This window comes from Balaenoptera musculus, chromosome 13 (assembly GCF_009873245.2).
Source record: "Balaenoptera musculus isolate JJ_BM4_2016_0621 chromosome 13, mBalMus1.pri.v3, whole genome shotgun sequence".
Classification (NCBI taxonomy): Eukaryota; Metazoa; Chordata; class Mammalia; order Artiodactyla; family Balaenopteridae; genus Balaenoptera; species Balaenoptera musculus.
Window position 1 is genome coordinate 74,911,352 of NC_045797.1, and position 141,263 is coordinate 75,052,614.

A 141,263-nucleotide genomic window follows, 5' to 3' on the forward strand; every position below is an offset into this window, starting at 1 on the left:
GTGCACAAACGGCACGAGCAGAGAGCAGCCCTGAATCAGTGACCAGCCCGTGCCGCAAAGGTCAAATCCTCGATCAGCCCCGCTGACTGACTAGGCTGACTTCAGCCCTCTCCCTGCAGTTGCGTCCAGGCAGGTGGCTCTCTGCGAGGCTGCGATGTGGCCCTCCCGGAAAGAACAGGCTTCTCTCGCCTAAAGCCTCTTTGCGAGTTAACCGTTTGTGCAGTTTTCAGCCCCGGGCACAGATTAAAGTCCAGGACGGCACAAAGGGAGGCAGAAGGCTGTTCCAGTAAAGGGCCGAAGGCTCCAGGTACCGAAGGCCGAGCTATCAGAAAAATTAGAAGTAACATCTTTTTGCCCCCTCCTTTCTAGTGTTTCTTAGTGCTTAACTCTGCCATCATTTTCCAGGGCCTAAAAAAGAAGAGAAAGAGTAGCTCTTCTGGTGCCTGGCCCTGGGTTGCACCCCCGGCAGCTGGGCCGGACACGGGCGTGGCAGTGAGGTGGCTGAGGGGCGGGTGGGGACCTGGCGGAGCAGTTCACCCTCAGGCGGGCTGGCTTGCCTCATCCAGGGACTCTGGGACAGTCCGGCTCGCCAACAAGGCACAGCCTCTTCTTTCCTCTGCCCCCACAGAGGCACCAGCAGCGTGGGTGCCTGCCCAAGACCGAGTGTGGCTCTACCCACCCCGTGTGAGCCCAGGCAGAACGCGAGCAGGGCTGGCAGCGCCCCTCAGCTGGGACACAACGTGAGAAAGGCCGTGACTTTGGTGAGCTGAGCCCTAACGCCCCCCCAAGATCATGGCCTCCCCCGCGCCTGCCTTGCCCCAGGGGGAAATCAAAGCACCATCCAGGAAGCACCAACAAAGGCTAAGAGTGTAATGAACACACGCACACACAGGCAAAAGCTGCAGCACTTGTGAGAGCGGCTCTGGGACTGGGTCTGAGGGAACCTTCTCCAGAAAGTCGCATCTGCTCTGCCTTTGAATGACGTGAGTGGGCTCTGGGGACAAAGGAGAATCCCAGAACCACGGGACCTGAGCACTCCTCATCTTATAGGAGCAGAAGTTGAAGCTCTGAGCAGGGCGGTGGCTTCTCCAGAGGTGCCTTGTGGAGCGGCCTTCCTGCGGGTGGCCATGCCGGGTGGGGCAGTTCAGTCCTGGGTGTGAGGAGCCCATGGCGGGCTCGGCCCCCAGCGCCGCCCACAGCCCCTCAGAGGGGTCTAGCTACCTCCCATTCCCACTGCCCTCTAGCTGTTGGGTTCACTCAGCTGCTGCCTCTTCCCTCCCCAGGCCAGGCCCTCTCTGAGAGGATGATGCTGGCCCCTGGCCCCTTCTAACTGCTGCCTTCCAGAGCCTCCCAGCCCACCCGGCATCGCCCAGAGGCCCTCTGGCCCGCAGCCCACTGAGCCAGCCCTGCTTTCTGGACCTGCAGGAGGTTCTGTGTCCTGAGAATCATTTGTGGCCCAGAGATGGCTGCAGTGCTTTCTCTTCCTCTCACTGGATTTTCTGGAGACCACATTCAAGCAAGAAGAGTCTGACTTTTTCTGTGCACAAGCTGCTCTTGAAAAGCATTCAGTTTTTCTCCCTGCTTTAAGAAGAAGATCAGTCTACAGTCCATAGTTATTTTCTGCTTTGAGTTTGAATGAAATTGAGAACAGGATAAATGACTTGTAGGATTTGAATTCCACTTGGATTACACCCACAAGGTGGTCAGTACTCTCGAGCACTGGTAGAAGCGAGGTTTCTGCTCCTGCTGACACCTCCGAGAGCTGTCAGGGGGCAAGTCATCACACTGGGGTTTGACGGGTGCCTCGCCAATCACACAATCCACTCCTCTTCTCCCTCCCATGCCATGTTAGCAATAAAATGCCACGACAGGTGGGCGAAGGGGAGCGTGTACTCGATGAATGGCACAGCTCAAGCCCGCTTCCCCAAGCTGAGCTGACAAAGCCTGCCACCCTCTCCGGAGGGCCCAGCCCCCCTGACTGGAAAGCCAGAATTCAACCAGGCAAGCCTTGCGGCATCGGTGGGCACTGCCACCCGCCAGTGCAAGGGTCGCCCTTGGTACGGAAGTCTGGCTTCAAGCAGCAGTGACCAGACTGCCTGGGGGTCTGGCAGACCTGGCACCAACCCCCTGAGGGCCCCAGCTGGCCTGCCCTGTGCTCCCCAGGCAGGGATGCCAGACCTCCCTCTCTAGCAGGAAGAGTAGTTTGAATGATCTCAACTAGCAGTACAAGATTCTCCCCCAGCAAAATGGAAAATGTGATTTACTTTGAGAGGAATACGTTGGTGACCACAGGTGAGGAGGGGAGAGCCACCTTCGCTCGCAGTCCTGACACACTCTGTCCCTGCTTGTCAACAGCCAGCTCTCCCACCCCTAGGGATGGGAGATTCCAGCTGGGTGATTCGGCCCTGCTCCCCGCTGCCTAGAGGACAGACAGACGGTACACGGCACTACCAACTGTGCGGGCGGAACACGCTTCTCCACATCTTGACAAAGCTACTCAAACCGCAGCTCTGCAGCAAAAACCTGTCTGCCTCCACACGTGATGGCCCTTTTGCTGTCTTTTTTACAAAGCACAGCACATCATCCCCTCCATTCACCTGCTTTTAACTCTGAGACGCCAGAAGCCTGAGATGGGCCACGGTGGTCCCTGGGGTTACATGCAGCTCTGGAGGAAATCTAGGAGGCATTCCTTGTATGTGATAAAGCACACACTGAGGGCATCAGGGGCCATCGAAGGAACCATCACTGACCAAGGACAGCGTCCCCCAGCCAGGGGTGCTGCCTGGGCTCAGATGCAGGGAGACGCCCCCCTTCCACCATCAATTACAACGCCCCTTGGGAGAAGCAAGTCAACAGAGGAAACAGAAAATGAACATTTTTTTCCTGCCATAAAAAGCTCAGGCTAAATCAAGACATTTCTTCCTCCCAAATTGTTTTTCCTAGTTACTAAAAAAGTATCAAATGTTTGCTTTTGTCCAAAGATATTATATATCCTAGAATTTCTTCAAAATATTATTTAGCTATAGTTTTTCAGCTCCCTTTCTAAAACTTCTAATACCACAAGTTTTAATACTTTAGTGCCATTTAAAAAATTCTTCATTATGACAGGTATCAGAGCAATCACCATGCAATTATTATTGGAATCATAGTTTAGAAAAGGAGAGTGCGGCTTCCCTGGCAAAATTCGTAAATGTTTGCCCAGTCATTGAAATCGGATGGGAGTGTACCATGGCAGCCACTTTGGGATTGTGTTATTTGTTCGTTTGAACCTGAAGGGACTGTTGCATTTTCAGGTTATGTATAGCTACTCACACAGCCACAGCATATAAATTCACATGGTAAGTGTGCTTTCTCCTCCTTCGGGGGAACTTTAAAGGATAAAAAGGACTCAGGTGGGACCCTTAAATAAATTAGCTGTATCTAAATCTTTCAACTTTCTCTTCCTCTCTTAAGAGTGTAATCACTGAGAATTAAAATTTGTATAAATCGTCTTGGACCTTAGCATCCAAGACAAGAAGGGCAAGATGAATGCCTCTTGGGGACCCTAAAGGAGAAAGCCCAGCACAGCCGTAAACGGGAGGACCCAGGAGGGCTGCAGCGTTTCTCAAGGAAGCCCTCGGAGCCCCAGACAGGTGGAATCCAACTTGTTTCTCTTCCCTCTCCCAGGCAGAAATGAACCAAATAAGACAACGAAGTCTGGCATGTTCGACCTCCCTTTTACATGGACAGAAACTCCTACCATCAGCAAGAATCCTGGGAGCAAAATACAGAGACTGGGGGATAGGCTTCCACCTCAGGCCCCCATACCACCGCCCTTCTAAAGGGGCCACAGCAGCCGAGCTGCAGATGCCCTTCCATGGAGCAAGTAGGGGAGGGGCCGACCTGCCTCCTGCTCTGAATCACTGGGTTGTGGGGAGTTGAAATCTCACAAAAGCACTTTTGTGTGGCTTCGCTTCCCATTACTATCACACTGCCAAAAACTACAGCAACAATACAGTGAAAGCACATAAAAGCCGACACAGACTTGATAGCTAAGCACAAGCACGTGTTGGCCACTTGAGGGCACCATTTGGAGGGGGCTGTGCCTACCTGGCAGACAAGCCCCAATCCTCTGCAGGAGTCTGCCCCAGGACACCTCCGGGCCTCTTTCAAACCCAAGGAGCCTCCTCCCAGCTCCTTAGGAAAACCTCCTGGCAGGTCTCTAGGGAAAGCCATAGCGCCCCCCTTTCCCCATCCCCAGACATTGCACTAGCTTCCTCCTGCGCGCCCCCGGTCTACCCAGCTTAGGAGCTGCAGAAACTGACAGATGCCACGCACCCCCGACCCGATGACATGTAAGGTCAGACTGGCGCTTTAAAACCTCTCCCCCCTCTCACCTCCCCACTCCGAAAATTTTCTTTCCACTTTCTAGATCATTCCCAATTGGAATTTGTATTTTTTTAAAAAGGTGGTGCTGACCGTTGCAGAGATCTGGGAAGCTCCACAATGCAGTCTTTCCGACAAATGTTCCTTTTCAAAACCGGGAGAATGTTAGACTTTGAAAGTTCAAGGGAAAAGATAAGGCCTTTTGCAGCGGTTCCTCCCCAGAATAAATGGCCCCGATGCAACTCAAGCCTTCGGAAAGGGCATTACAGCGCTTCCGTCGATCTCAGGTGCAACACCGGGAACTCTGCCCCTCAGCGGGCCGTGCCCCGCACTCAGCCAGAAACAAAAAGGGGTGAAATGAGACTCAAGTATCCCTTTAGCTCCCCCATTCTGAAGCCCCCAAGTCCCTAACCCGTTTCTACCCGATTTGGTGCCAGTTACTGTAACAGCAATGCAAAGCCATCCTCTCCCCAAAAGGGGGCGGTGGGCGCAATGGTGATCTGTTTGCAAAATACACATGACTGTGACATTCGGTAGCGTCGAGGTCATCTCTCCCCAGGGCTTTCGGATGCTTCCACCGTAAATGTGCGCATGAGTGACGAAGTGTGTGGGTGTGAGTGTTGGTGTGTGAACGTGCGCTCTCCCTCCTCCGTGCGGCCGCCGGGCCAGACTCCGACACGCACCCACGCTAGGTGACAGGCTCGGCCCGAAGCTGCTCTCAGCGGGGAGTCCGTGGTGGCGCGGCTGCCCCCTCCGTGGCCCGGCCTGGCCCGCATGCTACCTGCAGCCGCACGCCTCCACCACCATGTCCTCGTATTGCTTGTAGACCACGTTGTTGGCGGCGTCGATGTAGAGGATGCTGATGGGGCTGAGGCGCGCGGGCACGCAGCAGGAGGCCGGCGCGGCATCCGGCGCCATGGAGTTGAGCAGTGTCTGAATGATGGCGTGGTTGGTGGGCTCAAGGTGCGAGCGCAGCGGGAAGTCGCAAACGCCCTCGCAGTGGTACGCTTCGTAGTCCAGCGGCGCGATGATCCAGTCGTCCCAGCCCAGCTCCTTGAAGTCCACGTGCAGGGGCTTGCGGCTACAGCGGCTCCGGCCCCTGCGCCCGTGGCTCCGGCCCTCGCCCCCGCCGCTGCCCTGCGCTGCCCGAGTCCCGGCCAACGCCGTCCGCCGCCGCCTGCGGCCGCCGATGACCGCCGTCGGCAACCCCATGCCAGGTCCCTGATCCGGCGGCGGCTCCGCTGCCAGTGCGGCCCCGAGCGCGCGGGCCTGGGCGCGGATCTCTCGGAACAGGCTCTCCTTCCTCTGCGTGCGGGAGGAGACGACCAGCAGCGCGCGCTCCTCCGCCGCCGCTCCGCCTCCGCCCCGCGAGTCGAAGCCCAGCAGCCGCAGTGCCAGCGGGACCGGCGCGGGACCCGCCACTCCGCGCAGCAAGAGGCAGAACGCGCGGGTGGCGCGCGGCTCCTGGCGGTGGCGTCGCAAGGCGTCCGCCACGTCGAACACCTCCCAGCGCGCGGCGTCCAGGGGCTCGGCGGCCCGGGAATGCAGCAAGCGCGGCGCGCGCGCGGCGCTGGGGCACGTGGACAGCAGCAGCAACGGGGGAGTCGCGCTGCCGGGGCCCCGCTCCGGAGACTCGCGGCGCAGCACGCGCAGCTCCGCGCCCACCACCTCGTCGGCGTCGGGAAGGCTGGACACGTCGAACAGGAAGTTCAGGCCGGTCTCGGCTGCCGATTCGTCTGCAGGGGACGGGCAGAGACAGAGAAATTGGTGTGAGAGCGAAGCCGGCACGCCTGGCCGCGGGGCCTCCTAACTGCAAATAGCCCAACTGCCCTGGACGTGAGAACAAGGCTCGCTGGAGCCGGCGCCTGCCTGGGCGTCTCGGCTCCAGCCGGAAAGCCGCCAGCCTGGTCCAGAAGAAAGGGAGCCTTAGGTTCAGATTATCTGGATCTGGGTTTTGGTTCATCGAGCCAAACGATTTCCGACAACCCACGGACATCACTGAACGCACCCCCGCACCCGAGACCAAGACTTAAGGCCACTACAGTTCCGCTGCCTGCCCCAGAGCCATGGGTTTTCGAAGACTAGGTCGGAGGCCAGATTTTCGGCCGGTGGCGGAAAGAAGGCCCGGTGGGCGCATCAGAAGCCGTGCGCCTCTTCAAGACCTGGAGGCCAGGCCGGCCGCGGTAAGGGGACTGCTCGTTATGGCCCTGCTTAGCCGCCAAGAGAGCCTCGGAGCCCCGGCTGTGCGAAAACGGAAAATTCTTGTCCCCTGTAAACTGCTTCTGCTACCTCTCTTCCCCAGCCCAGCCTGGACATTCCAGCCGGCCACAATCTCCCATGCAGGCGCAGGCGGGGGCTCGTCTAGAAGGGGAACGCGCCCTCAGGGCTGCAGAGACCCTTTAGTGCCTCCAGCCTCCTTGCTTTGCTGAAGGGGAACTGAGGCCCAGATTAGGGGCCCGGCTCAGCCCCTGGTCGCGATGGGGAACTCCAGGCTCAGCTCCTCCCAGTGTTTCCGCCACCTCCGACGGAGGGGAAAGGTGGCAAAGGAGCGCAAGCAACCTTCTGGGAAGGGTTTGAGGCAGCCGGGACTGCCTTGCTGCAGTGAGGGCAGCGAACCGAGTGAGGTCTCCCCGCCAGTACCCTCTGGTCCCCTCGCAGACTTATTCTTTCCCTCCGTTACGACTCAACTCGGGCTTTGGGATTTTTTCCCAAAAAAATGGGAAACCCATTTTTGTGGGCACTTTTTTCTTTTGGGGCTCAGAAAGGAAAAAAGAGTTGAAATTCCACCAAGCAGCAGATAAGGAGCTCCCTTTGAAGAAGGTCATATGGTTTCGTTTTGCCCCAAACGCGAAGAGACTGTGCAGACTCCCCCCACTATTGGAGATTTGCTCACCAACCACAGATGCCAAGCCATCGACTCCTGGGGTCTGAAATCTGGGTGCTGCTGGTGACCTCAGGCAGCCCTGCTCCAAGCTGAGGCTCAGGGTGGAGAGGGAAGCAGGAGAGGTACTGGGCAAGTGCTCCCCACCCCTCCCCCATGCTTTCTCCCAAGGCCTTGCTCGCTGCCACACTTTCTCTGAGCTTCTCCTGCAGCCTCCCTCAGCCTCTTTGAGATGCTGCCACTGCATCCTCTCCCTCCAGAGGGAGGAAGGAGAGGCAGCCTTACTAGCCTTGCCAACCAAGCAGAGCTCCCCAGGAAAGGATTTAGCTCAGGCTGAGACTACTGAAGGCCTAACTCGACCTAAGAAAGAACATCTGGTGCCTCTACAAGCTTAGGGCCCTGCACATCTCACCTCTCCCACAGCTGGGAGCCCACTCAGCAGTGTTAGGGCTGGGGCCTTCCCTGGCTCTGTACACCAGGACTCGGGCTCCCTATGAGTACCCTAGCATCCCATCCAGGATGCATGCCAGGCCCTCGGAGAATGCTTGAAAGTTCCCACCAGACTATAAGGCCATTTGGGCCCAGGATGCCCCTGTATCCCAAATAAAGCAGTCTGTGTAGACATTATGTGTATGTTGGAGGGGACGAGAGATTAGATCACTGCCCCGCCTCTACCTGCTTTCCCAGGCTAGGGTCGGGCATATACAACCCCCAGTGGCTCCCAGGCAGGACCTGGATTGCAGCAGCACTTACTTTCCGGCCCTATTTGCCTTTCGTTCCTTTCTGCCTTCCATGCTGAGTCTCTGGCTGGATAGAATTAAGGCCGAAATTACTTGCATTTCCGCCTGAAATTAGTTAAATTTTCCCTATCTGTCTGTTTTAATGGCTTCAATAGAGATTAATAAAATCCAGATGACACTCACCAACCACCACAGTCTCACCCAAGTCCTACCTTTGGAGGGCTCAGGGCGTAGTAAGGTGGGGTACTTGGTCTCAGAGAGGCCTGCATTCCTGCAGGGTCGCTGGCCCTCCTCTCCTCTCTACACAACCGGAGTCCTTCACCTCTGGCTCCCCCAGGGGCCCAGCACGAGGCAGGCACCCATAGCTACACACCTCTACCCAGACGCAGCCTGCTGAGAAGGGCCCTCCCCATACCTGGTGATGCCACCAGCCTCTCCAGAGCCATTTACTTTAGTCTGATGCCTGCTGTGTCCCGCATTCCCCTCCGTTTCCCCCAGTTTGTGCGGCCCCCTTAAGACTGGGAACTGCAGAGCAACGAAGCAGCCGCCGCCACCACCACTGCGCAGTCCCTCTGGGCCGGACTCCCTCCTTGCTTCTCCGGATCTCCAACACAGCCTGCCTCCTCGAGGGGACCCGCCGGCCGGCAGGGCCAGGGCAGCCCGGCGGAGGGACGGGCTCAGCCCTCCGGGGCCGGGCGCCGCAAGCTGCCGCGGCTCTAGCCACAGTCCAGGCGCTGCGGGTTCGGGTGCGTGGGCCTCGGCGAACTTTCTAACACCTGAGGCTGGGATGTGCGGGGACCGAGGGCCCCCGAATGGAATGGTACCGGGGCTAGGCTCCGGCGGTGACCTCAGCCTAGGACCCGACAGGATGGACGGGCGCAGTGGAGGTGTGAGTACCTTGGGTCGCCTGGTCTGCGAAGCCGGTGATTGTGTCCGCGCGGCCGTGGCGGCCAGAACCCGAGGTGGAGGCGGCGACTGCCCCGGCCGGAGTCCTCCCGGCCAGGCTCCGGTAAAGCGACATCATGAACTGGTGCGGCACCACCGAGCCGTTCCTGAAGCCGGAGCCCGCGGCGCGGCGCGCGGCGCGGGGCCCGGGAGCCGCGGCGGCCGGGGCAGCGGAGGCGCCCGCAGTCGCGGCGAGGGTCCTCCCGCCGCCGCCGCCGCCCCCCGGACTCCCGGTCGGCCCTGCCCCCGCCGCTCGCAGCACGGCGGCCGCTTCGAGCCCGTCGCGGGGGCGGCAAGCGCTCAGCAGCCAGAGGCACAGCGCGGCGGCCGCGCTCAGGTCCATGGGCTCCGAGGGCCAGGCGGGCGGGCGGCGCGGGCTCCGTGGCTTCGGGAAGTCCCCCGGCGCCTTTTGAACATAGTGTTTAATAATGGGGGAAGTGTGCGCAGCAAGCTGCGGCCCCCCCTCCTCTCCCACCCCACCCCACCCCCGCCCAACGCCCGGAGCAGCGCCCCCTGCTGAACACTCGGGCGGCAGCGCCGCGCCCCCTACTCCGGCCTGACGCTGAGCCCAGGGCCGGAGCCTCCTCCCCCCGCCGAAGCGCTTCGCCCCCACTCTCGCCAGGCGAGTGTCACCGGCCGGAGGCTCCCGCCACAAACCGGGGCCCCGCCTCGCGCTCCCAGGGCAAAGTGACCCCCTCCGCCCTCGCTGCGCCCGGGCCAAATGCGCCCTCGGGAGTCAGAGGCTCCGATACACCGCGCGTACCCGCCCAGCGTCTTCCCCACTCCCCTGCGGAGAAGCACCCGCCCCACGCCTGCTCCTGTTCTGCAGGGGCCCGAGACGCCAGAAGTGCGGCCGCGGAGGGGCTCGGCCTCGCCTGTCAGTGCCACGATCCCGTGGCCACCGCGCACAGAGAGGCCACCAGGGCGCGCAGGGTGGACACAAAAGCGCGTTTTTCATCACCGGTTCCGCGGTTCCCCACCCTGGCACAGCTTCCAAAGATCGCAGCGGGAGGCCGGAGCAGGGGAGGGGACCCGTAGGGAAGAGAGGGCTAGCGGCTGGAAGGGCAGGCCGGAAGGACAGCGGGACAAGGACCGACGGTCGAAAATCAAAGGTTTGGGCGCGGAACACGCGCTTAGACGGGAGCCAGGATCTTAAAGGAGCTCAGGAACTACGAAGGCAGCCCCAGGGTGATGAGGGGACTCCCGCGCGGGAGCGGCTCCCCGATTTCGTCTGTGCGTCGAAAGTGAGGACCTTCCGCCCGCCTCCCAGGGGACCTGGCTAACAGAAACGGGCTACCGGGTATGTTGGGGCGCAGGCAGAGCCGGGAGGGCGGGCGATGAAGAGCCTCGGGGTGGCGCCTCCGTACTTCCTTCCCGGGCCTCGGTTCTCCCGCAGGGCGGGGGATGGATGGAGGGGGCGCCCGGGACCGCAGTCGTGCGGGCAGCTTGGCACTTGGGTCCGCAGCCCGCAGGGGTAGGTCCCGGAGGCCACATCTCAGGGAGACGCACCAGGGAGGGTGGTCGTCGGCGGTTGTCGGCTTAGCTCCACCAGCAGCCCGGACATCCCTCGAATGCGGGAAAGCCCAGCGGATGGACAATCCGCTGTTGCGCAGACGGAGGGCTGGAGCCGGACGGCGGGCTGGAGCCGGACGTATCCCCGTAGCAGGGCAGGCGCGTCTTTTTATTTTAAAATTGTATTTGCTACTGAACTGGAAATCTAGGCTGGGGTAATGCGTCACGGTTACTTTGAGTGGGCGATCAGCGTCAACCCGACGCCACCGGACCCAAAGCCGCGTGAGTCCCTCTCTCGCCCAGCTGCCCCGCACTCTGACCCACGGAAGACGCCCGGCCCGGGGAGCTCTTGGGCCGACTGCGGCCCCAGGCTTCTGAGTTCCCCTACACCCGCTGCTTCGTCCCGAGCGAGCTCCTCAGTCATCGCCCTGCCGACCACCGCGGAGATGCAGCGCCCGCTCAGCTGGGGACTTTGGGCCACACACCACTCCGGGACGTATGGGAGCAGGAGAGGCCTGGCAAAAGGTCATAACTCGAGGACCCCAGGCGGATCAGGGGGGCGGAGGAAAAAGGCCCGAGGTTCGCGAGGGAATGTCTGGGCAGGAAGGGCGGTGGGAAGCTAAGATGATCGGGGCTGCATTAACCCACCTTGCCTTTGGGACCGAGGACCGAGAGCCCCGACAAGGTCGTGGTCACGGGTCTCCCTCTCTGCGTGGTCCCGGTACAGAGCGGCCCTGCACGAACCCACGCAGGCTCTCTAGCAGAGCCGCCCCCTAGAGACACTGGTCAGTCAAAATAGTGATCGCCCAGCCACCGGTCTCTCCGCTGATGCCGGTGCTGCGTCCCTGCTGTCTTTCTCGGCCTCCTTTCCTCCTTCAGCCACGCATGAACAGTCTTCAGAAGTTTTGCATGTCATCTCGTCTGTGATTTGCACAAACACCCTAGGAACCCTGAGCTGGGGTCAAGTAGCCCTGGTTCTGGTCATGGCTTTGCTCTTAACAACCAGTCCCTTGCATCATCTGGGCTTCGACTTCTCCAGCTGTGTGAGGGAGAGAATGGAAGGGTCCTGGCCCAGGCTTGGTACAGCAGGTGCCAAATAAACGTTTGTTAATTACATGATACCTCCGCCTTGAGGTCACCTTGGGGCTTAGGAATTAGGGACGGGTTGGGGTCCCTGTGCTCTTGCTGTCCCTGTGGGAGCAGGCCATTAAGCTTCTTTGAGACTGAATTTCCTCATCTATAAAATGGGGAGATTCTCACTTCAGGAAGGTGGTGTGTGTCCAGGATAACAGGCTGGCACAGAGGAGGCTCAGTCGCCCTGCCTCTGTTAGTCTGTTCTGGGTCCCCAGGGAGATGATGGCCAAGAGAGAAGTAGCTTCTAGGCCCTGGAAGGCTCTGGAGGAGACTGCTGGGGGGAGGGGTGTGGGATGCTCCTGCTCGAGCCACCACCCACCAGCTGCGTGTGCTTGAGCCAGGCCTTAGCTGCTGTCACCTGTGTTTCCTGGTCTGTAAAGTGAGGCAATAATGCATTCCTTCATTGCTTATCCATCCCTCTATTCGTTCCTTCTTTCCAGTAAATACTGTGAGCAGCCTTCCGTGTGTTGTGGATTCAGCAACGCACAGGACAAACGCATGGAGCTTTTGTAAGGGCAGAAGAGACAGGAAACACGTAAATCCATAAATGCACATGAATGTACAGTGCACTGTTAGGTGGTTCAAAGTAAAGTGATGGGAAGGGGGGATGGGGGGCCTTTCTGACCAGCCACACTGAAGGGGAGGGAGGGAGGGAAGCTTGGGCCATGGCTGGCTCCCTTTCCTTCCTCTCAAATAATTATGATAACTGTTAATAATGGTCACCGTTAACCAAATAATGATGGTTCTTCTCCTAGTGCCAGGGGTCCTGCCAACTGCTTAACATAACTCATGTCACTTCATTCTCGCCACTGCGGTGTCCTGTGAGGTAGGTATTATTATTCCCATTTTATTGACAAAGAAAGTTGAGTCGCAAAGAAATTTAACCCCTTTCCCAGGTCACCTAGTGAGCGGCAGAGCCTGGAGTCATCAACGCTTGGCTGGGCAAAGGGTTACCTCTGGCTGCCCAGAGGGGAGGTGAGATTGAGGGGGGCTGGACCTGCAACGCTCTCCCCAACTCCAGTGGAGAGGCAGAGGGTCCTGGCTTTCCTTGCAAGCTCTTTGGAAAATTCTTGGCAGAAAAAGAACTCTCAGGTCCAGGTGAGGATTATGAAAGCATCGTCTTAGGGACTGCTTCTTGCCTCTGGCGTCAGCTGGGAGCTCACAACACCCGCCACTGAACGCACTCTGTCATCACCAGCACCAAGGCCTGCCTGTGACTGGAAAAGCCACGGAGCTCAGAGTAGGACGGGCTAGTAGGAGCACGTGGTCCAGTGGCTAAGTTTACATGATGTGACCTGATGGCCTAGCGAGTCAGGCCCACGGTGAGGGCTTGACTTGACCAGGACTCTGGCTGCCCTGTCCAGAGCTTCCCTGGGACCCATGACTGAGCATCAGTCTGGAGTGCAGGCAGCGCCCTCCCTGAGCACAGAGGAACACGAGACCAGGAGTTCCCAGCCCTCTCTCCCTGACTCTGTGAAGCTGAGGCCTTCTGGTGAGCAGGTGGCCTTTTGGGGCCACAGTGTCAGGCTGGCCCAGGCTCGCTTGGGGCTTCCTCCTGGGGGACACGGGGAGCCTTTGGTAGGTGGGCCAGGCAGGAGGGAGCTAGTGGTCCCAGCCTGGAGACCCGGAAGTTGTATCCTACCTGCTGCAAAGTGCACTTTGAAGGTGGGTTCCTATTCCTCTGTGTTGCCCCAGCGGTCACTGTGCAGCTGGGGATGAGGCTCAGGGGCCGGTGCAGGAAGTTTAGCGAAGGCTGGGAGAAAACTGGGGCTGGAGTTCCAACTTCCGTTTTTTATCAGTCTGCAGACCACCCCCCACCCCCCCAGTCTCCCAAGAGCGCCAGACTTCAGCTGGTAGCTCCTCAGAGAGGGGAGGTGAGACTGGCTCCAACAGGGGGAGGAGGGGAAAAGCAGCCTGGTTGGGGGCGGGGTGTTTCTTGACTGGAGTGGGCAGGAGCTGTCCCCACATTCTCATCCCCAGATCCTTCCCTCGGAGAGCACTTTGCCGCTCATCCGTCCTTTGCAGAAGCTGTTTGCTTTCTCTGACCACCAGGTTCCTGACTCAGGTCCTAGAATCCAAGGATCTGAAGGAATATTTTGGATTATTTGGGCCAACTTTTCATGTTATGCCTGATTCATCACAAACTGCTACCCAGGCTGTGCTTGCATACCTGCAGAGATGGGAACTCCCTCCCAATCCCAGGCAGCCTTCTGATAGCTCTGAAGGTGGGGAAGTCTGCACATGAGACCCGTGAGAGCCACCACACCTCTCAAAGGCACCTCTGCTGATGGGAGTTCACACGCCACCTGGGAACACGAGCTGGCACACTGGCTTGATGCCACTTAGGAAGCTGGTCTTGGATTCTCCCAGCTTGAACCACTGGAAATTGGACCCACCCCCCCACCCCCCGCTGCAGCCTGCTCAGTCTAGAGCCAGTGTCCCCTGCCACACCAGGCACGAGGCCCCGTGTCTGATGACAAGAGCATCAGAAGTTTCCTTAGAGATGCCCTGCTCTACACCTTGCATTGCCCACATAGGGCATCCAAGCCCCCAAGGAGGGAAAGGGATCAGTACCCTGTCATTTGGCATCACAGCCACCAGGGATGATGGGGCCCCCCTGTGATCCTGTGCCTTTGCTCTCTGTGCAGCTCAGAAGGTCTCTTCCCAGCTCTGCCCTGGGTACCCTGGAGGTGAGGGAGAGGATGGATGAGGGCTCAGCCTCCATCCTGCCCATTGTTAGGGGTTCTGGGTCCCTGCAGCCCAGCACTATTGTGGAAGGTAAAACAGATGCCCCCTGGCTATGATGTTGATGGTTTCCGAGAGTCAAGAGGCCAGAATTCAAATCTGGCCTCTAACCTTGGACCGCAAGTCCCTTGGCCCTTCCTGGCTTTCGATCCCCAAATACACAGTGAGGTTGACAATCAAATGTCCACCGAGGGTCCACCTGTGAGAGGTGGAGAACATATGAGAATGGGCCCAGTGCCAGGGACCCAGCCAGGAACCTGCCCCCAGTCTGGACCTACTACGGCTGTTGTGATTCAGAGCTGGAGAGGGTTAGAGGTGAGGAGGCAGAATTAGTCTGCGGCTCCGCCCCAAGAAGGTGTCCCTGGGAGGGCGGGGGAGGGAAGATGGTGACAACAGACTTCAGAGGGAACCACCTACCAGCACATCTGGTGCTGTTGTTCTCCGTTCAGCCAGACATGTGCTGCAGCCATCTCCCCCAGAAAGACCAGGGGTGCGGCTGTGGGTATGCGAAGATCCCATCAGGGTTCTGGCTCAGTCCCATCTGATGTCCAGGTCTGGGCTTCCTCGGGCTCAGAAGCATTTCCCATGCTCAATGGAGGGCTGCCTCCCCCCAGGTTACTCAGGGCAACAGCTCTGGCATCCACACCAGGGTTGGCTGCAGCCCGGCCCCCGGCCACTGGCTTGGCCTACCTTTGAGTGGGGAGGGGAAGGGACCGAGAAGAAGGGAGTGAGATAGCTTCTTTTCCAGAAGTTTCACGGGGGACCTCTCAGAGCCCTTCCTTCGGTTTGGGACAAATGGCAGCAGGCTGGTGGATACTGCCATCTGCTGGTCACTGGGTATAACAGCATCACAGTGTGGCTGAACTCCCTCCTGCTCGGATTTACCGACCAGGCCAGTCTGGGAGAAGACTCAGGAACCCCTGCACCCTCACCCTGCAGTTGAACCAGCTTACCTGGAGCTCTAAGGTATCCAGGAGTTGAGGGGACAAGGATTACACACCTCCACTGAGGTCAGGAAAGAAACTAGAATATGGGGTCATGATAAAGACCTGGCGTCCAATCTACCTTTGCAGTGCACCAGCTTTGTGACCTTGATTAAGTTAATTAACCAGTCAACCTCCATCTTTAAATGGAGACAGGGATTCCTACCTGTCAGGTGTGCCTAAGAATAAAGGAAACAAAGTAGGTAAAGTCCTTACCATAGTGCCTGGCTCAATAAATGGTGGCTTTTACAGTATTCTAATAAGTAAGTCCTGGTTTAACCAGTTGGAAGGCTAATCTAACCTGTCCATCCAGTCTCCTCTGTATGGCCACTGTCTTTGAGGCATTTCCCCTCTATGAATATCACTAGTCTGAAGTTGTGTCTCCATGAGATTTTTCTTGGAGACCTTTGTGGACACATTAGATTAAAACAAAACAAACTCCTTTTGGAATAAAAACTGGTAATTCTTAGACTGTGCAGTGATTCGGAATGCCCAGTCCTCCAATCTTGGTCAGATAGGAGCCCAGGGTTTCTGTTCTAGACACACAATGAGTAGGGAACCAAACTGTCCTCTTTGCCTGGGAAGATAGGTGCTAACAGACGTCAGGAGCAGAGTTGGAGGACCCAGAAGTTGTGTCCCCCAATCCAGGATGTGAGTGAGACTTTGCGGACGCCCCGGAGGATGAGGACATTGGGACCAAAATGTCTCATGGTTCCCACAGCAGAGCGTCGGGCAGGAGCATCAGGGGACTGACCCAGGGACCTGGTGTCACCAAGTTGGGTGGCCTGTCTCAGGTCTTCTGGCCCACATGGCAAAGGCATCTGTGAGATCTTCAGGGGGCTAGTCTCTGAGGCTGCCCTGCAAAGGGTGAGGCTACCTACAAAACTGGGGACTTGGCCTTAAGCCACGGCAACCCCCGTGTGCTTCCCACTTTCCTAGGTAGCTGATCCACCTCTAAATAATACCTTAATTCACGGCAGAACCCCAGCTGGGTTCGGTCCTCCCAGACATTTTTTCCTGGCTTGGATAAAGAGTTGGAGAACTCTGATCAAAGTGCTTATCCTGACTGCTGGGAGCACAAATCTGAAAGAGTTAGAAAAACATAGGGTGACAAAATCAAAATCCCAAAAGTCACCAGCAAATCATTGCAGATTAAAAGAATAGTGGGATGCCATTTTTCTTTACTTCTCAGGTCAGTAAAACTGAAGAATGTAAAATCCATTATTGGTGAGAGGAGAAACAAGTGGGCATTCTACATACCCTTGGTGGGAATATAAGTTCAGAGAGATTTTTCCAAGAGCACTGTGACAGCAGCAATATTTTAAAGAAGGAAATCCTTTGATTCAGCACTTTCAGTTGTAGAAATTTAATTTGTTACAGGTATACTCACACAAGTGAAGATAAACATACAAGGATTTTTAAAATTGAGGTAATAGTGAAAACTGGAAATGACCAAAATGGCATTTAATAGGGTAATGACAAAATAAAGTATGATACACCGTCACGTGGATTGGTTTTCCCCTATTATAAGAATGAGCTAGATTGCGGGCATCTTTCTGTGCAACAGAAAGATGCCCGCAATATTGAATGCTGTAATACAAGGAGGGCAGAGTAGAGAGAGCAAGGAGCAGACTCTCAGCTACCCACACAAATGGTCAAGCCACACTGGTGGACGTGTGTCTGTCCAGGTGTCACTGTGTCTGTCACTGTCCTTCCACCCATGCTCTGTATCCCAGCCCTCTTACCTCCTCAGGGATCTCTCTCACTTCTTTCTGCTCTGTCTAAAAACAGATTCATATTTTTACATCATGAAACAATTAATCCTCCTTGCAGAGCTTCATTGTCAGATTTCAATATAAACGAATTCCTATGTAGCGCTTGAAGTGGAATTGACAGATCAGGACAACAGGATAGGGAGTCCGGAAGCAAATCACGGTGTTTGTAAATATTTATAATACAATAATGGTGACAATTCCAATGGAGGAAAGGATGATGTACTCAATGAAACGTACTAATGAATGATACTGGGTACTTGACTAAGTATTTTGAGGAAAAAAAAATGACCCTTGTCTCTTGACATAAACCAAAATTAATTCCTAGTGAATCAAGGAATTGATTGGAGAAAACATATTTGGAGGAAATATGTGAATATTTATACAGTCTGGGGTAAGGAACACTTTTCTAAGTATAATTTCATTGTAAAAACAACCACCAAGAGAAATGTCCATGGTTGGAACTACATAAAAATCTTAAAACCTGCATGAAAAAAATTCTAAAAACAGAATGGACCTTGACCAACTGACCCAACTCAACATCGCCAATCATGGGGACGTTGACATCACGTGTCACCTGATGTGGTCACCAGCGTAGTGCTCCTGCCAGATAGTAACCTGCATCGAACCATGAAATTAATTAGACACATCCCAACCCAGGAGCATCCTAACCATTGGTGTGGGCCCCTCAAAGATGTCAGTGTCATGGATGATGGAAAAGCCCAGGAACTGTTAGAATAAAAGAGACTAAAGGAACATGACGATTAAATACAAGGCACAGCCCTCCATCCAATTCTTGATGGGCAGCGGAGGGAGGGGAAAGCAGCTGTAAATAAAAGACACTATTGGGACAACTGAGCAAATTGGAATATGATTGTATGTTAGGTAATAGTATAGTGTCAATGTCAAATTTCCTGCCTATGGCATTGTGGTTATGAAGGAGAATGTTCAGGTTCTAAGAAATTACTCTCTGAAGTATTTATCAATAGAATGAAGCGTCATGATGTCTACAGCCAACTCTTAAATGTTTCAGGAAAAACACAGAGACAGAGAGAGAGAGAAAGGATGAAGCAAACATGGCAATGTTAACAATTCTGCAGTGCATCTGAGACATGCAGCCCACTCCCCTCTCCACAACCGAAGTGCTCATCCCCCTCTCCCTGCTGCTGAGCAGTTCTCTGCTCAGTCCTTCCTGGGGCTCATCTTGGCTGAAGAGAGCTGCCTCATCCAAGGTCGGGCCCCTCCTGGGACGGCCCACATCCGAGACTGGTCGATGTCCGATGTCCGGGGTATAAAGGTCCATCCCCTTGTCTCAGCCCAGCTCCCCCTGCGATAGGCTGGGGCCTCTGCTGTGTTTGCATCACACTCAGCTCCCTCCACCCAGCCCCCTACCTCCATTACGTCCAGGTGACCTTCCTGCTGGTTCCATTTCAGATAGAACCCAACTTAGGTGAAGGGTGTACAGATGTAGTATGAACCCTTCCACTTTGCTGTGAATCTGAAACTTTTTCAAAATAAACACTTAGGGGGAAAATATTAAAAAATAAATAAGGGATAATATCACAAAGTGTTAGTACCTTTAATATATAAAGCATCCTTACAAATCAACAAGAATAAGAGCTTTTTTAAATGTGCAAAGGAAATAAACAGGAGAGTTAGAAAGAAACATTCTAAGACCAACAAACTGGTGAAAATGTATTTAACCTCACTAGTAATCAAATAAATGTACTTCTAAAACAAGAAATATCATTTTTCACTTAACAAAGTCGAGAGGATTTAAGAAAATGAATCCAGGGCTGGAAAGGGTTTGGGAGGCACACTTCATCCAGCCTTTCTGGGACAGTTTGGTGGCAGATGTCAAAGCCATGGAATAAATTTTGCAACCCTGTGTGCCCAAGTTCTCAGCCTTCTGAGGTCCTCTTTTCCTTAATATCCAAACAAAAAAGCTGGATTTGCTGTGACCAGGCAGTGGGAATTCCTGAGGAGTCCCTGGAGCCTGTGCTTCCACAGTCACCTTTCAATCCATGCTCTTTCCTAATTGCTGCTGACTTGTCACTCTTTGGAACTGTGGTGCTGTGAACTCTGCATCCCACACCTGGTGCCATTTCCTTCCCTTATTTCAAAGATCATTTCCCCAAGACTGGTGTGCATGGTGGCTTGTGAGGGTTTGGATTACAGAGCAGAACGGGCCTTCTCCACGTGGCTGGGGCCCCCCCCATTCATCTCTCCCAGAGCTCAGGTAGATAACTCCCCCCAAATTTCTTTTATTTCATAACACAAAGATATTAAACTCTGGGCCTCATTTCTATTCTCCCAATCTCCCGAGACCCTCCCTCCCTCAACAAAGTACACAGAGACTCACCAAAGTGTTTTCTGACACTCTAGCACTTTCCCTCCAAACTTCCCCCTCATGTATTTGGCTCAAACATCAGCCAGCATTTCAAAGCTCACCCAGCCATCTCCCACCACCCACACGCCACCTTTCCATCGTATACACGTAGCTTAAGGACTGGCCAAGTAAGTTATGGTACATTTGCACACAATATTCTAAGTAATCATTTAAAATGATGGTTTGGGAGGAAATTTAACATAGAAAGATGTTTACAGGGTAGAAAATAAAAAAGCAAGTTACAAAACAGTATAACCAGTAAGATTATGTATCGTTTAAAAGAAAAGCTAGGGACTTCCCTGGTGGTGCAGTGGTTACGAATCCGCCTGCCAATGCAGGGGACACGGGTTCAATCCCTGGTCCGGGAAGATCCCACATGCTGCGGAGCAACAAAGCCCGTGCGCCACAACTACTGAGCCTACGCGCTAGAGGCTGTGAGCCACAACTACGGAGCCCTCACGCCACAACTACTGAAGCCCACGTGCCTGGAGCCTGTGCTCTGCAACAAGAGAAGCCACCGCAATGAGAAGCCTGCGCACCGCAATGAAGAGTAGCCCACGCTCCCCGCAACTAGAGAAAAGCCTGCGCACAGAAACGAAGACCCAACGCAGCCAAAAAAAAAAAGCTAATTTCTTATACATAGGAATAGAAAAAAATGTCAGGAGGGCAAGAACAACAAAAACATTAATGATTGTTATGTCTGGTATCAAATGAGAGGTGCTTTTTATTTTATTTTGTGTTTTATTATCCATATTTTCTAGTTTTTCAGCAACAAGCATGAATTATCTCTGTATAATAGTTCTAGAAAATCCCCGACTTGCCTCCTCTGCTTCAGACTCGAGCTTCTGAATGGTGAAGATTGTGCCTTATCTGAGAGGCGTTATCCGGTGCTATTGAAACATTGTATCAAAACTATCTGGAGGGACTTCCCTGGTGGTCCAGTGGTTAAGACTCTGCACTCAATGCAGGGGGCCCCGGTTCGATCCCTAGTCAGGGAACTAGATCCCACATGCATGCTGCAACTGAACATCCTGCATGCCACAACTAAAGACGTGGGGCAGCCACTAAATAAATAAATATTAAAAAAGAGGGAATAAAGACACAGACCTACTAGAGAATGGACTTGAGGATATGGGGAGGGGGAGGGGTAAGATGTGACAGGGTGAGAGAGTGGCATGGACATATATACACTATCAAATGTAAAATAGATCGCTAGTGGGAAGCAGCCGCATAGCACAGGGAGATCAGCTCGGTGCTTTGTGACCAGCTAGAAGGGTGGGATAGGGAGGGTGGGGGGGAGGGAGACGCAAGAGGGAAGAGATATAGGAACATATGTATATGTATAACTGATCCACTTTGTTATAAAGCGGAAACTAACACACCATTGTAAAGCAATTATACTCCAATAAAGATGTTAAAAAAAAAGAAAAGTGGGAATAAAAAAGAAAAAAAAAAACTATTTGTACTAATGAAATAGATTCCGAAGTCTACTGGGATAATTTGTATTTCTTTTCTCGAGATTTAATGCCAAAACTTTGTCATGTGCCTTAACTATACTACTATATGTTGTCCCCTTTAATAAATATTTTTAGCTAAGTTGCTTTGTTTCTTTAATAAAATATTTTAAGTGATTGTGAAAATGAAACAATATATTTTTTTAAGAAAAGCTTCTGGAAGAGGGTGCCACACTCACTGTCCTCACCTACTCACCTCCAGTCCCCTCCTGGGCCCTCCCTGACTCCGCTGTCATCTTCCTAGGCAGACATGGCTCATCACACCCCAGTCTCCCTGAAATACTCTTGCCCTTTTGTTCATTCTGTGCGTCCACCCTCTGCTTCAGGATAAATGTAGGCTCTTTTGAGTGGTACACAAAAGAGTTTTGTGTGGCCTCGTCTCCCACACGCTTCCCTCCCCGCACGGGAGGGAACCCCTCCCCACACGCTTCTCCCCAGCTCCCCAACCACACGGTGGTTCTCTGGAGACACCCTGGCTTTGCACTGCCACCTAGAACATACTTTACCTCTTCTTTTCCTCCTCCTCAATCATCCCTACCCCATATTGAACAGTTTTTAGGTCAGGCCTCATGTAAGTACTTGATGACTGTACCAATAAGGAATCCATTGCAGAAAACCCTACTTAGAGTGGTTTAAGCACTCACACAAGAAGTTCCAAGAAAGTCTAGGGCTTGTATGGTACTTCATGTGCCATCAGGTCCCCAGCCTTTTCCATTCTCCACGTGTAGGCCCCAGTTTCACGTTTGTGTCTCATTGTCACAAGATGGCTGCTGTCTCTCCAGCATTGTATCTCCTTTCTAGGCAGAAGATAGGAAAGGTACAAAGAGCTTTCTCCTAGCAAGGTAAAACCTCTGCAGGAACTTCTGTGCGTATGGCCAGAATTATGTCACATGGCACCTTCTAACCGCAAGGGAGGCTGGGAGCATGACTGCTTTAACTGTCTCACCTCTATGGTAGTAAGGCAAAGAGGAAGGGGCTGTGAATGGCTTTGGGGTAGCTCATCTACAGTGTCTGAATTTCCTCTCATTTCAGTCACATTTTATCTCATTTAACTCACAGCAGTGCTGTGAATTAAAGAGTTCCATCATGCCCATTTCACCAATGAGAAAACCAAGGCTCAAAGAGACAGCACCCGCTTTTTCATGCCCTGAGTCTGGCACCACGTCCTCCTGGAAGAACCCCTGTATGCCTCAACCCCTGGCTGAGTTGGTTATATTACGCCCTTCTCCATGCACCCTGGGCCTGTACCCGTTTGGACATCTCCAACTGTCCTGAGTGGAATGTGAGCCCCGCCAGGGAGGCTTTCTGCATCCCCAGGGCCTGGAGAGGTCACAGGCCCAGAGCTGTGCCCAGGAGCATTTGCTGAGTGACAAATGAGGTGGTGGTCTTGCTAGATTTGGGGTGCTCAGCCCCCTGGAGCACTAGAGCATCACTATAGAGGACAGAGACAAATCAGCAGGTCCCCAGAAGACCCACCCCACCAGAAACCAGGGCAATGTTGGTGTGTGGCAGGGCCAGAGCTCAGATCAGTCTCCCTGTGGGCTGTGGTGTCTCTAACTGACCACACTGCCCTGAGGTGCAGCGACTTCCCTGGGGGGTGACTGAGGCCCGGAGCGTTCCTCCCAGGGCAGCGGGAAGGGGGACTGTAAGATCCTAGGCAATGTGGTTTGCGTTACTGTGGCTTCAGCCATGGAAGGGGTCCTTGAGTCAGGCAGGAAGCAGAAAATATCAGATTTAGATTCCACATTCCATGCATTGTATACAATTATCCGCTGGAGCCACATAGGGGCACGTGGGACAGAAAATGGGATTGAGGCAGAAAATGGGATTGCCTCAGTAGAGGAACATGTGATGCTGGAGGTGGGAAGGGGAGCAGAACTGCAGAACAATCCAGACTGGGGACTATGGTGGCACGAATTAGGGTGAGGGCCCCCCAGCTGGAGAAGAGGGCACAGGTGAGAGAGAGACTTAGGAGCTTGAACTGGACAAGACGGAATCGAGTGCGTATGGGCGGGTGGAATGACGCAGAAAATGGGATTGCCCTAGGGGACGGGGTCACTCTTTCATGGGGAACCAGTGGGATTCTCGGCAGGCACCAGGAGTGCCAAGTCCCCCTGTGGCACACACTCGGGAACGCTGGTGCCAGGGGTGAGGCTCGTTTGTCTGCAAGTCATGGGTGACCAGCGTGCCACCAGCCCCAGTGGTGACACAGAGTCCCCTTCTTCGCAGCCCCGACCTGTGCTTGCCCTGGAACATGCGGGCTTCTCTGCACCTTCCTGGGCTGTCTTCTCCACAGCCTCAGCCTTACTCTCAGCTCCCATAGCTTTGTGACCCCCGCATCAGGGTCTCCAGCCAGGCCTGCCTCCCGGGGGCCAGAGCCACAGTCACCTCAATGTCCCCACGCCCTCAAATACCACCTGTCCAACACAGAACTCATCATCCCACCCCAAATGTGTCCCTCCTCCAGGTGCCCTGCCCCAGAGAATGGACCACCGTCCGGCTACTCCCAGGAGCCGAACTGAAGCAGCGTCTCGACTCCTCCCGCCCACGTGCGCTCGATTCCGTCTTGTCCAGTTCCAGTCCCTAAGTCTCCGTCTCACCTGTGCCCTCTTCTCCACCTGGGGGGCCCTCACGCTAATTTGTGCCACCATTGTCCCCAGTCTGGATTGTTCTGCAGTTCTGCTCCCCTTCCCACCTCCAGCATCACATGTTCCAAACCGATGTCGGCAGCAGAGCTGGTCGGGCCACTCCGATGTCTGCAGTCCCGCGGTGGCCTCGAGTTGGCCTCAGGGTCAGCGTGAAGCCCTCAGCCTGGCGCACATGGCTCTCTATGCCTGTCCTCCCCTTTGAGCTCCCTCCCCAACTTGTTCCCTGAATTGTTTCTTCTTGTCCCCAGGACTTCATAGATGATATTCCTTCCACTCCATCCTATTCCTTCTTATCTCTTCAGGTTAACCTTGGACTTTGGCTCCTTTAGAGAGTCCTCTCTGACCCCTTCCCCACCCCGAGTATAGGGGCAAAGAAGCTCACTGAGGGCAGCGACTGCGCCTTGGTCACTGCACTCTCAGCGCCCAGCACATGGTCTATGGCCCACAAGTGTCTGTGCGGTGGTGACCGCTTGACTGGTTGGCCCTTCCCAAGGGCTGCACCGCGCCGGACCCCTGGGGTGCCGAGGCTCACACCCTTTCTGCCTTCTTTGAAGTGGGGCGTGTCAATTTAAACTAGACACGGGGGCCGTCTGCTACCTCAAACTCTGCCCTGCAGACAGACAGACGGGCAGGCGGGCAGGCAGAGCAGACAGCAGACGGGGTGCTCCTGCAGCCCTTTCACTCACTCATCCTTCTGTTCATTATTGCTCATCTTGTCTACAAACAAATTTGAAACAAGCCATTCAAGCATATGAACATATGTATTTATTAAGAGATAAAGTGGGGAAAGTGATTCATTTTTCAAAACTTTTCACTGTAGGATTTCTTCACGAAAATCTGACTCCAATACAGATAATAACGATGCTGGTGGGGTGGTGGGTGGGAAGCCGAGGTCCACAGGGACACTGTGCTGTCCCTCCTGTAGGAAACACGGTGCACGTTACCCCATCGCGCATCTGACGCCGCTAAGCCCAGCTTCTGCTGTTCTCTGTCAGTGGGGCTCTCATGGACAGAGCACAGAATACCGGTGGCGATTTGCACTTTTCTCCTGGCCCTGTTTCCAGACTGAGCTTTTCTCTTTCTGGGCCACTGTGGCAGGTGACACAACCTCCGTTTCTCACCCCATGGACAGTTGAATCTCTGATGAGAGGGTCTATTATGTCCGGCGCACCTCTACCCCTAAGCCTTCTCTGAGGGAAACTGGCCCCCTGACCTCACTGCTCTGGCCCCAGCTGTGGACCCAAAGGCAGCCATCAGAGGCAGGCCAGGGGCCCCGTCACCTCCCAGGCTGTGGCTCCCCGAAGACCCTGAAGAGAGGGTCGGAAAGGGGAAGCTGAGGGAGCAGGTCCGTGGGCGCACCGTGGGAGCACAGAGCTGCAGCGTCCTAGCCACTAAATGGCTGCAGAGCCTCCACAGGGCCCAGAACACGGGCCCAGCTCAGTAGATAATGTTGAATGAATGAACGAACAACTGAACGAATGAATGAATGGAAAGGCCACGAGGGATCGAGGAGAGTAGTTTTGTGATGGAGTCTGACTTGTAGCAGAAGCAGAGCAGAGAGACCTGTCTTTTTAGTCGCTAAACATTAGAGCAACACAAACATTTGCACAGATTAAATGTCACTATGGGCCAGGACCGGGGCTAAGTGTCTTACAGGTAGTTGCAAAGGGCTGGGACATTGGTTGACCAGAGTTCCAGGGCGGTGCAGCTGGGGCAGGGGGCTGGTTTTTTGGGAAAATTCAGTCAAGCAGAAGCCCACCTCCTCTTGCCAGGGAGCAGTATGGGGAGCGGGTGTCGTTAGGAGGCGAGGAAAGGAGGAGTGGGTGCGTGGAGAGATGGGTCTGCACACACAGAGGGGGAGAGAGCTTTTGCAGCTCTCTGGGAGGGAAACTTTGGGCCACAAAGACCCTCTCCTTGACCAAACTTTAGGCTCCTCTGAGCCCTCTTCTCAGCTGGGCCTTTGACCTTGGCCCCTGCCCAGTCTTTGGCCTGCCCAGCCCAGCCTTAGCAAGAATCCTGCTAAGTCAGTTTAGAGAGGATCCCCACCCTTGATATCTGATCACCCCTGGTCTCTGATCAAGGTCCTCATCCCCTGCCTTGGATGTCTAAGCCCTTGGCCTGCTTTCAGCAAGAATCCCCCTACCCTTGTGGGCCCCTCCCTGCTCCGTGGCTATCAACCCCACTGTCTGCTGTATTCAGGGTTGAGCCTGAACTCTCTCCCCGTTGGGTCAGCCTTGACCCCTGTTGCCATAGTCTTGAATAAAGTCCTCCTTACTGTTTTAACAAGCGTCACAACAACATTTCCTTAGTGAGCGAGAAGAAAGACACAGAGTTCTCAGAAGCTTTTGTTGGGAAGGCCCTGCAGGCCGTTTCACAGAAAGCCACTGGAAGGCCTCAGGGGTCAGGCTGATTTGGATCACCTGGATCATTTGGTTTCTTTGGATCAGCACCCCTCGCTCTACAGAGGGGTCTGATTTATCTTGTTTTCTGGATTCTCCTAACTTCTCTCCGAGCATCCCTGGGGCCGTGAGCACCGCTGCGTTGTTTCGCCGGCGTTCTCCCCAAGTTACGAGAACCAAATAATTTCAGGAGTGTCTGATCCGGGACACTCTGGGCACTCCTAAGAGTGAAACGGGCGCCGTCACTACTAACGCTGGGACATCAGACCCAAACCTCTGGATGGTTCAGGACACTCGGGCGCGGGGAACGCCCTCAGCTCGGCCGGGGCCTCCAGCAGCGACGAGCCCGCGCAGGACGCTCAGCCCTGAGTCTCCGCCCAGAGTTCCAGAAAGGCTCCGCCTGCGGCCGAGCGCGGTGGCCACTAGGCGGCGGGCCAGGGCCCGGGACGCGGCGACGCCGGCGCCCGCGGGTCTCGTGACCGCGCGCCCCGCCCGGAGCTTCGCCGTCATGCAGTCCCCGGCGGTGCTCGTCACCTCCAGGTGAGCCAGACCCCGCGCCCGGCGCCGCGTCTCGGGCAACGTGGAGTCGGGTGCCCGGGAGCCGCGGCCCGATGCGCCCGGGGCTGAGGAGCCGGTGGAGGCGGCCGGTCCCGACGATCCCGCCCGCCACCCGGCGTCCCCAGCGCGCCGGCCGTTGACCTGGGCTCGGCCCCTCCACCGCCCAGCGGGAGAGGCGGGCGGCGGCGAGTCCCCCTCCCCCCCCCCCCCGTTTTACAGATGGGGAAACTGAGGTCCCTAGAGGGTAACGAACTCACCCAAAACCCAGTGGAAGGCCTGGACTGGCTGGTCCCGGCCAGCAGGCAAAGGGAGGGCTCTCCTCCCCCCTTCACCTGTCACCTCCACCTGTCTTCCTTTCTTTTCGAAGATCTAGTTATGCATCCTGTCCGCGCTCACCGTGCACCAGGCCCCGGGCACGGCACTGGGGACGGGGTGAATCAGGCAAGGCTCGGCCCTGCGGGGGAAACGGGGATGAACGCAGACCCTCGGGGGACAGATGCTGCATGGGGGGTAGTGGGTTCAGGTTGCCATGGGAACACAGGGCCGGAGGTAACCCCGGCTTCTGGGAGGGGGTGCCTGAGGCCCCCCTGCTGCGGGAGGAGTGGAGGTTAATCAGGTGAAGGGGAGAGAAGAGGGGGCAGCTGCTCAAACAGGTAGCTCAGGAAAAGTGCAGTTACCGCAAAGGCCTGCGGAGGGTCTCTGGAGGCAGAGGCTGCAGGGTGGGCCCACCCTGGGCCCACCCTGGGCCCACCCTGACCCAGGCCTGGGGGACCCAGTGCAAGACGGATCCTGGAAAGGCTGGGATGGTCATGGTTTTACTCTTTCCCCCTTTCTAACATCTGTCAAGTGACTCACTGCAAGTATTTTCATACACTCCACCCTTGTTCCCCCTACCCAGCATCTTGGGCTAAGACATCAGTCTCTTACATAAATGAATGTTATTTTTCCAGCAGTAATCTGAACATCCCTGTGGCTTCAGGTCTAGAAAAGTATGTAGGATTCTTTAAGTGAACCCTGATATCAGAACCGGCTTGGTCTCCTCTGCATGGTTGCTGGTCGTGTCCTCGCTGGCAGAAGAGGTTTCCCCAGGGCCACCTGCATCACCTCCTCTCCCTGAGCCTCAGTGTCCTTTTCTGCAGAAAGGAACTTTGAGGTTGGCAGGTGTGAGCAGGGCCAGCAGCAGACCAGTGGGGGTGTGACCTTTGTGCCCGCAGCCTGGGAAGGGGCTGGGTGGCTTCCCTCACTGCCCCACCTGGGCAGGGCTCCTTAACAGATGCGGATGCTGGCGGTGAAGGCCAGGAGAGTGGTTCTAGGATACAGTAGTGAACAACACAAAGTCCCTCTCGTGAGCTTTCGTGGGGCAGACGGACAATAGGTAGATATATGGTGTGTCAGGGATGATAAATGGTGTGAAGGAAAATAAAGTGGTAGGGAAATAGGGTGCTAGGAGGAGTGAATGCTGTTTTATATGGTGTGGCCCAGGAGTGTCTTTCTGACGGAGAGTGGCAGTTGGGCAGACTCCTGGCAAACGCAAGAGAAATCTTGAGAAAGAGTGTACCAGGCAGAGGGGACAGCAGGAGCCAATGTCCTGGGGCAGAGAGGTGCTTGGGCACCAGCGAGGAGGCCAGGGTGGCTGGAGTGCCGTGAGCCGCGGAGAGCGTTGGGTGATGTGGTGCAGAGCTGGGGGCTTGGAGGCCGGGGACAGTCAGGACAGGCCTCCCAGGCTGAGGTGAGGCTCTGGGCGAGGTGGGACCTGGCGCAGATTTCACAAAGGTCATGTGGCCGCTGTGTTGACAGAAGGTAGGTGAGCAGGGTGCAGCAAGGAGACCGTTCGGGCAGTGATCCACGTGAGAGCTGATGGTGGCAGAGGGGTTGCGAAATGTCTGGGTTCTGGCTGTATTTTGACGGTACAGCTTTCAGGGTTTGCTGATGATTAGATGTGGGCCGCGAGAACAAGAAAGAGGAGTCAAGATTGACTGCAAGACTTGCCCTGAGTTCCTGAAAGAGGGAGGTTGCAATGGACCGAGTCGGGAGACTATGGATGGAGCAGGTTTAGGAAGGTGAGAATCACCGTGTGTCTGGACACGTTCATGAAGAAGCTTGTTGACAGCCAAGTGGAGATGTCGGGCAGGCAGCTGGGAGAAGGAGTGTGGCCTTGAGGGGAGAGTCCAGAGCAGAGAGAGGAATGGAGGACCATCTAGGGAAGCTGAGCAGGAGTGGCCAGGGAGGGTGGAGAACGGAGAGAGAGTGGGGGTCCCGGGAGCAACGAAGACAGAGTTTCAAGGAGCAGAGAGGGACGGTCAGGTGCCGCTGGAGTAAGAGGAGAGGGAGAATTAACCTTAGGGTTTAACCACGTGGAGTAGTATCAGCATCACATGACAGCTGTTAGAAATGCAGATTCTCAGGCCCTGCCCCCGACCTGCTGCATCAGAAGCTGCATATTGACAAGATCTCCAGGCAACTTGGAGGCACTTTACCGTTTGAGAAGTTTGGTCTGGGGCATAGGTGGGCAAACTACACCCATGCGCCAAATCCTGCCCACCACTTCCTTTTGTAATAAAGTTTATGTACTGTCTTTAGCTGCTTTCGCTCTCCAACGGCTGAGTTGAGTAGTTGTAATGGAGACCCTATGGCCTGCAAAGCCTAAAATATTTACTGTCTGGCCCTTTACAGGAAAAGTTTCCTTGGGGGCCTAGGGGAGTGGGAGAGAGAGTGGGTTAGGCTCAGGTGCGTGGGAGTCCCCCGGAAGACTTGCTAACATGAAGACTGATTCAGCACCCTGGGTCTGCCACTCTCCCAAGTTCCCAGGTGATGCTGATGCTGCAGGGGCCGCACTTTGAGAACCCCAGGCTCTCAAAGCCCCAGGTCGAGACCGAGGTGGGGTTGCCAGGCCCCACGCTGGAGCTTGCAGGTTGTGGCCGTGAATTTCAGGTGGGACCAGTCAGCACGTCTGTGCATTTATCCCAGTGACGTGCAGCTGCCGGACACAGGTGCAAGGGACGCGGAGAACGGGAGGGTTTAGGGGCGAGGGCAGGGGAGCTGAGGCCAAGGGCGTGATCCCAGCAGTGGGGCAGGCGCGACAGGACGGTGGGGGAGGGGACAGTAGAAAGGGGGAGGGGTCCCGGAGGCAGGTCCTGGAGGAGCAAGCTGGGCTGATAGGAGGTGCCAGTCAGCGGGGAGGGGGCGGCAGCCTGGAGTGAACCCTGCCTCCACCTCTGACCTGCTGAGCCCAAGGACAGGTGACTCCCCTCTGTGTCTGTTTCTCTGACTTTAAGTGGGTCTGAGTGGTAGTGACCCTCGGTAGGGCTGAGGGCGGCGGGAGTGTCTTAGAGAGGCAGGTGCTTAGAACAGAGCCCGGTAGCGCGGCTGCTTCACGCCCGCCTCTCGACTTCAGTCCCCTCTGCTCTCCTGTGCTCCTAACAGTAACACCGGCGCAGCGCCAGGAGCAGTCGGGTCTGTACCTGGTGCAAGGCCAGGAACGCTCATTTGGTTACTGGCAAAAGGAAAAGAGGGCTGATTGGTGTTTTTCCGTCTCGCACATGTTGGGTTCATTCACCACCTGCCTGAAGGCAGGTTCTCCCGGGCCTTTCTAAGTGATTGATGCTCATTTTCGCATGCCTTACACCCTGTGAAAATGTTTGTGTGTGTAGGGGTTTGAATGCTTAGTAGTATGTGGCTACGTGGTGGGCTGTCCTCCCAGTAGGTGACAAATGCCATCATGGTGACAGTGTCACATGCTTGGTGTGGAAAGGGGAGGAGTGTAGTGCTGGGGGCAGGGTGTCATCTGATGGATTGGGATGTAGTTGCAGAGAGGGAAAGGGCCTCGCCCCAGACACAGTCTTAGCGCCAGTAGCCCCACCCCTCGGGCCCTCCCCTTTCCTATCTTCTGAAAGTCCCGCCTGGCACATAGTAGGTCTCAACCCTGATAACAGTATGTGGGGCGTATCCTGTCATAGGTGCTTGTGTGATGTATGTTTGTGTGCATGGGTCTCCATTATACCCTTACATAGAATGAGGAATACATTTAACCTTTTTTCTCACCTCGGAGGAAACATTTCATAACTTCTTTGCTCATCGTGTGATTCATTACGTTTGTATAGCATTTAAAAATCCTCCAAGAGCTGTAATGTTTTGCTGAGTATCCTCTCAAAGCCTCATACAGCAGGCCTTATCAGTGCCTTGCAGAGGCCCCAGGGCAAATGATGGCCTGGTATCCAGTGCCCTTTCCGTCTTCCCCCAGCTGGGCAGGTTCTGTAGCAGCTCTGCTGCTCTCTGGTTAGCTGAAGAGATGCGTTTCTCTCTCCGGATTCCTGGTGGGGTTTCATTCCTGTATTGTGTGCCCAAAGCCAGGCACTTCCCTTGGTCTGAACAGAACCCCTGGAATGCCATCCCCACAAATCCCGTAGGAGCTCTTGTGTTGGGTTTCTGTCAGACACCTAGCTGTCTGTGATTTTCCGTGAGCCCCATCTTCTCTGCTGTCACCTGTTTTCCTGCTGGGGACAGCCCATTGTTCCTGGGTGACCCAAAGGCAGGGCCCAGGATTGGGGCCTGGGAAGCCAGGCTTTATGAGGGGCTGGCCTGCAGCGGGGTGGGGAGCCAGGGCCACAGAGAGTGGCCAGTGGAGCAGGCTTGCACCCAGCCTGCTGGGCCATCTGAGGTCTGGCCTGCATTTCATTCAGGAAGCCTGCTGACTTGAACCTGAGCTTCTTTTGCCTTCTTTCCCTTTGGCAGGCGAGTTCAGAATGTCCACACAGGCCTGGACCTGACCGTGCCCCAGCATCAGGAGGTACGGGGCAAGATGATGTCAGGGCATGTGGAGTACCAGATCCTGGTGGTAACCCGGCTGGCTGCATTCAAGTCGGCCAAGCACAGGCCTGAGGATGTCGTCCAGTTCTTGGTGAGCTGGGGGCTCTGCCAGGATGCTCCCGAGGGTGCCCAGGGTCCGGGGGTCCAGCTGGGCAGACACACCTGCTGCCAGGGTGCAAGTAGCATCGGGGTGCGAGTAGTGCTCTAGCCAACGCTCACTCGGCCTGACAGTGCCAGAGCGTTTTGGCGGTAAGGACACCGGGGAACCAGCTGCTTGCAGTCTGTGGGGAGACAGACCTGTAAAGAGACAGGAGCCCAAGGGGAGGGGAGGACTGTGGGCGTGTAGAGAAGGGGCACCTAACCCATCCTAGGGAAAGGGTTCTGGAAGATGTCTTGGAAGAGGTCAGGGCTGAGCTGTGTTTTGAAGAGCAGGTGGAGACATCAGCATTACTGGGGATGAGACACTCCCTTTGTCACTCCCCTTCAGTCTGCAGCCAGTGAAACATCCCAAACAGTCTTGCACATCTGTCCATCTAGAGGTGGGCGGACTGGAACATACAACGGAGGCGGAACTGAGGGAACAGTGGAGGTGGTGTGTGCAGTCCCAGATCCCCAGCCCTGGAGGCCGAGCCCGCGGCCCCAGGGAACCCAGCCGCATCAGGGAGGTGGCACTCACAACGCCAGCCTCCGGGCCTCAGCCGCGCCTGCAGCCACAGGGGACTGGGCAGCAGGGCCTGCAACACCGTCCCTCCAGTTGTAGAGCTGCCCACAAGTCTGGCCCCCTCTCCCCGACCCACAGTGGCGGCATCCCTAAACCTGACAACCCCAGACACGGCAGAGGTGCCCAAGACCCCAGCTCCACCCCGTCCAGTGGAAGCAGAGCCTGTGACTCAAGATCCTGGACACAGCAGAGGTGCCCACCACCCCGCTGACCCAGGCAGCGACAACAGTGACAGCAGCAACCATGGAGGCACAAGCGGTGACAATGCGGGCACCAGGCAGCACCTCTGACAAGGGCAGTGGAGGCTGGAAAGTGCCAATCCTCTAATATAACCAGAGGCAGCTCAGGTAAGAGAAACCAAAAACTTGTGCTGTAGCGCCACCTAATGCAAAAGAAAAGAAAAGAAAAGCCTCTAACTTGTTGAATAGTTGGAATCAAGTTTAAAAAAAAAAAAGCTTTACCTAAAGAAGAAAGGTGTTTGCTGCTTCAGATGTACCAGCAGAGGAGCAACTCATCCAGCACCATGAAGAACCACAGTAACACTGCATCACAAAGATAAAATGGTGATTCTCCAGAAACCAGATTTAAAGTCACAGAACAGTGCAATCTGATAGAGAATTCGAAATAACTGTCAAGAAGAAGCTCAGCGGGCTATAAGAAAACTCAGAAAGGCAGTTCAGTGAACGTCAGGGATGAAGTTAATGAACAGAAGAAATACTTTACCAAAGAGACTGGAACTCTAAAAAAGAACCAAACAGAAATTCTGGATCTGAAGAACTCAGTAAGCAAGATGAAGAGTGCATCAGAAAGGATTGGAAATAGAGCAGACCATATGGAAGAGAGAATTAGCCAGTTCAAAGATAGAAATCTAGAAATGATACAGTTAGAAGAGGAGGGAGAATTAAGATCCGAAAAAAAAAGAGAGAGAAAATTCTATGAGAATTATCGAAGTCCTTTAGGAAGGGCAACGTTAGGATAATGGGTGTCCCGGAAGCAGGAGAGAGAGATAGAGATAGAGATAGATTCAATACCCATTTATAAAAACTTTCAATAAAATGAGTATAGAAGGAATGTACCTCAGCATTAATAAAGGCCATATATGACAAACCTACAGCTATCCCTGTAGGGTCAAGAATAAGACAAGAATTCTCACTCTCGCCACTCTTTTTTTTTTTTTTCTTTTTCTGCCCCTTCTTTTCCCTTCCCCCCTCCAGCCCACCAGGCTCCACTCACTCTCCACTCTTATTCAACATAGTACTGGAAGTCCTAGCCACAGCAGTTAGGGAAGAAAAAGAAATAAAAGGCATGCAAATTGGAAAAGAAAAAAGTAAAGATTTCACTGTTTTTGAATGACATGATTTTATATATAGAAAACCCGAAAGATGCCACCAAAAACTATTAGAAATAATAAATGAATACAGTAAAGTTGCAGGGCACAAAATCAACACACAAAAATCTGTTGTGGACTTCCCTGGTGGCACAGTGGTTAAGAATCCGCCTGCCAATGCAGGGGACACGGGTTCCAGCCCTGGTCCAGGAAGATCCCACATGCCGCGGAGCAACTAAGCCCGTGAGCCACAACTACTGAGCCTGTGCTCTAGAACCCGCGAGCCACAACTACTGAGCCCACGAGCCACAACTACTGAGCCCACATACCACAACTACTAAAGCCCACTCACCTAGAGCCCATGCTCTGCAACAAGAGAAGCCACCACAGTGAGAAGCCCACGCACCGCAACAAAGAGTAGCCCCCACTCACCCCAACTAAAGAAAGCCCACGTGCAGCAATGAAGACCCAACACAGCCAAAAATAAATAGATAAATAAGTTTATTTTTAAAAACAGTCAGTTGTGTTTCTGTGTGCTGACAATGAGCGAGCAGAAAGAGAGTTAAGAAAACAATCCCATTTACAGCCACCACAGTAACAACAAATGCCCAGGAATAAATTTAACCAAGTACACTGAAAACTATAAGGCATTGTTGAAAGAAATTGAAGAAGACACAAACAAATGGAAAGATATTCTATGCTCATGGATTGGAAAAATTAACATTGTTAAAATGTCCATATTACCTAAAGCAATCAACAGATTCAATGCAATCTCTATCAAAATCCCAAGGACATTTTTCACAGAAAGAGAACCAAAAAATCTAAAATTTATATGGAACCACAAAAGACCCTGAATAGTCAAAGAAATCTTTTTTCTTGGGAAAAAAGAACAAAGCTGGAGGTATCACACTCCCTGATTTCAAACTGTATTACAAAGCTGTAGTAATCAAAACATCATGGTGTTGACAGAAAAACAAATACATAGATCAATGGAACAGAATTGAGAGCCCAGAAATAAATCCATACAAATGGACAATTAATTTATGACAAAAGGAGCAGAGAACATACAATGAAGAAAGGATAGTCTCTTCAATAAATGGTTTTGGGTAAACTGAACAGCCACATGCAAAAAATGAGACTAGACCACTATCTCACACCATACATAAAAATCAACTCAAAATGAATTAAAGACTTGAATGTAAGACCCAAACCATAAACTCTCAGAAGAAAACATAGGCAAGATTAGCTTTGACACCAGTCTTAGCAATATCTTTCTATATGTGTCTCCTCAGGCACGGAAAACAAAAAGCAAAAATAATCAAATGGGACTAAAAAGCTTCTTCACAGCAAAGGGAGCCATCAACAAAGCAAAAAAACAAGCTTCCGAATGGGAGAAGATAAAACTCATATATCCGATATTGTGCATTTTAATAGTATCCAAAATATGTAAAGGACTCATAGAATTCAACAACAAAAAACCAAACAATCCAAGTTAAAAATGGGCAGAGGAGCTGAATAGACATTTTTACAAAGAAGACATACAGATGGCCAACAGGCACATGAAAAGATGCTCAACATCACTAATTATTAGGGAAATGCCAGAGTTAGCTATCGCTTCACTCCTGTTAGAATGGCTATTATCAAAAAGGTAAGAAATGACAAATGTTGATGAGGGTGTGGAGAAAAGGGAACCCTCCTGCACTGTTAGTGGGAATGTAAATTGGTGCAGCCACTATGGAAAATAGTATGGAGAGTCCTTAAAAAATTAAAAATAGGGAATTCCCTGGCGGTCCAGTGGTTAGGACTCCACGCTTTCACTGCCAAGGGCCCGGGTTCAATCCCTGGTTGGGGAACTAAGATCCCACAAGCCGCATGGCGTGGCTAAAAAATAAATAAATAAATAAATAAATAAATAAATAAATAAATAAAAATAGAACTGCCATATCATCCAGCAATTTCACTTCTGGGTATTTATCCAAAGAATACAAAAACACTAATCTGAAAAGATATATGCACTCCTATGTTCATGGCAGCACTGTTTACAATAGCCAAGACATGGAAACAACCTAAGTGCCCATCAGTGGATGAACGGATAAAGAAGTTGTGGTCCTTACATACAATGGAATACCACTCAGCCATAAAAAGATGAAATCTTGCCATTTGCAGCAACACAGGTGGACCTTGAGGGTATCCTATTAAGTCAGGCAGAGAAAGACAAATACCGTATGATTTCACTCATGTGTGGAATATAAAAAATAAAAAACAAAATGTGGACAAACCAAACAAAGCCAGGTAGATACAGGGAACAGAGTAGCGGTTACCAGAGGGGAAGGGGCAGAGGGGAGGGTGAAATGGGTAGAGGGGGTCAACTGTATGGTGATGGATAGAAACCAAACTTTTGGAGGTAAGCACACCATAGCATATACAGAAGTAGAAATGTAATGTTGTACACATGAAACTTGTATAATGTTATAAATCAGTGTTACTGCAATAGAAAAAAAAAAATTTAACGAGCAGACGGAGCTAAGAACAGCGGAAGGGGAGAAGGGTGCCCCGGGCGGAAGGCACAGCCTAAGCAAAGGCACAGAGGCTAGAAACAGGGCATCGTGTGGGGAGCTGTGAGCAGCTGAGTGTCGTCCCGGATGAAGTGGGAGAAGAGGAGGGCGATGACGGGCAGGATGCAGGTCATGGAGGGCGTGCAGGGAGCCCGACCTGTCTGGCAGTCAGGCAGGAGCTTTAAGCAGTGGAATGACATGGTCCTGTTGTCTCTCACTGCCTGTCTGGTGGAGAGTGGAGTTGGATTGGAAGGAACAGGGCCGGGGACAGGGAGCCCGGTGAGGAGGCTGGTAGAGTAATGCCCCAGGTGGGGGGCTGGGAGCAGGCCAGCGGTGGGTGCTACAGGAGGGAGGGAGAGAGTTGAAAGTATTTCCAAGGTGACATGCACATAATTAACTGACTGACTGTTTCTACCCACTGAAATAAAGGGCTCCAGCGGAGGGGCAGGTGGAAGGAGGACGTTTCCAGTGTGAAGTGTTTGCCTGATGGATACATGAGGCTGGAACTCGGGGCGGGGTCAGGCCCAAGGGGCTGCTTTGGGAGGCATCCGCTTGCAGGTGATGCTGAAAGGCTGCGAGCAGATGAAGTTGCCCTGAGAGTGGATGTGGGCGTGGAGGTTCGGGCCGAGGAGGAAAGCCTGGGGACGCTAGCACCTCGGGACAGTCAGGGAGAAGGAGCCGAGGCCGAGGGAAGAGAGGGAGGCTCAGGGACTTGAGAATTTCAGGAAGGGGCAAGATCACAAACTCACTCCTTTAGTATTTACCTTTGGCTTCTTGTAAAAAGGTCTGGAGATGTGCCCAGGAGAGACAGGCCACAGGATTGTGAGAGAAAGTTAAAATGAGCAAGGGTCCTGCCGTTCAGAGCAGAGCAGGGGGCTGGTTTGTTCTGAGTCTCCTGGCAGCCAAGACAGAAAGGCAAAGAGTGAGTTACCCAGCCCTGGTGACCTATCAGAAGAGACACCAGATTGTTTTTTGTTGTTGTTGTTTTTAAATTTCTGTTTTAATTTCTAATGTGGGAAATAGCAATAACTACAGCTCACATAAACAAAAGTTCTTTGGGGTCCTCAATAAATTTTTAATGGGATCTTGATACTAAAATGTTTAAGATCAGCTGGATGAGGTAATAAATCCCCATTAAAAAAGAGAAAGTCAAATCCCATTATCAGAAGAGAATAAGAAGGATGGATTTAAAATTGAAATGAACAAGTCAATGTTGTTAAAGGAAGAGAGAATTAAGAAAGAAAAAAAAGATAATTTTAGTAAGATTAAGAAAAAACATAATGTTTTAGGCAAAAGATCCATATGGCTATTACACTTTTAACTTCATCAAACAAGGCCAACTGTTTTCCAGAGGTCACTACCAGCTAGCAGATAGTGTAATGCCCCTGTTTCATATGCTCACTTATACTTGGTATTGTCTGACATTTTGATTTTGTGAATCTTGTATTGATAGATGTTAGCCTGCATTTCCTTGATTACTAATGTGGTTGAATAATATCTTTTCAAATGTTTGTGAAACATTGTTTCTTCTGTGGAATTCCTTTTGAACCATTGGCTGTCTTTTTCTTACTATGTATAGGAATTCTTTATATATTCTTTATATTTATTGCATGACAAATATCCTTTTCCAGTTTGGAGACCCCAGCTTCTAAGGGACTAAAGTTTATGGCACAGTTCTTTCATTAAGAGACATTCAACACGTCCTGGAAAGTGTCTAAAAGAGTGATGTTTTTCGTTTGCTTCTTGCACAGACTCTTGTTGAGAACCAAGGTGTAATGTAATGGCAGGTGATGGTTCTGGGTCTGCTTTGTTCTGCTGGGTGATTTGCAGCTCCTGGTAATCTGACTTGACCCAGATGGAGCTCAACGCACCCATGTTTTTCAGGGACAGACGCAAAGAGGAAAATATCTGAGACCCAAGTCCGTGGGCGAGACAGAGAGGCAGCACTCGGGGGCCCTTGATAATGTGCTGGCTGGCCTTATGAGCGAGGGTGTGTGGGGACTTCTTTGACACCTCCATGTGTCACACCAGTGCCACTTTCTCCTGACCGGTGACCCCCTTGCCCTGCGGGTAGCTGGGTGCACAGGTGCCTGTGCGTGGAGGTTCTTCCCAAACATTTTGAACCACCTGCGAGGGCAAAGAACTCGTTGACTCCCTATGAGATCTAGGGGTGTAACCCCGCACCTGAACTTTCTTTGAAGTTTCACGATTTAGCTTTAAAAAACTAACGAGCATTTTGCGTTCTACTCCTCAAAAGGAGTAGAAGCCCGTGCTTTGGAACACTGGTGAATGTGGGCCCTGCGTGGGGTGGCACCCAAGACTTAAAGCTCCCCGGCTGCCCACGCTGTCAGTGCCCTGGAGACCCACAGCTCCCAGAAGCCGGGTCCCAGTGGGTCTGGTGGCCAGGCCTGCATGGAGCAGTCAGGCCAGCAGAGGGCGCTCCGCCCCCACCTGGTGGAGTCTCGGGTTCTCGGGACCACTGGAGTTGGAGCCTGCGTCACTTTTGTGAAAGGATGCTCTTACCTTTCCTTGAGAGCCATTCTCAGGAAAGCTCCCGGGCCAGGCTCTGTGTTGACAACTGCAGGCCACAGTCCCCTGTCCCAGATAACTCCCCAGGGGGGGTTCCTGAAGTCCCCCAGTGCCCCAGCCACCTGCCAGCATCTGGAACCCTCACGGGCTGGGGGCTCTGAGGATGATGCAGGTTAGCCGGGGCTGCGTGCTCCAGCAGAGCTGTGCGATGGGGCTGCCAGGTGTCCCTTGTCTGAATGCATCCAGACGCCTCACAGCCCATCAGCTACACCAGTGCTTCAGTGGTGTGCTGTGTTCATGGCCCTGGCTTGGGAGAAGTGGGAATATCTGTCTTCATAATCGATGCTCCCACGGAGGAGTTGGGGAGACTGGCCACACACGCGGGGAGCGCACAGAGGAGTCTAAGACAAGGGAGGACGCTGGGCTGTCGGTGGGGCGTGGCGTGGGGTGAGTGGCTCTTCTCTGAGCGCCTGTGTTGGCTCCTACAGCCCACAGTGATGGCAACGGCCCGCTGTGCTACCGCTGCTCCCTTAACTGGAGACCTGGAGCCTCAGGGGCAGAGACCACACTGAGTGTGCTCATACAGAGTAAACGCACAGCAAGAGCTTGATAGTGAGTGGACGAGCCCTAAGCTGCGGCGGGAGTTCTGGGGAAAGATGGAGAGGCGGTAGCCGTCAGCCCTCAGCTCTGCAGGAAGCCAGGTACCCCAGGATGACTCTGACGGCCGAGGACCACCTTCCAGCGGACCCCCTGGCCTGCTTCCCCAAGGTCCCGGTGTGCCGTGGGCTCCTGGCTGGCACCGGGGCCAGAAACCAGCTTTGCAGTGTCTGGTTCTCCACCAGCTGAGCACTGTAAGGTGTGGCCTTGTCAGAGGCAGCCGCTAGTTCACGGGACAATGACCCTGCGAAACGTTGTCCCGTTGTTGCAGGAAGATGACCGAACAGGGGCCAGACCGTGAGGTCACCCTGCTAACGCACTGAAGGCCCAGAATGGAGGTATAAGTCACGGTCACCTGCAGGCCAGGCCTCTGTATCAAGTGTCTCTACCCAGACCTGTGATGGTGCCTGGAACCCACCACGATGGCATCTTTCCTTTGGGCCGCTAGGACTTTCAGGATTAGCACCCAGCGTTGACCAGGAGGCTTAGGAAGTGGAGCCTGAGGCAGGGAGCTGGGCAGAGGGTCCGGAGGGAGGCACAGCTTCCTGGGGCTGGTCCTAGGGGAGGACTCTCCGAAGGGCCCGGCGCCCTTGGGACCTCTGTTAGGGCGGGAGGAGCAGCCTCTCTCCTTTCCCTCCTCACTCAGGAAACCACGCGCTCCTCTCATTCCAGGTCTCCAGAAAGTACAGTGATATTGAGGAGTTTTACCAGAAACTCAGCAGTCGTTATCCGGCGGCCAGCCTTCCCCCCCTCCCCAGGAAGGTGCTCTTTGTGGGGGAGTGTGACATCCGGGAGAGGAGAGCCATGTTCGATGAGATCCTGCGCTGTGTCTCGAAGGATGCTGAGTTGGCAGGCAGCCCTGAGCTGCTAGAATTCTTAGGTACGGGAAGCTCTGTCCCAAATTCCTGAGGTCTCCGCTGGCCCAGAACTAGGCCTCCCTGCCCTGGCTTGGCGGGAGGGGGGTCCACAGTACCCCCTGCAGCCCAGAAGCTTCAGCCAGGCTGTGGAGGCCCATGGGCCTTACTGCCGTGCTTGGGCCTGGGTGGTGGGTGGAAGAGGCCTGGGACCCAGCCCTGGAGGACTGACCATCTGGGTGCTGGATGGGGCTCACCCAGGGCCCTTCTCCGTAGTCTGACCCCACCCACTCCCCTCCTGGCCAGCCCCCTCCAGAGCTCCCCCCACCCGTACACACGCCTCCGCCTCCCACCAGCCAGGCCTGGGGGCCTGCAAAGTCCGGAGAAGGCTGTGCTCCCACAGCCAGGCTGGTGCCCCGGCCCCTGGGGACACCTCACTCAGCTGGTGCCCCTCACCGAGAGGTTTTGGGCGTGGCTCCCGGCAGCCCTCCCACCCGGTGAGGGGAACCTCGAGCCCTCGCAGTCCAGGTCCCACGGCCCCCTGTCTTCCCGCTAGTCCTGTCTGTCGGATGGGAGTAGCCCGGCTAACAGGTGCTTGTGAGAACCACGTGTACTAACACACGCGGAGTGCCCGGAGCAGAGCTCGCCGCGCAGGAGGCGCTGTAGAAGCGATGGCTGACGGCTCACCCCCACTCACACCTACTGGACTCAGAACGCTCCAGGCGTGTCCCCGTCCTGCACCAACACCCCGGGGCAGGGGGAGCGTGGGGAGGGCTCCCATCGGGGGTGCGGGGCACTCACCCCATTTAACTCGTTTCCCAAGTACCGTGAATCTCCTAGCTTCCCAAGACAGATGGGAATTTTTCAAAAGAAAATTAACAGTAAATAAACCAATTAAAAAAAAAAACAAGGTGGGGAAATAAAAGCGGAACAGCTGAATGCACGGAAAGCCGAGCCTGGGTAAGACTGCAGCACCAGTTTTCTTCTCTCCTTTCCCACGCCCCCCACAAGGGTCTTCGGGCTGGGGTCTCTCCGGCCCTCCTGTCTACTGAGGTCACAGCCCTCCGCCCTTTGCCTCTCTCTGGGTCTGCGTTGACTGTAGGAAGGGGACTGCAGCCTATCCGTAGCTGGAAGAAACTCCCCATCTCCTGGCCCTCTCTGTTATGGGGAAGCAGGATAGGATGGTCTGACTTTCCTAGCCTCTCCATGCCTCAGTTTCCTTATCTGTAAAATGGAGGTACAGATAGGATCTCTCACGTGGGATTTTTGCAATATTTAAATGAATCCGTACCTGTAAAAATTTTTATTACATGATGCTTATTCCATGAAATTGAAGGTTCATGAGATTTTGAATGGGATTTTTGCATTTGTCCTAAATAAAATAACAAAGCATAATATAATGCAACGTAATCATTATCACTTAGTTCTACATACTATGTCAGTATGCATATTACATCCTATGTGCCAGGCACTCTGTGGCATATAGGTGGCTTCTTTACCCACAGGGTCATATACTTTTTAAGTAACTGCTTTCAAAAATATGCTATTCAGTAAACTATTTAGATAGAGATAAACAAGTAGCCTAAACCCATGCTTCTCAAACCATTGTGGGGAAGGACTAACTTTTTTATTCCCAATCTGTCACAAACAGCATTCCAAGGTACTGTGGAAGTTTCTGGATGCTTGCTCCCCCTTTCTGTAGTTACCTTGTTGTGGACACCCGCCTATGGACCACGCTTTGAGAAGTGCTTCTGTAAGCCAGTTTGTAGTGAAGCCATCACAGTTGGTTCTCGAATCTTCCATGTGCTCGCTGCGCAGCCACTGAGTTCCTAGTCTCATCACCCAGACCCTCGGAGCAGGTCTCCATCCGTGGTTGGCAGAGCTCCCCGATGGGCTCCACAACTGCAAAACGTTTCTGGAACTGTTCTGTGGGAACCCACATACACTGGCTGGCTTCTGCCATCAGCCCATGGACTGTAGTCTGTCGTCCCAACAGGCCCTGGGCTGCAGAGCTTCAGGAACTGCTCCCTCTGTCTTCTGAGGCTCCCGCTTGTAACTGCTCCACCCCAGGCTTTGCCACCCCCATCCAGACCCACCATCCTGGTCCCAGGATGCTGCAGGAAGCCCCCAGCCTCGGGTGCTGGCACAGGAGCTTGCGTGCCGGGAAGTGCCTCCTCGCGTCCCCCCGGTGGTGGGTGTCAGGCGCCCTCTCTGTCTCCCTCCACAGGTACCAGATCCCCCGGGGCTGCGGATCTCAGCAGCAGAGATTTCTCTGTCCTGGACACAGACAGCCAAGCAGGGGACGACGGGGATGCTTTCGACTTCTTCCAGCAGCAGGACCGAGTGGAGGGTGAGGGTCTCCCCACGCTGGACCAGAAGGGCCAGGATGCAGGGAAGTCCTCAGAGGAGGAGGAGGAGGAGGAGGAGGCCCTGGACCCTCTGGGCATCATGCGGTACGTCTCCCCTTCTGGGTGGGGCCCCTGCCTGGCTTTCTCCAGGTTCCTCCCTCCCTCCTGGGAGTCTGAGAAAACCGGTATCCCTGGGTTATTGCCCCTAGGGGCCTGGTACTCAGGGAACTGGCTCTCTGCTCGTCCCAACATCACCTGGGTCTTTGGGGCTCAGCCCAGGTATCTCCTGCCCCTCCCTGCCCACAGGGTGGCCCCCCCGCCCCCCAGTTCTGCACTGAGACCAGGCAGGGCTGCCCCCACCCCTGACAGTTCAGCAGCCCAGGAGGCCTGGGTTCTCAGTCCAGCTCGTCGCTGACAGCCTGTGACTTGTGATGCGTGACTGGAGCTCCCTGGGCCGTGTCCCGCTGCCCTGGGGACAGGGCTGTGTACCTTGGCCCTGCCTCCCCAAGATGGTTGTAAGGCTGGGGTGACTGGTGACCCATAGCTGCTGATGGAAGGAGGTAGAGTGAGCCCCAGGGTAGACTGTGTGCCCTTTACACGCACACACTTGCACATACACATGCACGTACACTCGCGCACACGTGCACACACACGTACACTGGAGAAGAAGAGGCAACTAGCTGTGGTCTTGATGGCCCCTTGGTGTCCTGATTCTGTCACCTTCCTGTTCCTTCTCCTTTCCTGTCCCTCTGCCTGCCTTTAGCCGATCAGTGAGCTGCTCCTGAGCCCCCACTGGGGGAGCACCCTGAGCTGGGGGGAGGGGCTGCAGGCTAGATGAGACCGGAGAGCCAGACATCTGCTCCCCAGGCCCCTCCGATGGGCACAGGCGGAGGCGTTGGGCAGGACCTCCCGACCAGAAGGAGATGAGGGGGAGCCCGACAGACTCAGCCCGCCTCCCGGGACCCTCAGTTCTTGGCCCAAATGAGCAAGAAACAAGGTGGGAACTGTTGATTTTGAGCACCTAATACGCGCCCGGCATTGTACTTTGCACTTTGTCTACTGTGTCTCGTTGACAGCCTGCCCCGCAAACAGCTGTTACTAGGCCATTTGACAGATTAAAGAAACTGACGTCTGCAGAGGCCAGGTGCCTTGCCCGAGGTCAGACGGCTTGGTGGATAATGGTACTGGGATTCAAACCGAGCTCAGGGTCCTGTCCTGGACTGCGGAGCCAGACTCCCTGGACCAGAATCCCGGCAATTTACCCCTTTCCTTCAGTTTTCTGCAAGGAAAGCAGGATAACGATAGCACCCATCTTTTGCGGCTCTCATGAAAATTAAGTGAGTTAGACGTCACGGCCCCATCTTTCTGCCCCACGACCTCTGCAGAGGTGGACAGACCACAGACCCAGAGTGACATTCTCTCTGCCTGTCTCGCAGGTCCGGTTCCAGAAAGAAATTAGAGCCAAAGAGAAATCAGGCAGGGACAAGTTCAACTTAAACAGTATGAAAAATACAGTCCAGAAAGCACTGCCCACCACCCGCAGGCCTTCCTCTCCTAGCAGGGTGTGTGAGGGTGGGCACGTGAGGACATGTGGCTGCAGGGTCGCCGTGAGACCAGCCTGGAGGGGACGAGGAGTCAGACTCGGGAAAGATCCCAGGCACTCGGGGAGACGGGGGCTGGAGACGGGGGCCGGAGCCGGAGGTCCTGCAGCTCCTTGGTGCCAGGTGTCAGGCCCTTCCAGCACCTCCCACCCCCATTGGCCTTGTCCTAGGAGGGGGTCAGCGGCCTGTAGGAGTGACAGCGAGGTTATGTCGGGAGAAGTTCGTAATAGCGGCTCCTCATCAGCCTTGTGCGACCCGAGGGCCTTGTTGGGCTGTATTTGTTTGAACTCAGCCTCTCTGTTGTTCTGAGTAACTACATGTTACTTGCTGCCAGACTGCTATGGGCTTGCGTGGTTTGTGCCAGCCTTTGGCTAAAGGACGTGCTTAGCAAAGCAGCTCCTTTTTTGGGTAGGAAAACGCTCTTTGGGGTTGGCAAGGGCCGCCTTTAATTCCCTGCTTACTCCAGTAGCAGATGGTTGGGTGAGGTGCTGGCTGTCTGGGGACCCCCTGCGCCCCAGCGCCATCCCCAGCTCTGCACTCGGGGTCCTCCTTTCTGAATCCGAGGAGAGCTGAGCACCTAAAAGGGATCCCGGAGGCTTTTGACCTCCTGCCAGTCTTTCTTTTAATACCAATGTGACAATAGTCAGTGCTGTTGTCGCCACTGGGAATAATAACAACTAACAGTTTTTGAGAGTTTATTAAATGCCAGGAACTGATTAGCATTTACATGAAGAGATATTTTCTATTCTATTTCTTTTTTTTTTTTAAAGGTCATGACTCAACCAAATTGCTTTCCGGATCCACTGTGGGTCTGGTTTGGGAAATGGTGCCCTAGGAAGCGGGTTCTGGCATCGGGCTCGTTCTGTGTGTGAGGAAGCTGACTTTTGGAGTCAAGTAGCTCATCCAGATTCATCCAGCCCCAAATGGCAGAGTCAGGACTTGGTGTCACCTCCCTGCCCTGTCCCTGGATTCCAGTCTCCCAGCAGATTGGGAGGCAGGCAGGGCCCTAGGATTATCCCCCCTTCAGAGATGGGAAAATTGAGGACAGAGTTGCGCGGGGACCTGGCCAGTGCCTTGTGTGTGGCAAGGCCCTGCCTTGAAGCGAGGGTGTCCCCTTGGCCTCTCCTGGGACACCCAGCTGGGCCTGTTGACTTCTTTGTACAAGGCTGCCGACCTGACCCTCTGGTGAGGAACATTCTGTTCTTTGCAGGAGACTAATGCTTGGTGCACATATTTCTTCATCCTGTGCCCTCAGTTCCTCTGCGGCTGCGGCTGCGGCTGCGGCATCCTTGCTCTCCCAGCCCCCCACCTCCCGAGCGCCCATCTGGGCCGGATGCCGGCCCTCCCCAAGCGGCCACGTTTCCAGGCGACAGGCACTGGCCCTTCCTGCCGTGGCCGCGCCGGGGCGCTGTTTCTCCACTGTGGGGTTGCTGGGCGGGTGGGGGCCACGGCACAAAGCCTGGCTTTCCTTTGTCTGTAAAACCTGGTTTTGATTAGGGAAGGACGCACTGCTGCACCCTTAGAAAGTACCTCAAGATAGACAAAGCCCTCACCGCCTCCCAATCCCACGCTGCCGCGCTCCTCTTTTCGGGATTTTTGTGTGTCCCTGTCCCGGCCCGGTCCATGTAACCGCAGACATAGTACACATGGCTTTCTACACTCTGCGTTTTCACTTAATGTCCTCACGATCGGTTTCCATGTGGAACACAGTTTTCATGTTTAACTTTCTATTTTAGAGACTTCACAGTCCTGAGAAAGGTGAAGTTCTCCCATAATAGTTCTGCCTTCTGCTGGAAATACTCTGCGAGGAACATTTTAAATTGCAACTCAAATAATGTATGATTAGTATAGAAATATTGAAAACACCGTTAAAAGCCCTTTCATCATGAAAGGTATACACTTTTGGATATTCATGTTTTATTACCAAAATGGAACCGTGTTATGTGCGCCACTCCATAATTTGCTTTTTTTCAGCTTACGTACTGGGTCTTTCCGGATCAGTAGATAGACTTGTACATTCTTAACTTGGTGCTAGTGCCTCAGGCTGGTGTGCTGTAAATGGCATTCCCAGGCCCCTGCTGGGGGACACTGTGGTGTTTTCCATAGGTTTTTGCTATTACAGGCAATGAAAGAACTTGTTCATGTACGGAGTGTTTATTCTATTGAGCTTTCCCCCCAGTTACCTGACCCAGAGCAAGGTCCTGAAAGCTTCTGCTGGGGGTCTTGGTTGTGCCTCTCCAGTGAAGGGGTCTTGAAGGACTTAATTCCCCTATGTTGGGAAGTCCTCCCTGCTTTTCCAAACCCTGCCCATCCACAAGGCCCGCTGCCCCCTCCTCTTCCCCCAGTGTCCAGGGAGCGCCCCAACCTCCAGGCCCCAGGTCCCTGAGGACCCTCAGCTTCCCGAGGGACAGGCTCGTTCCTGCATGAACACGCTTTCCTGTAAGACTGGGCTTCCTGCTGTCTGCTCATAGGAGGGGAAGCCAGCACCCAGGGCCCTGTGCCGTGGCCTCAAGTGGTGGAGCTGGACGTTTCTTTGGAACGTGAATCATGTGTTTTGTCATAAATATTTATACAAATTTTGCTTTATCTTTCATAAAATAACCGTATGTGTTTTAGTATAAAAATATCTTGCTTCCTCTATTTGGATGTAACTGCTACTCTGGGATGATTCTGTGGTTCTGAAGACTTCCGGCACGCTGCCAGTTTCCCCCAGATCTACTAACCCAAGATTTACTTATTTTCCCCCCAGCTTTATTGAGATAAAATTGACATGTGACACTGTGTAAGGTTAAGGTGCACAATGTGATGATGCGATACACCTACGTAGTGTGAAATGATTACCACAATAAGGTCAGCCATCGCCTCACCACCATTTCCAAGATAGAGAAGCGAGGCGACCCCCAGGAACAGGAGCTCTGCGGGGACAGCCTGGCCTCACCCCACCTCGCGAGGGGCCCCAGGAGCTGCTTCTCCTCGGACGCCTCTTGCTAAGTATCCTGGCTGTCCCTCTTGGACTCAGGGCCCCTTTAGTGTTCCAGCCCCCGCCTAGGATAGCAGAGCCCGGCCGGGAATTCTGCACCACCTGGAGCTGGTTAGAAATGCAGATTCTACCTCAGGCCCCCTCGAACCTGGGTGGGGCCCAAGAACCTGTGTTTTAACGAGCTCTTGGCGCGCTCCACAGGCAAATTCATGTTTGAGGAGCCCCCAAAATCGAGCTCCACAGAAGTCTTGGAGAAGCAGGAGGGCAGTAATGCAGAGAGCAGGTCCACCAGCCGCCAGGCTCTGCCGCTCGCAGGGGTTCCAGTAGGCGGGCTCAGGGGGGCCTTTCCTGTTACTCTCAGCCCCCGGCCCACCACTGTCTCTCGGGTCTCCCTCTCTCGTCTCCTGCTGGAGGGCCGTTCTTCCTGATCGCTCTAGGGGCTGTGAGCCAGGGCTGGCGGCCTCGCGCTGTACCTCCACGCACAGCACTTAGCCTCGGCCCGTCCTGGGTCCAAACAAGGAGCATGCAAGGGGCACGGTGGGCCCCCTCGTCTCACCCTAGAGCTGTCACGGTGATTGCAGCATCCGCTGCCGTTGGGGGTGACCACAGCAGCCCCCCACAGGCATGGGTTTCCCCATCCACGGCAGTGCCCAGAGTCTGTCCTGAGTGAATAGAACTGTCGGGGACGAACACATGGAACAGTGCCTTCCACTTTTCTAATTGAGTAGCAAGACACTTTGGTTCTGGAGAAATCTCATACAGGACCCTGTTATATAAAACAGACAGAAGTAAAATTGGCCCGGTTGGGACAGGAGTGGGGACTGGATCTCTGCCCCTCAGCCTCAGCCCACCTCTGTGGCAGCCCTGGGCAGCTTTGCAGAAGGTCAGGGCGCCTGAGCGTGGTTTGAAAGCCACTGGATGGAAAAGCAGGAAAACCTAAGATGTGTGGTCACCCCAGAGCAGGTTTAGCGGCTGACTGTCCCAAGTTCAAGTCCCAGCTCTGCCACTTAGCAGCTGGTGGGCCCTGGGTGGATGGCTGAACTTCTCAAAAGCCACAGTTTCTCTCTTTGTAAATTAAAGTCCAGGCCCAGTGATTGTAAGGGTAAAATGGGATGAAGTACAGGAAATTTCCTTTGTATGATACTATCACTATTTCAGGTTTACTTTGCTCTGAAAAAGCCTTTGGGTGTTTAAAGTACACAATTGAAATGGAAAAGGCAGCTTTTCCATTTCCTGTTGTCATGCAAATATCAGCATCGTGTGTTGTGCACACAAAGGCCTTTACCTCACCTCCAGCGTCTTTGTGGTTATAATTGAGGAGCCTTTCCAAGATCACACAGTCTGGGGCGTGGTCCAAGCAGGAGCTGTGTCCTCTTGACTACTGGCCCGGGACTTACCCCATCACCCCCAGACCGAGACCCCACCTGTGCCGGGTGCCCACTTCACAGCCCCGGTCCATTTGCTCTCCATGGCGGGTGATGTAGGGGATGGGTGTTTTCCACTGCAAGGACCGCCAGCGTCTACTGGTCATGTCAGTGTTTGGAGTATCGTTGGGGGTATTGGAATAAACGAAGACCACCCAGATGAGAACACGCAAAGGCCACTTATTCAGAGCAGGCCGTAGCAGGGGGGCTCAGCCACCATCACCAGCGTTTGGGCAGAGACTCACAGGCAGGCGGGGAGCGGGAAAGATTTCTGGTGGCAAAAGGGGAAGGCTCGGGTCTGCCTGACTGGAGACTATTGGCACACGAAAGCCAGAGGCCTAACCAGAAGTGGGGCGGCCTGCAGCCTGTGTGTTTGGTTGGGGGAGCATGTTTGCCTCTGTCGCTGGGCCTAATAAGTGGGAAGCAAGGTAAAGACTAGGGAAGCTGGCAGTTACCGATCAAGGCCTGGCCACTGGGGCCATAGCTGCAGAGACTGCGGTGCGGCTTCCTGGGCCGGTGGCTGCAGGTTGTGGGTTCTGTTTATATCTGGCCTGGCGGTTGCCTGTTTGTTCATACAGTCTGTCGGGGCTGCTGTGGGTGTGATCAGGGTTGGGAGCTTTGCTTTCAAGCCACGGGTGGCAGAGCCCCTTCAGCCGGGCTGCCCTGGTTTCTTGGTGCTGCTGCCGTGGTAGGTGAGGGGCAGCGTTTGGCCACCCCCGTGCAGAGAAGGAGAAATGTCATCCCCCACAAGGTGAGAAGAGAGAGAGGTCCCTGAGGTCCTGGTCCCTCGGGGTGGGTGGGTGGGGGGGCTCAGCGGCCTGGAGAGTCAGGCTGGGGCTGTCAAGAGTGTGACTCTGGGAAAGCGGCAAATGATGGGCATCCAAGGCAGCTACCTGGACTGGCCAGTTTACTGTTTACAGCCCAGAACGAAGTCAGTTGGATCGAAACACAATGTGAGCTAGACATCCTCAAGCAGCACCTGTGATCACAGGCCTCTGCTTTGCCCACCTCAGCAGCATACGGGCTCCACTTTGCAGCTTCCAGATCATTCCTTATTCCCACTGAACAGATAAGGAGACACTCAGAGAGTGAAATGACTGGCCTGGGGTCGTACACAGGTTCTCCTACATCCCCCTCCAGGGGGTCCTCCCTGAGACCGGTCAGAATCCCCCCATCCCTGGCCCTGCGGGCTGTGGCCCGACGTCCCCTCAGACCCTCCCCCTCCTCCCTCCATGCACCTGCCGTCCAGTTGTTGGGCGCTTGAACATACCAAGCCCTTCCCACCTCAGTGTTTTCACAGGGGTCTTCTCTCTGCCTGGAGCACAGCTTTCCCAACCCTGCTCATCCTTCCTCCGATGCTTCCCTGAATCCCCTGGCCCAGCGAGGCTGGTGTGGGCCCACAGGGTGAGTGCCTCTCCTCCGTGATTTGCGTGACTCTTGTGATCGGGTCACGGTGGAAGCCCGTTGCCTAGTGCTGCTGCAAATCACATTGTCCTGGAATGAATGTCACAAGTTCATTTATTGGCACTCTGAGAATTTTTGCTAATGGAAAAAAAAAAAGTGAATTTAAGATTAAAAAATGAAAAGTGCTTTATTTTGAAGCAGGAACATTACATGTTTGGAAAAGAGTTGATTTCCCTGTCTGGTTTAGTATCACCCTGGCTTTGAAGGTAACAGTCATGTTGTCTGTGAGTCTTGGCTTCAGAAGGATCCACCGTCTTCTGGTTAGTCTAGGAGATGCCTCTGCAGCTCAAGTGCACTCAGGACCTGGGCCCTTGGTCCCCATCGGGGACCTGTCACAGGGGCAGGTGCATCTGGGAACACTGACACAAGCCCCCTGGGTGGCCGGAGGGGAGGACGTTCTCGTGTCAATCCCTGTCACCAGAGCCGCCTGAGCCCCGTGGAGCAGGGCCACTCCTTGGCCTATCAGAGCTGTCAGCTGTGGCACCTGCCGCCTCTCACTCATGCGCGCTCCCCGCCCGCCTGCACAATGTGGCCTGGCCCGGACATCTGTCTTCTATCAGGCACACACAGCAGGAAAGCTGGCGTCTGTGCGTGCACACGCGTGTGTACTGCAGGAGCACGGTTCCATGTGCCTGTGCCCGTCCAGGGACCTCCCCCCACTGCCCCCCCACCCCCGTGACCTCCTGTAACCCGTGCTGTGCGGGAACCCACACAAGGTCGGGAGCTGCAGTTCCGTCCGTTGCAGACCCCACTGTTTGATGCTCAGTTGCCCCATCCCTGGTGACAGGAGTCTGATCGTACCAGCCTTCCTTTGGAGGAGGGAGAAGGGGGGCATCCTTTATGGCTCCGTGCAGAAGGTGTGCTGGTGGCGGGCACAGCCGAGCTGGGTGGTGTGTCCTGCGGGCAGCTGGGTGGGTGCGGGTGGAAAGGAGCTGAGGGGGGACAGAGGGGGCGCCAGGACCGTAGCCGTGTGTGCAGTCTGAGTCCACGTTCACGCGACGTGTGAGGGAGGGGAGGGAACGGGCTTGGAGTCTGAGTGACTCACCTGACATTGAAATGCCTGTCCTGTCCCTGAGTCAGAATCTGGCACCATCCTAAACTTGTCCCTTCTGCCCACGGGTCACTTCAGCAGTCCACGTTTATCAGCACTTTGACTTCTGACGGCCTCCCTGCTCTCATTTTCCCTAGTCCGGGCCCTGGTCGCTCCTCCATGGCCCAGGAGCAAAGCTTCCACGGGGCACTGGGTTCCCGGTGGTGCCCAGTCCCGCAGCCCCTCACAGATTGAGGGTCTGTCTGCCTGTGTCAGTCTTCTGCCCTAAGCCCCCCAGGTCACTGCCCACCTCTACGCCACCTCCCCTAGGAAGCCCTCGGGCTGGGTTGGCTCCTTCCTCTGGGCTCCGGCTATCACGGAATGATTGCCCTGTGTGGTGATGACGGGTGTATGTCTGTGACCCTGCTCGGCTGTGAGCTTCTGGGGACAGTGCCAGGTCTTCCTCACCTCTGTGCCCTCATCACCCAGCACAGGTTCTTGCCCGTGGGAGGTACTTCCCAAGCGCTGGGTCATAGAAGTCACTCCGAGTGAAAGGATGAGCTTTTCTTACGGGAGGGCCGAGGGGCTGCTGGAGAGACCAGCTCGGGTGCCTGCGAGATCCCTGGAGGAGGAGCCATGGGGTGGAAGGCCTCTGTCTGAGACAATGCTGGCCGCCCCTCTCTCTTCACTCCCTTTCCCCCCTCCCTGGGGGGAGGAGGTAGAAATAAGTCTGGATTAGAGATGTACTGTCACCCTGTTCGTCCATCTATCCGTTCGTCTGTCTGTCCATCCTTCCGCCACCCCTCCATCCATCTGTTCTTTCGTCTAATATTTATTGAGCGTCTGCTCTGGACCAGGCACACTACTGAGTCCCCAGAGACAGAATTTGGGGCTAACCAGGACAGGACCCTGGGGCTTTCAGCCGTCAAAGCTCCATGTTTCTTCTTGTTCTTTGTCTCCCCTGGAGACGGGTCGGGGGTAGTCGGGGAGACAGGGGATGGCCCGGGAGGAACGGGGTGGGGTTCAGATGGTGCCTGACTGAGCAGCCCCATGTGCTGTAGAGTCGCTTTATTTCAGTTCAAGACACAGAAGATAACAAATGTCTCCAGGGAGAAAAACAGGAACATTCATCCGATTTGAGAGGAAAACTCACATAGCAGGAAAGCCAGGCCTAATTTGTGCTCTCCGAACCAGAAGTAGGTGCAAGAAGGGAAATCATTGAAATCTCTGCCTGGCTTCTCCAGAGATAATTAATCACGTCTGTCCATTCACTTCCTTTGTTCTTCAGACCCTCCCTTCTCTCTGTGCTCCCTCTGATTTCTGGTCGGTGGGAAGCCCCCAGCCTCTGCCCCAGGGGGCCAGTCTGCTGGGGAGGATGTGTGCGTGCCTTCCCCACGGGCGGTTTCAGAGCTGCCGGTTCTGGTTCCGAGCTGGGTGGACCTGCGGACGTGGGCTGTGAGCTCCCTGCTGGGGGCTCCCCGCCCTTCACTGCTGCAGCCCCTGCTGGGTGCAGGAGCAGAGCCAAGCAAAGGGCGGCTGCGACGGGTAATTGAGGGACAGCCGTGGGACAGAGCCCGCAGGCCCCCGGCTGGTCCGGTGGCTCCCGAACATGGCTGGTCATCAGAGTCCACAGGGACACAAGCAGCTCCCGGGGCCTGCCGCTGGGGTTCTCATTCAGCGGGTCTCGGCTGGCTATGGCCGTCTCCAGCTGGCCTGCCCCGAAGGCCAGGGCCTCGTCGGTACCCACTTACTAGGGGTCATTAGAGTGGCACCAGCTCTGCCTGGTCTGTGAAGCAGAAGGGGAAGACATCCCAGGAAGAGCAGGACACTCTGACTCCTTAAGATGTGTGAGGAAGCACAGATGAAGTTTCTGGAGAAGCCCAGGCTCCCTTCACCTTGCCCAGCACCACAGGCAGGGCCTGGGGATGGCACCACAGCAGAGGTGTGGCCCTGGTGGCCTGTGGCCTGAGCCCATCTGGCTTGTGCCCAAGATGGACAAAAGTGCAGGGACTGGGGTGTGGCCATTGAGTCCCTGGCCCTGCCTGCCGTATGGCCTTGAGCAGACACCCAGCTTCTTGAACCACCATTTCCCTGTCTCCTGAAAGAGATCTTCCCGCTGGGGCCTCCGCCCTGAGCGCCGAGGAGTGTTGGTCCCGCGGCCTTCCAGCAGGTGCAGCCTCACCTTTCCTAGCGTCTCGCCACCTCCACTGGGAGGCTGAAATTCTAGCAGACATCTAAATCCAGACCGTGGGAATGGCCACCTCTGAGCGCCCTGCCCTCCTACACCCAGGGCTGCCCTGCTGCTATTTTTATCTGCTGCTGGTTAATCTGTGTGTTGTTTACGGTGGTATCAGCGCGGTTTAACTGCATAGTATCGCCAGCATGAGCTCAGTTGGTGACTTCTGTCCAGTGGAATGGCCCTCCAGGCAGACAGGCGCACGGAAATCCCACTTCCAGTTAAAAGCTTATTTCTGTTGTTTGCAGGAACCTTAAAATGGCTAATCTAGGCACCACCAGCAGGGGTTGGATCACCTTGTTAAAATAAAACCGAGTTTGTTTATTTACTGGCGCTATAACTTCCAGTGACGTGTGTAGATCGGCAGTCTTCAGGTCCCTGAAGGCTGACATGTCCGCTGTGTAACCACCACCCGGATCAGGAAATAAAGCCCTCCCGGGGCCCAGAAGCTTCCTCGAGTCCCCTCCTGGTTTCCCGCAGCAGTGTCTGGGCCAAAGCAGGACCTTGGCCAGTCGATGAATGAGACGTAAAGGGACCCGAGGGGTGCAGAGGCGATTGGGGCTCTGAGTAGCCAGAGGGGTTTCCTGAAGGAGGTGAGGTTTGCTCAGTGGGACTGAAGTGTTTTCTGGAACGACGGAGGTTAGACCGCTCAAGGGAAGGGGGGATGTGTGTGGGGAAACAAGGGAGCATTGACCAAGGCTGCCTTCTGTTCTCCCCTGGGTCCAGGCCCTGAGGTTTGCAGGCTCATGTGCATCCATCCCTGTGTCCGAGCGGCTGTGCGGTGGCTCTCGGATCCCGGCCCCCGGGGTGCTGAGGTGGTGTGGCCTCGCAGCTCCGGAAGGAGGGCACGTCCTGTGCCCTGTGACCCGTCCTGCGGCCCTTCAGGGCTGGAGTTGTCTGCAGTCAGCTGTGTCGTGCAGACAGCCTCCTGCTCTTCCCACACATCCCGCAGTGGCCGTTCCCTGGGCGCAGGGCTGCGCTGCTTCCGTGGCAGCATGTCACCGCCTCACTGTCAACTCCTTGGAATGTTCCTTCGCGACACAAGCTCGAGCCTGCCCAGTGCCTGTGTGGGTCTGACCAGGCCACCCGGGCTGGCCGGCAGGGCTCTTTTGAGAGGTACTAACCTCGAATTCTGTCTGTGATTCCCCAGCTCCAAGAAGCCCAAGAAACGCCCGGAAGTGGCCGTGAAGCCCAAACCCTTGCCCCGTCTCTCCATCTTTGATGAGGAGGTGGACCCCGACGAGGGGCTCTTTGGCCCGGGCAGGAAGCCCTCTCCCCGGAGCCCCGCAGAGGACACACCCCCCAGGGACTGTAAGTAGAGCCCCGGGGGTGTTCCTTTCACTCTCGCTGTCTCCCGGGTGACCCAGCCAACCTCTGCGAGCGGCTTTGGTCCCACCACACATGAGCAGGACGGCTCGTGTGTTAACACGATGCACATGCAGTCAGTGGAGATTTTCTGCTGGAGAAATCTAGTCTCACACCTTGTGTCCCCATAGCCTGGAACATTCCAGGGCTGTATGTTTATTCTAATCATCCCTCAGAAGCAAAGAGTAGTTTTCTTTGCTGCTTTGAAAAGTGTGGGTTGTGACTGGTGTAGAAGTACCTCTGTTACCTCTGCAGCCAGATGTGGGCACCAGGTGGAGAGTGGACGCTGGCCTGCCCCCGGCCTGCTGGGGCTCTGCGTGACTTGGAGTCTGACAAGAGGCTCTGTGTCCCCTGCAGAGACCCCGAGGGAGGGCCCAGTGCAGAGCTGGAACAGGGAAGCTGAGCAGCCTTGGGACTTCCACACCCGGCCCTGTTCTGACCCTTCCTACCCCCGCCCGGGTCTGCATCCAGGGTAGGGAACTGATGGCACCCATTAATTCAGCCGGCACCAGGCGCCCGCTGACGGCCAGGCACTGTGCTGGGCCCGAGAACACCTGGATGAGTGAATCACAGTTCTGGCCTCAGGGCCTCCCTGAGGGAGACAGGACATGTCCTGACCATTAGAGGCTGGCCTGGGCCTGTAACAGGTCTGAGCAGGACGTCCGTGCCTTGGGGACCCCAGGGAAGGCTTCCTGGGTGAGGGTCAGGCAGAGGAACTGTACCTGAGCTGGATCCTGAAAGGTCAGCGGAGTTTGCCAGGGCTGCTGACAAAGCATGTTCCAGGCGAAGAAGCTGCAGTTACCTTTCACGAAGGGCAGCGTTGAGCAGGGGAGGTGGGGAGAGGGTGGGGAGTAGACCCCGGCTCCTCGCAGGCAGAGGCTGTGGTCAGAGCCGCGTCTGCTCACCACTGCATCCCACAGCTGGCGGCCCCGGGCCGGTGGTTGGCGCTCCGTGAGCGCTTGTAGGAAGACTGGGGTGCAGCCCTGGGGGCTGAGCTAAGAGATCCAACTGGCCGGGGCCACGGGGAGCCTGGGGTGTGAGCTGAAGAGGCTGTTTCCTCCTGAAAGCAGTGGGGAGGCCGCACCAGGAGGGGTGCCATCAGGTGGCTCTGGCCCAGCGTGGAGGGAGGCGGGGCCAGGGCTGCAGGCCCCCGTGAGCGCCTGTCTCTTGCCCCACGTGGCCCCATTCCTCTGGTACTTCCGCAATCTGCCTTGCAGACTGAAGTGACGATATTGCTCCCTCTCTGCTGGCTGTGGCAGGAGGTTGGGCCAGACTCTCTCCACCCTGCACCCCGCAGGCAGCCGAGGACAGGCTAGGGCTTCTTCTGACCCCTCTGCTGCTGCCTCCTCCGCAGCCCTGAGACTGTTTGACGATCCTGACCTCGGCGGAGCCGTGCCCCTGGGTGACCCCTTACTGCTGCCAGCTGCCCCCGAGAGTGGAGGACCCACGTCCCGCCCAGGCTGCAGGGAGGCCTCCAAGGAGCTGTCCAGGTACCAGCTGTCCCCAGGGCTGCTTCACCAGGTCTGAGAGTGGCCTGGACAGAGCCAGGGACCCCCCCAGTCTGGGGGCACTTCACCTTCCTTGGGCTCCGAGGGAGGGAATCCCGACCCCTCAGAGGCAGGAGCCTGTGGGTGGGAGCTGACCAGGAGGCAGCAGATGGGGTGCGATGGAAGGGTGGGGTGCGGGGCTGTCAGCAGCTCAGCAGGTTCTAGAAAGACAGGACTTCATGTGTACAAATAGTGTATATAAAGAATAAGTTGGGCTTCCCTGGTGGCGCAGTGGTTGAGAACCTGCCTGCTAATGCAGGGAACACGGGTTCGAGCCCTGGTCTGGGAAGATCCCACATACCGCGGAGCAACTGGGCCCGTGAGCCACAGCTACTGAGCCTGCGCGTCTGGAGCCTGTGCTCCGCAACAAGAGAGGCCGCGATAGTGAGAGGCCCACGCACCGCGATGAAGAGTGGTCCCCGCTTGCCACAACTAGAGGAAGCCCTGGCACAGAAACGAAGACCCAACACAGCCAAAAAATAAATAAATAAATAAATAATGATTAGAGGTGCTAATAATTAAAAAAAAAAGAATAAGTTATGTAATTGCACGAGCAAGTGTAACCGGCATAAACAGGTTTGGGAACAGATATATAAAACTGACGCTTGGTAGCACGCAGCTCACGTGGGGGGAGCAAAGTGCAGATTTTCTGGGCAGTGGCAGATACCCATCGGCAGGCCTTATGGAGGGGAGAGCGAGGCGTAGTCTGTTATGTGGAGGTCGACTGACAGAACATGTGCACACCTGACCGCCGCGAGGTGTGTGCTGTGTGTCAGGCAGTATGCTGGGCTCTTTACATGTTATCTTATTTAATCCTCACAGCAGCACTGCCTCCCACCCTCACCCTCCACGTAGGTGCTATTTTCTCCTTTTTACGGAAAATGGAGGGTGGGAGAGGTAACTGGCCCAAGGCCCCAGCGCCCAGGTGACAGGCGGGGATTGGGACCCAGGTCAGCCTGCCTGTGTCCCGTCCTCCCACCCTTCCAGGACTCTGAGCGCTTGGAGGAGGGGAGGCTGGCAGCTGTGCCTCCCACCGCGGGGCCGGCAGGCTCTCCCTGGGCTTCTGCTCGTGCCACTGCTTCCTCAGCACGCTGTGCGTCCCTGCATCGCGTCATCCGTGTCCCCAGGAGGCAGGCCGAGCCTGGCCGTCTGCGGGACTCTGAGCTCTGTCTTTCCAGGAGCAGTTACGTGGCGCTGGACATGCGATCCCGGAGGCTGTCACCACCCCCCCTCGTTAGCAGCCGCGGGCTGTTAGCCTTCCGAGTGCCCGCCGAGCCTGAGTCACGGCGGCGGCTCCTTGTCATTACATCTCCCCGCGGCCCCTGGCAGCTGTTCACGCTCACCCTGTGTCCTCACCGCTGACATCCAGGCAGCAGTACTCCCTGGGAGAAGCTGGGACTGTTGTTATGTGCTTCGGGGTGACACTGAGGCCCAGGGAAGCAGGTCCGCCCCCGGGGAGCCTCTGCCGTTTCCAGGACTCAGCATGTCCTAGCGGGGCAGAACCACTGGGACCTTTGGGCATCGTTTATATTAAATCCATTACACCGGCACTTTCCAGCCCATGTCCTGCGGAACACCGGTTTGGGGGGTTTGAAAGGTGTTGCCTTCAAAGGCTTTCTGTGGCCAGATGGCCGGGTTAAGCAGGACTTCCCAAGCCTTTAGTGTGTGGGCGTGCGTGGCTCAAGGGGAATGCTACGCAGCATTTCACGTTCCAGTTGGTCCACGGGACCCTTTCCTTTGAAAGGCCTCCTACATCCCACAGGGCTCTCTGGGAGTCACTGCCTTAGAGAATGTGAGTCCTGCGACCCTGCCTTTGCTCTACCAGACATCTGGTAAAGAAAGAATTACCCTCTTGAGAGGAGGAACCGTATTTTATTTTTCTTTGTGCGTGTCCTGGGACTATCCAGGCGGTAATCGGGCTTCCTTATGATAAACTTTCTAATGTTCATTCATCCATCAGTGCTTTCATCACCCCTTCATTCCATCACTGGCATCTGCCATCTGCCATCCTGAGGCAGCATGGAGGGGCATTTGAGCCGGGTTTGGAGTCTGAGAAGCCCCTGTTCCCTCTTGCTCTGGGGCCCCAGTTTTGGTCTTTAGTCAAGTTCTGCAGGGACCTGGGGAAGAGGAGTGGACCTGGGATCTTCAGACCTCCCTCCAGCCCCTCGGTGGTTGATCTTACACGTGCAGGGCCTGGAAGAGAGGGGAGCTGGACCTTGTGTCAGTGGGACCTGTTTTTACCCGTGACTCAGGGAGCCCAGTTGGAAATAGGGTGCTTGGCAAGAGATGCTGTGTGGCCACCTGTATCCCGGGTGTGACTGCCCCACCTTCCACCTCAGAGCAAATCCAGCTCCTGATTAGCTCCAAAGAGTCATTGCTTTGCCAAGCAGTATAAATCCTGAACTCCGACACAAGCTTTTAGCTGCTGCTTTATTTCCCTAAGGGCCCCTGTTTGAGGATAATTCAGTCCCTCAGAGCTTTTCCTGGGTACCCAGCCTCCAGTGGAGGATGCAGGACAAGCCAGCACCTGCCCCAGGGGGGCTCGAGGAAGGGCAGCCACTTGGCGGGAGCGGGGACACAGCTGAGCTGAACTTGCCAGGAGCAGCCTGTCCCGGGGTGCTGCCTCCTGGGGTTGCCTGGAACTCACTCTTTCAAGGCCTGGCTTGGGCCGGTCCCTCCGGGTCTGGAGGGACACCTTTTGCTCACTTCTCTGCCATCCGTGGGAGGCTCTGAATTCTCCCCTTGGGGTCTGTGCCCCATCACAGGAGGCTGACCCAGGAAGCAGGCAGGGTGACCCACTGCCCCTTCAGTAGCTGCTACCTGGCAGGCAGCCCTTCCCGGGAAGGGCACCTCCACCCTCATGTAGACCTCTGCCAGGCCCTGTGGTGCCGGGAGTTGTTCTGACCAGAGGTGCCTCCCCTCTGCTCCTGCCTTTACTCAGCCGTGCTGCTGTCTGAGCTGGAGCCCGTTCACAGATAGGGAGACGGAGGACCAGGCAGGTGGGGTGGGCTGAGCCCACTGAAGGAGTAGCAGGATGAGGCAGGGAACCGCACTCCGCCTGCCGCACCGCGTGTCTTTGTACGCGGGGTTGTAACCCTGTGGGGTGATGCTGCTGTTCCCATTTGGCAGATGGGAAGCCAAAGCTTGGAGAGGCCAAGTGGCCTGCACGAGGCCCCCCGGTCTTCTGCCTGCAGCGCCTTTGCCCTCCTTCCCCTGTCCCCAGCTAGCTGTGGGCCCCAGGCCAGGCCCTTCATCTTTCTGTGCCCCAGTTTTCACATCTGTAAAATGGAGCTAACATCTGCTACCAGACAGTGTCTTGTGATTACTAAATGAATTAACGGATGCAGAAAAGGCTGGCCGTGGTAGGTACCCAGCCCAACGTTGATTGGGTGGGCGGGTCGGGGGATGGGTTGAATGGGTCTTTTCGCTGTGCATCTGGTCTGCAGGAGTTGAGTCCTTGCACAAGGAGCTGGCAGCAAGAGCTCCCTCGGGCAGAGGGCAGAGCGGGGCTGCCTTTCTTTCCTGCTATTCGGGACTTGGGCTGGTCCTGTGTGACCGTCGCACTGCTGCGCCCTTCAGTTCCACCAACAGGCTGTCAGGTCCGGGGCGTGGCGGAGTCTTGGTGGGTGATGGCCGAGGCTGGCTTCAGCCCTCGGTGGGCCGTGTCTAACGAACGCCCGGGTGGCCCACCAGGGGACACTGTGGGCCGGCAGACCCCACCCCACGATGGCTTAGAGCCCCTCATTCATTCTTTCTCTGGCTGAACTTGGCCTGGATGAGAGCCCAGCGTCTCAAGTCAGACTTACTGGTTCCAACTCAGGCCGGCCACATGCTTTCACCTCAGGCAGGTGGCTCGGCCTCCAGGACTTGAGCGTCCGCATCTGCAGGGTGAGGATTGTGCTATACCTCCCCAAGGGTTGTTGAGGATAGAAAAAGACAATGGGTCTAAAGTGCGTGGCCCAGAGCAGGAGCTCCGTATGTGGCAGCTGTTACTGTTATTTATTGAAGGGTTGAAGGAAAAGTCACCTAAAGGAGCCAGCTTGTCTGGATTGGGGTCACCCAAAAAACAGTCCTGCAGAGGCTGCCAAGGGGCCGGCTCTGCTCCCGCTGGGCTGCGGGGTTGCAGGGAAGGAGAGCCCTGCCCCTCAGTTCCTCCCTGGGGGCGGATGGGTGGAAGGGCGAGGCTGGGAGGCAGGGGGACCGAGCCTGGTGCCCTGCAGGGGTGCCTGCCTTGGCAGGGGGCACCTTGTCCCTTTTGCAGGAGATTGTGCTCAGGGCTTCTCCCTCTGGTTCTCTAGAGTCGAAGAGGACTTGGACCAGATTCTGAACCTGGGGGCTGAGTCCAAACCCCAGCTTCAGCCCCAGCCCAAGCCCAAGCCTCCAGTGGCAGCTAAGCCAGCGCTACTCAGAAAACCAGCTGTTCCCCCCAGAGCGGGTTCATCTGAGGCTTTGGCCAGGCAGCAGAAGCAGCAGCAGAAGCAGCAGCAGATCCAAGCCATGGACGAGACGGACATCTTACAGTACATCCGGGACCACGACGCGCCTGGCCAGGCTGCCCCCAGCCTCTTCTGACCACCCCCAAGCCCTGTGCTGTTCCTGAGCCAGCGGACTCTCCTGTGGAGGTGCACGTAATGAGGTGCAGATTTGGACCTGTGGGGCCAGAACCTCTATTCCCAAGGGAGGGAGGGTGGAAGCCTGGGTCATAGGACCCCTGTACTGCCTTCTTCCTTTTTCTCAGGCCTGTGGGTTCATGGAATCCTGCAAGATGCAGAGAGCAAGGTCACTATAGGAATTGGAGCCTAAATTGTCTCAGCCATGTGGATGTGGAGGGGAGAGCACGTGGGGATGCCTTGCTAACCAGGAGCCCAGCCCCCAGGATGTCATGAGACTGGGAGCGCGGGGGGCCAGGGAGGCTCCACTCGGGGTGGGAAACTTTGTGCCCACTTGTGCCCACCGGCTCTGCCAGCCCCAGCACGGGAGGGGGGGCCTGGCCAAACTTGGGGTTTGGGTGGGGGTCTCCATGCCAAGCCAGTCTGGAGTCTCTAGTCACCGTGGCTCCTGGAGGCTTGCAGGCCCTGGGAGGGTCCCCAGGAGAGGGATGCTGAGTGGGTGCCTAGGAGAGCCTGGCTAGGTGGGGTGGCCGAGCCACCTCGGGTTACCAGGTGCTAAGCACGGTGCCTTCCCAAGTGTCGAAGCTCAAGGGAGACGTCAGGCCCAGCCCTGCCTCTGGTGTGTAGATGGCCTGACAATCCCCATGTCTTCCTCTCTCTTCCTTTCCTAGGGAAGGCCTGGCCAGACCACGGCCTTCTTGGGACTCTGGCCATAGGGCCGATGTCCACCGTTACAGCTTTGAGCACAATTGTCCGTGCATCCTTCAGGGACACCTGTGGCTGAGGTGCCCCTCCTTCTCACGGCAGGCCTGCGCTGGATGCTCTTTGGCCGCTACTTGAAGGGCCCCGTCTGTCCAGCAGTGGATGCTGCCAGGCCTTCCCTGTCCTCAGGGTCTGGATTTGCTCACTGGCCTTCCCCCAGTGGGAGCCTCCTTCCCGGGAGAAGGAGCCCTGTGCCGGGCAGGGCCAGTGCCTTAGACTTCTCCCTGACCCCCTTGCCCCGGCATGCGGGTCTGAGCATGGTGCAGTGCTCAGGAAACTCAGTGAATGAGTGATGTTTAATGGAGCAAAGAATGCCTCTTTTTTTGATATAGTCTTCATGTTCAGAATTAGCTTTTAAGGAAACACAGGTTTTTAAGAAAATGCAACCGCTGTTGTCCCTTGGGTTGTGCTGCTTGACAGAGAGGGTTGGAAGGAGGATTTGGGATTAGGACCCCAGGCCGTTCCCAGTCGGGGCCAGGAGCCAACCCTGATCCCTCAGGGATTCTGCCTGAGCCAGGCCGGTGTTTGCTGCCCTCAGAGTCTCTAGCACCCGCTGCCCAGTGCCAGGACCTGCAGGGCGGGTGGGAGCGCTCAGTCTGGTCTGTCCCGCATCTCACGCACCTCGTCAGCTGTCCAGTCCCGAAAAGGCCATCCCCCTTCCCCTCCACTGGTGCCAGCGTGAGAGGAAATAGGCGGCTCCGGGGACTGAGAGCCTAGTTCCTCCGCCCCCTCTGCCTTGTCTGGGCCCCGCGGACAGCCTCCCTGGGGCCCTGAGCTGGCTCGGGACAGCCTCAGCCCCCAGCACAAGCCGCCCCTCTTCTCTTTCACTGCCAGGCCTTCACACCCGCACGCCACGCTGGGGTCCGCACCCTTGCTGACCGCAGGAAGGCCTCCGAGGGGAGGAGCAGGTGGTGAGGTGATGGGCTGCCGTGGCCTCTTTCTCCTCCCTGTTCTCTCCTCTGGGCCCCTCCCTCCCTGGCTCCTCCGCCCCCAGCGTGCGACATAGGAGAGAGGGTGCAGCTGGCAGGTGCCCGTGGGGGGCTGGTCCTCTGGTGGGGGGGTCACAGGTGGAAGCTGCCACTCCGGTGTGGCTTTGTCCACTGCTAGCCCGGCCTCCCCCCTGGCGGCCTGGCACTCGGACCCCTCAGCAGAGATACTGATGCTCCGCGGCGCTGCACGTCTGTGCCCCACCGGCCAATCTGTGGCATCCGGTCATCCAATAAAGTCCGTGTCAGTGGCTCACTCCCGCATTTGTTAGTGGCGACCTTTTCTGACCCCGGGCTGATGGGGGACAATGTGCGGCACTGTCTTTACAGCCCCGGGCTGATGGGGCTCCACAAGGGCGCTTCCCTCGAAGGACCTGGGGTATGCCAGGCCTCCCAGGCTGCTGCTGGATAGGGCAGGGCGAGGGCAGAGGGAGGATTCCACTGTGTGAGCTGAGGCAGAGGGGCCAGAAGCCCCGGCCTCGTGGGGTCATCATCGGTCAGTAACTGCTCAGCCAGGACCTGTTTGGAAAGCGGACTTTTCCCTTCTCCAGACCTCACCTCTGTCTCCTCAGGGTAGGGACTGGTCTAGGCTTGAACTGGCCTTGAAGTCCTTTCAGCTTTGACACAAGACAGCCCCGCCGAATAAACCCGTCCATCCGTATCCGAACCTGTCCTAGCCTCCGCTCTCCTGCCAGGGTCAGATTCTGAGATGCTGCTTCCTGCCCGGGACCCAGAGGTTCTTAGCAGACGGCTCTGCAAGCCGACATCCCCCAGAGCACTAGAAATGGGTCCCCGGGAGCCCCGTGCAGCGCAGTCTGCGAGCCCATGCTGGCCTCCCTCACCACTCGGCTTTGGAGCTCACAGCTGAGCTCAGATGGGGGTCTTGGCTCCCAAGGACAAGCAGTTGGGTCGTTCTGAGAAGGACCACGCAGCCCACAAGCCTGCAGCGGAGAGTGCACCGTGGAAGGGAAGTGAGGTTCACTGGGGGCAGCATTTGTTCGTTTTGCAGCTGTGTGGGCCCCGTGGGCAGGATGTGCCGGCTGCTCTGGGGGCCCCGCTCCCATCCCCCGTTTTTCCTCTCAGGAAGCCGGGAACTCCAGCCGGTTCTCCTGGAAAGTCCCCATCCTAGCGTCTGTCCCGGCCGGGCCGGGAGGCGAGCTCCGCTGAGGGAACCCACCCTTCCACACTCTGGTGTCCCATGACCGTATCAGTGCCACAAGTCTGGAACCCAGCCTGCCTCTGTGTGCTCTGGGGCTGCCCCGAGGCTCAAGCCCTCACACCAGACGCAGGTGAGGCAGCAGAGGTCCAGGTGATTTGGGGGCCCTATGGCCCTCATGCCCAGCTGCCAGCTTGGTGTTGTCGGTACAGTCCGTGTGGTGTTAGGCTTTCCTTTGTCTCTGGGGAGACCTGGCGTGGAAAGTCACGTTCGGCTCTCCAGCTCACCAGCTGCCCAGGTGAGCATATCCCGCGGACGGGAGAAGGGAGAAGAGCTACCAACACGTCCCTTGGATGGTGGCCCTGGCTGGACCAGTGCTGCCGGGTCTTTGTGTGGGTTGAAGGCCGCCCAGAGCAGGCGTGCTCAACACTCAGAGCCCCTTTGAGTGGATGACCTTTCAGTGTCAAATTGTGGATGGTGCCATTCAGTGCAAACCCTCATCACTTAAACAGTTCCCTTGAGGCCTCACGGTTGGGGGTAGGTGACCAAAGGACCAGGCTCCGTGGGCCTGGAGGGATCTAGGTTCCGGTCCAGCTCGGCTATCTGATGTCCCCTCACCCTGCAGTGCCGAGTGAAGAGACTTCCCTGGGTTCACGTGAAGGGCCAGGTAGGCTGTAACGTCCTATTCGTGCCTGAAGGACTTTCCTTGGGCTGGTCACTACAGTTCATCCCAGAGGGAGCCCTGCCCAGGACAAGCTGCGTGCTAGTGAGATGTGGCAGGCTGAGGAGGCGTGGTCAGAAGGCGCTGCCAGCTTCAGCCCAGCCTCGCCTGCAGCCCCGGGCACTGACATTGACTTCCAGGTATTGTGCTACGTACGACATGGTGAAGGGGCCCCAGGTGTGCAGCATGGTGCGTACAACCTGGAGCACACGTGCTCATCCCTCTCGTGGCTGACCTCTGGTTCTGGTTTAACACGGCTCTGGCCGCCAGTGAGAGCCGAGGGATTTCACTTCTCAGGTCACACTCAGGATAAAGCCGCACTTCTGGAGCGGGGATTATGGGCTCAGCGCATGGCCCCAGTAAGCAGGAATCCCTATTGACAACTTTCAGAGGTGCCGATGCTTCTCTGCTAATTCAGCAAATAGCAGCAGCCTCTAAATTCCTTTTTTAGTAAAGCTGGGGTAGCTTTCTCCAGCCCAGCCAGCCAATCCCGTCTGTTTCTTCACATGCTGAACTCATCCAGAAACACTAAGCATTGAATGGCACCTACTGTGTGCAGGCACCATGACATGTGGAACACGGGGAATCAGGTGGGTGAGGCGTAGTGAAAAATGCAGGTCAGCCCTTCTGGTCTAGAAGCTCCCCATTGTGCTTGGGCATCAATCAGTTTGGTGAATAAGTGCATACAAGGAGCAAGAAAAGTGCATGAACAATACAGGGCAAAGCAGCGGGTGGCAAGGACTGTGTAGGCGGCACAGCTCTGGTGCTCAAGAGACACAGGGCAAGAGAGACCAGGCCAGCCTGGCCAATGAATGTTTCCTGAGCACCTCTGGGTGCAGTACCAGTTCTAGGCACGACGGAGGACACAAAGATGATAACACATGATTCATCAAAGCCGGGTCTACCATGAGCCACGCTGAACTGTAGGTTCTGTTCTGTTCTTTGGGCCTCCTGCCCAAGCAGCAGACACAACTAGGAAAAGCACCTCCTCCCACGCAGCCCTCTCTGCCCCTCCCCCTCTGCCCCCACCCCCCCAGCACATACAGTGTTACATGCAACGTGACCCCGGCTCTTAGTCACTGTGTTCATTTCCTAAGGCAGCTGTAGCAAGTACCACAAACTGGGTGGCTTTAAACAGCAGGAATTTATTCCCATTTCCGGAGGCCAGAAGTCTAAAATCAAGATGTTGGCGGGGCCATGTTCTCTCTGAAGGCTCTGGGGAGAATCCTTACTCGCTTCTTCCAGCTTCTGGTGGTTGCTGGCAATCCTGAGAGTTCCTTGGCTTGTAGCTGCCTCACTCCAGCCTCTGCCTCTGTCTTCACACAGTCATCTCCTCTGTGTCTTTTCTGTGCCTGTGTCCAAATTTCCCTGTTCTTGTAAGTAAACCAGTCATTAGATTAGGACCACCCGAATCCAGTATTACCTCATTTTCCCTTAATTATATCTGCAAAGACCCTATTCCCAAATAAGGTCCCATTCACAGGTTCCATGTGGACAAGAATTTGGGGGGGACACTGTTCCACCCGGTTCAGTGCCTCAGGGTCTGGTACCTTTGAGGAGGCTGAGTTACTCGAGTGCAGACGTGATCACTTTCATATCTCCTGTATCAGCTTCCGGGCTTATTGGGTGCCATCTGGTACCATGTGGTCTTGGGGCCTTGTTATCATACAAAATTTGGGAAAATCACCCCACCACTAACAACAGTCCCGGGACTTTGTACATTGCTTGTGTCCAGTGGCGGGAGCAGGACACTCTGAGTATGTGACTGGTGGAGCCCCAGGGCCTGACACCTCTGGGCCATTATACACCCTTCCCCAGGGCAATGGCAGGCTCCAAAAAGGTCTGATTACCTGTGTTCTGAGTGGATGCGATTCAGGAGTAAGCTGAGGCAGGCAGTGTGCCATTCTGTCCTGTCCATGCCATGGCCTCTGTGGTGTTCCCTTGGGCTTGTATTTCAGCAATACCCTGTCATCCCCACACCCTGTCTGAGGAGGGGACAGGTCAGGGAGGGAGCTGGGAGGGAGGTACCGTTGTTGGACACTTACCCGGTGCCAGGGTTAGATTCCTCTCATTTGCAGCTGCCACCAGAAATGCCAAAACCGCTTCACTTCAAATCTTAGTAAGAGTGGCTCTTTAGAGCAACATGTAGCACAAGATGGAGATTCAGCAGGGCTCAGAGCCGTCCTGGCTGACAGGGGGCTGTGCCTCCCTCCCTGGAGGGTCGCAGGGCTCTAGAGGTCTTTCTGGGGACCCACAGTGCCTCCTGCTCGGAGCCCTGGCTCAGGAGTGGCCTGATGGCTTTCCCAGGTGTCTGCCCTCCCCCCGACACCCACCATCCTCTCTCTGGGCCCCTGAGGAAGATGGAAAAGGCTTCCAGAGAGTGAGACCTGTGGGCCAACTCCCAGGCGCCCGAGGGGGTCTCCCAAGGCCTCGGCCTTCTCAAGTTGGTTTTCTTCCCTTGGCAAGATTGCTCTTGGCTTCTCCATTTGTGTGTTTCTGTTTTTTTCTTTTGGTTTAATAGCCACTTGTCTCATTTCCCGCTAAGAAGTGCTCTCGGTCCCAGAGGGCAATTTTTAGAGTAGAAAGTAGAACAGCTAACTTCTTGTCTACCTGCCTCTCGGACCATCAGGAGCAGCAGAGGCTCAGCTCAACCCAGTGCTGTTCTGAGGGCTTCCTTCTGCTGACCAGACAGTTGAGGGCTCTAATTAGGCTCGGTCTGGTTGTATGGGTGGCCCTAGGATTGGCACCCTGGCCTCACTCTCTATATAATATAAGCCACAGGCATGGGAATGGAAAATGCTGCAGCACCTTGCGTAAAAAGTTTGGCAGTTTTTTAAAAAGCTGAACATAGATTTACAATACAACCCAACATTTCCCCTCCTAGGAATGTACCCAAAGAGAAAGGGAAACATGTCCACACAAAGACTTGTACACAAATACAGCAGCTTTATCCACCATGGCCAAAAAGTGGAAACACCCACAAAGTCCATCAGCTAGTGACTGGATAAATAAAATGCGGCATAGGCACACAGTGGAATATTATACAGCAGCAAAAAGGAATGACGTGCTGACACATGCTACGACACGGATCAACCTCAAAAACATTACACTGAGTGAAAGAAGCCAGACTCAAAAGACCACATATTGCGTAATTCTATTTATATGAAATTTCCAGAAGACAAATCTACAGAGACAGAAAGTAGATTAGTAGTTGCCTTCGGTTGGAGGTTGAAACAGTGGCCAATGGACACAAAGGATCTTTTTTTGGGCTGGGGAGGGGATGGGGAAATGTTCTAAAATTGGTTTGTTGTAATAGTTGCACAATTCTGTAAATTTACTGAAATCACTTAATTGTACACTTTACGTGGGTGAATTTTAAATTATACCATTAAATTCTACCCCAATAAAACTGTTAAGAAAATTAATGACTGGAAAATGAAACAAACAAATAAAAGATCCTTGGGCAGCAGAGGGCAGCGCCTGGAAGGGTGGGCCAACCCCTGGCTCTCCAGCCTCCTCGCTGTGTGGCTCCAGGCCAGTTACTTACTCTCTCTGTGCCTCAGTTTCCTCACCTATAAAATGAGGATAATAATTGTACCTGCTTCATTAGGGTAGTTATAGGGAGAAAATTAATTAATATTTGTAAAGTTCTTTGATCAGTACCTGGTACACATTATATGTGAATAATCAAAATTCCATTGAGTTGTTAGTTGTTTATTGTGCTGTGAGGAATTCTAGGATTCCTCTCTTGATCTAAGACTGAGAGCCGGACCTTTGGGTAGAAAGGGAAGCCGCCGGGGGCTCATGTGTGAGGGCGGGTCACTCTATGTCAACCTCTCGGCCTCTCTGAGCGGAGGTGTGCAGAGAGAGCGAACACAGCCTGCTCCTGCTGCCTCACGGGGTGGGGATCACGAGAGATGACACGTGCAAAACCATCGGAGACCCACTAAAGGGCCCTGGCGCTGAGGGGCCTGGTGTCTGGGGCCCCAGGGAGGTGACCAGGGCCCTAGATCTGGATGGGCCGTGGAAGATTAAGGAAGGTGGAAATTGCCGGAAACGAGCTACTGAAAAAGATGTCCTTCTGTTGAATATTCCTAATAACACCAGTGGGGCTGTGGCCCCAGGGAGCTCATCCCAGCAGCCCCCCACACTCCAGACCTGGTGCAGCTCTCCCAGCACCATGGAGACAAGGAAATAAACACCACGCTTCCCTCTCCCGACCCCTGACCTTTTGTTCAGAGCAACTGGCGGGGCGGAGCTGGGAAGGGAAGGTCAAGGAGAGTTTTCTGGCAGCCTTGTGGCCTGACGGGACTGTGAGGAGGGTGTGAGGTGCCTCAGCACTCATGTCCCTTCCTCTTTCGCCTTGGGCCTGCTCCAACGTCTCATCACCCCCTGTTCACTCCGGGCCGCAGTGGGGCAGAGGGTGTCCAGCACCCGCTTTGAAAAGAAGCCACGCCCACAAAGGCTTATACACAAATGTTCATAGCAACGTTATTCAAAACAGCCCTCACCCCCAGCCAAAGGAAACAACCCAAATATCCATCAACTAGGCAACGGATAGACCAGCAGTTACGTCCATACGGTGCAACAGTACTCAGCAAATGGGGAGGAGACTACTAGTAGATATAATGACACAGATGGATCTCAAAACATGGTTACTATATACTGTATGAGTCCATTTATATGAAATTCTAGCAAAGGCAAAACTATAGCAGATCAACGGTTGCCAGGGGCTGGGGCTGGGTAGGGGAGAGGGAAGAATGACTCCAAGGAGACATGAGGAGACTTTCTGAGGTGACAGAAATATTCTAAAATTTGAGCATGACTATAAAAAAAACTCATTGAACTTTACCCTTAAAATGGGGAGATTTTATTGTAAATTCTACCTAAATAAAGCTGTTGAAAAAGGAACCACAGTACAAAAGTAAATATACTTCTACCATTCAATCCAGCAATCATGCTCCTTAGTATTTACCAAAATGAGTTGACAACTTACGTCCACACAAAAACCTGCACAGAGGTGTTTATAGCAGCTTTATTCATAATTTCCAAAACTGGGAAGCAACCAAGATGTCCCTCAGTATATGAATGGATGAATAAACAATAGTACATCCGGACAATGGAATATTATTCAGCACTAAAAATATATGAGCTATCAAGCCACGAAAAAAAACATAACATGCCCTGAAATGCATATTGCTAAGTAAAGGAAGCCAGCCTGAAAAGATGGCTTACTCAATGATACTAACTTTATGAAATTCTGGAAAAGGCAAAACTACAGAGACAGTAAAAGGATCACTGGTTGCCAGGGGCTGGGAGGTAGGGGATGAGTAAGTGGAGCAGAGAAGATTTTTAGGGCAGTGAAAATACTGTGTATGATTCTATAATGTGGATACATGTCATCATACATTTGTCCAAACCCATGGAATGTGCAACACCAAGAGTGAACCCTGATGTAAACCATGGACTTTGGATAATAATGATGTATCAGTGTAGGTTCATCAGTTATAACAAATGCGCTTTCTGGTGGCGGATGTTGATCGTGGGGGAAGCTGGGAGTGTTCGCGGACAGCAGGTACATAGGACTCTGCATTTTCTGTTCAATTTTACTGTTTGCTGCTTTTATAACATACAAACATAAGATCTATTTTGAAAAAAGGAGCCACAGTGAGGAAGTTCCTTAGCCCAGAAGATACTCAACACACCAGGAGGTCAGCCCTGCCTCACCAGACCATGCCCTATTTTCAGTGAGCTCCCCCCATAGCCTTCAGGTGCCCTGGGCTCCAGCTGGGGCTCGGCAAACATTTGGTGGTGGAAGGGGTTTCTGGTCCAGCAGACGGGCAAAACGGAGGGAAGGAGCAGGGGGCACCTGATGAAAAGGAGGACCTGCCCCAGAGTCCTCTGGGAAAATGAGGGGTCCAAATCCTCAAGTCCTGGAAACCCCAGGCATTGACTGGCCTTGGTTCATCGAAAACTTATCTCTCCTCCACTGCATGATTTCCAACTTTCCTTTTTCTTTCCTGTAGTTGCCCTGCGTTGTCCTGGGCAGGCAGATGCAGAGGACTTATTGCAAGGTGGTAACTTCTGGGGGTAGGTGAGATGGCCTCAACAGATCCATGGATCCCCTCTTCCCTTCCCTCGTGGAACAAGGCTGAGGGCCTCAGGATCGGGAAAACACACCCAGGGTGCTCCCAAAGGCCTCATCAAGCTCCAGGGGCTTGGGCTACAAGGGCTCTGAAGAGAACGAGCCTTCCTGGGAGGAGACCCAGTGGTCCACCTGGACCCCTGGAGCAGCTTTGAAGTCTCAGTGCTGCCAAAGCTGTCCACCAGCTCTCCCTTTGGGTTGGGAAGTGCACAGATCCTTGCTTACTGGGAATAAGGTAGTGCTGTTGCAGGGTTCTCAAGGGCTAGAGAGCGGAAGACTGCTCATGAAGCCCTGTTAGAGCAGCAGATCGGGGTCCTGGTGTGGGGCAGGGGTTCATCCTGCCGCAGGCTTTGATCAGAGATGGGGGAGTTGTTCTGTGTTGTCCCATGGTGACATGAGAATAGACACACTGCATGGTTACTTGCTAGGAGCTTTACACACAGCACCTCATTTCTTCTTAATCTAAGCCTAAAGCATTATTAGTGCTAATAAATGAGAAGCAGTCCTGCTGATTCACCTGCCTATTCTTGAAGTAACTTTTTTCTTGACATTGGTGCCTTTGGACTGGGCTTGAGGAGGACCCCCTTCAACCTGAGGTTCAAGGGTTCCAAGTTTAGGGAGGGAAGAGGAGGGATCCCAGAGCCTGAATCCAAGAACTGGGCCTCCAGGCTCACGTGGAGAACAGGACAGCAGACCAACCATAATAAAGACAGAGCTGGGAGACAAGCTCTCCAGCCAACTCCCCTAGCCTGCCCCTCCTCCTCCTCCCCCTCGGGTCTTCATCTTCACCTGCCACTCAAAGGTAATTCTTCCTGGGCCTGGTCTTTGGAGGGACTTAGCTCATTGATAATTATTTCTGTTTTTTCTATGAACATTCATCTGTGCAGGTTTTTCTAATTTTTTTCAAGTTAATTATGTTTTAATAGATCTTTATTGGAGTATAATTGCTTCACAATACTGTGTTAGTTTCTGTTGTAGAACAAAGTGAATCAACCTTATGCATACATATATCCCCATATCCTCTCACTCTTGAGCCTCCCTCCTACTGTCCCTATCCCACCTCTCTAGGTCATCGCAAAGCCCCGAGCTGATCTCCCTGTGCTATGCGGCTGCTTCCCACTAGCTAAGTATTTTACATTCAGTAGTGTGTATATGTCGATGCTACTCTCACTTCGCCCCAGCTTCCCCCTCCCTGCCCCGTGTCCTCAAGTCCATTCTCTATGTCTACCTCTTCATTCCTGCCCTGCCACTAGGTTCATCAGTACCTTTTTTTTTTTTTTTTTAGATTCTGTATATATGCATCAGCATACGGTATTTGTTTTTCTCTTTCTGATTTACTTTACTCTGTATGACAGACTCTAGATCCATTCACCTCACTACAAATAACTCAACTTCGTTTCTTTTTATGGCTGAGTAATATTCCATTGTATATATGTGCCACATCTTCTTTATCCATTCATCTGTCGATGGACATTTAGGTTGCTTCCATGTCCTGGCTATTGTAAATAGAGCTGCAATGAACATTGTGGTACATGTCTGTTTTTGAATTATGGTTTTCTCAGGATATATGCCCAGTAGTGGGATTGCTGGGTTATATGGTAGTTCTATTTTTTGTTTTTTAAGGAAACTCCATCCTGTTCTCCATAGTGGCTGTATCAATTTACATTCCCACCAACAGTGCAGGAGGATTCCCTTTTCACCACACCCTTTCCAGCATATAATGTTTCTAGATTTTTTTGATAATGGCCATTCTGACAGGTGTGAGGTAAGAATGGCCTCATTGTAATTTTGATTTGCATTTCTCTAATAATTAGTGATGTTGAGCATCTTTTCATGTGCCTCTTGGCCATCTGTATGTCTTCTTTGGCGAATTGTCTATTTAGGTCTTCCACCCAGTTTTTAATTGAATTGTTTGTTTTTTTGATATTGAGCTCCATGAGCTGTTTGTATATTTTTGAGATTAATCCTTAGTCCATTGTTTCATTTGTAAATATTTTCACCCATTCTGAGGGTTGTCTTTTCATCTCGTTTATGGTTTCCTTTGCTGTGCAAAAGCTTTTAAGTTTAATTAAGTCCCATTTGTTTATTTTTCTTTTTATTTCCATTACTCTAGGAGGTGGGTCAAAAAAGATCTTGCTGTGGTTTATGACAAAGAGTGTTTTTCCTATGTTTTCCTCTAAGAGTTTTATAGTGTTTGGTCTTACATTTAGGTCTTTAATCCATTTGGAGTTTATTTTTGTGTATGGTGTTAGGGAGTGTTCTAATTTCATTCTTTTACATGTGCTGTCCAGTTTTCCCAGCACCACTTATTGAAGAGGCTGTCTTTTCTCCACTGTATGTTCTTGCCTCCTTTGTTGTAAATTAGATGATCATATGTGTGTGGGTTTATCTCTGGGCTTTCTATCCTGTACCATTGATCTATATTTCTGTTTTTGTGCCAGTACCATACTCTCTTGATTACTGTAGCTTTGTAGTATAGTTTGAAGTCAGGGAGCCTGATTGCTCCAGCTCCGTTTTTCTTTCTCAAAATTGCTTTGGCTATTCAGGGTCTTTTGTGTTTCTATACGAATTGCAAAATTTTTTGTTCTAATTCTGTGAAGAATGTCACTGGTAGTTTGATAGGGATTGCATTGAATCTGTAGATTGCTTTGGGTAGTATATTCATTTTCACAATATTGATTCTTCCAATCCAAGAACGTGGTATATTTCTCCATCTGTTTATGTCATCTTTGATTTCTTTCATCAGTGTTTTATAGTTTTCTGAGTACAAGTCTTTTGTCTCCTTAGGTAGGTTTATTCCTAGGTATTTTATTCTTTATGTTGCGATGGTAAATGGGATTGTTTCCTTAATTTCTCTTTCTGATTTTTCATTGCTAGTGTATAGGAATGCCAGAGATCTCTGTGCATTAATTTTGTATCCTGCAACCTTACCAAATTCACTGATTAGTTCTAGTAGTTTTCTGGTGACTTCCTTAGGATTTTCTATGTATAGTATCATGTCATCTGCAAACAGTGACAGTTTCACTTCTTCTTTTCCAATTTGAATTCCTTTTATTTCTTTTTCTTCTCTGATTGCCGTGGACTTTCAAAACTATGTTGAATAAGAGTGGCAAGAGTAGACATCCTTGTCTTATTCCTGATCTTAGTGGAAATGCTTTCAGTTTTTCACCATTGAGTATGATGTTTGCTGTGTGTTTGTCATATAAGACCTTTATTATGTTGAGGTAGGTTTCCTCTATGCCCATTTTCTGGAGAGTTTTTATCATAAATGGGTGTTGAATTTTTTCAAAAGCTTTTTCTGCATCTATTGAGATGATCATATGGTTTTTATTCCTTAATTTGTTAATATGGTGTATCACATTGATTGATTTGTGCATTGAAGAATCCTAGCATCCCTGGAAAAATTCCACTTGATCATGGTGTATAATCCTTTTAATATGTTGTTGGATTCTGTTTGCTAGTATTTTGTTCAGGATTTTTGCATCTATGTTTATCAGTGATACTGGTCTATAATTTTCTTTTTTTGTGATATCTTTTTCTGGTTTTGGTATCAGGGTGATCGTGGTTTTGTAGAATGAATTTGGGAGTGTTCCTCCCTCTGCAATTTTTTTGAAGAGTTGGTGAAGGATCGGTGTTAGCTCTTCTCTAAATATTTCATAGAATTCGCCATCTGGTCCTGGACTTCTGTTTATTGGAAAATTTTTAATTACAGTTTCAATTTCATTACTTGTGATAGGTCTGTTTATATTTTCTAATTCTTCCTGGTTCAGTCTTGGAAAATTGTACCTTTCCGAGAATTTGTCCATTTCTTTGTGGTTGTCCATTTTATCGGCATATAGTTGTTTCCAGTAGTCTCTGATGATTCTTTGTATTTCTGCGGTGTCAGTTGTGATTTCTCCTTTTTCATTTCTAATTTTATTGATTTGCGTCCTCTCCCTTTTTTTCTTGATGAGTCTGGCTAACGGTTTATCAATTGTGTTTACCTTCTCAAAGAACCAGCTTTTAGTTTTATTGATCTTTGCTATTGTTTTCTTTGTTTCTATTTCATTTATTTCTGCTCTGATCTTTATGATTTCTTTCCTTCTATTGACTTTGGGTTTTCTTTGTTCTTCTTTCTCTAGTTGCTTTAGGTGTAGGGTTAGATTTTTTTATTTGAGATTTTTCTTGTTTCTTGAGGTGAGATTGAATTGCTATAAACTTCCCTCTTAGAACTGCTTTTGCTGAGTCCCATAGGTTTTGGGTCATCGTGTTTTCATTGTCATTTGTTTCTACGTATTTTTTTAATTTCCTCTTTGATTTCTTCAGTGGTCTCTTGGTTATATGGTAGCACACTGTTTAGCCTCCATGTATTTGTGGTTTTTACAGTTACTTTCCTGTAATTGATTTCCAGTCTCATAGTGTTCTGGTCAGAAAAGATGCTTGATATGATTTCAATTTTCTTAAATTTTCTGAGGTTTGATTTGTGACCCAGGATGTGATCTATCCTGGAGAATGTTCTGTGTGCACTTGAGAAGAAAGTGTATTCTGCCACTTTTGAGTGGAATGTTCTATAAATATCAATTAAATCTATCCGGTCTATTGTGTCATTTAAAGCTTGTGTTTTGCTATTTATTTTCTGTCCATTGTTGTAAGTGGGGTGTTAAAGTTCCTCACTATTATTGTGTTACTGTCTATTTCCTCTTTTATAACTATTAGCAGTTACCTTATGTATTGAGGTGTTCCTGTGTTGGGTGTATAAACATTTATAATTGTTATATCTTCTTGGATTGATCCCTTGATCGTTATGTAGTGCCCTTCCTTATCTCTTGTAACAGTATTTATTTTAAAGTCTATTTTATCTGATATGAGTATTGCTCCAGCTTTCTTTTGATTTCCATTTACATGGAATATCTTTTTCCATCCATTCACTTTCAGTCTGTATGTGTCCCTAAGTCTGAAGTGGGTCTCTTGTAGACAGCATAAGTATGGGTCTTGTTTTTGTATCTATTCAGCCAGTCTGTATCTTTTGGTTGGGGCATTTAATCCATTTACTTTCAAGGTTATTATCGATATGTATGTCCTATTACCATGTTCTTAATTGTTTTGGGTTTGTTTTTGTGGGTCTTTTCCTTCTCTTGTGTTTCCCACCTAGAGAAGTTTCTTTAGCATTTGCTGTAAAGCTGGTTTGGTGGTGCTGAATTCTCTTAGCTTTTGTTTGTCTGAAAAGCTTTTGATTTCTCTGTCGAATCTGAATGAGATCCTTGCTGGGTAAAGTAATCTTAGTTGTAGGTTTTTCTCTTTCATCACTTTAAGTATATCCTGCCACTCCCTTCTGGCCTGCAGAGTTTCTGCTGAAAAATCAGCTGATAACCTTATGCAGATTCCTTTGTATGTAATTTTTTTAATATATAAATTTATTTATTTATTTATTTTTGGCTACATTGGGTCTTCATTGCTGAGTGCGGGCTTTCTCTAGTTGTGGTGAGTGGGGGCTACTCTTCGTGTGGTGAGCAGGCTTCTCATTGTGGTGGCTTCTCTTGTTGTGGAACACAGGCTCTAGGCTCACGGACTTCAGTAGTTGTGGCTCATGGGCTCTAGAGCACAGGCTCAGTAGTTGTGGTACACGGGCTTAGTTGCTCCGCAGCATGTGGGATCTTCCCAGACCAGGACTTGAACCCGTGTCCCCTGCATTAGCAGGCAGATTCTTAACCTCTACGCCACCAGGGAAGCCCCTGTATGTTATTTTTTGTTTTTCCCTTGCTGCTTTTAATATTTTTTCTTTGAATTTAATTTTTGTTAGTTTGATTAATATGTGTCTTGGTGTGTTTCTCCTAGGGTTTATCCTGTATGGGACTCTCTTTGCTTCCTGGACTTGGGTGACTATTTCCTTTCCCATGTTAGGGAAGTTTTCCACTATAATCTCTTCAAATATTTTCTCAGACCCTTTCTTTTTCTCTTCTTCTTCTGGGACCCCTATAATTCAAATGTTGGTGCATTTAGTGTTGTCCCAGAGGTCTCTGAGGTTGTCTTCAATTCTTTTCATTCTTTTTTCTTTATTCTGCTCCTCAGCGGTTATTTTCACCATTTTGTCTTCCAGCTCACTTATTCGTTCTTCTGCCTCAGTTATTCTGTTATTGATTCCTTCTAGTGTATTTTTCATTTCAGTTATTTTGTTGTTCATCTCTGTTTACTTGTTCTTTAGTTCTTCTAGATCTTTGTTAAACATTTCTTATATTTTCTCAGTCCATGCCTCCATTCTATTTCTGAGATTCTGGATCATCTTTACTATCACTGTTCTGAATGCTTTTTCAGGTAGATTGCCTATTTCCTTTTCATTTATTTGGTCTTGTAGGTTTTTACCTTGCTCCTTCATCTGTGGCATATTTTTTTGCCATCTCATTTTTTTTTCCTTTTTTTTAATGAGTGAAATTGTGTTCCCATCTTACTGGTGGTTTGGCCTGAGGCTTCCAACACTGGAGTTTGTAGGCTGTTGGGTAGAGCTGGGTCTTGGTGCTGAGATGAGGACCTCCAGGAGACCTCACTCCAATGAAAATTCTCTGGGGTCTGAGGTTCTCTGTTAGTCCAGTGGTTCGGACTTGGAGCTCCCACCGCAGGAGCTTTGGTCCCACCACTGGCTCATGAACCAAGATCCCACAAGCCATGTTGGGGGGTCAATAAAAAAAAAAGGAGAAAAATAACAAAGTAAAAAATAAAATTAGACTAGGAAACTAACAGATATGTTAAAAAAATATAAAAATAAAAATATAGATGAAACAACAACCAGAAGGTAAAACAGAAACACAATAGTAAAAAAGAGGAGGAGAAAAAAAAAAGTGGAAAAGACCTTGGCTGTGGTGGGTGGGGCCTAAGCAGGGGCGAGGTTTGGGTGGTGAGCTGAGCGGGGCCTGTGCTTAGAACCCACAGGGCTGGAAAAGGCCCTGGGGGCGGAGGGGTTGCAGAGTGGGGCTTAGGCTCAACAGAACAGCAGGGACCCAGGCGTTCCTCCAGCCTTTGGTCTCAGAGGACGGGGGACCCCACCTGTGTGCCCAGCAGGCTCCCTAGGCCTTCGTGGGTGTGGCAAACCCCTTCCACTCCCCTCCTGCTCCTCCCATCCTGGAGGATCCCTTCTGCTGGCCTCTCCTGGCCTCCCTCCTATGCCCCAGGACCAACCCAGCCCAGAGGCGACCTCTGAGGGCCTAGGCTGGAGAGCCGGGCAGACTTCCTCGGCTGATTGGGCAGGGGAATCACTGGGCAAGCTCACCCCTGCTCCAAGACCACAAGGGTCCCTCCAGGTGTGGGAACCCCTCCCCCCTCTCAGCCACCCCTCAGGGGTGCTGGTCTTGTCCAGCCACCACTTCTCCTCCCCACTCAGTCCCCCCACGTCTTACCAGTTCACTTGGGGGTTCTTTCCGTTGACTTGGGCGTCGGGGTGCCCCATCAGTGTCCAGCAGGTGCCCTAGTTGTGGGGAGACGTGAACTCCATGTCTTCCCACACTGCCATCTTGACTCCGCCCCCTCAAGTTAGTTTTGATCCTTTATATTTTTCTAGAAAATTGTCTACTCCATCCAGATTTCAAGTACATAACATACTCTCTTATAACTTTAAAAATTAGCATCATGTTTGTGTTTAGAGTCCAATGTTCATTTCTAGGGTTTTTCTCTCTCTTTTTTTAATTGATTATATTCATCAGAAATTTATCCTCTTCATCTTTTCAAAGAACGAGTTTTGGGTTTTAAAGATCTATTTTACTATTTTTTCTATCTAATTCATTCATTTCTATTTTAACTTTATCCATTTCTCCTTTTAGTTTTTTTAAATCACATTTTTAATTTATTTTCCTTTTTGTTGTTAATTTTAAAAACACTTAAGCTACAGAATTTCCTCTAGAAGAGTTTTGGCCCCCCCCCTATAGATTTTATCACATAATGTTCTCATTTTAGTTAATTTTCAAGAAGTTAAATTTGTAGTTTTATTTCCTATTTAAAACTGAAAAACTATTTTAAATACTAGTAGTGTTGGTATGTTTGTGCTTTTGTTTCCAAGTTTTAGAAACTTGTTTCCAAGTTTCCAATCTCTTTGTAATTCATTTATAGTCTTATTGCATTGTGATCTGAGAATGGGAATGTATATGACTGCTATTTCTGTAATTTAAAAATCTTTCTTGGCATCTAGGATATAACCAAATTTTAAATGTTCAACAGATATTTTTAAATATTTATTCTATTTGTGGAATATATATATATATATATATATATATATATATATATAATTTTGAAAGTATTAATTATGTTTTTCAGAATTCTGTATCCCTATTTACGCTGGATGCACTTGACCCTGAGGGGGGATTGTAAAACTCCCACTGTCACGATGATTTTGTGCAGTTCTCCTGGGAATTGTTCAATGTCATTTGTGGTTGAGGGTCCCCAGCAGCCTCTAGCCTGGTCTCAGAGAGGCTGAGAGCTCCCATGAGGATATGACCTCACCTTAGCCAACGGAGCTCATGATCCTGGGCTCGCCTGGCTTCTGTCTCTGGATTTATGTTCCAAGCATGTTTTTTTGTGGCTCAAGCTATTGTCTTCACAGAGGTGCTTGGCCTCAGGGGCATGGGCATCAGGGTGGGCACTGAAAGGATTCCCTTTCAGCTAAGACAGCAAAGGGTCCAGCCCACAAACAAGGGTTTCCATGCCAAGTTGGCAGGTTCTACCTGCTATGGAACAGGTGCCCTGGAACACCTGTGCCTCTTGGATGGCAGTCGGTTCTCTCTGGGCTCCTGCCAATTGGGCCAGCAGGAATTGGTGGTCTGTTTTTCCTGTGGCAAGGCAGGCCCAGACATAGCTCTTTTCAGCAAGCCTGACCTCTCAGGCTCTTGGAAAACAGGTGCTTTTCAAGACCCCAGTATTTATGAGGTTTATTCCTGTCTCCTTCACGGTCAGGACTGAGGGAGAAGGCCAAGGAGGAGAGACATTGACTATTTGGGGCCACGTGGGTGAGGTTCAGAGAACTCCTCAAAAAACTCTTGATTTGAAGGATGGGGAAATTCACTGGATTGCAGAGTGCAGAGGTGGGAACTGGAGGATGTGACAAAGGCTGAAGAGTGGTTTCCCTTGGGGCAGCAGAATGGGCGAGGGCAAGGAGTCAGACACCCTGAGCAGAGTGGGCAGATGAGCCAATGAGAGTCAAGAGAGCACTTGGTGAAAGACTGAAAGCTTCCCGTTAAGTCAGGAACAAGACAGGATGCTCACTTGCACTACTTCTTTTCAGCCTTGTCCTGGAAGTTCTAGCCAGAACAATTAGGCAAGAAAAAGAAATAAAGCAAATCCAAATTGGAAAAGAAGCAGTAAAACTATATTTGCAGATGACATGATCTTATATATAAAATAACCTAAAGGATCCACCAAAAAAACCTATCATAGCTAAAAAATGAATTTAGCAAAGTTGAAGGATAAAAGATTAACATACAAAAATCAGTTGTATTTCTATATACAATCTGAAAAGGAAATTAAGAAAATAATTCCATAGATGATAGCATCAAAAACAATAAAATACTTAGAAATAAATTTAACCAAGGAAGTGGAAGACTTGTACACAAAAACTATAAATATTGCTGAAAAAAATAAAAGAAGACAGAAATATTAAATGGAAAAACGTCCCATGTCCATGGATTAGAAGACAATACTGTAAAGATGGTAATACTCGCCAAACTGGTTTACAGATTCAATGACTGTTTTTATAACAATGGAAACACTAACCCTAGAATTCATATGGAATTTCAAGGGACCCTGAATAGCTAATGCAATTTTGAAAAACAAGAACAACGTTGGAGGGCTCACACTCCCTGATTTCAAAACTTACTGCAAAGCTACAATAATCAAAATAGTATGGTACTGGGACAAAAATAGACATATAGATCAATGGAATGGACCGAGAGACCAGAAATAAACCCATATATCTATGGTCAATTGGTTTTTGATAAGGGTGCCAAGACCATTCAATTTAGAAAGAACAGTCCTTTCAACAAATGGTGCCAGAGAGGCTATCCACATGCAAATGCATGACGTTGGACCCTACCTCACACCATGTACAAAAATTAACTCAAAATGGATCAAAATCCTAAATATAAGAGCTAAATCTGTAAAACTCTTGGAAAAAAATGTAGGGATTGATCTTCATGACCTTGGATTTGGTCATGGATTCTTAGATATGCCACCAAAAGCACAAGCAGCAAAAGAAAAAATAAATTGAACTTCATCAAAATTTAAAACATTTGTGCTTCAAAGGATACCATCAAGAGAGTAAAAAGTCAACTCAGAGAATGGTAGAAAGTATTTGCCAACTATCTATCTGATAATGGTCTAGTATCCAGGTTATATATAGAACTGTTACAACTCAAAACTAAAATAACTCAATTTTAAAATTCACAAAGGACTTCAATAGGCATTTCTCCAAAAAAGATGTACAAATGGCCAACAAGTGCATGAAAATATGCTCCATGTCATTAGCCAACTGGAAAATGCAAAGCAGAACCACAATGAAATACAGTTTCATACTCACTAGTATGGCTATAATTTTTTTAAAAATTGGAATATAACAAGTGTTGATGAAGATGTAGAGAAATTTGAACCATCATAAACTGTTGGTGGGAGTATAAGATGGTGTCCCTGCTGTCCAAAAAAAGTTTGGTTGTTCCTAAGAAGTTAAAACATAGAATTAGCCTAAGATCCAGCAATTCTACTCCTAGGTATATGCCCCCCATATTGAAAACAGATTTTCAAACAAAACTTGTGCAAGCATGTTCATAGTGGCACCATTCACAATAGCTAAAAGATAGAAAACAACCCAAATGTCCATCAACTGTTGAATGAAAACCAAAATATACACTGTGTGTATATCCACACAATGGAATATTATTCAGCCATAAAGTCTCAGCACACGAAATACTGATACATGCTCCAAGATGGAAGACCCTTGAAAACATTAAGCTGAGCAGAAGAAATCGGACACAAAAAACCACATGTTATATGGTACCATTTATGTTCTATACCCAGAACAGGCAAATTCAAAGAGACAGAAAGCAGATTTGAGGCTGCCAGGGGCTGGGGACAGGGGGAATAGAGAATCACTACTTAATGAGTATGGGCTTTCCTTTCGGGGTGATGAAACCTTCTGAAAGTGGATGGTGGTAATGATTACACAACATTGTGAATGTATGAAATGCCACAGAATTGTACAACTTAAAATGGTAAATTTTACATCGTGTGTATTTTACCACACATACACACACACACACACACACAAGCACAAGTGCATCTAGGACATGATGGGGAACAAGCCCAGCGAGGAAGGTGGCCTTGCCCTGCCAGGCCAAGAGGCCCAGGAGTCACTGGATGATGGGGCGCAGGGAGGGCAGTGAAACCTGGGGGGCAGTGGAGGATGGAAGGCAACATGCTTCCACAGCTGATGCTGAATCTGGTTGAGAGAGGCTGCTGGGAGTGCAGGCCTCCCAGGTTGAAGAAGCCCGTGTGTGTTTGCATGTTTCCTGGGAATGATAAGGGCTGCGACTTCTCTTTCGTGGCTGCATCTAAACTGAAGACAAGCTCTCCCCTGGTTTGGCAGGAAACATTTGAAACTATTGCCAAGACATCTGTTTCATTTTCTTTGGCAACAAAATGCATCCTGAGAGATAGACTCAAGGCTTACAACTGGGAGCATCCATAATTCTTTCTCCTTTTCTCCCACAGGAGTTTAAGTAGAAGCTCCCAAGCTCATGTTTAGAGAGGGTCAAACCGGAGGCGGCTGAGCTGCAGAGAATCCAGCATTTGGGGAGGGAAATGAGCAAAAGTGGGGGGGGGCAGGAGAGCAGGCAGCACAGCCAGGCGACGCCCAAGAATGTCCTGACAATCCGGAGTCTGGGAGCAGAGTCCCTCTTGGGGGATGGGGGTGGACGAGACCCCGTTCTCTGTGACCTGCTCCACTTCTGAAATGGAGAGCTTGGGGGACTCGTTCCAGGAGAACGAGCATGGGCTTTGGCATCAGACAAACTGGGTTTGAATCCAGCTTGCTTACTCTCTGCGTGACCTTGACCTTACTCCCTGTGTTCTCATCTGTAAAAGGGAGAAATAATGTCTACCTCGTAAGTGTGTTTCTGGGATTAAGTGAGGGGATGCACGTGAACCATGGCGCAGAGTGTAGCACACTGGAGGGGCTCAGTAAATGCTTCTGAATCCTCTAGAGAATTGAGATGGAGAGGCCCTGAAGCCTGGCCTGCACGTCTCTGTGCCTCAGTCTCCGTGTCTTGAACATGAGGGGGCCTGGAACTGACTTTCTGTGATTTTATGACTAAGAACTGCAGATCCAGGGCTGTCTCTGGGGATTGTTTAAAAGTAGTGTGGCTTGTACACAAACTGAGAGAAGCAGGGTTCAGGGTATAGACTGAAAAGCTATTGATTCCTCAGCTGAGAGTCAAGCCGTTACATGACCACTGGGGGTACCAGTGCCAGCTCTTCTCAGACCATCCCCGAGACAACAAGACCCAGTCCCACTCGGGGCCAGGCACCCTGGGGAACAGAGATGGAAGAGGCGGCCCCAGCTACACTCCTGCCTTCCAGCATACTCCCTGAGTTTCTCAGACCTGTAAAGTCTAGTGAATTATTTAAATATCTAAACATCAGCAAAGCCAATGGCAGTCAATTCTCATGAAGAGAGTCTGCAAGTCCCACTCATTTAGGAAGTTTAGCACCTTCTGAGGTGGGGGGGCCTTGGAGGGCCCTCTGGGGAGCAATATATTGAGTTACTGCTGAGTGGCCAGCACCCTTCCACCCAGCACAAGCCCACTGTGCATCACATACCACTGTCTCCATTTTAGGGAGATGAGGCTATTTGTCTGAGGAGGTTGCATGGCTGGGAAGTGGCTGAGCTGGAGTTTGAACCCATCTCTGTGCCGCCACGTAGACCTGGCTTCCCGTTAACACTCAGTCTACTGAGTGGGCCGAGCACGGCGACTTCGCAGTTTTTTTTAAACAGCTTTATTGAGAAATAATTCACACGCTGTACAATTCACCCATTTAAAGTGTACAATTCAGTGGTTTTCATTACACTTACAGAGTGGCTCAACCACCTCCACAATCTATTTCATAACATTTTCAGCACCTAAGAAACCCCATAGCCCTTAGCTATCACAGTCCAATCCCCCCAGCCCCTCCAGCCCTAAGCAATCATTAAGCTATTTTCTGTCTGTATTTGCCCATTCTGGGCATTTAATATCAGTGGAATAAAAATATATGGCTTTTTGTTGCTTGCTTCTTCTCACTAGCATAATGTTTTCAAAACTCATCTGTGTTGTAGCATGTATCATGCTACTTCGTTCCTTTTTATGGCCAAATAATATTCCATTGTGCGGCTATATCACAGTTCATCTCTTCATCAGTTAATGGACTTTTGGGTTGTTTCTACCTTTTGGCTATTCTGAATAATGTTTCTATGAATATTCATGTACAAGTTTTTGTACAGACATATGCTTTTATTTTTCTTGGGTGTATACCTAGGAGTAGAATTGCTGGATCATATGGTAATTCTATGTTTAACTTCGTGAGGAACTGCCAGTCTGTTTTCCAAAGTAGATGCACCATTTCACAATCTCGCCAGCAGTGTATGAAGGTTCTGCTTTCTCCACAGCCTCCCCAAAACTTGTTAATATCTGTCTTTTTGACTATAGCCATCCTCATGAATATGAAGTGATATCTCATTATAGTTTTGTCTTGCATTTCCCTGATGACTAACGATACCAAGCATCTTTTCATGTGCTTATTGGCCATTTTATATCTTCTTTCAATAAATGTCTATTCAGACCTTTTGCCCATTTTTATTGGGTTTTATATTTTTTATTATTGAGTTCTAAGAGTTCTTTATATATTCTAGATACAAGTCCCTTGCTAACGAGTTGCAAATATTTTCTCTCATTTTGTGGGCTATCTTTTCTCTTCTTTGATTGTGTCCTTTGAAGCATAAAAGTTTTAAGTTTTTATGAAATCCAACTTATCTAGTTTTTCTTTGGCAGTTTATGCTTTTGGTGTCATAGACTTCCCAGTTTTTTAAAGCAATATTTAACATAGAGAAATATGGCCATACCAAAATAGCAAGAGATATTGATTCTTTTTATGTTTTTTCAAGCTCAGACTTTTAAAGAATTCTTTTATTATACTCCACTTCATTCCAAAAATAATTTGATGCCACCTATGAAAATTCAAATAATACAAAAGGATACCATAAATAAAAAATTCTAGGCAAAAGGAAAATATGTATCAGAAATGAAGCCAAGGGTAAAGTCAGTGTGTAGAATTACATATGTAGAGCTTCCTAGTGACCAAAGCAAAGAGGAAAATGCAATTATTTATAAGATTCATAGGCCCATGAGATAAAAATATATCTATATCTTAGGGGAAGCATTACTTTTCCTGGCACAGAGTCTGGAAACAAATTTCTCCTATGGCTCCTTTTAAAGGGAGAATATGTTTGGGTTATCAACTAGAAGAGAGCACATATATAAAATCCCCAATAAACTATCTCTTCACAGCCCAATTTCCTTCCCTTTCTGTTTCCAGATCCACATGTCTTCCTGACAACAGTTCTGCCATACATGAAATTGTCCCTGTTGTAGTAATCTTTTAAAAACACAAATATGAGCACCTCACTTCCCTTCTTGAAATCCTTCAATAGCTCCCAATGGCCCTCGGGATAAAGTTCAAAGTCTTTAACATGACTTATGTGATATTACATGATATAACCCCAGCCTACAAGAGCCATTAATTTTGAACCCCTCCCCACTCTGGATCTCAGTTTGTCAATGCCTCCACCGTGAAGCCCTCACTCAGATCTATGTTCTCTTAGTTTACTTACACTTCTAACAAGTATATGTGTTTCTATCAAGATGACAGTAGATTAGAAGCACCAAATTAAAAACAGTGTAAAAGAGTTGCCACAGGTAGGATACTGAGATTGCCAATTCATCAGCAGTGGAAGACATTGAAAAATTATAAAAAGCAAATCTAAATACACAATAAACTGAGTAATCTGAGGCCATTTAATACAGGCACAAATACTTCTGCTCATCCAAAAGCCCTGAAGATCAGCCTATTATATAATAAGTTGGAATTTGGACCCTTTACAATGATGAAGTTAATGATAAATTCTTTTCATTGTACTCTGTTGTAAGAAGGCATGAGAATATGGTGTTGTTTAGAATAACTTTCTTACATACTGGTTGACGTCAAAATTTTTAAAAAATATTTGTTCTTGAATTAATAAAATATTAGTTATCAAGAAAACTTGATTCTCCAAAACAAAGCCCCCTCATGAGTTTTATTAACTGAAGTTTGATTACAGAGGGAAGGAATGAACACCCTCTAATTCTCTGAACCAATTTTTAAGAAAATAAAGTTTTTGGAAGTACAAGAGAACTATATGTTCCTTAGAGAAAATGCAGATAAAACAAAAGAAAGAAAATTACACATGATCCCACTTTTCAAAGATAATCACTGCTAACGTTTTGAAATAATTTCTTCTATATTTTTATGGGGTACATACATATATACATATATATATATATTTTTTTTTACAAAAATGGCATCTTATTGACAGTTTTGTGACCTTGTTTCTGTCAATCATGAGGACTTTAATGTAATAAATATAATGGACATCGTCATTTGAATGACTGCAATCTGTGCTATCGTTCGGCTGTCCCATGCTTTATGTAACCATCTGTTGGACATTTGGGTTGTTTCTAGTTTTTCTCCTCCTCCTCTGATTCTGCACTCAGGGTGACTTTGAGGCTGATGCTGGAACCATTCTCTTTAGTGTACTGGGCTCTCTGTGACTTGAAAGCATGATGCATCTCTTGGTAGGGCTGTTGCAACTGGTAATAATGGCGCTTTGTGGCTTAATGAGAACAGGGCTCTATTAATCCCTCTTTGTCTGACCTCAGCCAACTTCGGTCTCAGTAGAAGCAGGATTCTTAGGCCCTTGGGACCCTATTGAGCTGTTGTCATAGTGATCGGTGCCGGGGGCAGGGTCACGGGGCCAACATCCCTAACCAGACCATCTCTGTCTTAATGACACACTCAGGTCACGGCTGTTCAATCCCAGACTCAGACTAACCCTGCCGTGATGCCAGCGTTTGGTCTGACTGCCCTGAGGCCTGGGGACTCTGGAGGCTTTCTGGGTCCTGGCATAACTCTCCCCAGCAAGGCAGCTCAGCTCACCTGTCCACAGAGCCCCAGGGCTGCTCTGCTGTCACCCCACAGACCTGGGACCACTCCCAAACGATGGCCCAAGCTTCTGCTTCTGAAGTGAACTCTCAGATCAGAGAAGGCCCTGCACAACCCAGCCAGATGGAAAAGCTTCTTGTTACCTGATGTCAGGGCTGAACAACCTTGGAGACTATCGGGTCCACCTACCCCTCATACAGATGGAGAAACTGAGGCCCAAGGAGCCAGATCTGATTCCAAACCATCTGGCAAGTCAGGAGCACTGCCTGAACCAAGCAATCCCCACCCACAGTTCTGGAAAGGAACATCTCTTATAGGACAATTGATATTTTACAGTAAGTTTTTTAGGTTTGGTCTTTAAAAAAATAATATACATTATTATTATTACCCAAGTAGTCCATGAATATATTTTCCTTTGAAAAATAAAAAAAACAAAATAGAACATTGCAGAGGAGGCACAAAGCCCCTTTGGCCTCTGTCTCCAATCCCAGTTCTCTTCCCTGAGACAGAGTCCTGGTTTGGTAGATATCCAAATCTGTCTTTAAAGTACCCAAATCTTATTTGTTTGACTTGGGTGGCCAGAACAGCTAGGGTGACGCAGACCCATGTCCCCAACTGGGCATGAGTCCAGGTGGCTCGCAGTGGCTGGCAGGACTGCCCACACAGGATGTACTTCCCTGGCCCCAGGGTGGCAGGGAGTGTGGGACGTGCTGGCACTGCTGTGTCCTCACTCAGCCCTGGGCTGTGACGCTCCCCCATCTTCTTTCCCCATTTCCTGTTTCAGAATCCCAACAACCTCTGCTACTGGCCTGGATTGGATGCCAGGAATCTAAGCTGAAAAATAGAAACTTTTCTATCAGGTTTAGCAATCTCTCCAGCAGACCACAGGTCCCAAGGGACAGTGCTCAAACTTTGGGTTCCTGGGCCCATTTGGATTTCCACCCCCTACCCATTCCCGCCACTCCCCACCCCCCAACTTGCCTCTCCAGCATCAGTTCCCTCCCTCCCAGGCATCCGGGACCCTCTGCCACGGAGAAGCTCAGCTGACCATCTCAGTACCCCCTGGAGAAGGAAGAGGGGGGTTTAAAAGAAGAGTTTAAATTGCACAATGATATATTCGAAGCAGTTAGTCTTACATGAGAGAAATTCCGACATTGAAGACAAGTATAGGGTGGAAAGAGGCCTTCCTGGTACACCTACCTCACACCAAGTGGGGGACCTCGGGGGTCCCCATTTTTGTCTCCCTAACCACCTGGGGCCAAGCCTTGCAACAGGCATTGAGGCAGTGAAGCCCCTGCTAAGGAGGATGGCAGGACCTCTAGCCATGCCTGGGAAAGATAATAAGAGTCATGAGAACAACAACAACAGTTTATGGGCTGGAAAACGGAAAGCAGCTCTCTTCCCTTGAATTCTCCCAGTCCTAATCTTTGAGAACCTACCACAGTTTCAGTGCAAACTGTTTAGGTATCTCAATGCATAGAATCAAATCCAGCAGTTTTTAGGATTTTTTTTTTAATCAATGAAAATCTTTATTTATTTTTCTCAAGCAAAGAATCTTGCCCAGAGTTTTGACATAAAAAAATCAATCAGAGAAGTTTTCTCCAGGCAAAGTATTTTGTTTGGCAAAAGGACTCTAATGTCTGGGGAATTCCTAAGCTACCTACATCCTTTTTTGATCACCTCTCATCAAAATCAACTTCCTTCTTCTGCAGCTGAGAAAATGGAGACAGAAGGCTCGGGGCCTTGCTGAAGCCCCTGGCAAGTCAGCGGCAGATCCAAGATCGCCCCGGACTCCTGGAAAGCTGGCCAGCACTCAGAAACCAGCACGAGACTTTCCTTAGCCTGAAACGGTAAATTTGGAAAAAATCTGGGCTTAGGAGGACACTTCACTAGTCCAAGACTGCTGGGGAAGGATGGGGGGCAGGGAGAGATGATGTTGCCATGGTTACCTTGGCCCAGGAAGTGACCCTTTGCTCCTGAGTGCTGGAACCAATGCTTATTTACTGCTGGGCTGGGGGAAAATGGCTGGGGTTGAGGCCAAGGGCCTTGTGCTGCTCACGGCCTGTGGATTCCATGTTTCTAAGGCCATGCCATGAACATAGAGGGAGCCCAGGGGCCCTGGGATGGGGGATGAGGCACCTCTGAGTGGCAGGTCTCGCAGCCTTGCCTCCTCCGGGCCTCCTTCTTCAGGTGGAGGTGAGAGGTGATACAGGCTCAGCCCCTTTATATGACCATGAGGGGGACCCTGAGCTGGACCCCAGACACACTCAGGTGGCTCAAATCCCACCCAGAGTCCAGTTTGCTGAGGTCCCTGGTGACGCCTCAGGTCTGTGTTAAGCAGTCACCAATGGGGCACCTTGAGGGCCTAGCCAGGGAATGCAGTGATGAAAAGATACCAGCCTCTGAAGGAGCCCAGACACATGTGGGGACAAACAGAGAACTGGGTACTTCAACACAGTGGGAGGAACCCTTTTATGGTAGGGATGATGGAATATAGAAAGAGAAAGAAGGGACCACTTGGCCCGTGTATGTGGGCAGCATGGAGGAGAGAGATCAAGGTAAGCTTCTCAGAGGAGCTGGGGTCTTGAAGGATGACTAGGAGTTTTCCATGAGGAGAATGGGAGGAAGCAGGGAAGGAGAGGAGAGAGACTGGGCATTCCAGGATGACAAAGCAGAGAGTGTCAAAACATGTGAGGGCCAGGACAGGAACAGGAAGAAGCTAGAGTGGCCAGAGGTGGGGTTGGAGCCATGTTGGGGGGATGGAGGGGAAAGTCATGAAGAGCTGTAGACATTTAGGTCACATCAAACCACTGGAGCCCTGGGTTTGGTGGGAGTGCTTCAGGGCCCTGAAGCGGTGGACGGGGGAAGAGCTGGGTCACTCCTTCCTCCATTCTATATTCTGGGCCTCCACACAGGCAAAGCTCTGAACTAAGTTCCCAGTGGTTAAAAACACAACCTGAGAAATCTGTTGTAAGCCAGGCTAGAAGCTCCTGTTGATTAGTCCAGGGCTCTACTTCTTGGCCGCTGCCTCTTGTTGGACTCAGGGCCCCTCCTCCCTACCTGGCCGAGCCCTGGAGAGCAGCCACTGATGAACAGATGTGGCCCCCACCTCGCCCACCTTCCCTGCCCAGCGGGGTCGGTGGGGATGACTTCAGCTGCTGGCTCCCTTGGCTTTGAAGTTGGTGTGGCTCCTGTCTCATTTGCGTTTATATCACAGAAGAGTCAGCAGGAACCAAAAAATAGAACTAGGAAGGAAAACAGTCGTGCTGCACAGAGCAGCACAGAGCAGACCACAGCCCCTCTGGGAGAAGTCAGTCGCCAGACACAGGCTGCGATGGAATCACTGGTTGTCATGGCCCTGTGAGGCCCAGCTCACATCCTGCCTCTTCCATGCAGTTCTCCTGGGGCCGAGTGGGAATGACTCCCTCTTACTGGGCCTACCTGCGTGGGTAATTGTAATGACGCTGACAGTGGCTCTGTGTGACGTGAAGCTCCAGAGGTGCCACCGGCTCACGGGGAAGCTTTGTGCAAATTGGGAAGAGCGCCCCTTTCTCTGGGTGTGCACAGCCCTACCCCAGGGTGAGTGGCCCCCACTCGGCCCCTCAGTCACTGCCTTTCTGCAAAGCACAGCTACACGTGTCCCGCCTGAAAAGTCGACGGCGGGTGTGATCTCTACCTCACAGGTGGGAAAGGGAGGCTATCATCAGGCTGTGGGAAGGCTGGGGTCCACGGCTGTTCTGGGGAAGCCTCGCTTCCAGCAGCTGCGGACGGTACCCGGCCAGGCCCAGCCAGTGCTCCAGGCCTTGTTGATTCAAGTCCTGAGCCAGAGACCAGCCTCGGCCGCCGAGTACCACAGCCACACGGGAAGCAAGATGCAGAGCAGGGCTCTCAGCTGATTGTCCAGTGGGCTCCAGCCCAACCTAGGGAAGGAGCGGTCTCTCCACTGGGTCATCGAGGACTTCCTGGCCAGCAGCACACACTAGTTGCCTCCAAGTCACCATCTACACTCAGCAAGGATTGTTGGTGCCACAAAGCTACTCTTTTCCAGCCCTTTACCTCCTCCACAGGATTCACTCTCTACCACAGGCATCCCTAGACTCACAGAGACCTGTAGCACCCTCCCAAATCATCTCATGGAGCTTTTGCATGCCTTCGCACTCCCTCTTCTCCCCAGCCTCCGTGGCAGACATCACTGATTGACCACTACACTTAGTTCCTTTTATGCCTGGACCGAACCTCAGAATCCTTCTCAACACTGTGCTCTAGGCAGCCACAACAGAGCTATTTGAGCCAGTAGTTACGAGGCACCTATTTTAGCCATCTCTGATGTGTTCAGTGCCCAGGATTAGAGATGAGGCAGTAGGAGGTCAGCAGTAGGAGGTCAGCAGCAGGAGGGAACTTGTGCGAGCCCCATAGCCAGTCACCAGCAGAGGCATGGTGAAAAATGAGTGTCCCCTCTATCGCCAGGCCCAGGGCTCTCTCATCTACCTCTTCTGAAATGGCAGTCTGGTGCTATTAGTCAAGGATTTGCAAATGTGTAAAAATGTGCGGGGCTGTATTTTGGGGGTGGGGTCCCCCCACAGTTAGTGTTGCCGGGCCCCAGGGCCAGGCCTGAACCTCAGGAGGCCCTCGTCCCAGGCGTCAGTGCATCGGAAAGACGACCTGCCCCCGCCCGACACCCCGCGCCCATGGTAGTTCTGGAGACAGGCAGGGGCAGCGGGGCCCACCTGCCCTTCCCGCACTGGCCCCTGTGCACACATGGCTGAATGTGACCAGAGCAACAGTGGGCCAGGCGGGGGGAAGAGGCGCCAGGAAGGGGCCAGGGCCTGGGGCTGACTCTCGGGACAGGCTCAGGGAGTGTCTGCTAACCCAACAATGCCCCACTTCCAGACTCACGCATTGAAAAGAAGGACACAGAGGCTGGCTTGCGGGGCCCTCACAAGAGTCTAGGCGGTCCACGAATTCAAAGAAGGTGGGGTCAGCATGGTCTGGGGGTTTCCATGATGGCTTCCGGGAGCTCACAACTCAGCCTGAGCAGAGGCTTGTTCATTCATTCATTCATTCATTCACTCATTCATTCATTCATTGATTCAACCCAGACCTACTTGTACCTGACATTGTTCTAGCTGCTGGATACAGTGGTGAACAAAACTGACAAAAACCTCCCTGGTCTCTAGTAAAGGGGTCAGCTGACAAATAAGATAAATGAGTGAAATGCATGTACGTTTAATGGTGATAAGTGCTGGAAAAGATAAAGCAGGAGAGAGAGAGGAAGTGTTCTGGAGAGGGTCACAGTTTAGACGAGGTGGCCAGGGAAGGTCCCGTCAGTAACAGACCATTGACTGAACCTGCAGAAAGTGATGGAGAAAACCCTGTGGATCTCTGGGGAAAGACCATCCCAGATGGAGGGACCAGCACCCGTGAAGCCCAGGCAGGCGCGAGCCTGGTATGCTAGAGGAGGGGCTGGAGCCCTGGGGCGTGAGGAGAGGGGGCCGCAGGGTAGAAGGTGGTGGGCTGAGGTCTGGGGGCTGTGAGGGGAGATGGGAGGTGCAGAGGTTGGATAGGGACCAGATCCCGCAGAGCCTCATGGGTCAGTGTAAAGACATGGGATGTGTAATGTAAGGACTTGTCATGAGTTGAACTGTGCCCCCAGCCCGGCTAAAAGATAGTTTACATCCTAGCCCCCAGAACCTGTGAATGTGAACTTATTTGGAAATGCGGTCTTTATAGAGGTAATTAAATTAGTATTTTGAGATAAGATCATCCTGGGTTATCCAAGTGGGCGCTAAATTCAATAAGTATCCTTATAAGAGACCCACAGAGGACAGACACAGAGGAGAAGGCCATGTGAACGCAGAGGCAGAGATTGGAGTGATGCCGCCACAAGCCAAAGAACACCAGGAGCCACAGAAGCTGGAAGCAGCAGGGAAGGATTCTCCCCTACAGCCTCTGGAGGGAGTGTGGCCTCAGTGCCAGGGTTGTGCTGTCTTTTGACAGTCTGTGGCTCCAAGGGGCCAGAGGGCAGCAGGCCACATGTGCAGCCCGGCAGAAGTCTGACAGCAAACACTCCAGCATTAAATCCTTGGACAGCTTCTGATTCTCAGGGCTCCCAGATTCTGAGTGGCTGTGGCTCTCTGGGGGCCAGTGGCCATGCTCATGTCTGAGGCTCTTTGTGGCCTGGTGGTAGGTGGCTTCAAACAAGACTTGGTCCTTTTTCCGTAAAGCGGGAGATGGTGTGCCACAGGAGGGCTGTTTCTTGTCCTGGGAAGATGGCGAAGGTTTCTCTTCCCTTGGCAGCTCCCATGGAGGGAGGGGCTGATGGCATCACAGGGACATGGGGACGGATGGAGACATCCCTCTTCAGTGATGGGGGCAGGCTTGGATTCTGCTTTCTGCATTGTGAAGGCAGCTGTAAACTATCAGAGCCTGGCTGGCTGGCTCCAGGCCCCCAGTGTGACCATCCTGCCCCTGTGTTCCTCCCTCAGGCTCTCCCCTGCTAGGAGCTGCCATGCTTGCCAGGACTCAGGGGCTCTGTCGCAGGGTGAGTATGGTGTCATGCAGAAAGGGGGAGGGGTTCAAGTAGGGGCAGCCCCAGAACGGCTGAGACCTTGGTGGCCTCTGGAATGTGCAATCTGATCCCCTCTCTTGGGGACCAAATTCCTCATCGTAAGGTGGGCAGCTAGCTGACCAAGCCAAGATGTACCTGTTATAGAAATTTTTGAAAATATAGAAGACTAACATCTCTTTTCATCCTATCACCTATTATAACTATATTTTGGTCTCTTTTTTTTAACATGTTGGAGAGACATGTCCATTTCCCTTGGTCACCAGCTTGGGGTGCCCTTATGTTCACAATCCGGCCCCCAAGAACTGGTATGAGAATACCTCCCACTCCCACTCTGAGGTGTCCTGCTTCCCGGGGCACTGGGCTGGGGACATTTGGGGATGACCAAGCCTGGACCTGAGCTCAATGGTCAGGCTCCCCTTACCTCTTGGCCCCTTGGATCATGCCCCTCAAAGTGGTCCTATTCTTGATCCACTGGTCCTGACATTTTCTGACCTACCATGGGACCTGGATCACCATCCCTGGTGGCACCCAAACATCTTGCTTTCCAGGCCCTCTCTTCTCACCCTGGAACTTTTCTCAAGCTCCTCCCCCATTCCCAGCCCCACCTCCATCCTCTTAAACATTAAATGGTCTCATGACATGCCTACCTTCCTCGGGAGGACAGGGGATAGTGCCAGCTTACATGCATTAGAGATTGTGCCTGAGGGGAAAGCATCACGACTTACTCCCCCCTGCCACAGATGTACCTGGTTGATGGTTGTCATGTTTCTATACAGCCATGTCATTCATATGTACATATGCCTTTTAAAATTGGGATCATACAATTGCTTTGCAGCCTACTTTTTTCACTTAATATTTTATAGTTCTTTTTCCTTTGCATAAACATTCTTCAAAAATACCGTATTGAAGGTCTGCGTCATCACATAGCTGTATTGTAATGTATTTAATTATTCACCTATTTTGGAGCATCTGGGCTTCCATTTTTTTGCTATTCAACATTCCCTTTATTGATCATCTTTGTCCATAATTTTTTGTTTGAATTTCTAATTATTTCCTCAGAGGAAATTCCAAGACATTTAAGTTTTCTAGTTACATATCCTTGATACGTTCCGTGAAAGTGTTTCTAGAAGGGGTACGCCTGGCTTAATTGTATGCCACCAGCAGCCCAGATCTGAGAGGGCTGGTGTTGTGGGTCTGTACCAGCTTATAGTAACATCAGTAAAGCAAATCCTACTATCTAAAAGGAAAATAATGGTATTTCAAAATTAGAACACATGATTATCCACAAAACAGAAACGTTCATAATTATTAAGCAATTTTAAATTTTGGAGGGGTCAGTTATCTGCTTCTGTTGCCTGTTTTTCTAACAAGGTTTTGATGGATTTATTTAAAAATCGTTTTATGAGCTCTTTATCCATTGCTATTGTGACATTTGTGGCATATGTGTTTTACGAGTGTGTTGATTAGTTTTATGCTTGTTTTTGATGGTTTTTAACATACCAAAGCTTTATATTTTTACACTGTCAAAGCCATTGGCTTTTCCTTTTGTGACATTGTCCATTACTTAGAAAGTCCTTCCTAGGAAATAGCTTTTTAAATGGGTCAAGAGGTTGCCTCTTCCTCTTCTTGGCTCTCTATTTTTGGTAGATTTTGAACAAACATCCTTTTCCCAAATCCCATTTTCCCTGGAGTATCTGGAATGTGCTTGCTTTTATTTCTTGCTCCCCCCAAAGGCCAGCGTGCTGGGGCAGGAAGAGGCTCTGTGACATAGTGTGATGATCTCTGGGTGGAGAAACTGGAGCGGGGAGGTTCGGGCTCCAGAAATGGCTTGTTTTCCACCTTCAAGGGGGCCGTGCTCTGTTCTAAAAGACGTCTGATCTTTCCCGCCAAAGAAAGGAAAATGCTGTTCGAAAACCTCTTCAACGTAAGGTAGCTGCAAGTGAAGACCATCTGTGTATGGTCAGACCAACTCAAAGGGCTTATTTCTGTGCTTTTGGGCAAGATGGTCCTGGATCCTTGACAGCCAGAATGCCTGGGGGCCTTGAGGGTCTGTGAGTCCCAACACATGATTTAGCCATTTGTCTGCCATGGGCCCCCTGGAGCCACATTCCCTTGTTGCCTGCTTCTGAAGCGCGTGCACCAAAATTGTGCACCATGGAGAGTTCCCTCAGCTCGAAGCCGGAATCCCAAGTTCTAGCCCCAGCTCTGCGTCCTCCCAGAGGTGGTAAGCTGCACCACCTTAGGCAGTTTTCCTTCTGCGGAAGGAAGACTCCAACACCCAGCTTGCAGGGCTGGTGTGAGGATTAGATGATCGTACCTTGTGCATCGTCTGGGACACAGGTGGCGTCACGCTGCTTGTTCATCTGATGATAATGAAGCTGTCGCTGCCAAGGAGCAAAGCAACATGGCAAAGATGGCCAAAGTGTGGGGCTGGGAAGAGAGCCAAGATAACTCCAGGACTTGTTATTTCTCTACCATTTGGAGATACTAGATTCTCAGTCCTTCAACGCATCAAAGGATTTTAGGAGAGGAAGTTCGGTGTTGTGGATAAGCAAATGGCTTTGAAGTCCAGCACTGAGTTCTAACAGTTTCTGGATTTGCCACTTTTAACTCTATGACCTTGGGCAAATTATTTATCTTCTCTGAGCCTCCGTTTCTTCATTGTAAAGTGGGGCTGTTAGCAGTTCCCCACTTGTAGGGCATCGTGGGAATTAAATAAAATAATACCTATAAAATTAGGGCAAATATATAGTTATCTTCCAGACCAGGACACTTCTAAGAGTGAAAGGAGGCATTATTAATAATTGTCCAGCATCCCAGGACTGTCCCGGGAAAACCAGGGCATATGGCCACACCTTAAAGAGCTTAGCGCAGTGCCTACCTGAATATGGCAGCAGCCAGTAATACTGAAGTGTGTGTGGGCTCTCTCCACAGCTGGGTGGCCCGTGTCAGAGACAGAAAAAGAGAGCCCTGGATGGGACGGAGGCAAGGGGTGAGGGGCAAGGATTCACAGACACTCCGCTGAGGGGTTCGCCAGGAGCAGCCCGAGCCTCACCAAGCCCTCTGCGCCCTCTGGGAGGTTGTCCTTCATAGAAGGGGATGGTAGGGGGACAAGTTCCTTTCCCAGGGTCACCTCTGGGGAGGCTCTGCTTGAACTGGCCCCTCTCCACTCTCTGTCCCATGGGATCAAGTTGAAGCCAGCTGTGGACAAGGCAAAGGCTTTGGTTCCAGCCTGGGTCTGGCCCTCCCCTCCTCTGGGCCTCTGGGGCCCACGCGGAGCGTCATCACAGTAACTCTGGAGGTCACAGCTTTGCCCCCCTCATCCCTGAGGGACCCCTCATCCTTCGCCCCTAGCCTGCCGGATACGGAGTGAACAGACACATGGCCTGTGCAATCCCTCTTAGGCCCTCAGTGTACACATGGCCTGTGCAATCCCTCTTAGGCCCTTAGTGTAAGCACATTCCTGAACCCGAGCGGCAGGAGCCTGGAGTGACTCAGGCCTCAGGAATGTGCAATCTGATCCCCTCTCTTGGGGGGCAAATTCCTCATCCTAAGGTGGGCAGCTAGCTGGCCAAGCCAAGAAGCCCTGGAGGGCCTCTGCTCCTTCCGAGTGTCTGAGCTGCCGTGGCGGGGTCTGGACAGGCTCTAAGGGAACAAGCTCTTACAGCTGCAGCTTCTTGGCTCTGTTCCCCTGCTTCGGACCCCAGAGCCTTCTGGCGTTGGGGGCGGTGGTGCAGGGGTGGAGGGAGTGCTCAGGGATCCCATTCCATGCTCAGGTTCAATGCTCAGACCACAGAGCAAGCAGGCTGAGTCAGCAGTGGTGGGAGATGGGCACAGGCACCCCAGCCTTCCCCAGGCACATCCCCTGAGCAGCGGAAGAGAGGAGATGCCTCTGGATCGCGGGGACTGAGAGAATAATCTCTGGCTGGCTGGGCTGGGCCGGGAGTCCTTGGCCTCCCAGCATAGCCTTCCGGGATGCTGGCTACTTTCAAGGGCAGCAACTCGGAGGGTGGAGCTCTGGGTTACTCACCCCCAGCCTGGCCCAGCCTAGGGCAGGGACTCTCTGGGGTTATAACTCTGTGTCCTTATTCATTGCCATCAAGCAATTTAATGAGGAATCTCTTAAAATCACAGAAGAAATCCCTCACTTGATGGCTCTGAGGGTGGCCATTTGCTACAGGAGCAAAACACTGGTTAAGCCTAAGTCTGTGAGCCAGGTACCAAATATGGAAAAAGTCAGAAATCCCAAGTAATGGAACACAGATCAGAGACGCAGGACCTTTGGCCTGAAGTAGAGACCTGGGCAGCTTGGTGGGGGGCCCAGTTCTGGGACTAGACAAGGCACAGTCACTCACCATCACCGTATATGGAAAAGTGCCCTGCCAATTCCAAAGGCTGACCTGGCTTCCAGCCTCCCTGAGACCCCTATGGCATGGTCTGGGGCGCTGCCACTGCTGGGCCCCCGTGTCATGATGGCCAGGATGGGCAGCTAACCCGAGGCTGCGGTGCCCACGCCCTTCCTCTGGTGGAGGGCCTCCCGAGGAAGCTGAGCGCGCCTCCTCCCACCGTGGAAGATGATGGTGGACCGCCGTCCTCACCTCGCCCCTGGGCTAGAGTGATGCTTGGGACTCGCGCTTGACAAGTCAAACCCTTCTCCCTGGGGCTTTGACCCTGGAGGGAGTGATGCGAGGCTTCAGAGAGAGGCTGGAAGGACTGCAAACTCCAGCAGCGTCCATCCAGGGGGGCAAGTCCCGGCATACCATCCGCACACTGTCCAGCTGCCCTCAGCCCCTGGTTCCTGCTTGTTCCCAGCCTGGTTCTCCAGCCTTCCTGATGATCCAGTGAGCTGTCTGATATCTTTCCATGATAATCCTTTTCTCAGTAAGTTAGCCAAGGCTGGTTTCTGTGGTCTGCGTATAAAGGTGAAATGCAACGGATGGGCAGATACCAAGGCCTGGGGTGTGAGAGGGCAGGGCTCGGACAATCAGAGGGGTAGCCACAGGGCCAGCACCCCTCCCGGGATTGCATAAACCTTGCTCTAAAAGTCTTGCTTGCTTAGGGTATGAGCAGAGACTGGGGGTGACTGAGGGTCTTGGTTCTGGGGGGAGGAGCTGGCCCTGGGAGCTCTCAGGTTAGGCCAAGTGTGACAGGTAAGCCAGAATGTGGGCAGATGCTGAGGCAGGCCCAGGGTCCAGGCTCTGGTGAATGGCACACGGCTGGGACTCCTCCTTGGCCTGGTCAAATTAAGTAGGTACCCCATCCAGCCCACAGCTTGGCAGGCACAGAGGGATCAAAGGTAGGGTACAGAAGCAGGGCAAGCGGAAGTTCTCAAGAACTGGGCAAGGAGGTGGGTGGGACAGCAGGGCAGGATCCCAGATGCAGGGCTCACGCCTGCCTGGGCCACCAGCTCCTCATGCCTTGCCTCTCAGTAGGGCACAGAGGCCTGAAGCGCAGGCTCCCAGGCCAGGGCACAGGCGCTGGAGGTTCTGACCCTGCCAACAGGGTCCCTGCCTGGTCTGAACCCAGCAGCAGGAGGAGACCCAGCATAGTGGGTGCTTGTTTCTATTTGACAGCATTCCTCCCTGGAGCAGGGTGAGCTGAGCCCAGCAGACTGAGGTCATGTCTGCCCAGTGACAATCCTCCCACTGTCCCTCTGTGGGGACATACAGCGCCCTCCCAGCCGCCCCTTAGCTGACCTCTTGGGTGACTGTGAAAGCTGAGTGGAGTGGGGGTGGGTGGGTCCCCTGATGGCAGGGGTGGCAGGAGCAGAAAAAGAGGCTACGATGTAAGAGGCTGATGTGTGAGGGGGAGGGGGGCCCATCTCTGGGGCCCTCTCAGCTGGAAAATGAGAGAAGTTCAATGACCACCCCGGGGCATCTGCAGAGAACACCCTTGCGCGCTGCTCCACCACTTCCTCGCTGCTCCACCACTTCCTTGCTTATTTAAGCTGCCTGAGAGGGCAGCCCTCCCGCCAGCACCTCTTTCCCCATCCATCCTTCTCTCCTAGCCTCCTCCACACCTCAGGCGGACAAGTACTCCAGCACCATCCCTGTGGCCCTTCCTCTGGAGGTTCGGAGCCCTGCCCTGCCCCACCTGCGCTGGGAAGGCTGTATCTCCTGGAGCTGTCCTGTGCTGCCTGAGGCTTCTCCCTTCAGGAAGGCAGTCAGGCAGGTTGGTGGACAGACTCTAAGGGTGGCCCATGATTCCCCACTCTGTGTTCAGTCCATAATTCCCTGCCCTTGGGTGAGGGTGGGCCCTGTGACTTGCTCCTGCCTCATAGAATACAGCAAAGGTGAAGGGATTTTGCAGGTGTCACTAAGATTCTGAATCAGCTGATTTTGTGTTAATCAAAGCAGAGATTATTCTGTGTGGGCCTGACTTAATTGGGAAAATGCCCTTAAAAGAGGGACCGGGTCCTTCCTGGGCGGAGAGCCTCTCCTTGCCGGCTTGATGGAGTAAGCAGCTGTGTTGAGGAAGCCCACCTGGCAAGGAACCATGGGAAGCCGCTGAGATCAGGGGGTGGCCCCCAGCTGACTGTCAGCAAGAGAGCTGGGCCTCCATGCTGCAGCCATGAGGAAATGCACAGACTCAGAAGCATATTCTTCCTCTCTTGAGCCTCCAGATGAGAGCACTGCCCAGCTCACGCAAGATCACAATCTTGTGAGACCCTGAGTAAAGAATCCAGCTAGGCCACACCCAGACCCCTAAGATGAGATGCTCGAGGTGTGTTGTTTTAAGTTGCTGAGTTTGTAGTGATGTTTTACACAATAGAAAACTAGTAACGGCAGTGAGGTGGGAGGGTTAGGATGTCAGGCTGGAGCACAGAAAGGGAGTGGGCTGTCTTGCCTTCTTGAGGGTCAGAGTCCTGATTCCAAGCCCCCATTGGGCCAGAGTCGGCAGCTGGACGAGCCGGCTCTGGGCTGGGCCGGGGGTGAGGGCTCTCACTGGGGCCTGGTTTCCAGGTTTTGCCCAATCAAGACTGCACAGAGGGGAAGGGGATGGCCAAGAGTGCATTTCGGGGACACTTCCCCGGGGATGGGTCCTCTGCAGCAGTATCCTGAGGCCTGGTCGTACCCTTGGGCTGAGCTCAGCAGGAGTGGGATTCCTGTTGGCATGGTCTGTGCATATTGAATTTGCATAATGATTTTCAGTAGAAAAGCATCACTTGCCTGCCCGGGGTTCACTCCCAGCAGCAGCTCCTGAGGGCTCCTTCTGCTGCACACCCTGCCAGCGCTTGACAGTGTCTGTCTTGGTGATTCTTGCCAATCTCCTGAGTGTAAAATCACATCTCACTGTTTTAATTTGCATTTCTCTGATAACTAGTGAAGTTAACAACCTCTTTGTGAACTTCTTAGTCATTTGGGTTTCCCTTCCTATGAATTCTCTTGATTCCTCTCAGAAAATGATTTTTTGCTTTTTTCCCCTTGAGGTTCCTAAGGGCCCCCGGCTGCATCCAAAGTCAGGTGCAGCTGCTCAGCCCTCCCCTCCTTATTCCCTGGCTCTGCCCAGCCCAGGCCACCAGGCCCTGTGCCTTCTGCACCAGTCCCTCAGGTCTGTGTCCCCGAGCGTGGGCTGCGTTCTGGGAAGAGTGTGGGTGTGGGATCAGGGTGTTTCTGCCCTAGATAAGGATCTGAAGAGACTATAATAGAAACAGATCTGTAGCTGTCTCTCCACACCCTTTTTACTTGCTTTTTATTAAGCCAGGAAGGAGAGAGAGGAGGTCTGCTGCCTCCCAGGCCTGGCCTCAGTCCTGTATCGGGACTATGGGTGGGTGACTGGATACGGTGTTTTCTCCTGCTGCAGGGACCCAGGCAGCCTGGTGGACCCCCATCCCCCAGAAGGACTACGGTTACAGAGAACCAGGGAGAAAACACAAATGACCCCATTGAGGCTGCAGTGCCAGCGGGGGCTTCCGGGGCAAACAATGGCCCTCTGTGTCTGGTTTCTCCTGAGGGCCGCAAGCCCCTAGTGATGAGTCACGCAGGATGGGTCCTGCGCCTGCTTTGTTGTGCCGCGGAGCTGGCGGGTGATCTCATCGAGGAAGATCGACCTCTCGGGAAGCCCTGTCACTGGACCGTGCCAGGAAGCTCGTGGCCCAGTAAGGGCCCAGAGCCCAGGTCCCCCCGCCTTGAGAGAGTTCCTGGAAGTGGGGGTCTGTGCTGGGCAGAGCGAGCCAGCCAGGACCCTGCGCTCACAGAGCCCAGGGAAACCCCTCCTTTGTTCTCTCTGGAGACAGCACGTGTGAGGGGCCGCCCAGACTCAGCTGTGTCCTGTGGAGTTTCCTGGACTCAAAAAAAGCTCCAGACAAGTGCATTAGGAGCATCCCAGGGACGGCCGACCTGGGCCTGGCAGGAAGCCCAGGGCTGGGGTGGTCACCAAACCTCCCTTGGCCTATGAGGCTCGGGAGGGAACGAGGGAACAAGGAACCATCCACTTGGCTGGATTCGACAGAGATCTCTGAAACAAAAAGCCACGTGAGGCTGAGGCCATTTCAGTTATTGGAACTCGGACATTGTTGTTTGTGGTGTTGTTTAAAGTACACCCCACTGGTTGGTACAAAGCCTGGCTCCGGAGCCACGTGACCACACACCCACTGACTGTGTGGCCTGGAGGGAGTTACTCTAGCTTTCTGAGCCTCCGTTTCCTCCTCTGTAAAGTGGGATGGCAGTGCTGTTCATAAGCTGTTGAGGGCACACCTGAGCTTACCTGGGCCAGCCTCCTGGCTCCTGGCCACCCTCAGTGATGGCAGTCCCCGCTCTCGCCTTCACTCCCTTTGAAGGGAATGAAGCGCTGAAGATGCTCTTGGCTGGGCTTCCATTCTGGTTCACCTGCCAGAGGCTCAGGGTGCGAACGTGTTCCCTGGAACGCTCACCTCTTCTCCGGATGCAGGTGGTGGGTGAGGCCGCCTGCCAGAGCCTCCAGGGGACGAACCTCCCCAGTCAGTCCAAGGCCCAAGAATGGTGTCATTGCCGCCTTGGGCTGGGGTTCTGTGGTGAGCGGTTGCTCAGAGCACAGGCCGGAGAGAAACACTGTAGGGGTGGAAAGTCCAGGCCTGCCGGGCCCAGGCGGAGAGGCCCAGGGCTTGGCCCCAGAAACCACGGAGACCAAGGCCCCTCTGCGCCCGTCCCTCGTCTGCGGGCAGCCCTAGAGCACCTGAGGGGCCGCAGGTGGGACGCCAGGCAGCGGGCACAAGAAGCAGTTCTCAGTGGTCCGCCTCCCCACCTCTGCCCTACGCTGCTGTCCAAGATTCTGGAGCACTGCACCTAAGCCATCGTCTCGTGCCCCTGGCCAGGGACCAGCAAGTTACCTAAGGGGAAGTGACACGGCGCTGACTGTGCCATTTCAGAGTTTCCCAGCCTGGCAGATCATCATGAGAAACTGGACACATTACCTTGGCTTTTACAAGTCCATGATCACCCCCGCCCACAAAAACAGCCACCTGTGAAGAGAGTTGCAGAGTCACACTGGAGAGATGTGAAGAAAGAGGCTCTGTTGGTGGTTCTGACATGGCCACATGTGTGTTACTGACCTGTGTTACACCCTTTCTGGAAGCCCCCCTTCCCCCTCCAGCCCCAATGCCAGGGACTGTTGCTGGGACAATACCCCTCACACTGCACCCTCCTGCCTGCATGGGGTAGCAGTTGCTCCAAGAACATGATCTAAGGCTCAGAAGCATGGTACTTTCAGCTTCCACACAGGCCTTAGTTGTCTAGCCCCTGCTGGCCTCCATATCCTGCCCATCTCCACTTCCCAGTATATCCTCCAGTGTGGAGAAGCACACTGACACTTCCCAGATGGGCCCTCCTTCGGCCTGAAGGGTCTTCTTCCTCATGCCCCCTTCTGCCCACATTGGTGCTATATTAAAACCGCTGATATGGGAATTCCCCGGTGGTCCAGTGGTTAGGACTCCACACTTTGAATGCCAAGGGCCCGAGTTCCATCCCTGGTCGGTGAACTAAGATCCCACAAGCCCCGTAGCATGGCCAAAAAAAAAAAAGAAATTAAAATAAATACAGTTAAGTCCTCTACGTGCGAACCTTCAGGTTGCAAACTTTTGAAGATTCGAATGTGCATTCCATCAGCGTCAGGCGTGAGTGAAATTGCAGCTTGCCTTCCATCTCCTATTGCTGACGATCCTTCAGCTCTGCCATCTCCCACCTCCTCTTCCCTTGTCCAGTCAGTAACTCTTCTTGCCTGTTCACTCGATGCCAGCCCCTGTATGCCAGCTGTTATACTGTACTACTGTACTTTTCAAGGTACTGTACTGTAAGATTAAAACTGTTTTCTTTATTTTTTGTGTTTGTTTTTTTTATGTATTATTTGTGTGAAAAGTATTATAAACCTACTACAGTACAGTACTATATAGCCGATTGTGTTAGTTGGGTACCTAGGCTAACTTTGTTGGACTTATGAACAAATTGGACTATGAACGCACTCTCGGAATGGAACTCGTGCGTATGTAGGGGACTTACTGTAAATAAAAATAAAATCGCTGATATGTCGCAGGAAATATGCAAGGAGATTGCACGGACAATAACTTCTCTTAGGGAGAACATTGCATGTGGGTCAGAGGAAGTGTTAGACACGACACTTGGGGAGGCCCCCATGAATCACACCCAGCCTCAGCAGAGGGTGAGGAGCTTTCTGCAGGCCTCTGGTCTTTTCGAGTGCTCTGGGTGAGGGGCCAGAGCTGCCCTGCTCTCCTTTCTCCCTTCCTGCCACTCAGCTCTCAGCCCCTGCCCCACACATACATGTTGAACCAATATTAAAAGAATATCGATTTACAGTGTCCCCGATTCTGCATCTCCCCGGAGGCCCCTGTCCTTAGCCACACCGGGCCACCCATGTCTCAGTCGAGGCCAAAGGCACACACCTACCACCCTGCAAACCCACCTTAGCAGCTCTCCTTTGGGAAGCTGGGTGTACAATAGCACTAAACGAATGCTGCTTTTTGTTCTTTTTCCGGTACTTATCACAGCACTCGGCCCACTGCGTGCGCCCCAGAATGTCTGTGAAGGTCCACAGGGCCTCTTACCTGGGTCGGCAGTGGGCACTTCATTACACCCCCTTTCGGCTGAGTGTGCACCGACCTAGGCGTGCACTCAGGGGAGGAATACGTGTGATGACTTCAAGTGTCTCACACCAAGTTGACACCCTCTCCTGCACTAGACGTGGTCCCCTTTCTGATGTCCTTCTTCCTGTCCTGGCCCCAGCGGCCTCTCACCCCAGTTCAGCCCCCTTGGAGGGTGTCAGCAAATCCTCTTCACCCCACTTGCGATTGCCGGGTTCCTGTCCTCTCTGCTCAGGACCCTCCTGGCCTCCCCGCGGCCTCGCCCGCCAGCCGGCCCCAGGAACCGTCACGACCGTAGTCCCCAAGCCCAGCTTTCTTGCAGACACGACTCCGTTTTCCAGAAGCAGCCTCAGGCCCACTCCTATCCCTGCTGGCCACTTGCGGCCCCACTTTGCTCGTCTAGCCTCCCTCGCTCTGAGCCTACTGGCCTCTCTGTGGCCCCTGCACCCGTCCTGCTCAATCCCACATCTGGGCCTCTCCACCTGCCGTGTCCTCTCCTCCCCTCCTGCCTGGCCCACCTAACCGCTGCCCCCTCCACGGCGCAGCTCAGCTCTCAGTCACCCCATATTACCCTCTCTGGCCAGTGTAGCCTCCGTGCTTTTGCCCTTGTCTGCACCCCTGTGGGCTTGACTGTTCCACAGAGTTAGGGTCTCTAGGGCCTTGGTCTAATTCAGGTCACCATGAGCACCTCCTGTATGCAGGACACTCATCTAAATAGGCCCCCAGAGTCAGACTGGACACAGCCTGTCTGAACACGGACTCTGAGTGTAAAGTTCTCTGGCATCGGCGTTGCCACAGGACTGGGACCTTTGGGGACATTTGCATGACACACGAGTCCAGGCCTGGCCTTCCTCAGGAGTGCTCAGATCTGGAGACAGAGTTTCAGGCAAAAGAGGGTGTCGAGAGGCTGTAGACCCCAAACAAATCGGTGCAGGGAATTCCCGGCAACCACCCATTCTGGACATCCGGTTGGCGCAAGCTTCATTGGTGGAAATTCTGACCCCATGCTTTGTTTTCCACTGAACACAAGGATGTGACTGAGTGTTTTTTGGTTCTTAGAAAGCAATTGCTTTCACACAGAACAGAAACAGAAACTTCAGCCTGCATTGTCCTTCTGGTGATAAGTTCTGCTTCCCAGAAGGCAGGAAATGTTCAAGGAACAGTGTAGGGCTTCTCTGGTGGCGCAGTGGTTAAGAATCCACCTGCCAATGCTGGGGACACGGGTTTGATCCCTGGTCTGGGAAGATCCCACATGCCGCGGAGCAACTAAGCCCATGCGCCACAACTACTGAGCCTGCACTCTAGAGCCTGCGAGCCACAACTACTGAGCCCGTGCGCTACAACTACTGAAGCCCGCACGCCTAGAGCCTGTGCTCCGCAACAAGAGAAGCCACCGCAATGCAAAGCCTGCGCACCACAACGAAGACCCAACGCAACCAAAAATTAATTAATTAATTAATTAATTAAAGAAACAGTGTAGACTCTGTGATGGGATCAGTTTCCACTTCTGTTACAGAATAAAAAGTCTCCGATTGCAGTGTGTGCCCTGGGCTCCACTGAGGACACTATTTAAGCCTCCCTCTCCTGCAGAATATCTGGGGGCAGCAATAATTGTCGGCACCTGCTATGTGCCAGGCACTTGACAACACTATGAAGTAGGTAAGACTGTCCCCACTGTAGAGAGAAGGTCATAAGACCGGAAAGTGTCAGAGCCTCTCGAATCAGGCCTGAGGCTCAGGGAGGTCCCATGTGAAGCATGGAAAGTGGGATGCCTGTGTGTGACTCCAGCGGCAGGAGGGTCTGTGCTGGGAAGTCTTCCTGGAGGAGGTGAGGCTCTGGCTGGCTCTCTGACGACAGAAGAAGAGGAAGAACCAGCAGAGTCCAGGTAGAAGTAAAAACGCAGGCAAAGATTGAGGGAGAGCAACCTGACCAGAAAGAAGATGGGATAGGATGGATTTCAGGCCCTTCCCAAGCAGCTCATCAGGAACTTCTTGGGCATCCCTTCTCAGAAACAGTTATCTTTTGAGCAACCCTTCCCTGAGTGTGGGTATCAGGGGCCTGACAGCCCCTCACACCTTAAATTAATTCCTCAGCTGCTCTTGCCCTCCCTGGGTGGGGTGGGCCTGAGGGAGGGGTGGCATTCAGGATACAGAGGGATCACAGACCAAGGCTCCATGTGGAAGAGCCCAGGCCTGCAGACTCCAGGCCTGTGAGTAAATAACGCAGGTGTTTTGAGGCTCAGGTCTGGAGAGCAGAGGAGGGAGGTGGCACACCTCTCCCCAGTGCACCGTCCCTCACCTTGTGCTGGAGTGGGTCCTCCAGGGATGCTGAAAGAGGCTCTCACAACCTTTGGGAACCTGCAAGGTGGGAGCAGTGTGGTTGAGGAGCTGGGAAGTCTGTGCGTTGAGGCCAAACAGCATCCTGGATGTCAGAGCTGGAGGAGGAGGAAGTCGGTACTGCTTGGCCTTTTCTGTCTTTGAGTCAGTTGATGGATTCACATCAGCCCGGGGGGCTTTGGACTTGGGCTTCCAGCTGTGGGGCTGACACAGTAGTGTCTCTGTGCTTCCTGCCCCCAGCACGGCCTCTCAGGGCTGCAGGACTGAGTCAGGTAAATATCCCTCCAGATCCCTTACCCTTGGAATGTGGCCTTAGCTCAGCAAATGCATCCCCTGGGAGTGTGAATAGCTGCAGAACCAACCCCCAGAACCGATTGTTCTGGAAGTTCCAGAGAAAACAAAACAAACTCCCAACAATATGGGGGTGAGGAGGGAGCACGGAAAGGGCCGGCGGGGTCTTTGTCCTTAGGCATCCAGACGTTTACATTTTCCACATTAATGAGCTGGGAAACAGCTGTTTTTATGCCAGTAATAACAACCAACACCCCCTCCACGTTCTCATTTAATCCTGGCCAAAATCCAAGCGAGGCCAACACGAGCAGAGCATCCCATTTCAGAGCTGAGGGGATTGAGATTCCAAGAGGCCCTGTGACTTCACCAGGGTTAGTAAACGCCAGAGCTGGGACTCGAATGCAGCGCCCCAGCTTCTTTCGAGTCCACCTTGCGGGGGGCCAGCTGCACCCATCCAGGGATAGGATTGGACTGAAGGGTCTTGCCTGTTTCCCTCGAGCTTCCCAATGTGGAGTTTGCTGGATGAGGAAGCAGATTCTTTCGTGAGGCCAGCCTTGCCCGGTACTGCCTGCCCCCAGGTACTGCCACAGGAAGGCAGGAGACAGCTGAATGGGGCTGGCCGGACCACTGTCCCCCATGCACCCAGGCTGGCCCTGCTCCCTCTCCGTAGCTACATTTATCGCATCCGTGCAGTACTCATCTCTTCCCGCTGGTGCCCTGGCCTTGTGAGGCCTGCAAATGAGGCCTCCCACACTCCCTCTCCAAGGCCAGCTCAGCCTTACTCACCAAGCCTAGGGCCCTTCACAGGGTTGGGAAGAAGAAGGTAGCAACGGATGAACTGCTCATAGATAATTAGTAATGGGTTAAATCTCCTCCAAAGCCATAAGATTTTCGTGGACTGATGTATGTATTTTTTAAATTAATTAATTTTATTTATTTATTTTTGGCTGCGTTGGGTCTTCGTTGCTGCACTCAGGCTTTCTCTAGTTGCGGCGAGCAGGGGCTACTCTTCGCTGCAGTGCACGGGCTTCTCATTGCAGTGGCTTCTCTTGTTGCAGAACACGGGCTCCAGGCGCGCAGGTCAGTAGTTGTGGCGCACGAGTTTAGTTGCTCCGTGACATGTGGGATCCTCCCTGACCAGGGATCGAACTCGTGTCCCCTGCATCGGCAGGTGGATTCTTAACCACTGCGCCACCAGGGAAGTCCATGGACTGATATTTTTAGCAGAAAAAGAAAAATTGGCTGAACTCATAAATTGTGATTTTGCATGCTCATCTATTTCCAAAGCTCACTGCTACATAACTAAGAGCTTGTTCTTTGATTATGGCCATTTAGGAAATGGAATTCTAACAGGATTGCTGGAGTCTCCCAAGCCTCGCAGTTTGCACCAAGAAGCTGCGTGTGACAGCACTTCCATCTGGCAGGTGGCTTCACTGGAAGACACTCAGAAGTCTGGAGAACCGAGGCATAAACAGAAGCACAATTAATCAGTGCAATTGTTTTCCCTGCTGTGAACGTGGTATTTCTCTGAATTTTTGAGGGCAGCACGCACGGGAAGGACCTGGCTTGGCATTCTCTGTGGCATTCAAAACAGCACTGAATGTCCAACCTGCTTTGATTTCTAACATTGGTCTTCCCGCTCACATTTCGTCTCCTGGAAAACTCAACCACGAGCCAGACCGACACACAGCAGCAAAGCCTTTGCTCTGCTGGCTCTGACTGGGGCGGGAGTGCTGGGTCCCCTGAGAAGCCTGAAGTTACTGGCTTTGACTGGAGGCTCTCTGGAATCTGGGTTTTGCTCATTGTTATTTTTATGAGAAAATTACTTGTTTTTGTTCCTTGCAAACCAGAAAAAGGAAAATAAGCCAAGAGCCGAATAGGAAGGGGAAACCCATTAGCTCCTTACTGAGTTAACAACTCTGAGCCGTCAAGCTGGTTGAGCCTCCAGAAGCAAGAGCCCCGGAGGCGGTGGCTCCTTTAGAACCACTGGTCTACCCTGACCTTGTCCTTTTGCGGGAACCTCCGAATCTTAGGTTTCCAATCTACAAAATGGCGACTCAAAACCTGTTGAATGATGTGAGTCTCAGGATTAAAATGAATGAGTCAGGGGTTTGGGGTCTCCCTGGGGAGGGCAGTGACAAAACACACCTCCCGGAGAGACCCAAGGTGCCATGGGTGCTGGTGGGGAGTCCCAGGGCTGGAGAGGAGAGGGTTTTTCCATGGGAAGAATGAGGTTGGTGCTTCCCGCACTGGAAGACCAGACAGGATCCTGGACACACTGGGCCTCTTCTCCTCAGGACCCCAGGGCCTGGCTCCTGGACCCGAGCTGGCAGAAGCCCAGGGGCAGAGGCTGGCCACGCCTGAGGCAGGTTTTCTTCTCCCCAAAGTGTCTGGGCTCCCAAACTGCCCCTCCCCACCTATCCCAGCCCAGCCTCAGGGACGAGGGGCCCGATCGCCCAGTTTTGTATTAAACTTCAGGAACTGGGGTTACCGAGAGGGATTTGCATGTTCACCTACACACCTAACACTAGGAACCCAGCCCCATGCGAGGGAGGCTTTGGGGTGGGGCCATCTTCTGTCTGGGGCTTGGGAAGTGAGGGAATGGGGGAAGGGCTAGCGGGGGTGCCACGCCTGGATGGTAGAAGCCCCTGAGGAGAGGGACCCGACGCGGCCTCTGCCGTGCTACCCCGGCATTAGTTTCTTACGGTTGTTCTAACCAATTACCACAAACTGGGTTGTTTAAAACAACAGAAATTTATTCTCTCACAGTTCTGAGGGCCAGAAGTCTCCATTGCACTGGGTATCAAGGTACTGTCAGGCCTGTACACCCTCCGGAGGCTCTGGGAGAGAATCTATTCCTTTCCTCTCCCAGCTGCTGGTCGCTGCTGCCACACTCGACTTTTCAAAGCCAGCACCCCCAAATCTCTCTCTGCTCCATCTTCACAGTGCCTTCTCCTCCTCTGTGTCAGGCCTCCCTCCTTCTCCCTCCTGTAGGGATAAGTGCAACTGCATTTAGGGCCCGCCTGCGTAATCCAGAATAACCTCCCCATCTCAAGATGCTTAATCACATCTGTCAAGACGCTCTTTCCAAACAAGGTAACTGTGTTAGTTTCCGAGGGCTGCCGCAGCTAATTACCACAATCATGGTAGCTTAAGATAACAGAAATTTATTCTCTTGCAGTTTAAGTCCAGAAGTTCAAAATCAAGGTGTCAACCAGGCTGTACTCCCTCCAGAGGCTCTAGGGGAGACCCCCTCCTTGCCTCTCCCAGCTTCTGGTGGCTCCCGGTGTTCCTTGGCTTGTGGCAGCATCACTCTAATTTCTGCCTCTGTTTTCACATGGCTTTCCTCCCTGTGTGTGTGCAAATCTCCTCCTTTTTCTTATGACACCAGTCCTTGGACTTAGGCCCATCCTACATCCAGGATGATCTCCTCTTGAGATCCTTAACTACATCTGCCAAGAAATTATTTCCATATAAGGTCGCATTTACAGGTATCAGGGATTAGGACTTGAATATATCTTTTTGGAATACTGTTGAACCTACTATGGTGACACTTAGAGGTTCCAGGACTGGTTATCTCTGGGGAGATGTTATTCTGCCTACCACATTCCTTATGCTTTTATGGCTACCAGTGGGCCCTGGCCCTGGGGGCTGTGGAGTCGTGGATGTGCTGAGTGACAGGCCGGCTGCACAGGCACTTTTTTCCCCTTGGGGCATGGCAGGGAGCAGTTAGAAGTGCAGGGAGCAGGGTTGCATCCTCAGAGCAGTGGCTACCTGTGCCTGACTCCTGGGCAGGGCCCACGTCCCCTGGCTGGGACAGCCTGGGAGCTGATCCCAGGCCTCTAGTTCCCGGCTAGAAATGGAAGGGAGGGAGCTTGTGAAGGTTATAATAATTTGTACCATTTATTGAGAACCTTCTATGTTCTAGGTACTTTTCTTCATTGTTTCATTTAATCCTCAATACTTCTGACCATTTTACAGACGAGGTTACTGAGGTTCAAAGAGCTTTAGTGACCTGACCCAGATCTCACAGATACTAAGTGATGGAACCAAAATAAGAACTCAGGTTGGGTGGAGGAGAAGGTCCTTGGTTATTTCATAACATCATGCTGTCTCACTTTGTAACAAACTTAGAGTTATAAATCACAGGTCTGGGGTGGAGGAGGGTTGGGGACATAATTTCAAACTCTTGGGGCTATACCAAGACGTGAATCAGGAGTTTTTGTAGCCCCATGGCCTGGGTCAGGGATGGCAGGGAGCAGTGGGAGAGGGTTCTGATGGGAACGGAGGTGTTAAAGAAATAATTATTGCATCACTTGTTTAAAGAATGGTAAGGCAGACTTTACGCAGGGGACTGTCACTGCGGTGGGGTTTTGTAATAGGAGAGAAATTGGGCTCAACTGCAAATAGAAGGGAAAATGGGACTTTATAGCTGAGAAGCAAGGGCTGTCAGGGGATGGAAAATTACTACGAGGAAACATCAGGAGTCGCGGTAAACTTAGCTAAGAGGATCCTTTCTGGAGGCAGGTCAGGGTGATCACACACCACCTGGGGGTGGCCAGGGGGGTGAGGAGCCCCAGCAGATACTGAAGGTGATCAGACTTCAAGGATGGGGGATGCTGGCTAAACCGACTTAGCAAGATTCTTACTAAAATTGGATGAACACAGAAGCCCAGAAGCCAGGACCTAGTGGAGAGGAGAGTCCAGAAGAACCTGACTAGAGTTTGGTGAAAGAGAGACTCTTATCAGAAGAAAGTGGCCCCAACTGGGAAATCTTGGTGTTCTGAGCTGCAAGAAGGTCGCTGAGCCGGGAAAGAGCCCGACGGGAACCACATAAGAAGTTGGCTGCAGAGCCAGGCCTGAGCCGTGCTTCCCAGGCCTCTCCCCCCCCGGGGCCCGGGCTGCCCCACCTCAAGGAACTGGCTTCAGGATCAATTCAGCACTTGGCAGAGGGAGGAAAGGGCTCTTGGTGTGAAACCAGAAGTCCCAGGCCTGGCTCTTATCAGCTCTGTGACTTTAGAAAATGGCTTAACTCGCCTGAGCCTGGATTCCTTGACAGTAAGATGAGGAGGGCATGGAGCAGACACGCTGGGATCCGGGAGGGGCCAAAAGCCTGCAGTCCTGTCCTCAGCGTCTCTGTGCTGCCCGAGGAGAAGCCGAGCAGATAGAGCCCGGGACTCAGTGACCTGCGCTTTGCCCAGTCCCCCGGGAGTGGCCCTGCCAGGGCTAAATGCCCCCCGCTAGAGACTCCCTTGGGAAGTTGCGGTTAACATGGGCCCAGGGTAGGATCATGGCCTCCTTGTGGGCCAGGATGAGGGTCCTGCCAGGTCCGGGAGGGGAGGAAGAAGGGAGGGAGGGTCTCCGTTGTCCTGTCTCTTCACCAGGAGGGGGTCCTAGGGGTTGGAGGGACTGTTTTTTTCAATCTGTGGCGCCAGACTCAGTTTGGCGAATGACCCGTGGAGAGAACCAGGACAATAGAGTCAGAATAGCTCAGGCACAGGAAAAAGGACACAAAGATGAACAATGTGGGGCGTGTTCAGCAGGAAGAGATGGGATCTGGGGCTGGGCTGCTGGGCAAGCCTCAGGTTCCAGGAGTCTGGAAGTGCACGGTGACCCGGGGCTCAGGCCACGCCGGGAGGAGAGGGGTCCCGGGCCCAGAGGTGGACAAACACAGAGGGACAGGGGAAGGGGAAGGCCTGAGAAAAGGGGGTGCAGCCTGAGGAAGGGGCTTCCTGTGTGAAGGGCTGAGGAACAGCTCTCTCCAGAGTCAGGCCTCAGTTTTCGTTGCTTTATTAAGGGGCCGAGATGCCTGTCTGTTCTTACCCACGTTGACTTAGCTGACGTGGAGCTCGTGCCGCATACAGGCTGGGCTGATGAGTCGGGGAGAAGGAGACCGGTCCCTGCCGCCAGGACCTGCACCCTCCCCAGTGGCCTCACTGCTCCCGTGAGCACAGGTGAGCTCTGCTCTCACCTTGAATTCTACAGAATGACATCCAAGCCCCCCGCAGCCACCCGAGGCCTTCCATCACCTGCCCTGCTGCTCTCCTCGGCCTTACTCCCCACAAACCTCTCCAGCTCAGGGAGTTACTGGCTTCCAAGCCTCCAGACCTTTGTCTGTCTGCTCCTCTTTCTGAAACAGCATTTCTTGTCTCCTTCCCCAGCAGAATCTTCCTAAGCTCTCAGGACTCAGTTCAGCATTTCCTCCTCTGAGAAGCCCACCCTGCTTTCTCAGCCTGGGCAGCCCCCAACCACTCTCCCCCCATGACAAGCCTAGAAACACTGCAAGGCAATGAGACATTTACCCATCTCTCTCCCACCACCATGAGCTTCTGAGGCCTTGATGGAGACTCTCTGTATCTTCACCCACCCAGACCAAGCTGGGCCAGGCTGAGAGTAGATGTCTTGAGAGCGTTTCTGGATGAGTGAGCTGAGGGGTGATCTTTCGGAGGTGGTGGTTGGAGGAGAGGTGTTTCACTCGCTCTAGGGCTCCATAAAGTCGGAAAAATACATACCTCAGGGGTCATGATGTAATGCTTTAAAATGGAAGCAGGACTCCAGATTTGGGTGTCTGGCCAGAAGAGGAAGGAGAAAACTCCCCTTTCACACACTGCAAGAGCTGGGGCGAGGGGCGCGGGCCCTGGGGTGTCAAGAGCCCTGGAGGGTTTTGTGGCTAGAGAGCGTGAGTGTGGGATGGATTTGGGGTGGGAGTCCAGGGCGGCCCCTCTTGTAAAGGGCCAACCTGGGACTTCCCTGGTGGTCCAGTGGTTAAGACTCCACGCTTCCAATGCAGGGGGACACGGGTTCGATCCCTGGTCAGGGAACTAAGATCCCACATGCTGTGCGGCGAGGCCAAAGAATAAAATTTAAAACAAAATTTTTTTTAAAGTAAAGGGCCAATCTCTGGCTTGCCTCCCTTCAGGCTGAGGCCAGAAAGCCCTGAGCAGGGACCATGGCCAGGTTAGAGCTCCTCCTTAAAGACCAGGTTGAGGTTCCTGACCTCAGGGAGGGAGACGTCCCTCCACCTGTCCATCTTTCCTGGAATTAGATGGAAGGAGGGGGCAAATGTGGAGCAGGGCAAGATTTAAGGCATGCATGTGGTTTGGCTTCTTGGTTGCTCTAAAGCTGAGCCACAGTCTGGCCTGGGACTTGAGTGCCCAGGGCCCATCGCCAGGGACACAGGCAGAGCGGGGCCAGTGGCTGGGAGACAGTGGACCCCCTCTAGGGTCAGTGGAATCAGGAGGGGTCTCAGGAGCACTTGGGGCTGGTGGCCAGAGTGGCGTACTCCATGAACTTAGGGACACGGTAGCCAAGTAAAACACAGATTAAATTCAAATTTCAGATAAACGAATGTTGTTTTTTTTTTTTTTTACTGTAAGTCTGTTCCAAATATCGTGTGAGATCTACTTAGACTAAAACAATTATTTGTTGTTCACCTGAGATTCAAATTTAGCTGGGTGTCCCGTATTTTTATTTGCCAAATCTGACCACCCTATTTAGGGGTCAGCCTGGTCTGAGGGGCAGTGTGGCCCCCAGACCCTTTTACAGAGAAACGTTTCTAAAACAAGCACTACCCCCAGCAGCTTGCACAGAAAAACAAAACATGTAACTTCCTGAGAACACGTTATTGTCTGAAGGTGGAAGTCTGCGATTTTGAAGGAAAAAACAGTTTTCTGCTGAGGAAGAGTGAGTCACAGGCAAGCTGAAAATGGTTCTCTGGCTTTTGGGGTTGGGTGGACATGGCCCCCTTCTTCCCTCTTTCTCATGTCCATTCATCCAGCTGCCCTGGGCTGGGCCCTGACTCTAGGTCTACCAAGAACCCCACCAACCATGCCACTGCTGACCACCAGCCTCCTGACTTCACTGCCCAGAAGACCCACTGTATCCCAACCACTGGCCCAGCTCTGCCTGGGTCCCTGCAAGTGAACACTGGGGTTCTCAAGTCACAAGCTAGACTGTGGGCTAAGCTTTAGCCCAGCCAATACGGCCCATTGGGGCACTGAGGCTGGCAGGCCTTGTGCCGGTAGAATGGGTGTGTGTCCCCGGAGAGGTCTCCACCTTGAGCTCTGGGGCTGAGACCTGGGAAAGGCCACCTTGGCCTGTTTCCCCATCAGTAGGGGGGCTCTTTGAGAGAAGCACCGTGTCTTACGGCTATCCATCTGTCCTGTCCCCCAGCACAGGGCCTCGCCTGTCCCACCAAGTGTGGAACAGATGTCCCCCTGGTAACTGCCAGTTCCAGGCCCTGGGGACAGGCTGCTGTGCGACAGAGATGTGTGCAGGGTGTGTTCAGGGTGACCAGGCCCGGGGGCCTCCTAGTGCAACCCCTGCTTCTTCCCTCGCCACCTCATCCAGTCTGCACATGGTAGCAGAGGGTCCTGTTAAAACCCCAAGGCTGGTCTCAGCGCTCCTTTGCTTATAAACCCCGCCAGGGCACCCATCTCACAAGAATGAGTGTTGAGGTCCTGCAGAGGCCCACACAACCCACGCTCTGCCCCATTACCTCTTGACCTCAGCTCCCGGAAACCTCCCCTTGCCAACTCGGCTCTTCTTGCTGGGCCCTGAGCCAGCAGGGCTTCATACTCGCTCTTCCTTTTTTCTGGAACGTTCTCCCCCACAAGGTTCACCTCTTTCAAGGCTTCACCAAACATCTCTTTTCCTGACCTCCTGACCACCCTATTTACCTTACCTACCACCCAGCCCTACCTTCCTCTTTCTCCATAGAGCGTCTCACCGCCTGGGATTGCCTTAGGTTCGGGGCTTCCTGCCTGTCTCGCCTGCTAGAATGCCCGCCCCGTGAGGGCAGGATTCACATCTGCTCCCAGGCCACCAGGGCACCCAGCAGGCAGGCCGGGTGGGAGGGGCCCAGTGGCCCAGAGCAGCCCAGCACTGGAGGAGCAGGTGAGGCGGGCCTGGATCTGCCACTGCCCATGGGGCTGACTGTGCAAATGAACACCAGGAGCCCCTCTCACTGGGGAGCAGGGGCCCCAGACATGTCTTCAGGGTCGAGTTCAACCTCCTGAGGGCTGGGTGAGCTCATGTCAGGAGGGACTCCCCTCTTCTCTCTCCTGAAGCTGCTGCAAACCTGGGACTCCATCCCACCGACATGGAAGAGCCACTGGAGGGAGGCCCAGCTCACCCCTCCCTCCCTTCCCCTCACCCCCAATCCCAGTGGGGTAAGAGGGCAGGGTCACAGGTCAGGAAGTGACCTTTCTAACTTGGGGTCAGTCATCCTGGCAAACTGAGCACAAAGCCAGCCTCTCCGCATCTGCAGGAGGCTGTCTGGTCCCAACGACATTCCAAGCATTCTTTGGGGTCCTGTGTCTGGAGGGAAGTAGGGCTTTGTGCAGTAAGGAAGTGTGAGACTGACTGCGACCTCTTTGTTTGGCTGCCAGCACTGCCTGCCGTCCTCAGGCCCCACTGTCTGGCCTGACGGAACCAGCTGGGGTGAAGTGGGGGGGTGAGGACAGAGGTCCCTGGGACTGGTGCCCTCCTGCCGCCCTGCAGGCATGCAGCCCCTGACAGGCCTTCCTTCACAGTGCCCTGCTGGGCCTGGCCTCAGACAGTCTGGTAGGGATCAGGTTGAGGGCCAGGCCAGGGGCCCCAAGCTTATTCCAGAAACAGCACCTTAAGTGGCCTGCAGCTTGGCCTGTGGGGAGAACTTGAACCCAGGGGTCACCCACATTGGTTTGAATCTTAGCACTGGCACTTACTAAGGAGGTAGCCTTCTCCCAGTGATGTCGGCTCTCCAAATCTTAGTTTTGTCATCTGTAAAATGGGCTAATAACACTCACCAGATAGTGTTATTGAAAGGATTAAGTGAATATATGTAATGGTGCCCTGGATGGTTTCTGACACAAGAAGGCACCCGATAAATGTGAATTCCATGGTGTCAGGAGATTCTGAGAGGGAGACAGAGCAGGAGAAACTCAGTCCCTATCCTTGAGGGCTCATGGGATAGATGGGCAGTGAGGAGACCTCCAGGAAGAGGAAGGGAGACCTGGGAAGGGTGCCCATGCCGGGGTGCGGGTGTGCTCGGGGGGATCGAACCACCTCCTCTTCCTGGACCAAGAGCTCCTCATGACTCAGAGAGCTCTCAGGCAGCTGGGGCAGAAACAGAGAGCTGAGGGGCTATCCTGCCCTGGTCCACACGGGCAGTTCAGAGGCCGGGCAAGGAAGGACGGGGCTCGTTCAAGGATGTCAGTCCGGGCACTGCCTATGACTCTGAGAACCCTCACACAGGCGCGGTGGGGACCACGGAGGGTGAGGGGTACATGACGATCATAGGGAAACAGCTGCAACTCAACCACAGGGAGCGTTAAGTCAGGCCACCACAGGAAGGCCTCCCTGAGGAGACTGCTTCGAGTCAGTGGCAGCGCGGAGCAGAGTGTGGCCTGGGGGCTGCCGAGGGTCCCTGTCCTGGGAAAGAGGCCACGTCCAGCCCTGAGGGCCCAGAGCTCCTGGAGGAGCCGCAGGAGCATTCACTAGCTGCGTGACCTTGGTGAGTTAAGCTTTCGGCATTGATGAAAGAGGGTTCTCAGAACCACCACACCCAGCGGCACTGCCTGCGAAGCTGCTGGCGCAGAGCTCCCATCACAGACGGCGGCTGGTCGGACTGTCCCTGCAGAAGCCTTGGCCTAAGAGGGAAGAGAGAGCACCTCGGTCCAGGCCCTGGCTCTGCATCCGGCTCACTGTGGGGCCGCCAGCAGGTCTCTGGCTCTCTCTGGGCTGCGCTTCTCCCTCCGTATGCCGAGAGGAGTGACAAAACCCTTCCTGTCTGGCCTTCTGGGTGGCCTTGCCTTGTCCCCGGGAGATCCTGCTCCGTGCAGGTGGAGCCAGGTCAGAGGTTCCACAGTCACCTTCCAGGGGGACAACTGCCGCTGGTGTTAGACGTGTCCCAGCTGCAGGGCATGCTGGGAGGATCCCATGGGGCATGGCTGGCCCGCCTGGGGAAAGGGGCAGGGACCCACTGCTGCCCATTCCAGGTGTGTCTCAGGCTGTGATACCTGCCAGGATCAGGCCCAAACGGCACCGCTGGGTAAGGGTGTGGCCTGTGGCAGGGAAGCCCCCTCTATCGACATCAGTGATTGTGGGGAGGGGGCTGGCAGGGGTCAGGGCACTCAGAGGGATCCCTAAACCCTGGGGCAAGTGCACAGGAGTGGCAGGAAGCAGTGGCCTTGGAAATGTCTGCTCAGGCTGGCGGAGGAGCCATCGTGCGGGGGCGAAAGCAGGCTGCGGGCCGGGGGCTGCATCACGGAGAGGGGTGGGCGTACGTGCAGTATCTGCAGGCTGCTAGCATTCAGAGTCCCAAGCTGGGCGTGGCCCTGCCCCCCCCCCTCCCCGGACTTAATCCCTGTTCACACCCGGCGCTGAGCGGGCAGCTAGTCCTGCTCTGGGCCTCGCAGTCTTAGGCTGTGAGTCTGTTGGCTCAGTGAGCTGGGCGTGGGGAGAGGCCTGCCCTCCCCCTGCGCGCAGGCTCAGAAGAGAGCACCTGTCCTTGGCCGGATGCCACGACTCTGTATCTTCCCATAGAGAACGCTGGGCCTGCTGCCGGGAAGACGTGGGAGTGACTGGCTATCTGGAGCTCCAATTGCAAGGCGAGCTCAGGACCGGGCCACGGTCTGAGGCTGGGCCTGCTGCTGCTGCTGTCTGTCTCCTCTTCCTGAGCCCCCAGCGAGCAGGATGTAGCCCCGATGGAAGTGACATGAGGTTCCCCGTGTTTGCTTGGGATAGCAAGCTTGGACATAACAGGACATACTTTGAGAGAGAAGTGATGTCATTGAACTCCAGCAGCTATTTCATGGAACCCCAGGTGGACTCAGGAGTCTCAAACTCAAATGTGTGTGTGACTCACCCGGAGGGCCTGTTGAAACACAGATTCCTGGGCCCGACCACCAGAGCTCCGTATTCAGCAGGTCTGGGGTGGGGCCTGAGACTCTGCATCGCCAAGATGTCGCCAGTTGGTGCTGATGCTGCGACCCCACACCCACGATGAGCGGCACCGTCTAGATCTCTGCGGCTCAGAGTCACCGGGGAGCTTGTCAGAGGCGCAGAATCTGCGCCTCCGCCAGCCTCTGAGTCAGAATTTGCATTTTATCAAGAGCCCAGGTGATTCCTAGGCTCGTTCAGATTCACTGGGCAGTGGAACGGCGCTGTCCATTAGAACTTTCTGAGATGACAGAAACGTTCTAGACCTGCACTGTCCAATACAATAGCCACCGGTGATGGTTGAGCGTTTGAAATGTGGCTCAAGTGACTTAGGAACTGAATTCTGTATTCTATTTAACTTTAATTTAAACAGCCACAAGTGCCTCGTGGCTTCCATTTGTCACCACAGGTCTAGAGTGACCCAGCTCTGAGGGCCTGTAGAGGTTGTCACTGTGCAGATGGGACAAAGGTTCAGAGAGAGATCAGAATGTGCTCCAGGTCCCTCAGTGAGTCAGTGACAGGCTGGGACCAGAACAATGTCCCTGGGCTTTGTACCAGCGTTTTCTCCTCTGCAGAGCCCTGCCACCAGAGTTCCAGGATTCGCATGCAGAACTCCCTGAGAGGCTTGGAGGAGAAAAGGGGGAGGGAATTGGGGGGTAGAACTGAAAGTGACTCCCAGTTTGCAGCTTGGACTTTGGGTGACAATGGTGCAACTTGGTGAGACACGGCCGCAGTGCTGGGGGAGGGGAAGACGAGTCCAGCTCTAGAAGGTGCAAGTTGGAAGCCTGTGGAGTGAACAGTCAGAGGCGTCCAGAGGTCCTGGGCTGGAGCCCCACGGAGAGTGCAGGGAGGGGCCAGAGGGTTGGGTCCCTCATGCTGTGCACACCTGCTGTCCCCCACCAGGTTCCTTGGGACAAGCTCCTTCAGTCCCTTGAGGTTCCCGTGGGCCCTGCTTGCAGCAAGGGGTGATGTTCGGCAACCAACCGACCTCCCAAGCACCTGTGCCCTCGCCATGCACCAGAGTGTCTGCAGCTTAGAAAGGCCCGTGGAAGCGCCACCTCCCTGGACCTCTGACTCAACCCAGCCTGCCTGGTGCCCCCTTGTCTGATGGCCCGAGGAAGGGGTGAAGTGAGGCCAACTCAGCAAACCCTCGCAGCACAAGTTCTGCCTCTTCTACACCTCTACGCTCAGTGAGAAGAGACCCATAAAATGCCTCTCCACACACAAATAGAAAGACTATTTCTGGAACTAGATAGAGAGTAAAGTGGCAGGGCGTCGAGGATCAAGGAGGGACAGGCCTGGTTACCGGCAGCCCTGAGGGGACCAAGGGCTGGAGCGCGGGCCGGCTGGGGCCGTGGAGGCAGGTGGGCCCCACGTGAGAGGGCCTGCAGAGTCACATCTGTCTACCCGCAATGGCTGTCCGAGAGGTGGTGAGCTCCCCGTCGCAGAAGGAGCCCAGGCTGGGACTGGGAAGCAGCCATTGGAGAGACTGAAGAGGAGCTCCAGCCTCAGGACGAGGGCTGCACCAGACAAAGTCTCGCGCCCTTTATTTTCCCAGATTCACTCATTCCATGAACTTCGTTCCTTCAAAGGGGCCGAGTAGCAGTTTCCACTTATCGTATGATTTGCCATCCTAGGGGTCCCTCCTCTCCTATTGCAGTCTTCCCCGCTTCCCTCCCAGCTAACTAATATTGTTCACATGCAGCTAATCACAGGTGTCACTGTGGGGTGTGACCTGATGCTAAGTGGCTCCCCAGGCCAGTGCTTCTCAAATTCCCATGGGCATAAGAACCCCTTGGGGATCTGATCCAGCTGGTCTGGGGTGGGGCCTGAGAGCCTGCATTCCCAAGAGGCTCCCAGGTTCTGCTGGGACCACACCTGGAGGAAACAAGCCTGGGGCTGCCAGGGAGACCTGGAGGATTCTCTGACCGGGTGGCGGGTGAGCACTAAGGAGCCCCCTGTGCAGGAATTTCAAAGGAACGGACTCACTTCTTTCTGAAGCAGAACTAAATCTAAACCCCATTGCTCTCCATCTTGGGGGCCAATCCTAGGCTCCCTGCTTGAGAAGCATAAACCGGCTGTTAGAGGGCAGCTCCACCACGGCCTGGGGAAGCTGTGCAACCTCTGCCTCTGCCCCACCTGTCCCTGGTGAACTGCTTCTGCCTGGAGGAGCTCTTTATTGGGTCATAGGGTGGGCGGCTGAGGTCCCATCGGAACAGGGCCAGCCCGGCCCAGCCAGAGCTGTAGACAAACGAGTCTCCTTCCTCCCCTCCCCCAGCTGGCTGCCGACACAGAGGCAGCACTCTGCAGAGCCCCTCACTGGGAACCAGGAGGTCTCCGCCTCTGGCCTTTCCCCCTCTAGGCCTCAGTTTCCCCATCTATAGTGTGGGGACGTGGGCTGAACGCTCCCTCAGGGGTACGTGGCTCTGCACCCGCCCATTCAGGGTCTGGGGGCTCAGAGCAGGTGGGGACGGGACGGTGGGGGAGAGGTGGGTGTGAGGGGTGGCCCAGGCGGCCGGGACAGGGCGGGTGGCTGCATCAGGATGCACACGCCTTCACAGCCTCTCTCTGCACTGAGTTCTCAGATATTTTTAGGAAGGTTGGCGCCTCCTGGGCTGTGATTCATTAATGCAGCTGACAGAGATCAGCATCTTTGGAAATGGCAGTGGGAAGTTGAGGAGGTTCCCTAGAGCAGCCGTGGAGGTAGAAGGAGAGTCCCGGTGTTCCTACCCAGGGCTGTGTGTGCTGGGGAGGGGGCTTGGGGGGGGAGGAGAGTGAAGTGTTGGGGGGGCCTGGGAGTGTGCATTTTGAGAGTAAGGAACTTGGTGCCCAGGTCAGGGCTATTTGACCACGACAAAGCAGGACCGCTTCAAAGTTTTGTCAGTGTTCTGGAGAGATGCTCGTGTGTGTGTGTGTGTGTGTGTGTGTGTGTGTGTGTGTGTGAGATGGAGGAAGCCAACAAGGACACTGTGACATCATGGACCCAGGGCCTCTGTTGCTGATTTCGATAGATATTTGTTGAGACCCTACAGTGGTCAGGCACTGTGTTGGGAGGCCCATTTATTTACTGCTCTTTTGTCCATTGCGCATTTATTCTGTGCACCTGTATCAGGTGCCTGCTCTGTGCGGGCTCAGAGGCCTGGCTCTGATTCTGACTCTAGTATCTTCTGCTCTGTGACCTTGAATGAGTCCCTTCCCCTCTCTGGGCCTCAGTTTCCTCCTCTGACAAATGGGTGTGCGGTAATCATTTCTTTCTTGCCTGCCTCACTGTTAACATAATGGAGGCCAAGGCATTTGCTGAACATCACAACGCACTCTTCTTGTTATGCCCACGGGACCCTGCCATGAGGGGGAGTTCAGTGTACAGAGCAACCAAGCCCCTGCTCACCTCCTCGTCGATTCCCTCACAGCCATCTTGGAGGACCACTGCAGCTTCTCCCGGCCTGCCCTTTCCCACAGGGCTCTTGGCTGGAGTAGGGGAGGAGGCGGGTTGCCTCACCAGACTCCATGCTGGGCCAAGGAGGAGAAAGCTGCTCCCTAGGCCTGGGTGTCACCCCAGGTTCTGCCACCTGCTACCCACCCATGGGATTGTGTTCATCAGGGTTCTCCAGAGAAACAGAACCCAAATGTTGTGTTAGCTCGAGATGCCACAAGAAAATACCACAAACTAGGTGGCTTAAACAACAGAAATCTGTGTCTCACAGTTCTGGAGGCTGGAAGTCCAAGATCAGGGTGCCAGCATGGTCGGACTCTGGTGAGAGCCCCGTCCTCAAGACCTCATTAACCCTAATTACCTCCCCAAATCCCCACCTCCTAATACCATCACATTGGGGGTTAGGGCTTCAATGTGTGGATGTGAGGGGACACATCTGGTCCGTAACTATATATAAAGAGATTTATTACAAGGAATTGTCTCACACAGTTATGGAGACTAGCAAGTCCAAATCTTCGGTGTGTCAGCAGGCTGGAGACCCAGCAAAGCTAATGCTTAGATGACATCCTGGCAGAATTCCTTCTTACTCAGGGGAGGCTGGTCTTTTTGTTCTATTCAGGCCTTCAAATTATTGGATGAGGCCCACATTACGGAGGGCTATCTGCTTTACTCAAAATCTACCTATTTAAATGTTAATCTCATCCAAAAACAAGTTTCAAGTTGACACATAAGATATAACCACCATATAGATTGTGGGCCTGGCTTGGACATAAAGCCCGGGGACCTTCTATGAGCCCTGGAACCACCTTTCCCATTTCATCTTTCTGGACCATGCTTAGAGTTTACAAAACTGTCCCTGAGGGCCCGCCTGGCTGTATCAGCTTATGAAAGATGCCAAACATCTGTGGGGTCTGGGCTTCAGGATGCCAGGTGGGAGCAAGTACAGTGCTGCTTCAAGGGCAAGCTGACAGGTCACCCCAGTGTCCACACTGCTATAAATTCAGAGACTCAGAGTCCGACATTTCTCTTTCCCTAGAACAACCTCCAAGATGCCTTGTCACCTTTTAGGTTTTGCAGTTTAAAAATAGCAAGTGCTGCACAGCTCGGGTGTGAGAGAGGCCAGGGGCGGGCGCCGCTGGGCAGGCCAAGAAAGGCTGCGGGCTGGTGTGGGTTGGTGTGGGCCCTGGGCGGGGCCTGGAACCAGAGGGGCCAGGGGACAAGGCCATCCCTTCCTTTCTTCCCCCACTAGCACCACTGAGCCCTCCTCTGAGCCCCCGGAGGTCACATGACCAGGATCCGGGCCCACCTGGAAGAACTTAGGAGCTAACAGATGCAGTGACAGTGGGGCTCAGCTCAGGCCTCACGGGAGCTGGGCGGGTAGAGCAGGTGTGACTCTGGCCTGCCCGGAGGATTAGGTTGGGTCCCAGAGGAGAAGGCTTTTGACCAGCCCTGAGGGGAACTGGGGTTTTTGCAGATGCCCCGGGTGCTCTGTGGAGGGAAGACAGCAGTCTCCAGTTCCCACATCAGCAGAGCAAGGAGCTTGGACTGGAGGAGCTCCAGGCCCCAGATCGAGATGATAAGTCGGCTTCCTGTGCTCCCAGGTCCTTCCTTCATGGGTGGGTGGGTGTGAGCGAGTGCCACCCTGCCTCCAGCCCGGCTTGTGATGAAGCAAACGTGGCTCAACACCGCGAACTTGAGCATGTGTGCAGTTCCTGGGTGCCCCAGCTCTCCCTCACCTGCCACAAGCCCTGGGGTTGCTCTCAGACCTGGGTCTGTAACGCAGGCCCATCAGCCGTTCACTCACCCAGCTGCCTGGGCTGGGAGCAGCTCTGACCTGCCTCCCTGTGGCCTGAGTCCCCTGACTTCCGCAGCGGTCAGCGGTCCCCTCTCCCTTCCAAGTCCGGGGGCCGCCGGCAGTACCATGTCTGGGGCCGCCTTGCCCCAGCTCCCCTGTCACTCAGGACAATGTACTTCCACGACGGAAGCCAACCAAGTCTCCTGTGAACTGCTGGGCTCCTTTCCTCCCTACTTACCACCAACTCCCTGAAGGCAGGATCCAGGGTCCTTCACCATCCCCACCCCCTTAGTGCCAGCCCAGTGCCTGCCGCGTCCCCTCACTCAGCGTTTCTGGACGACTGGGCAGTTCTGAGTCCCCTGTCCCAGGCTGTTGCCTGTCTCTCACCTGAGCTGGGACTGATGGATGCCCAGTGACCTCAAAGAGGTTCAATAAGGAGCAAGTGGATGGGAAACAAGGAAACTGAGGCACAAAGGTACCAGGTGGTGAGACAGGAAGGGACACAAGCAGGTGCAGCTCCTGGGAAGCCCAAGCTGTCCTTTCCCCACATGGTGGCCTCTTCCATTGTGTTGCCCCACCTCCCCTCAACCCTCGTTGCCCAGAGCCCTCCACTGCTGTCCCTTCTCCCACCTTGTCTCCTTCACAGAGTGTCCCATGCTTCAAAATGATCTCCTCGTCTCCCCTCCACACCCCTGCCACCCCGGGCTCCCGAGTCCAGCCAGGTGTCCAGAGGAAAGTAACCAATTCAACTAAACCGCATGGACACAGACACACCAACCGACGTCCAAGTGGATCCTCGCAAGGTAGCCTCAGTCCAGGGGGCACTCTGAGTCTGGAGGGGAGAGGAAGGTGCTCTGCCAGTGGCCAGCTAGCTGCTTGGTGCCCTCTGTTTTGCAAACCTGAGGGTTAGGCAGAAACAGAGCCAGGTCACCCCGAGGCCGCCCACAAAGGCCTGGGGCCCCACTTGCCCCCCTCAAGGCTTCGCCAGCCCACTTGGGCAGCCCTCTTTCCTCCCGTTCTTGTGGACCCTCCTTACTTCCTATTACCATCTCGGCATCTGACCCCCAGTGACGTTCTACATTCTTGAGCCGAGTGCGAGCCCTCATGGAAGTAGGTGACCACTCCCTCAGGCACAGAAAGCTAGTCTCCCCTCAGGCCTCTGAAAACCTGCCCAGCGCCCTCCCTGCCTCCCCTACTCCTTTCAAGCCTTGCTCAGAAGGACCCAAAGTCTTCCGGGGGGAGCTTTCCATTCTAGATGGTAGACGAAGCACAGCCTTACTCCCTCCCTTTCCCATCCACTGGAATGCCCGTAGAAATGTACAAGCATGGACATGCCCAGGCACATGGCAAAGAGCTCATCAGTGGCGAGAGATTGTATTGACTTTCTGGAAAATGGGAAGAAGATTGTACTGAACTGAAGGATAAGCCAGAGCAAGGAAGTCACAACCTAAGAGTGGCTCAGGAGAGGTCAGCACCACTCTCTATCAGAGGTCCGGCAGGGGCCCACCCTCAATATCAGAGTTCCAGAAGGAGAAAACCAAATGTGCAGGTTTAGAGGTTAGGAGAAAATAACCTAGTTTGAAGACACAGGTCTTCGGTCTGAAAGGCAGAACACCCTGGAATATCCTTATGAAATTTGAGAAGGTCAGTGATACGATCTTATCTTCCAGAGAGTGAAAGACAGCTCACCTGCAAAGAAAGGGAATCAAATTAGCCTCAAAATCTGTAGCAACAGCACAGACAGTAGAGGCCAATGGGTTCAGAGGGAAAACGATTTCGAGCCTTTGATCCTATAACTATAGATTATCAACTAAAGACCCTTTCCGACAAATTATTTGAGGGTGTGCTACAAGCAAAATGAAAAAGGAATCTACAAAAGAGGAAGGCGTGGTGTGGAAGAAACAGTGGAACTAGCCCGGCGTGATGCCCTAAAAGGAAATCTCAGCTGGGCAGCTCACCAGACCCAGAAAGCTGATGGTCTGATATGGGCACTTCTACAAACAGTGTGATTAAAAACCCAGTAGTTGTAAGGCTATGGAAAAGAAGAGGAACAGTGAAGAGGTTTTTTGAATGAGAAAAAAGGCAGAACAAGAGGCAGCCAGGAAAAAGGAAAGCTGAGCAAGGAGTCATGGTGCAAAAAGGTCTGCGGCCAGCTGCAATGCAGTGGTTGAAATGTCTGAGAAACTGACACGTGTCAGGTAAGAGCATCCTGCATCTCCCTGATCCAGGCTTCGTGTCTTTCTTCTTCAGGCAGCCTAGGTTTTGTGACTAAGGAATACGATTCCATCTGTAAGGGACTGACTTGAACAATGTTTACGTGATCATAGTATTGCAAATCTATGTTGAAATCAACCTATCAACAAAGCCCAGAAGTCATAGTTATTGAATAGCTTGTAAATGTTGTAATGTTGATCATGGAAAAGAAGTTGATAAAGTTAAAGAACTTGATCATGTAAAAGAAGTCAGAACGTGGGGCTGGGAGGCTGGGGGCTGAGAGGAGGGGCAGAAACCATTTTCTTCTTCTCCTGACAGAGTGGGCAGCTTGGAGACCTGTGCAAAGCCAATGCAACAGAACGTATCAGGTTTTAAACAAATTACTTAATGTCATAAGGATACCCAATAGAAGAACTAAAAGTAATATAACAAAACTAGGAGAGAAGCAAAAGCTGAGGGGGATGAAGTACACTAAATTTATCACCTTTCATGGCAGGAAGTAAATAGATCCTGTCCAGAGTTAACACACCATGAAATAAAGGTCTAAGCATACTTAGAACTATGGTGTAACCACCAGAATGAACAAAATTCAGAGCAGTGGAATAGAAGCAGTCAGATTGGTTTCCAATTGATAGTGGGACTGGGTGTAGTCAGAAGACTCATTTTGTATTTAATACCGTTCTTGACTCTTTGCATCTCCACTTAAACACCTGCCTCGGTACTGTTATCATGAACACACAGTTGTAATGTATTTTAAAGTCTTACAGGGGAAGGACTGAGGGAAGGGTCTGCAAGGCTGATCAGGTGTGTATGCAGATGTGGGGTGGTGAGGAAGGGGCTGGAAAATGGAAGTTCCATCCTCTCCTGTGGGTGTGTGTGGAGATTCCTCAAGAGTGGGGAACCCATTGCATTATACCCAGGCCAGGGATCACAGCAAGTGCCCAAAGAATTTTCATAAGTGGATAAGAGGAAAAGAACTAGGTAATGTCAATGCTAGGCTCCTCCTACGCACAGATGGAAGATGGCGGAGGAAGGAAGGAAAGAAGGAAGGAGAAAGGAGGGAGAGAGGCGGGGAGGGAAGGTCACTGTATGTAAACCCAAGGTTTCCCAAAGGCTCTGTTGGGGCTGGTTGCTCCCTGACCTGTAGCCTCATTCTGGGCACTTGCCTTCATAGGGTCCTTGGGGCCTGTGAAGGTGACTGATGCTATCACCTCTTCATGAGGCTGTTATCAGAGCTGGCTTCATGGGTGTGTGACTTGTGCAGTCACCTGGGGCCCTGCACTCAGAAGGGCTACATGCTTGGATTAATGCTCTACTGTCACCATCTTGTAATCCTTAATAACTTCTGAATAAGGGACGCTACACTTTCATTTTGCACTGAGCCCTGCAACTGGTATAGCCAGTCCTGCCAACAGTCCTATAACGGATCTAACGGTAATCATCTCCCTTCTTAAGACTTGTCCCCTGCCCTAGGCCCTGGGATCCCTCAACAGAGATGAAAAAACAAGGCCCTGGTTTAGAGCAGCTCGCAGCCTAGAATGGGGAGAAAGTCAAGAAAACAATAAATGATGATTATAGCACAGTGAGCTTAGTGAGACATTGGGCATAAACAGGGACTGTGGAGGGAATGTGGCATAGAGAACAGTTCGCTCTGCAACCCCGTGATTGGTACCCAAGAGATCTCAGGCTGAGAGAGGGAACGCATGTGGATGCACCGGGGGGTGCAGGGCAGGTGGGGAGCATTACAGCTTCCTGTGGCTAAAGCATAGGCTGCTGGTCTGGGGAGAAGCAGGAAAGGAGGCCACAGAGGCAACAGGCCAGGTTACAAAGTTGGAGCTGTGTCCAGGAGGTAGCTGGTTTTAAGCAGGGGAGGGAAGTACTCAGATTACTGTACTAGAAGGATCATTGTCAGGTCAATGTGGAGAGTGGATTCCAGTTGGAGACTCAAGCTAGGCATTCTCAGTTTATACCAGGAAGCAGTGCACTGCCCCAGACCCTGTCCAAGCATTTCCTAAGCTTCGTGGATGTTTGTAGGATGGTGATACTGTGCACATTGAAGTGAGTTCATATGCTTGTGTGTCGGGATGCATATCTGGGGACATAAGTGTTAGAAGGTAATTCTCCATGGATCTTATGTTTCTGAACATCTTGCAAATAAGGCGCTGATGCCCTTTGTTCTGGACTCTTTTCAGGATGTTGTAGAGCAAACAGCCTCAGTAGATAGAATTAGCATCTTCTGCCTGAGCCCAGGCAGACAGGTTTCCCACTTACTATAAGGCTTGGTGACTTAAGCTCAAAGCTCCTCAATATGACATAACCCCCTGTGTGCAGGGTGTCACTGAGTCTCCTCATGTCACCCTGTGGAATTTAGAGCTCAGAGAACTGGCACCAAAATGCTGATACTCTGGCAACTATGATTGCTGTTAGAAGTAAACCATCCTTTGTCCCTGACCCAGGAATCTTGTGTTTTCTACCAGCATCCATGACACTGTGGCAGGCAACTCGCTAGTTTGCAAGTAGGAGAAAATCTCAGACCATTTACAGTTCTTGACGTATGTTTGTAAATATGTATGTTTCGGTGAACCTGTGTTTGACCACATTTGTATGTATACACGAGGATTAGGGGGTTGTGGTATCAGTGGGAAAGGGTGTTTCAGAGTTTGTACATATTGGGAAATCAGCCCTTGGATGTTTGAGTTTGTACGAGACAACTGTGAGCATGTACTGAATACGGGCCTGTCTCAGCTCTCCTCGTTGAAAGATGGGAAGGATTTGGGGACTAAGGGACATGGAGAGACAGGCGCCTCCCTCCTCCACCCACCCACCTGCCACCTGGGCTTATAGGGACCACTGCTGGAACACTGGATTTCCCCTGGAACAACTGTAGTGACCACAGGAAGAGGCCTACAGAGGACCATCAGGTAGAACAAGTAGCTGAACTCTTAGAAGGTGCCCCTGCTTTGTGGGATAAGATCTTCCCTGCCTCTGGCCGCACCATTTTAAGCTCACCTTCCACAATATTCCAAACCTCTGTCAACACCTGGCCCATCCAAGGCCAGCTGAGTCAGACTCTGGGGCATATGTCATAGCGCTGGTTTTTTAAAACCTCTCTGGGTGTTTCTTCTCTAGCAGCTATGCTGAGACCCTCTCCTCCAAGGGTCTCTTCCCAGCCAAGAGGACGGGTTGGGTCTCCATCAGTTAACTATCGTATAGTGTGGTTGCAAGAGGGGCCTGAGTCCATCCCCACAGAGTAGCATTTCAGCCCCTCCTTCCGTTTCCAATTATTTTGCTCCCATCTCTGGATCCAGTTGACTTGGTAGAGAGGGAGGTTGGGTAGAAAATAAATAACAACTGATTATTTACTGCTCTGAGCAGTGCTGGGTGCTTTACCTGCAGTATCTTCTCTGCCTCCTCAAATAATGCCCCGTGCTCGATGCTGTTACCCCTGTTTGAGAGGAGAAAGCTGAGGACCAGAGGAGCTTGGCAATTGGTCCAAGCTCTTGCAGAGAGGCAGAGCCCAGCAAGGTTTGGGGGAAGAGGGGGTGGTGAGGAGGGACAAACAGGAAGTGAGAAGAGAAGGTATGGCCTATGTTACAGATGTAAACTGCAAAGGTACCAAGAAGGCTTTTCGGAGGCAGATGGAGCACGGGGAATTGGCAGGAGGAGACTGAGTGAATGTTTTGAGAGGCAAGCTAGCTGGAGTCCCAAACCTTGCAATGGATGGAGCCAGAATCTCTCCAGGCAGTAATGAATAACAACTGCACGTTTCTGTTCCTCTGCATCATCTAGAGATCAAACTGCCCCCATCCCCATATCCACACCACCCCCGAAATCTGTAGGTGGGTCCATCCTGGCAGGTCAGCTCCGACAGCCCAGCCGCTGAGGAAGTCTCGCAAGGCACACGATGGCCTCATTACCTCCTCTGGCTTCTCTGAGCCCCTCTTATTAACATTCAGGCAGCTCCTCACGCCATTCATCGAAGGCCACAGAGGAGTTGAGATCTGATCTAGCCTGGCTGAGCCGCATTAAAATCAATTAAAAATGAGAGATAAGCCTCCTCTTTCCGACTGAAAAATTCACGGGAGCAAGAGAAAGACACACACAGCCCATTGATCATCCGAGACTCTGCTTTCCTTGGCTTTTTTTTAAAAAACAGCTGCACATGAGCCGGCTGAGCCGGAAGGTCTTCTTGTGATGAGCCCTGGCCGGTGGCTCCCAGGCTGGATTTCAGGTGCCCACAGGGCATGCCTGCTATCCTGGGGCATTGTCCGCCTGGCCAGCCTGACAGCCTGGCAGTCTGACCAAGGCGTAGTGAGCAGAGAGAGGCCAGGGGAGGGTCCAGAAGCCTGTCCTCTGCGCCATCTCCAGAGCTCCATTTTCACTCCTGGCCCAAAGTTTAGCCCTCAGGGAAATCACTTATTCTGGGCTTATCTTAGCTGTCCATGGAGAGCTGGGCAGAATTAGGATTCTCTTTTGTTCCTTGCCAGAGAATTTTTACTGCTGTGATAATTCCTGTGAAGCTGCATTTTCCAAGGAAAATGGTGTGTGTGTGTGTGTGTGTGTGTGTGTGTGTGTGTGTGTGATGCACTGGGCCCTGCACCACACAGAACCTAGCTCATTAACAGGTACTAAGTAAATTTACATTTGTCGAACGAATGAAAAAATGAGGCTAAATTGCATCTGCCATCCACCAGCCATAACCAAGTAAACAAGTAACATTTGGTGTCAATTTTGGTATTTCTGCTCGTAACCCTATCAGTTTAATTTCTTTGTTCGTTTATTTATTTAACTGGTGGCCAGGTCTTCAGTGGGCCTCTTGACACACTGAGAAAGCGTTCATACAGGCACACCCAGTCCCAGCACACTGTCATGCCCAGGATGGCAGGCTTCCTGGAGCAGATGGGCTTGACCTTAGTCTCTAGGATGAGTGGACTTGGTTAGGAGAGGCTGGAGGGGAGAGCAGAAAAGATCTTAACTGCCAGGGAAGGAGTCTGGGCAACCTTCAGCAGTGGGCAACCCCTGCTTATCCTACAGGTGGCCCACTCACACCCAAATGACTATTTTACACTCTACCCTGGGTCAGAGGTGACTCTAAGTTTTTTTTTGTTTTTTTTTTTAATTTATTTATTTTATTATTTATTTATTTTTGGCAGTGTTGGGTTTTCGTTGCTGCGTGCGGGCTTTCTCTAGTTGCGACAAGCGGGGGCGACTCTTCGTTGTGGTGCGTAGGCTTCTCATTGCGGTGCACGGGCTCTAGGTGCGCGGGCTTCAGTAGTTGTAGCGCATGGGCTCAGTAGTTGTGGCTTGCGGGCTCTAGAGCGCAGGCTCAGTAGTTGTGGCGCACGGGCTTAATTGCTCTGCAGCATATGGGATCTTCCCGGACCAGGGCTCGAACTCGTGTCCCCTGCATTGGCAGGCGGATTCTTAACCGCTGCGCCACCAGCGAAGTCCGACTCTAAGTTTAATGGATGACGAGAGTGTCTTGACCCAGAGCCACTGGGGATTTATTGAGTGTTCCAACATGGGGGCAAGGATTAGATTGTATTTAGAATACAATTCTTCCCAGCAATTTATGGAAGGATATTGACTTCAGTGCATAATTGTTTCATATAATTGGGGCACTTTGTAATTCATTCAGTTAGGAGCTTAACATGTAATGTGAGCTATTAAAATATAATTGCAAAGGGTGAGGCCTCAGCAATAATCCCTCTGGACCAAGGATGTCACTGACCCAACCAAAAAACCATAGGCTGCATTTCCTTGTAGGGCAGGGGTTTTCCCTGCTTCTAATGGTGCAGGTGTGTGAAGAGGCAGCCTGTTAGGAAGAGATTGTCTGTTAAAAGAGTTCAAGCTTTGATTATTTGCTACTGTGTAGTTCAGAGAAAACTATCAATGGACTGAGGTGCTTAGACCTCAGGGCAATGTGGGATGTTTCAAAAGCCAGCCAGATGGTTAAAGAGAAGGGCCTGAATCACCAGCTCTGAGATTGGGGGCCCAGAGTGCTGGGTTCTTAAGCCAACTCATTTTGTGATTTTGGAGCCCAGGGGACTTTGTTCATTTATTCATGCAACAAATATCTACTGAGTGCTCTCTTTCAAGGCCTTTGGAAGAGGTGGTCTTAAAAATATTTAACAGGGTTTTCCCTGGTGGTCCAGTGGTAAAGAATCTGCCTTGCAATGCAGGGGACGTGGATTTGATCCCTGGTCAGGGAACTAAGATGCCACGTGCCGCGGGGCAACTAAGCCCACGTGCCACAACTACTGAGCTTACGCACCTCAACTAGAGAGCCTGTGTGCCGCAAACTACAGAGCCCACATGCCCTAGAGCCTGCGCGCCACAACTAGAGGAGAGAAAACCCACACGCCACAACTAGAGAAAAGCCCATGCACCACAACGAAGAGCCCCCGCACTGCAACGAAAGATCCCGCACGCCTCAACAAAGATTCCGCATGCCACAACTAAGACCCGATGCAGTTGAAATAAATTAAAAAAAAAAATTTAACAACTAGTATGGCACAGGCTCCAAGCAATCAGAATGAGAAACTGACCAATCAGAATGGACTCTGCCCGTAAGGGACCAACATATTCTGATTTGCACAGGCCAGGTATCAGCCCTGGAGCTGAAGATACAGCAGGGAGCACAACATTCTAGTGGCCTCGGAGGGAGGGGTCAGTGGGGCTCCCCAGATGAGATGCTTCTAGGTTGAATCCTGCAGGACCAGAGGAAGAAAGGAAGGAAGCAGGCATTTCAGGCACAAGTGGGATACAGAGTGGATACCACGTAGACAAAGTCTTATAAGCAAGAGAGCCCCTGGGACTTCATGAATCTTCCAGTAGCCTAGTGAGGATGCTGAAAAGTCTTGATGCTGGGAGAGACCAGACCACAAAGGACACTGCATGATTTAATAAGATTTGGGATTTAATTCCTCAAGTTGATTTAGAACAGCTAAAGGACTTTTAATCAGGAGGGAACTGGACCAAATTATCTTTCTAGTGTCTTTAGAAAGATCAATGTCTATATTCTAATTAATAGGTGAGTATAACGGGCCAGAGGGAAGGTGACCAGAAACTCCCCCAGTGAAAGAAGACAAGCCAGCATTTAGAAAAGAGTTGCTCCTAGGTACACCTTTAGTGTCTAGGGGAATGGGTCCTCCTAACATTTGCCTTATGCAGGATGTCCTCAGCCTGCATACAAGTGATGCTTTGGGACATGTTACAGCCCAGGCAAATGGTTCAGAGCACCATTTGTGCCTAAAGTATGTTTTTCCAACATCACTGCTGTACCCCATAGCATCTTGTTAATGTCTCAGCTGCCGATGAAAGGGGAGCCTAAAGAGGATCCCAGGAACTGAGAGGCCTCCTTGTCCTAGATCAGCAGTTCTCAAACGTTTTGGTCTCTGGACCCCTATTTTACGCTCTTAAAAGTTATTGAGGACCCCTAAGAGTTTCTGTTCAGGTGGCTTATAGCTATCAATATTTACCATATTAGAAATTAAAGCTGAGAAATTTTTAAATTATGTATGAATTTATTTAAAACCAACAATAATAAGCCTACTATGTGTTATAGTTTTATGAAAAAATAACTGTATTTTTGAAAACAAAAATAGTGAGAAGGGTGGCATTGTTTTACAGTTCTGCCAATCTCTTTAATGTCTGGTTCAATAGAAGATATCGGCCGTATCTTCTTCTGCATTCAACCCCCTGCAAAATGATGCACCACATGGATTCTGGAACACTCCATTTTATCATACGAAAGAATGAGAGTTAAAAAGGCAAATACTATCTCTGTATGGTTATGAAAATAGTTTCTACCTCCTGGACCCCCTTTAAGCTTTCAGGATCCCACAGGGGCTGTTGCTCTAGACCTTGTCCTGACAGATCTGCCCCTTGGAAGGAACCAGACCAACCTGCTTGGACCTCATTGTTTCCTGTGAAGGTGTCATCAGCTCCGCTAGACAGTGAGCTCTGATAGGACAGGGCCACGCCCAGAGGCAGGGGGTGGGTGGACCCATATCCTCAAGACTGCTTGGCAGGCACGTCCTGGACAGCACATCAGGCCACAAAGCCCCCAGGATGCATTAAGTGCATTTTCCTGGATCTCTCAGACCAGTTCAATCCCCAGACCATCCATGGTTGTGTGACCTAGAACTCCTCCTGGGCACCTCTCTTCTGTTCACTGCCCGCTGCCATGGCCTTTTCATCACCAGGTACCTACAATTCAGCATCATTAATGTCTCTCAATCTGTCCATCCCTCCATGTCCGTTATTACCACCTGGTTCCAGGCACCCATCCCTCTCCTGGGCTCCTGTCACAGCCCTACCAACACTAAAATCTCCCAACCAGGCTCCACAGAACTAAAAGACCCTTCCAAAAAACAAATCTGAGCACATTACTCATTTGTTTAAGATACTCTGGGGGTTCCCACTTTGCACTAAGGCTGAGTAGCAAATCCCCCAGGTGTAGAAGCCCCTCTGCCTCTGCAGGCCCACCTGTGTGCCTCCCTCCCTCACTGTATTTCACCCCCTGGGCCTCCTTACTATTTGTTTGTGCCTCTGGCTTACTCCAACCCAGGGCCTTGGCTCAAGCTGCTTCTCTACCTGGAGGCTCTTCCCCTCCCTCTTCCCCTACTTTACCTGGACGTACACTTCAGCCTCAGATCAGTCATCATTCCCCTCTGGAAGCCTTCCCTGACCTCTCTGACTAGATCCATTCCCCCTAACAGAGACATTTATAGCAACTTTCATAGTTTCAGTTTTATAGCTATTGGTGTAATTATTTGACCAATATCTACTTCTCCCCCAGATTGTGATAGTCACTGAAGACCAGTACATTAGTATCAGTAGTTATGCAACAAATTTCCCCCAAACTTAGTAGGTTAAAACAGCAATTGTTTATTATCTCACAGTTTCTATTGGTCAGACATTTGAGTGCACCTTAGCTGGGTGATTCTGGGTCAAGGTCTCTCGGGGGTTGTAGTCAACATATCAGCCAGGGGTGCAAGCATCTGAAGGCTTGACTCGGGCTAGAAGATCCATTTCCATGATGACTGCTGGGCCTCGCCATAGGGCTACTTGAATGTCCTCCCAACATGGCAGCTGGCTTTCCTCAGAGAACAAGTGATCCAAGAGGGCAAGGCAGAAGCTACAATGACCTCACTTCAGACATCTCTCTCTTTCCTTTCCACAATATTCTATTTTTTTTTTAATTTATTTTTATTTGTTTATTTATTTTTGGCTGTGTTGTGTCTTTGTTGCTGCGCACAGGCTTTCTCTAGTTGCAGTGAGCGGGGGCTACTCTTAGTTGCGGTGCGCGGGCTTCTCATTGCAGTGGCTTCTCTCATTGTGGAGCATGGGCTCTAGGCGTGCGGGTTTCAGTAGTTGCGGCACGCAGGCTCAGTAGTTGTGGCTCACAGGCTCTAGAGCACAAGCTCAGTAGTTGTGGCACACGAGTTTAGTTGCTCCACGGCATGTGGGATCTTCCTGGACCAGGGCTCGAACCCGTGTCCCCTGCATTGGCAGGCGGATTCTCAACCACTGTGCCACCAGGGAAGCCCCACAATATTCTATTGATTACACTGGTCAGTCCTAATCAGTGTGGGAAGGGGCAATGCAAGTACACGAATACCAGGAGGAGGGGTCACTGGGGCCCATCTCGAAGGCCGTCTGTCACAGATGGGAGCCCCATCTGTCCTTGCTCACTATTTTATCTTCAGTGCCTGGCACATTGTAGATATTCAAATAATGGTTTTTAAATTCCTGAAAGAGGGTTTGACTAGGTTATCCAGAGTAGGAGAGGACGGGTACAGTGAGCCTGCCCTCCCCCCTTAGCATTTCCAGCAAATTCTCAGAGATAATTAAGTCCCAAACTTTGCCTTGCCCCAGTGGTCCCAAAGCATGGGTATCCGTGTCCTTCTCAGAGGGGTAAGAGAACACAGTCTGGCCACGGCCCTGCCCGAAGTCAGCTGAGGCCTCAGATGTGGCTTTCCTGTGGGCGCTCCCTGAGCAGCTGTTCATTCCTCAGACATTTGGATCCGAGGAGCAGCAACTGAGAGAAGTGGAAAGTGGTGGTTTCACCTTCTTTTCTTGTTCCACGTCTGCTGCCCTCCAACTAGTCTGCAGCAAGGGTGGGGTGAGCTGCACACACAACTCTGTCAGGTGCCTATTTTTAGCGGCTCTGCTGGATTACAAAGCTTCATCACCAAGGAGTGAGGGAAGCAGCTGACACTCCAGCCTGCAATCTGAATGTCTCTCCGAATGGGTCTGCCACCGAAACGTGGCTCGTCAATAATGCATGGGGCTATTAGCACCAAGCTGGGGAAGACTTGCTCCCTCCCAGCGATCAAAGCTGCCGCCTGAGAGCTGAGTTGGCGATCAGATTTCATGGGCGCCTTATAACCGCTGCCCCTCCATATGAGATTATAATGGGCTGTTTCATGTCCAAGGATGAAAGCAGCAAGGATTTGGGAGAAAATCCGGCTTCCCAGAGAAATCAAAACACTTCCATTTCATTACAAATGGATGCATGACACAGCTAATAGCTCCTCTGAGCGGGAACACCGCAGGACCAGCTGTCTACATCAGCGGCTTCTCTCGGATGCCGTGTAAGACATGTGGGATGCAAGATCAGGGAAGCCACTTGATCTCCTTATGTTCAGTGCACCTCCCAGACCATAGGGTCCTGTCTCAGATCCCTAGGAGATTCACCTCCATCCCGCAGCATCAGCAAGGGTTGAAGTAGTCTCCCTGGAGGTGACTGGGCGGTTGAAGCAGGGATCACCGAGGGGGAGGTGGCTGCAGCCAACGTGACATCACGTTAGTAGCTCCTCATTACTGTGCGTGATCATATGTCCAGCGCTTTTCATACAGCACCTCTAATCCTCGCAGCAACTGGCAGTGTATTATTAGATCTCGCTACAGTGCAGAAACTGAGGATCAGAGAGTTTAAGTGATCTGCTCAAGGCCACCCAGTTAAGAAGTGCTGGAGCTCAGCGTGGAGTCCAGGCCTGTGCCGGTGCCCTGTGCCAGATGCTCCCGCAAGTTCCCTCCAGAAGCAAAGCCAAAACCAGTAGCAAAACAGAGCCTTCCCGGAAAAGCAGGCCTTTTCATGTGAAATGCGGTACATTTAGCCAACATCGCCGTGGCGACCCTTAGCCCTGACTTTTGAGCCTTTGCACAATCAGACCCTTGTCTTCATCCCAGCCATCTTTCCGTGTCTTCTCCAGGGAGCTCTCTCCTTTCCAGCCCACAGGAGCTGGCCTGAGTGTAGTATAGCTGAGAAGCTGATTTCTTCCGGCTACTGGTTCTGAGCCTAGGGTGGTCGTTTATCTTCTCTGGCCTTGCTTCTATCATCTGTGAATTGGAGGTAATGCCACCTCCATGGTGGCAAGGCAGCTCAGGAGACAATCAAGATAGCTGAATGGGACTCTCCTGGTTTGTCCTGTAGATCATACGAGGTGCCCACTGTGGCCTGTGTACCCAGCCCTGCTTTCCTCTACAGTAGCTTTCCCTGATCCATCTAAATCCCCAACTAGGGGAAGCTTGGGTCACATCTCCTTCTCCTTCAAGAATAACTTCCCCATGTCACACTCCCACCACCCACTCATCATCTCTAATTTTGTGAGATGAGTCCACAGGGCACCAGCTTGGCCAGGAGCCGTGTGGGGCAGCGTGGGGTGGGGGGGGCGGTCTCTCCACCTCCACCTCCTGTCTGTCTTGCCCCCATTGGACCTACCTGGGCATCAAGCACAAGGCAGACCCAACAGGGCTGATGGCAATTCTGCAGACCTGGCTTCAGAGTGTGGGCAGGCTCTGGGTACAAGGACAATCAGCCCTGTCAGTCTCCCTGGCCCAGTGGACAAAAGGGCTCCTCCAGCAGCCCAGAGTCAGAGGCAGGCATCCTTGGCACACTCCAAGAATAGGTCTTCACTTGGAGAATAAGCTGGGCTTCCCTGCCTGGGCTGGAACATGTCCCTGTCACTGACCTAGAGGCAAAGTTGCCATCTGGGTGGCTCACCTACCCCACCCTCTTTGATACCCTTATTTAATTAGGTATCTGTCTCTCCCACCCAACTGGAGCCCCTCAAGGGGTGGGCTGTGTCTGGTGCATGTCTGTGTGCCCAGGGCCACAGAGCATCTGCACCAAGGAAGTGTTCAGGGTTCTGAGTGCTACTCAAGGTGGGCGGCTGATGAGGGATCTGGGCTGAGGTCTGGAGATGTGGGAGGGCAACTCAGGCAAACTTGGAGGCCCAGAAAAGCTGGGTTGGAGGGGCAGAAGGGAACCTCAGTGACGGGGCTCTTTCTAGGGCACTTAGGAATAGGCATTTGCAAATCATAGATCTTGTGCCATTGAACAGAGCTCCGGTCACTGTCAATCCACTTGCCAGACTCATTCTCATCTGCTACTGAAGTCATCTTTCTGCTTTCTGTGTCACCAGCTCCTTGCCCAGGAAGGGATGTTGGTGTATGTGCATCTCCTCCAGCACCTGCTACACCGTGGTGCTCAGCTGGGTTGAACTGAAGACACAGCCGGGAAAGTCCATATGCTCTTGACCCGGCTGCAGGCAGCACAGCCCCAAGTCTCATTAAACACCCACGTGGCCTTTGATGGCACTTCCTGCATCCAAACCTGCCTGGCATCCAATCTAAATTCTTCCTGCGGAAATGTAAATCGTTGTTGGTTTGGTTTAGAGATATGCCAGAGTCCTCCTGTCCTCAGCAGGGCTGCAATGACAGTGCTTTTCCACACTGGGCCGTAAAGCAGACACCATTCCTCCCAACTGGCCCTCATCAGTCATCAAGGGTCTTCTGTGGCTTCCTCACCCTTCGTCCTGGAGCCCCCTCTCCTGGCTGCCCCAAAGCTCTGCTCCTTGCCTTCTGACGCTGCTTCCATTGGGCCCAGAAGTCGCTGCGCTCACAGACCGTGCCAGGCCAAGCACCCATGACCCGCTGCCCCGAGGGCAGGTGCAGTGCCCCGGGGTGAACTGGACACAGGCCAGTTCCACTTGGCTCAGCCATCCACCTCCAGGCTGCCCCCTCCACCTCTCAGACCCCTTTGCATACCCAGCTCAGAGGTTTTCTTTTTTTTTAAATTATACTTTTTACTTACAGATAATTGTAGATTCACATGCAATTGTAAGATATAATACAGAGAGATCCTGTGTACTCTTTACCCTGTTTCTCCCAATGATAACATCTTGCAAAACTGTAGTGCGATACCACAACCAGGATGCTGAGATACTGACACTGATGCAGTCAAGATACAGAATGTTTCCCAAACCACGAGGATCCCTCGTGTTGCCTTTTATAGTCACACCCACTTCCCTCTTGTCCTACCTCCTCCTTAACCCCTGGCCACCATTAACTAATCCAGTTCTGAGGTTTTCTAAGCAGCTCTCTGCTCAGGCCCCAGGCCCCTCCACCCCACTCCTGGCCCCTGTGGGGTCCCGTCTCCTCAGCTGAGCTCCCACATTCTCCCACCTCGATCTGCTCTCCTGTCTCTGGCTCACACCCACAGGCAGAGGCGGGCTTGGCTTGAGCCTTGTGGATGGAGCCCTGGCCTGAGACATCACTAACTCCCTGGAGAAACTCAGCAAGCCCGGCCTCTCCCTGGGCCTCAGTTTCCTCACTCAGACAGGGGAGTCAAGGTAGATGTTCTCTGTAGAACCCCGTCACCACCCATGGAGCAGCCACTGTGAAATCCTCCACGCTGAGCTCCAATTCCCCAGCCCCAGGCCACAGCTTAGTCATCCTCAGGAGGGTGAGATGTATCCCGTCAGAATTCTCTCATCACCCCTCCCAACGCCCACGTGCTGAGCTGTCCATCTGCAACCCAGTGTGTCAGGACAAAGACCCTGGCCTGCAGGGAAATAGCTCAGTAGGCTCCTGTCTGTTCTCCTGGTTCCGAAGCCACTTGTGGATTGAAGGAAAGGTTTTGGCTCAGTTCCCAGGGGCAGCAGAGGCTTCTGTGTTCCCGAAGCTGCACCTCACCCTCAGAGCCGGGCCCTGGGCCACTTTGATGTGCGAAGGGCTTTGATTGAGCAATTAGCTCTGAGGAGAAAATGTGTAAACAGGTGTCCCTTTATTGAACATGAGTTATTCCTCCTGGTGGACTTACTGGCTGGGGTGGCCTCCAGGTGTGACACAGGAAAGACTCTTTTGTCAGGAACCCCAGTGCAAGCCCCTTCAGATGCAGGTGTGTGCAGGCCTCCTTTCTCTCTGGAGGGGGGCTGGGACATGGAAACTTCCAGGGCCTGGGCTGTTGGCTGTGTTCACGATGTGCAGTCCTGGTCACCTGCCCTAATGAAGGGGTCATGGCTCTGACAGGGCGACGATATTTATCTCTTCCGAAGGAATGTTCATTTGGTGTCTAATAATTCCCTTCAAACCAGTGACACAGGGCTGTCTGCATCTGCCTGGAGCATGTGCGGGCCCACCACCACAATCGAACTCAAGTGAGCAGGATGGAAGCAGCGCCCACGGGTTTGGGCATCCCTTTCTCGAGTGTTATTTCAAGGTATCTTTGCAATTGTTCTTCTCTTCCGGTGAGGAAATATGTCCAGGGAGGAAGGGACCTCCGAGTCACATGGTCCATCGTCAGGAGTGGGATCCAGACCAGGTCTGCTTGACACAGTACAGGCCTCACCCACTTCACCTCAGAGGACTTCACTCAGCTTTGCTTCCCTTTCAATACTCAAGATTAAAAAAAAAAATCAGTCTTTCAAGTCTCAGTCAAATGCCCCTTCCTCCAGGAAGCCTGCCCGTTCTGCTTAGCTGTGCCAAATTTCTCTCTCTGTACCATGTAACCCTTTGTCCCCTTCCTGGGCTCTTTTCACATGTATTGCTATAGAGTTATTTGTACACTCAATTTTGCCACCTGGAGCTCCCAAGAGGGCCCAAACAGTGTCTGATTCTCTCGTCCCCAGGCCCGCTTTCCCCCCACAAACACTTCCTTTGAATAAGTAAGGGTAGCTCACACTTCCCCAAGGC

General features: G+C 52.6%; 2 protein-coding genes across 3 annotated transcripts; one reads left to right on the top strand and one right to left on the bottom strand.

Moving 5' to 3' along the window:
* Positions 1-5,142: 5,142 nt before the first annotated feature.
* On the bottom strand, positions 5,143-9,274 carry GDF7 (growth differentiation factor 7). The gene is made up of 2 exons (XM_036873979.1): positions 8,884-9,274; positions 5,143-6,101 (listed from the first exon to the last, which is right to left on the bottom strand). The coding sequence occupies exons 1-2, from the start codon at positions 9,272-9,274 to the stop codon at positions 5,143-5,145; spliced, it is 1,350 nt and encodes a 449-aa protein (XP_036729874.1).
* A 17,191-nt stretch (positions 9,275-26,465) lies between these two features.
* HS1BP3 (HCLS1 binding protein 3) lies at positions 26,466-62,643 on the top strand. Of its 2 annotated transcripts, none has more exons than XM_036873914.1 (7): positions 26,466-26,567; positions 31,317-31,482; positions 39,853-40,060; positions 42,262-42,487; positions 54,268-54,428; positions 55,837-55,972; positions 60,328-62,643. In XM_036873914.1, exons 1-7 carry the CDS (start codon positions 26,536-26,538, stop codon positions 60,599-60,601), a joined length of 1,203 nt encoding a protein of 400 aa, XP_036729809.1. In that variant the 5' UTR covers positions 26,466-26,535; the 3' UTR covers positions 60,602-62,643. The 2 variants fall into 2 exon arrangements, with proteins under 2 accessions (XP_036729809.1, XP_036729810.1); XM_036873915.1 differs by lacking the exon at positions 60,328-62,643 and adding an exon at positions 56,289-56,503.
* Positions 62,644-141,263: the final 78,620 nt, after the last annotated feature.

Excerpts from the sequence above, each read along its gene's own strand:
- GDF7 (XM_036873979.1), bottom strand. The coding sequence starts at position 9,274 with ATGGACCTGAGCGCGGCCGCCGCGCTGTGCCTCTGGCTGCTGAGCGCT. Across the intron at positions 6,102-8,883 it reads CGCAGACCAGGCGACCCAAG|ACGAATCGGCAGCCGAGACC; the intron begins GTACTCACACCT and ends CGTCCCCTGCAG.
- HS1BP3 (XM_036873914.1), top strand. The coding sequence starts at position 26,536 with ATGCAGTCCCCGGCGGTGCTCGTCACCTCCAG. Across the intron at positions 54,429-55,836 it reads GGACACACCCCCCAGGGACT|CCCTGAGACTGTTTGACGAT; the intron begins GTAAGTAGAGCC and ends CCTCCTCCGCAG. Across the intron at positions 55,973-60,327 it reads GCCTCCAAGGAGCTGTCCAG|AGTCGAAGAGGACTTGGACC; the intron begins GTACCAGCTGTC and ends CTGGTTCTCTAG.